At 45.8% G+C, this 103,983-nt stretch overlaps 5 protein-coding genes across 9 annotated transcripts in view; 2 read left to right on the top strand and 3 right to left on the bottom strand.

Moving 5' to 3' along the window:
• Positions 1–2,238: 2,238 nt before the first annotated feature.
• On the bottom strand, positions 2,239–5,058 carry c1h19orf67 (chromosome 1 C19orf67 homolog). Its single transcript, XM_036526090.1, has 6 exons — positions 4,970–5,058; positions 4,016–4,160; positions 3,748–3,848; positions 3,414–3,629; positions 3,076–3,240; positions 2,239–2,383 (listed from the first exon to the last, which is right to left on the bottom strand). The coding sequence occupies exons 1-6, from the start codon at positions 5,056–5,058 to the stop codon at positions 2,239–2,241; spliced, it is 861 nt and encodes a 286-aa protein (XP_036381983.1).
• A 2,308-nt stretch (positions 5,059–7,366) lies between these two features.
• pkn1a (protein kinase N1a) lies at positions 7,367–49,233 on the top strand. 2 transcript variants are annotated; one of them, XM_036528915.1, is made up of 22 exons: positions 7,367–8,340; positions 32,220–32,520; positions 32,881–33,029; positions 33,250–33,373; positions 36,478–36,623; positions 37,059–37,272; positions 37,928–38,122; positions 38,988–39,097; positions 39,198–39,341; positions 40,440–40,515; positions 41,438–41,567; positions 42,185–42,275; positions 43,018–43,106; positions 43,863–43,938; positions 44,023–44,114; positions 44,579–44,755; positions 44,918–44,980; positions 45,320–45,396; positions 45,564–45,706; positions 46,008–46,115; positions 46,979–47,059; positions 47,973–49,233. In XM_036528915.1, the coding sequence occupies exons 1-22, from the start codon at positions 8,320–8,322 to the stop codon at positions 48,174–48,176; spliced, it is 2,811 nt and encodes a 936-aa protein (XP_036384808.1). In that variant the 5' UTR covers positions 7,367–8,319; the 3' UTR covers positions 48,177–49,233. The 2 variants fall into 2 exon arrangements, with proteins under 2 accessions (XP_036384808.1, XP_036384800.1); XM_036528907.1 differs by lacking the exon at positions 7,367–8,340 and adding an exon at positions 26,770–27,093.
• Positions 49,234–50,861: 1,628 nt separating this feature from the next.
• map2k7 (mitogen-activated protein kinase kinase 7) lies at positions 50,862–69,173 on the top strand. Of its 2 annotated transcripts, XM_036533037.1 has the most exons (12): positions 50,862–51,006; positions 58,261–58,308; positions 60,632–60,776; positions 61,438–61,504; positions 62,194–62,307; positions 64,074–64,193; positions 64,451–64,558; positions 64,763–64,942; positions 65,246–65,326; positions 65,537–65,679; positions 66,011–66,056; positions 66,878–69,173. In XM_036533037.1, exons 1-12 carry the CDS (start codon positions 50,862–50,864, stop codon positions 67,016–67,018), a joined length of 1,338 nt encoding a protein of 445 aa, XP_036388930.1. In that variant the 3' UTR covers positions 67,019–69,173. The 2 variants fall into 2 exon arrangements, with proteins under 2 accessions (XP_036388930.1, XP_036388939.1); XM_036533046.1 differs by lacking the exon at positions 58,261–58,308 and having other exon boundaries at positions 50,883–51,006.
• Positions 69,174–78,737: 9,564 nt separating this feature from the next.
• On the bottom strand, positions 78,738–79,619 carry LOC118776090 (zinc finger protein Gfi-1b-like). Its single transcript, XM_036526210.1, has 4 exons — positions 79,608–79,619; positions 79,378–79,521; positions 79,047–79,212; positions 78,738–78,934 (listed from the first exon to the last, which is right to left on the bottom strand). The coding sequence occupies exons 1-4, from the start codon at positions 79,617–79,619 to the stop codon at positions 78,738–78,740; spliced, it is 519 nt and encodes a 172-aa protein (XP_036382103.1).
• A 9,329-nt stretch (positions 79,620–88,948) lies between these two features.
• Positions 88,949–103,983, bottom strand: part of si:ch211-239f4.1 (EVI5-like protein) — a 33,120-nt gene continuing 18,085 nt past the window's right edge. For all 3 annotated transcript variants that reach the window (XM_036527456.1, XM_036527438.1, XM_036527447.1), the window contains 7 exons: positions 97,742–97,858; positions 95,826–95,966; positions 95,437–95,595; positions 94,697–94,843; positions 94,423–94,518; positions 93,502–93,597; positions 88,949–90,379 (listed from right to left, as the gene is read on the bottom strand). In XM_036527456.1, the coding sequence (XP_036383349.1) occupies positions 90,071–90,379; positions 93,502–93,597; positions 94,423–94,518; positions 94,697–94,843; positions 95,437–95,595; positions 95,826–95,966; positions 97,742–97,858 (1,065 nt within the window). In that variant the 3' untranslated portion in view covers positions 88,949–90,070. The remainder of the gene's footprint in view (positions 90,380–93,501; positions 93,598–94,422; positions 94,519–94,696; positions 94,844–95,436; positions 95,596–95,825; positions 95,967–97,741; positions 97,859–103,983) is intronic.

Consider the following 103,983-nt stretch of genomic DNA (forward strand, 5'->3'; position numbering starts at 1 on the left):
ATATCTTATGATGAGTGCTTTCAGTTTGAAGATTTTAAAATGTGACTCTTTCTTGGACTGCATGAATGCTGGAATATGAAAAAAAATGTTTGAGGAGCCATTTGATTTTAGTTTACCGTTTACAGTTAATTTAGATATTTAGTATGCTGGATACAGTTAATCTGGAGTCGGCCGATGCTCCATTCATTCATTATATATGCAGAGGGGAGTAATAGCTCAGTCTACCCACTGTGTTTTAGGGAGCAGGGAAAATATCCACTGGATACTCTGGTACAGTCCTTAAGCTCAACGCAGTCAGGCGCTGTAGCCTGCGCACCTTAAACCAGGACCCAGGTGCTGTGAAGTCGGAGTGGCATTGCCTCTCTACGTTTGCAAATGAAATACTCTTTGCAAATGTATAAGCCTCTGTTTGCAGTGTCTTTCTCTTTATGCTGTTTTTTTGCTATGCTGCCTCTTGTGGTACCCTGTACAGATTGGCACATTCCAAATGTGAAGGATGAAGGAGCCAAAGCAGCATGCACAGTGCTTTTTTTTTTTCTTCTTCTTCAGAAATGAACTGTTTCTGTCTTTAAATCTCTGTTGGGTTAGGGTTTGCATTTTCTAAAGAAGGGAACTTCTTAGAGCCAGTTCGTGAATATTTTAGGGAAATTGCTTGCTTTATTTTATACTCTAGAAATATGAAGAGCTGTGAAGTAGTTTATGATGAGAGTTTATTAAAGTTATTTATAGATTATTAGTGATGAATCAATTGTTTTAGAGTATTTTTAAAGTATGTTTGCGGGGTTTACATAGGTTGAGAAGAAATATTTTATTTAAAACATATGATGTAGCTTCAAACTTTGTGTGCACTAGATGTGGATATTATCTTGACTTTCTTTCGAAAGACATTTTATTAAAAAGTATTGAGTATGTGTTGAGGACCAGAAACATGTTCACTTTCAATATGCGTGCTTTTATGTACATATCCATCTGGTCTGTAATATTTTCATCAATTGGAGATTTAATTGGTGGGAAAAAAACCCCCTATTCAAACGCTCATTTGAATCAACTCTGGTCCAGACATATCTGTGGTTGATGTGACATGTCTTTACTAGTCAGAGTGTGTTGTATTGAATGCTTGCCGAAATAAGTTAATCCCATTTGCCAAGGTTGTGTGTTCTATAAACACATTAATGAACATCAACGTCTGAAAGTGACAAGCAGGTGAATCACTCTGACGACAGAATGACAGCTCATTAGCGGTATGCATAAGACAGCTTGTTCACTGCCTTTCATCCAACACCAATACAGACAAGCCCTTACAAAGTGTATTCAGTCACAAAGTGTATGGAAATATTTAATTTGAGGCCATGTTGTAGCTTGGCCTTTTGTTTTGTGAGTTACTAATTTAAAATTACTCATTATAAAAAATGTTCAAATGAAGAACTATGGATGAGCTCGTGGAACTCAAAACATGGCAGCTGATTATTTTGAAGGAATTTATTTAGTTGGGACCTCTTAACTGAGCACATTATTCATTATTGCCATTTGTCACTGTTCTGTGTGATTGGAATATTCATTTTGTTGTCTGAAAATAAAATGAGTGTTTTATTGTTGTCATACAAAAACTAGCCACTGTTATTCTGTGATTCCATACGTTGACACGATTGAATCTGGATGCTAATTGATTTAGGTTGTTGCTACCAACGCAATTTCAATCATTTGGAGGTGTTTCAAGGGTAGGAGTTACAGTAATCATTCAGAGTGCAGCCCCATTTGGTGACATGCATGCTATTACATTAAACAAACACTTATTAAAATGGCTCTCATTCTTTTAAGTGAGGCTAGTCTTTCACGTGGTTCATTAGAACAAGAATCCAGGGCAATGCTTTCCAATGTTGCCTTGATTTTTTTTTTTTTTATAGACGAACAAAAAGGAATCCTGGACGAGTTCACTGAACAGCCGATTTTATTTTACATTAACTAGAAAAAGTACAAATTGCAAGAATACAAAGAGAACATTAGGAAAGAACCATATAGGATTATAATGAACGAATGTCAGACGCTGTAATGCCACAATGACAGTAGGCTGACTGACAGGAACATCATCACATAAATAAAAAACCGTTCCACATGACCCTGAAATGAAATGAAATGGCCCTACATTTACCAAACAATGAACACAAGATAACGAGCTGCAACTGCGTGTAGCGCAGGGGCTCTTCTGCCAGTAACACGGCCTGCGCGTGTCTGTTCTCTCTATGTGGCCGTTAGGCCGTTCCCGTGGCCCTCCTGAGAGAACAGCACACCCAACAGGCAGTCTGTGGCTTTACCGATGGAGGGCTCCTCCAAACCTAGATCGAGCAGCTGCCTGTACTGCCCCAGTGGTACAGCGCACAGCACCCTTAAACACGGAGAGAAAGTCGTCATCACTGTTTGCACTCCAGATGTCTCTGATGGTGCTCTTATAAAGCGACAGACTGCTATCATTTAAAACATTTTGAATAAGCACTTTTATTTTTTTTTAAAGATATTTTAGGAATATGCAGTATAGTCAAATACATAAAAGGTATGTTGTCATTTATGACTGTTTTTATAGATTTTAATGGTTATATGTTACCATTTGTGTGTTTTCTTAAGGATATATGACAGTAACAACAACTTATCTTGTCAACGCGCGAGGCTTTGAAGGTTTTTGTTCTTTATTTTTCTTATTCAAATATTTTTCCGTGTGGTGATATTTGGTTGTAAAATAAAGACAGCACTTCCTGTCTTGAGTGTTCTGTCACTCAGCTTTTTCTACAACTTGATCCTCCAACTATCCATGTAAGCCGTAACTCGCTGTGCTGCTTTATGATTTCTAATCCAGAGGAGTTATAAATTATTCCAAGTATTACAGGAACTTCTGCTAACATTCTTTTTGGCCCTCATTCCACTGCAGTCAACAAATGAACCGGAAATGGTTCAAGCAAAGCAGAAATGACCTGACAACTCCACAGAAATCAGAAACCAACTGACACTGATTCTCAAAGACAAATGAAAAGTGCTAGCAGCGTGCTAGCTCTGCGCTAGCAGAGGTGCAGCGTGGGTAATTACCAGTCATAGATGTCTTCCTTCTGGGGGTCAGGGTCTGTCTGGACCCACTGGCCGATGGACCACAGCCTGACCACGCAGCTTTCTGTGTCTGCCTCTCTCTCCCTCCCACTCTCATAATCTCCGCCATTCCGTTCAGTCAGCACGTCCTCATAGCACAGGAAATAACTTCAGAGGAAAGATGCATACAAATGAGACCACTTAAAAAAATCAATCACTGAAGCAATGTAGCTTGTTTATTTTAAGAACTGTACCATTTGCCCGTCTGTGACTCAGATCTCATCCCTCTATCTGACCACCTATTTGCTCCACTCTGCACTCTCACTCCAAGCTTCACTCACTACTCTGTGTTGCTGCCTCCTCTCCCTCTCTCCATCTTCTCATCTGTCTCTGCTTGGCTCTCTCTCTGTCTCTCCACATTCCAGCGCATTCGTTTGTAGAGCCCGCACCCTGACCTCTCGTCAACCCCGGCCAAGAAAGGGGCCGGCCGACAGTAACGAAACATTGACACCCTGACACGGTCCATCATGCACTGGCCGATGTAGAAGTGGGAAACGCTGGGAAAGATAAAGGAAAATGTATGACAACAAGACCATTTCTCACGCTAAAATAACAGATGTGCAGGTAAATGTTTGCACATTTGCGTGTACGTCCAGCACGCAACATTGGGTATACCTAGATGGGTCAGCTTCCTCCAGAGACAGGAAGTTGAAGGAGGCATACATCAACACAAGCTGCTCGAGACGACTGCACAGCTGCTGAGAGAACTGCAACAGCTGCACGGACAAACAGGGACGGTGACACGCCCAGAAAATACAAAACTGAGGTCATATGAATTCCCCTTTCTCTGACTACCTGTCGCACTACCTCTAACCGACAGTAATGGCCGTACTGTTTCTCCTGTTCACTTAACCCACCCCTAACCTCGCCCCATGGCTCTCACCCGACTCCGGATGTAGGGGGGCAGTGGAGTGCGCTGAGGTAAGCAGCTGCGGGCCGTGGACTCCAGGTAAGTAAAGTAGGGATGGCATGTGCGCAGATAGGTGGGCACCACAAGAGCCAAGCCTTCCTTCTGTAGACAGTCATGCCTACACAAACGCGGTGAGAGATCGTCTGTTAAAACTACTACACTAGGCTGAACTGGTTGCTTAACTGCTGTTGATACACTAATACTGTAAACTGTACACCTGAAAAATATTTTTTAAAATGCACACACAGTATTATGTACAATATTACTCAGGGTTCTCCTGAGTAATATCTCCTGCAGGTGAGCCAAACATTTACCACTTCCTACTGATAAACAATATATTAATAAGTCGTATGTTTGTGTACAAACAACACAGACAAATTCGAAAAATATACATAGCTATTATCTAATGTTCATAAAGCATAATTTCCCTCTGTTTCTCATGGGAGGTAACTAATTAGTTTAGAACAGGTGAGTGCTTATTAAACATATAAAACAAGACTGAAAAAATATTTCAGTTCCACAGTCAACAGCAATTAGGAAACACTCGAGTGTAGTCAGCTGTGCCCTGTCTTTCATGCCACATCATTAGATGGACTTTATACTCTTTGTCAGTCGCTCCGGATATGAGCGTCTATTAAATGGCAGAATTTTAAAATGAAACCAAATTAAACACAAATAACAGCATGGAAAAAAAGATTCAATCACAGCGCTTGTATACTAGAACTAGGCTACAGAATCACATCATGCTGGAGTTCCAAGTAGTCCATTTTTGATCCATAGCAATAACAGGATGTTGTACTTGCCTCCCGGCAGGCAAAATGAATAGCCCTGCACTACATCATAAAATCATGAGACAGCAGCTGGTCACAAAGCAACCATTCAGATCTTGGTATTTCGTGTACGCCTTGTGCCCAGTACTAAATTTACCTGTACACAAGGTGTGCCTGAAACTCATCGGCCTTATTTAAAAGGTTCTGGAGTTGCCGTTCGATTGGTTCCAACTTTTCATTCATCATGTTGGTATAGTATGAGGGCGTTGACTCTTCGTGAGCCTGATCCATACAGTATTTCTGTCCATAGTTAGGGGCCAAATCACCATCTCCTGAAACTGCAATCACATAACATTGATACAGTTACTGTGCATGTTATCTGCACAGATTCTACAGAGATGAATTAATTAGCGCGATGCAGGCAACCACGCTGACCTGTGAATTATAAAGATATTTCATGTTTAACCCAAGAAAATGTATTGTTGGGATGGCTGTCCCTCACCCTCCGTCACGCCAGCCAGTGCTTCTGGGTGGTTCGCTGCTTGCAGTAGGAGTTGTTCCTCTTGTAAATGCACGGACTGCTCCATGGAAGATAATACCTTGTCTGTCCTTGTGAAACCACTACCACATGAAGAAATCATCATCCCATTTCACACATGAATTATTGAATTACTGCCAGTGCAACTAACTTTTAAAACGAGCTGCACCGTTAAAGCTAACGCCCTTACGTTTGAATCACACTAAGAGGCTATGGACAAGGCCTACTTCTTATGTGTAACATCAACTATCTTTTACGTATCATACTACACACTAATTAGCTGGCTAATTTCACAAAGTAAATTAAATTTGTATTCAAGATTATTTAGTAATTGGACGAGTTTCCACTAACTTAACCACCAAAGGGGTCACTTACCTCGTCGAACCTTATTATAATTCCCGCTAAGCAAAAGGAACAGAAGGAGCGACGGTTATTGCTAATAGCGAGCTGCAGACAGCTAGTGTAAGTGCAGTCACGCTTCACGATTTTGGCCTTGTATTGTGTATTACTTCCGTTTGACGAGTGCCTATCATTTACACTAACACTTGTAACAAGATCACCTCACTAAATGAATATAAACAACTCTGTTTCCTTCATTCTGGTGTGTGCAGCAGTGTTGCGGCCGCACGCACAGCTTTTTGCACGGTCTTACATATTTTCTAGAAGCAATGCGGGCACTTTCGTGCAGAAATTCTCATGTCTAAATACAGTATTTAAATGCATGGGCCACGGCCGAACGCTAGAGGGCTGTATATTCTTTTCCACGCGCCGTTACTTTTCAGAGAATGCTTCGGTAATAGGCCTCAACAAGAGAGAGCTGTGCAAGAGGAAGAACCAGAGTTAGAAAAAAAAAATAGACGGGATATCATTATAACCGATACATTTGATGTAGAGGACCTGATGTTTACATTGTAGGTCAAAACTGATAAGCTATCATGCCTCACATCTGTTCTGTACCTATATCAGAGGAGCAAGTAAGCAATGATAGTGAGCAAAACCCACTGCTGTTCGTTTTCCTTATCTCTTGTAAATGTGTGTGCTCCTTTCAACATTCTCATTTTTCGCCGCATTTGACTTATCTTTCATCCAAGTAAGTCATCTGTAACCAAATATCTGGTTTGCATGGCACACTAATTTGCTTCACAGCGTAGATGTACTTTGAGATTCTGTGTGTAAAGGGTTGCTTGAATGCACCTGAGGTCCTTGGTTTCAGTGTCTGTTCGGCTGTTTAAAAGTACAGTGTTTTGTTGTGTAATTTGTGAACCTGACCAAAAGATAGACTTCCTATTAGCAACCTTGTTGGACGAGTTTGTGGATTTGCATGTTTAACATGTTAAATTGCTTTGTTTGTTGCTTTATGATAGAATATAAGTACAAAAAGAGGATGCAGTTATTGCGTTGCTATGTTTCAGTAAAAGTGGGGACATATGTGATCCTGGGACAGCCCTCTCTGATGTTGAAACCTGACATCTCATATCCCAGTCTCAAACAATCATTTTTAAATAATCAAAATGCTATCAAAAAATCTGGAACTTTATTTTTGCTGAAAGTAGGCGTCTAAGAATTATTTCTGTAATGTTTGGATGCATCTAAGAGGAAACCATAATGGTATATTATGACTAAAATAATATACTGTTATCATTGTTGTTATTATTATTAGATACTTTCATTGCATAACACCATTACTAATAAAAATATTTAAAGTTGAAATAGCTGTAAAATTTAAATAGCAATACTGGCAGAAATAATCTCATTTGAAATCGCCGCGCCGATATGCTGATACAAACTAAAGATACTCAAGTCTCATGAAAGCATGTTAACAATAGCGTTCATAACGCATAACAGATGAATGAAGATTCTGTATCAAATATGGTGATCAACAGTTGGTATTGAATAAAAAGCGCTGGTGCCAGTTTGCGGATTTAGTACAAAAAGACCGGTCACATGACACACCAGGCGCGCTCCCGTCTCCTGCTCTCCCTTCTCTTGCTCTAGCATCAGACAACCAGAGCTTCACTAGAGTGACCTCACTCTCTAGCCATCAGCGGCATTCTGTGGAGGACAGTGCCGACCTGCTGCGGGTCTTAAAACTAGACAAAAATCAGCTCTTACTGCAGAAAAACGTCATCTTCTTCAGGAGTCATTTTTGGAGGAACCCATCCGGTGGCGTGGATTTAGACGGATAATGGAATACCGCGACTGCAACGAGGGGTTTTGTGGCATGTGATATGGGGATTGGCGTGCGTCAAGGATGTGATGCTAGAATGAGAGAGAAAGAGGGCGTTCGTTAGTTTTCTAGCGTTTCCAGCTACAGCTAGCTATCACTCTGTCTCGTTAGCTAGCTAACGTTAGCCAGTTAGCTAGGTATTCGGATCCTTTCTCATACCTTAATGTTGTGCAGATTTTTAATCGCAGCCTATTTGGGTAGCCATCTATCCAACTAATTCACTAGCAAGGGAGTTTATACTATTGTTTGCTAGTTAGCTGGCTGCCAACCATACAAAAGCACCTCTTTCAGGCAGAGACAATGACTTAAAACGCGTTGAACGTTTCACGATTTTTATTGTTTTGAAAAGCACGCTTATATTTTGAGCATGGTCGTGGAGGGCAGCAGACACATTGCGTACTGACTTACCTGTAATGTTTATTGGGATGTTCTAGCGGATCTGAGGAACAGCGAAGTGACTAGCTAGTCTGCCTACCTACTATGAGGACCAACTCAGTTTTACCCTGGACTTTCTTAACTAGTAGGCAAACTTAAAGAGTTGATTATAACACTGCGTCCAACAGTTGCAAGGTGACGAAGAGGATTTTTTTTTTTTGCTGAACAATAAAATAAACGGACAACCTGGAGAAAACCACCAACCACAACTCAATGCCGCTTGTTGCAAGATAGTGATACCGTTGCACTGGTAGCTTTATCTCGCTAGCTAGCTGAATTCTACCTAAGCCCGACAGCAAGACAAACGATGGCAAACGACTCGATACAAGTAAGTTCATGAAGTTTTCTACCGTTCCTTTCCTCCTGATCGGGTAACCACACATTTTTTTGCATGGCGTTCCCCTTTCTGAAACACGACCCTGTTAAGAGATCCACGTGTTCTATTGTATTATCCCAATAAGCCGAAATGGTTTATGGTTCCTTGTCATGTTACGAGGCCGAGTTACGGTGGAGAGCTGTTTGAAGTTAGCGAGTGACTGCCGGTGCCAAATAGTCTAACATCAGAACAGGCGTGGTGAATGGTGACGGATGTAATTTAATTTAGAAATGCACAGTCACCTTGAGGTGTCGGTCCATGTGTTTTGCTGTGTGATTGGGATTTGAAGAGGGTACAATACTGGCAGGTGTTTACGATATACATATCTCCCCCCTCCCCACCCACCCCCCGCTGTTCAACTCTTGGACAGTGTGTCCGAGTAACACTACGCGCTGGATTTGAGTGTCAAATAGAAATATTTATGCTTGCAGTCAGCCGTTAAGTTGCTTTTAGCAGTCATCTACCGCATCAACTGCTGGGTGTATGTGTGTCCATACTGTTTATGCTATGTGTTGCGTTGACTCCTAATTCAGTAAGGTAAAGTGCACGATATGTAGCGAGAAAATTTAACGTTAGTGAATATACTCGAGAAGCGCTTTTACTATCCCGAAACGCCTCAGTTGCTTGTGGACAATTACTGTATTGCTACAGTGAGATTGTGGAATCGTGATAGTCATAGCATTCTGCTTCATAAAAGTGAAATAAAACATTGGTGTTATGCTGTCAAAGACGAGCAATAGACAATTCAGCACAATAATAATAGTATGGTAATTATCGCTGAGATATTGTTGAAGAAATGCAAGAAAAACATAAACAGAAACGTTTGCATTGCTGGCCAGTAACTTTTGAAAATTCAACATGTTGACTGTTGTTAACAAGTACATAATGCCTCAACACCCTGTTTGACAGAGCCTAGCAATAACAATATTTATTCCCTAATGGTTTAGTGATCAGTTAGTGGCCTTCTTGGATTTTGTTCCTTTAATTCTAGAGCAACACATTAATATGGAGCCCGTCTCTTTTGTACATAAAGGACGTCTGCACGAATTTTGCTGTCGTCATTTACCCGTCATTTACCGGGAAAAAGAGACATATGTGAAATATGTGTATATGCTGTACGTATATATATATATATATATATATTTTTTTTTTTTATTTATACACTCACATATAGTGTGTATATATATATATATATATATATATATATATATATATATATACATAATGTGTGTGTGTGTGTGTTCAGTGTATATATATATATATATATATATATATATATATATATATTTGATAGCTGAAAATTCCCATGGGGAGTAACTTTGTTAACAACTTGCATACTATGGCCCCTGAAATTGGAAGTGTATTCTTCCATTGGTGTTTGTAAAGTTCCTCACTTCTGGGCGGCTCTGTCTGTACAGATGAAACCAGAGACAAGGCTGTGATCCCTGGAGAAATGACAGTTGGGAAGATGGGGTCTGTTTGTTTCTGGTATAGCTGTGTTGTTGATGGTAGTCTCTGGGCCTAACGGCTATGCTCTCCCAAGAGATGGACTGTGCTATCCTGCTCAGAGCTTCTGTGGTGATGGTTACTAGACATGTATGTGAGTCTGTAGCTACTTATCCTGTTTTGGATAGCTGCACCCCTTTGTAATAATGGCTTCTCTCTGTGGTTTAACAACAGCTGAAAATATTGGAAATTGATACTGCCACCCAATAAAGCTGACCCATCCACCGGACAATAGTGAGGTGAACACCAGAAAACATTTAGCTACAGATGATTAAAATAATGAAGGCTGAAACAAAGGCAGCTCTTACCACTGCACAATTTGAGAATAACTTAGATATTGTGGATGACAACTAGTATTGTGCTGATTTGGTTCCCTGGTGGGGCACTATTGACATATCCTTGAGCTAGATACCCAAATGAAATGAACTGAACTTCAGAAAATAGTCAGGTGTGCAAATGTATAGCACATAAAATGTAAGCTCTGAAAGTTGCAGTGGGTGAGGGGGTACGTGCGGTAAAGAGAAACTTCATTTAAGTAATTTGTCTTTTAACTACTGCCATCATTTAAAGCCAGTCAAATGTGTACTTCTGTCAGACACGTTCTAGGTCATTGAATTTACCAAACAAAAAAGGTTAGAGGAACAATAGTCTCTCGCTGGGTGGGCAGCGAGTCCTCTCATGTGGGTACCGATGTTAACATGTTGACATTTAAACTTTTCCATATGGGAGCTGTTTGCCCTTTTACCGCGCTGGACGGTTTGCACAATGGCTGTGCGACGCGACGAGAGGGAAGGCAGAGAGGACGGGGGCCCGGAGCGACGGGCGAGTGTCAGTGTCGGAGAGAGAGCTCCTCTGTCGTCAGACAGGTTCTGGAACAGAGGAGGCCATTATCTCCGCCGCCGCGACTTCCTGGGTGTGTGGCCTCTGCCAGCGGTTCCGCGGGCCCCTGGGAGCCAAGCTTCGTTCCCCCCTCGCGCGGAGGGTCGGGCCCCGCCGGTGGATCGCTGAAGCTTCGTTACAGCACGCCTTTTGTTCCGCGCACAGGAAGACACGTAGCCCGGCTGCGTCACATTTCCTCATAAAGGTCATAGGGGAAAAAGAAGGGGGGGGGGAGGGAGGGAGGGGTGCACTTATTGTAGCACTATCTGCTTTAGCTTGGTCAGCACTTCATCTCACAAATCCCCCAGCTGCTCCCAGATTGAATAAAAGCACCACACACACACACACACACACACACACACACTCACACACACATACATACACACACACTCACAAGACAGTGTTGCAGGGTGTAAGAAGGTAGCTTCGTAATAGTTGTCTGATTATATAATGAGATCCCTGAAGTAGACATGCAAATTCATTCTCAGCACATGCAAAGTACACACCTTGATACTCAAACAAATGATATTTAAAACAATGTTTTTGTCACTGGGTTGAGTTGTGTATGCATTGTGCGCCTACAAACGTGTACAAGAGTACAGACAGGGATACATATGGGTAAAGGAGTTTATAACTTCATCATTGACAGCTTAATCCAGGGTACAGTGAGCTGCGGAACCACTTCTGGGTCCTAGCTTCTGATACATAGCTTACAGACTATAATAGATATAATATCCTGGGTATTGATTTGAGCAAAACTGAAACTTGAACAAAAACTGCCCTGATTAGTCCGGAAACTTAACAGACACTGAAATAGTGATCTTCTAATGAAATTAATATAAGAAATGGATAAATTAGATTCTAGGTCTCATTAGACTGACCTAACAAGCACTCCCAAGAACAGCCGGTCCGTCTGTGTGTCCAAGCAAGCGCTAATGCTTGGTTTAGTGTCCATTTAGGTCTGGCTTTTTAACCGAGGACTTTGAGTTTTTTTGACAAACCTCACAGTTATATAAATATTTCAGATCGCAGCGGGGGTTACAGTTTTAGGTGGTGCGAGCTTCGGGAAAATCCAGAGGAAAAGCTTTAAAAACGGGGCTTTGACGGGATCCAACTGGCTCAGTGCCTTAGCAGTGGAGATCAAAGCGGCATTATGCTGATGATACAGTAAGCGCATTGGCGCGGCGGAACCCGCTGTCCGGCGTGTGCCAGATTGCGTCGCTTCCTCGGCCCGCGTCATGGCACCTTCTTCTGCGGGGCGGTCGCGGCGGGCGGGGGGGCTCCGGCAACAGCAGATACAGCGAGCGGGACGGCGAGGCCGCGGTTTCCTCGCACTGTCCACCCCGTGTAAAGATGCTCTAAGCAAACCCTATCGCGGCATCTCTGTGTCTTCCTCACTCCATCTCTCCCAGTGTCCGGCGTGGGCCCCTGTCCCAGGCAGGGGCTCTGGTAGTCTGGTGCAGTGTTCTTATGTAACTCGCCATGAAACTCCCTCATTAGTTCACCGCCCTAGGCCTCTCCCGATACATTGATCTGGCTCTAATTTATTTATTTGCTCTCCACTCTCTTTGTGTTTGACTTCTTTATGCGCTCCCCTTACTGACATATTCCTAATACAGAGTTCTATAAAAGCCGCCCACATCACATGCAGCACAATAGCGTGACGGATATGAGAGGTTGAGCCACACAGTGGTAACTTGCAGATTCTGTGTTTATTTTCTCCCCTAATGGGCGTACATTTGTTTGTATCGTGCCGCTCTCTAGGCAAACAAAAAGCGTTCACTCTAATCCACAGTGGCTTAAAGGCAAAGCCAGAAGTTATTTCTGAGGAAATATCACCCTTGAGTAAGTGATAACTTTGTTTGATATTTTTTCTTTTGCTTCATTCATTGATATTCTGTTTATGACCAGTCCCTTTCGTTAACGATCACTGCAGTTCAGCTTGAGCTGTAGCAGCGCAGTGAGCAGACACCTGATCCTCTGTGGCGAGGAATTGCCTTCTGTTTGTAGCTAACATGTCCTTCTACATCGTTGTCACAACAGTAGCATCTCAGCCATGCTGGATGTAACCCTGTACATAGTCAGACTAGCAGCAGAGACTCCTGGGAAAAAGGGTGTGATGGGAAAGGGGTCCTGCCAGGTTGCATCGCTCTTTTTCCATGTGTGCTAACACTATAGGTGTAGGGCAGTGTAGGCCAGGCATTGCTGTAAACCGATCCTGGCCGAGGCAACCCCCCTCCCCTCCCTCCCTCCACTCTCTCACACACACACACACACACACACACACCCTGTGCTGGTTCTGTCAGTACACCAGCTGCTCTCCGGTGCTCCCACAGGGCATCATTCCATTCCGCTGGAAGCCCCCGCCTGCACTCTTCCATAGAAACCACACATACACATCCCGCATCGTGTTCCCACATCGAGGAACCTCATCCACCGGGTATGCGAAGGCAGGATGTCGGTGACTGCATTGCTGTAGTATGATGTTGAGTTGTATGATGTTGTTAAAAGGGTTTTTTTTAGTGCATCCGTTTGAGACTGGTTTTGTATTACAGCATCACTCAAGTAAAGGAGCAGTCCCTACAAAGATGCAGTCTCTTTAGGTGGGGAGTCATTTAATCAGGCATTCAGATCAAATTCATTATATCTACAGCCCCTACAACCTAATTCCCTCACAGTCATACGTGTAGTCCCCTGGCTCTGGGTGGGTCGGCAGTAATATTGGGTTTGGTCTGCACTCTGTGCTAGAGCTAGATAAAAATATTCTGTGACTTCACCCAAAAATGAAGAACCCATTTTTTAAACGATTATGTTTGTGGGATCTGCTGTGGATCTGGTTTCAGAGATAACAGTTAAAAATAAGTTCAGTATTTTCCCTCAAATGGTCAGGGCCATTTGGTCATGGGGAGGAAGGACACTGACAGATCATACTGCCTGTTCTTTGTTGAACGAACAAACAGTTAAGATGAAAAACAAGCAGAAAAATGGGCATCAACACTCAAATATAAAAGTTGCTAAAATAATACAGGCTACCTACTGTGTAACGAAGCCATCTTGATGGAAAACGTAGTTTTGAAAGCCAAACGTGCCCCTAAAGTTAGGAAGAAACGAACGAGAGGGATAGGGAGGAAGACGAGTGACGTGTGCTGTTACCTGCAGCGCTGCTGTCATGGCGATGGCAGATGGGTGGTGAGGTCATGCGTCTGTGGTGGCTCTGTGGGTGTGGCCCTCGACTGGTGAGACACTCTCAAGCCCTGTTCAGAAGTGCTGTGTCAAAGCAGCTTTGAGAAGGAGGCTCTGTCGCTTTGCTGAATTGCAAAGAGGTGGGAGGTGGAAAGAAGGAAGAAGAAGAAAAGAATGGAGCCACTGGAAAATGGAGATGGAGGAAGCAGGGAAAGATGCCACAGCCTGAAGGCAGCAGTGATCCCCTCTCAACCCCCCCCCCCCCAAGAAAAAAATCCCTTCACAACCCTCAGTGTAGGATGTCTGACAAGACTGGGATCAGCTGCTTTTCTGACACCCTCCTTGTTTGCTTATTAATTCCAGCTAAACCCGACCCAGGGATCGTATTACTCATCCTGGTATTTCGGTTATCAGTGGGAAGGACTCGAGCCATAGTCATTCTCGATCACAGGTCATACGCAAAAGCTGGTCGTGAGCCACTGGCAAACGGCAGTAGCCACTGGGTACGGACATGTCATTTGCTGTTTACCGCTGACGCTTAAGTCATTTTACACCAAAGTGACGTTCTTAACGATTTCACGTAGTTCCTCATGAAACCGTATCCATGCTGCCGTTTCCCCTAACCCTGGTCCCCCCCCCCTCTCTCTCTCATGTACATCTGTGTCTAATGAGAGAGGATCAGTTTCTGCCAGCCCTTAGAGACAGCCTTGCCCACTGTTTCCACTGGCTCAACGTTTGTAATTCTGGTAATGGGCCACATCTGAGGTGAACAGAAATGCCTTGTGTTACATTACATTACTGTCATTTAGCATACCCTTTTATCCAGAACAACTCACATAAGTAATTACACGTTACCCATGTTTCATGTTATCCACTCATACAGCTGGATATTTACTGAAGCAATTCTGGGTTAAGTGCTTTACCGAAGGTTACAGCAGCAATGACCCAGCAGGGAATCAAACCAGCACGCTTTCGGTTACAAGCTTAGCCCCTTACCACTCTGCTACACTGCTGCCCGGTATTTTGGACGTTACTCCCTATGGCTGTGATGCGCATCATTGGATGTGTCCTCTTGTTTTCCTTATTTTATTTGGGTTCACCTGCTTTAAGCATTTATTCTGAATAACCTTTTAGCACCTCCATGGTATTAGTACATAGAATGATTTAAGATGATATTCACAGATGGATTACAAAATAGAAACACATTTTTTTTTTTTTTTCAAAGCTCAGTAATTTTCAGTTGAATGAGGATTCAAAATATTTATTTGATATTTGTCATATTTTTGCTCCATCTTTTGGTTCATTTATGTCTACGTGTACCCTAAGAAAACAATTATTAGAAATTAAAACAGGAATATGAAGGCAGAACAAAGAATGAATTTGAAAAAATGAAATGGATTTTATTAGGCCCTTCCTTTAGGCTAAAGGGGCGCACCCCCCTGGTGTGGAATGAACGTGCTGGCACATCTTGAGGCCCGTCAGCCTGCAGTTCCGTTCCCAACTCCCAGCGTAGGCCTGTGTGACTATTAATCTCTTCCTGGTGCACTTATGAAAAACGGCAATCCATTCTGTTCATTAGTTGATGAAATCTAACTCCAAACTGCCTTTCATTTTTATTAATGTATCCATCTGTGTTGATTAATAGGCAGAACTGTCTCTGAGATAAACATCTTTGTCTCTCAAGCCCTCGTCCTCTCTGGATATAATCAGCCGTAATCTCCTTTCTGGTTCCCATTAATTTGGTGTGCTGTTTTTTGTCCCCCCCTCTGGTGTCTTTTCTCCTTGTGCTCTGGTGCTGTCTGTGTATGTGCTATTGATGTGACTGTCTGATGTATCCTGTCAGTCAGAGAGGAGCAGATTGCATTGGTGTAGGTTGATGCAGAAATGCTTTGACGTTGGGGAGCAGGGGCAGTGACCAGAGGCCCCCCCCCCCCCCCCGTGAAGGTTGGGTATTTATGAATGGATCCTGCAGGGAAGGAGGAGTGTCATTTCTAAGAGAGGGGGGGGAATTGCCATAAAGCCCTGTGTCTCTTTCTCTCCCCCACCCTGACATGCATGACATGTGGGAGAGCAAAAACATAAGGTGGTAAGGTAGTCCTTCCAGATACCTGTTTGGATCTAATGTGTTCACCTATTAGCTCCTAAGACCTGACCATCACCTTGGAAAACACTACAGTGTCAGTCTCCTGGCCTGTCAAGACCTTTGGAGAAACACTTGACAGTGATCTGACATACCTGGACCATATAGTGACTATCAGTAGGTCCCTCTGGTTCTTCCTATACGACATCAGAAGAATTCGCCCCTTCCTCACCACCTACTCAACTTCTTGTTCAAGGACTGGTTCTCTCTCGCACTCCTAGCTGCTCTCCTTGCATGTGTGATCAGGCTCCTGCAGCTTATTCAGTATGCTGTTGCTCAGTTGTGTCCCCAAATTCTCACTTTCACTACCACTTTCTGATCTCCCTTCACTACCAGCGATGGCTTGTATCCGCTTCAAAATACTGGTGTTAGCCCATGGAGCGGTGTGGTGGAATAGGTCCTTCCTGCTTTTGCTTGTTCATCTGATCCTACACACCAGCCAGGCCGCTGCACTCAGCTTCTTTGGGACACTCAGCTGCACACCCCCCCACACCCCCCCCCCTTTTCTTGCCCTCACATCCCAGTTGTGTCCTCTGTCTTGGCCCCTGTGTGATGAAATGAGCTTCCTGTTGCAGTCAGAACAGCTGACATACAGACCATTTTTTTTGTCTCGGACTGAAGACCCACCTCTTTAGGCTGCACCTCAGCCCCCCACCCCCACCCCCCACCCCCAAGCATGATCTTTTGTTCTCCCTATGTGTAATAACATATGTGGAAATGTTTTGTGTATTTGGGATGGTATAGTTCTTAATGCCATGCGTATTGTATTGCATTTACATTCCAATCTAGGCACACACTTGCAATCTCAGCGCTGTGTTTGGCACTAACGCTTGCTTCATATGTGGTTGATGGCGTCTTGTTTGTGCAACTTTTCATGCCACTTTGTTAGATGCGCTGTGCAAGTTGCTCTAGATAAGAGCATCAGCTGAATGATAATAATGTAAAATGCATAGCATAACCATTGAGACAGATCCCCGATGAAACTTTGCGCATCTGAGGTACTGTTCATCGTGATTTATGTGCCCCCTGCGATGTCTGCCTATGTGTGGCCTGGAGCAGCGCAGCCTGAAGTTGGTCACGTAGCAGCGACGATGGGAGACAGCCGCGTCTGCCCGCCGCACTCTGTAACCCGGGATTTAGAGAGCATGCTATTTTTGTGATATTTCGGCGTACGGTGAGCCCTGAGTGAGGTATTAGTCACGGCTGAACTGCGCCACATTATAATCGGCCTGCTGGAAAGTCGCTTCTCCTCCGTTTTTTCCTCCCAGGGCCTGTGTGGCTGTTAGCGGCTCTTAGTCGGTGGCACTTGACTCTGGTGCGAAGCTGGGGACAATGACCCCGTGGGCCCTGCCACGCCGACCACGGAAATCCCCACGCCACACTGTCAGACACAGCCCGCGAATCGCAGTTCAGCACACACACATGTGCGAGCGTGTGCCAACTGTTGCAGAATTAAAGAAAGAAAGAAAGAAAGGGATGTCCACACCGCGTTACACACCTCCTCGTTTATCACTCCTGTTTGAATCGGTATCGAGAGAAGCCGCCTGCGCGGAGGGCCACGGCAGATAAGCCAGTGCTCTGGCGGTACAGTAGCGGCACAGTGAAGAGCGCGCAATAGTGTAACTTAAACACAATGGCGTTTTAAGTCTCGCAGCCCTCCCCCCCCCCCCCCGTGGCCAAGAGGGTGGACCCAGGGACAATGGGAGCATTCATGGCGATTTGCTCTGCCCCAGCTGTAGACCGATGGTGAATGCTTTTCACACACTGAGCTCCGTGCCCTGGCCCCCTCCCTGCACCCCCCCCACCCCGAGCGCCTTCTGCTTACAGCATGCCCGCGTTTTAATACAGTCCTGTGTTTATTCGGTCGGAACCATGGCTCTTTATTTCTTTGTGCGTCTGCACGGCGTGCGCTCTGGCTGCAGATTGGGGTCACAGATTTGGAGTTCTGGTGATGATCACATGCGCTGTGGCTGAGGGCAGAGGCCACAGAATCGGGGCTTAAGCGAGGGCTACGCTCATGTGACGTGACCGGTGCCAGACCTCGGGAAGAAATGTCACATTTCTTCAGGTGTCTCTCCTCCGAAATTTTCTCAAACTGTAGGTCGCTTTAATCTGTGACATTAAGCACTGCAATCAACAACAGCCAGTGGACCGTGTAAAAAAGAAGTCGAGCTGTGTCTGCGCAGAGGATTTGAGTTCGGCTTTAGCCGTAAACGTGTTGGTAGTTTGCCATGCCTCCCTCTGTTTGTGCCTGTCTACTAACTTGTGTTTGCAAGAATGGTTTATTTCTTTAACTTTTTTGCAAGCCTGCACAGTTTGTGCGTCATTTCAGTGGTAGTGCCCCTGATTTGATTAATACTGGAAGGATATCAGTCTGTGAACAAGTCGACAGTGAGGATGTTCGCATGATATGTACCTGTTTGGAGGTGTCTGTACAGTGTAAACAGAATGTGTGTGCTTTAGGACCAGTATTACTAGAAAGACTAAAGACTTTCAGATGTAGAAGGATTTAAGTGTTTGCCAGGAGGATGAACATCACCTCTGGAAGCAAGCAGTGCAACATGTAATTCTTACTGGTGGCCAGTCTTGTCTGTACTAATTCATTTAACACACAACCCCCTCTGCCCAGCAACACATGCTAAAGTGAGAATCTCTCTCTTTCTCTCTCTCTCTCTCTCTCTCTCTCTCTGCCTTCCCCAGAGACACTGCCTTTTGTCCCTGCACTGCCTGCCAAAATAAAGACCACATCCCCCTCCCCACTCTGTTCTTTTCCAGAGACATTGAATCGGGGTGTAGGGTTACAGTTTAGTAATGTGTCTGTGCTCCGCAGCCCGGGGCTTGGTTGCGAATGTGGACGCGGTGGTGGGAAAATCGTGCTGAAGTCGAAGCGTCGTCTCTCTGTCCTGTGCTCCTTTCTTCCGGCTGCTCTGCCCGCGCTCTTCTCCCCTCTGGTTTTGTGGCTCAACTTCCTCCTGAGCCGTACGGGTCCGTCCTCCCGCTGTCTCTGCCCTCTTATGTATTTGCTTGACCCCCCCCCCCGCCCCATCTCTTTTCCTGTCCGTACTGTATGTCACACACTCTTTACATTCCCTCCTCTCCCCTGTGTGTGCGTGCACGCCTGTGCCTGTGCCTGTGTGTCTGCACAGTATCAGCTTCTCCTTATCTCTTTGGCTCCCTCTATCTCGCTTCCTCTCCGTTCTGTGTCTCTCACGCTGCTCGTATGCCCATCCTCGCCGTCGAGCCCCGGCTCTTTAGCTCCCTCTGTCTGTCTCCTCTCCCGGCTCTTCGGTGTGATTCTTGGCGTTGGGCGCGCGGGCCCCGGCATCCTCCGCTTCTCTTCCCTCCCTTTTCCTCGCCGCTCTCGGCAGGAAGTCATCTGCTGTGGCGGGAGCAGCAGATGCTCAATGACAGGAAGGAGGGAGAGCGGGAGAGGAAACGAGGGAGCGAAACAGGACGAATATGTGGAGAAAGAGAAGGAGGTGAAAGCAGATGGGAGATGGCTGAGTTCTTGGGTGAAGGAACGGAGGGACATCTTTGGAGGGGGAGCGCAGAATTTTCTCAGGGTCATAAAAATCTATGAATGATTCAAAGGTGTCGGTGCATATACGCAGATGAGCCTAACTTGCAGAAGGTGATGAGAATCTCTGCGAGATTATCCCAGAGGAAATGAGCACTCCGAGATCTCATATGCCTTTTAAAGTCTCTTTTTATTGGAGTGTAAAACTCAGGCCACAGCTCCCCATCCACGAAGCGCAGGTCCTGGTGATGTCAGTGAGGAAGAATCCCTGGAACTCTTCCAGGGCTGTGTGTGTGTATGTGGACTCGGGGGGTTTCTGGGAGCTCGGGGCGGGAGCGTGATTGGCCCGGGCGGCCTTTCGGAAGCGTCCAGATGCCCCGGCCCGGCGTCCCCGCGCCTTTTCATCCCGGAGAGGAATCTCAGCGAGGGAGAACAGCGCTGCTCTGTGCACCGCTGGCAGCCGCGGGCCCCGCGAGCCGCCCGGCTTGCGATTGTCATTGTAACTGGGGGAGCGGCGTGGAGCGCGCGGCTAAACGACTCCTGACTTCTCCTCCAGAGGGACGGCCTCCCGCGCTGTTTTATTCATAACGCTGCCGCTTTGTCTGTTGTTCATCCGCGTGCAGTCATCCCGCTCACCTCATTTCTGAGCGTTTCAAATCCCCTTTGACTCACTGCCTTATTTTAGTCCTTGATTGTAAACAGAAGTTTGGGCGGGGGTGGGAAGCCAGGGGTGTTGTTTTGGGGGGGGGGGGTAATTGGAATTCACGGTCCGTTCCCTCGGCTCTCTCAGCCCAAATTCCAGGCTGTGTTAGGGCTGTTGAATAGAATCGTTTTGAGAAGTGGCGTGTGAGTGGAATTAACACAGGCAAAGAATTATCTCTCCCTGTGTCTCTCATTTCAGCCACATTTCAATAGTTAGAACTTGAGCCTGGCAGAACTACAGCCACAGACCATAAAGCTGCCATGGTTCCGGTTCTTGTTTCCATTGCATTTCCCTGCCCACCGCCTGGCTCAGCCAATCGGGGGAAATTGCAGGGTATCGAATTTCTATAACAAGATGGTGGACAGTCTTAACATCACAGAATGCAGAAAAGGAAATGTTTATTCTTAGAGAAACATTAGATCTGTTAACAGCTGACAGCTAGCTGCTGTAAGGTCATGAACAGCATGTCTTTGATCTGCTGTTAGATTAAGCAGCCAGAAGATGTGCTCGCAGCTTCTTAGACTCATAAAACAGCTTCCCTAGAAGGCTGGCCATTGTTAAGAATGCATTGAGTCTAACCTCCAAGTCCAATGTAAACTGTCTCTGCTTCCCCAGGATCTGTGCTCCCTGGGTGGGAACGTATTCCTGTGCATTCATTACGTTTCCTGAACACTTCCTTTTAATCATTACCACTGCGTTGCTGTTCCTGAATGTACAAAGTGTGCGTTAAGATGAGTCACCGTCAGTGACGAACATGGGCCTGCATGCATACATTATAAACATTTGCGGAATAAATGGTAACCTGAAAATAGACCAGTTTTCAGAAAAAAACACCTCAAGAACTCATGAACTACAAGCTTCTTTGTAAAGGTCTGCGACAGATGACATATTACCCAGAAATACAGCTCACCACTTAGATCATGAATCCATGAAAAGATGGAAGGTTGGTTAGATTCCATTTGAAGGTCAAGAGTCTTGGTGACGTCACTATAGCGGCTAATGCTGTGGTTTGGGGATCAGCTTAGATATTTGCGTGTTCTTTAGCTCATCCTGCCATTTGAACTTGCAGTGCTTTGTGGCTAAACAAGCTGAACTGATATATAATTTGTTGTATTTGCAGTGTAACTAATGTATGTTTTCAATAAAGTTGCATCATCCATCACTTGCATGTCCACATGCAATTTGAATGTTCCAATTTGTTTGAAAGTCAAATTGGAAAAGGTCACTTTACAGAAAACTGCATTTCACCCATGTCTCAACATTGGTGTGAATGGGAAATTGATTTGGATTTTGCAAGCTGGAATCAATATTGTCTTCCAGCCTAGAGAACTTGCTCAAGATTGATTTAGAGCTGTTCATTTTAAAGAGCGTAAAATTTCCTACTTCACATGGGTGGCACGGTTGAACGTTTGTTAGGCTTTGCAAATTGGAATCAGAGGCACTTTTTCATCTCACATTTATTGATTTATTAAATGCTCTTATCTGGAGCAACATTCAAAGCAAGGCAAATAAGTGCAATACGTGGAAGATTACATGAGAAACGGAACCAGTACAGAAAACTTCAGATCGCATTTGAACAAGTGTCAGTGCATAACAGTGCTTTAGTCACCCGCTCTGTTTTGAAAAGAGGGTTTCATTAAAAGGTTAAAGAAGAAAAATGTTCTCACCCATCAGGTTTTTCTCCTGGAGTGCAGACTGTGAGCTGCAGCCTGAGTTCGAAACCTGCCGACAATGACCGGATTCAGAGGAACAAACTGCCCTTGTGCTGCTGGGGATGAGGGCGCATAGGTTGGGCCAGGGTAGCCCCGTTTCACCGCTCTCAGGCTCCCTGTGATTCGTCAGGTGCCTGGGAGTGGCTCAGGTGATGTCAGTGGACCTGTCCTCCATTGACTGGCCACTCCACTATAGCGCACTGCGTGACTGGTGCGAAAAACAGTAGCGTGTATGAGCATGTCGGAGGATTGCTTTTGTCTCACTCCAGCTCTCCATCACGAGTGCAGGGTTACCATTGTGAGAGGACCAGCGATTTCAAGGGGAAAAGGGTTCTGCAATAATAAACAAAGGCATGAAGTGCCAATAAGTAAGGCAGTGCGAACGACACTTAATTAGTTAAATGTCACAGCATCACTCAAATTGAAAAGCTCTTTTGCCGATTAATGCCACTTGACATTTTCAGCACTGTATATGGAGAATATCGATAACAGGTCAAATCGTGTTTATTTTAATTGCAACACGTATACAGCGTTTAATGCGAGGGACAGTACGGTGAGATATGCTCACCGTTCACTTTGCTAGTTTGCATTGTGAATTGCCGCTGTGCAATTTGTGAAACACTGTAGTTACAATTCTGTGGGGAGGTGATCTTATAGCGGTCTTTTGATTTATGTCACGTTGCTTGTGTGCTTTGATTTAACCAGAACATTGCATGTCTTTTGTGAAATGAGTTGTGAAATGCTGAGGCATTAATGAGGTGTTGAAGGGAATTGTAATCATTGCAATCTTTTTTGTTCAGCCTGTGAGTTACATCAGCCTGGATACACATCTGAAGAACATGTATAACCGGAAGATTTTTACAAGTGACTTCCTGTACAGATAAAAGGCAGGAGAGAAACGGGGCTCCACAAAAGTTTAATACTTTGCCATCAACGAGAGTTAAGAAACATTTGCCAACAGCATGAGCACAACAGTGCCAGATCCAGTCTGTATCTGGATTGGAGATCTCCAAGGAGACATCCCGTGGGGGGAGATGTGTATTGCCCAGTAGGAGGCGCTGTTCCCCTGGGAGTGGTTTGTCAGATGTTATGTTGTGGTTACATTGAAAAGACATCTTTTTTTGTTACATGAGTACAGTGTGGTTTATGGTCACACAATGATCACACAATTCAGTTATTAATTAAAAATTTGCATATTGAATCTAGCTTTTTCCCTGTGTGTGTTGTGTTTTTTTTATTTTCCAGGTAGCGGCAATGGAAAAGATAAAAAAGCCATATTGATCTCATTTAGTTCCCTCAAACTTCAGCCCAAGCTAGCAATGCATTTTTGATGACTTTCGACAGATCCAGCCCAACACTGATGTTTATTCGAGGTAGAGAAACTGCACTCAGAGGTTTTGTGAGTGCTGCACTCTTAGTCTGGCTGGTGTTTTTTGCCGTTCTTGTTGCTATTGATGTTTGTAGTCAGTAAGCTGTAATTTGCGTAATGCTGGGAGCTAAAGCAGATATATTCGCAGAGAGTTTTCCCCCAAAGTGACCCTGAATTAGACAGAGGGGTTTTTCTATTTATAGCGCCTGCCACACCAGTCTGCCATTAAATCTTCATTAAAAGGGATGGCTTTTAGACACACAGGCTTGCTGCATGGATTCACTGACTTTGGGTCTCAGAGAGGCCGAGTGTGAAAGTCAGCTCGACTGTCTACACGGCTGTGTGAAAGGGCCTTTGCACGTTGTGCTGTAAGCGCATACCAGAGATTGGATGTGACGTCTGCGAGCCAGTGTGCATTCACTATTGGCCGTTGGATCATTGCACTAACACACAAGCCACTGAGTTAGTCGGGCAAACCCAAGTTCACAGTACAGCTGCCCCTTTGCCTTTGTTTGCATGCGGCATATCACCTTATGGGAATTCACGCTTGAATATTGTGGCGTTTTTGCAAAACCCTGTATCATGTCAAGTGCGAGCGTGTACGCGCGCCAACGTCTGGTGGGGGTAAATCTGTGTGTGTGTGTGTGTCAGCAGCTGTCTGCTGCTGCTCGGTGCTGCTGTTGGCTGTGTTGCTTTATGGGAGCCGTTATCTCTGCAATCGGCTCTGTGTTATGGAGTGCAGCGCAACAGGGAGGGCCTAGTGAGAGACGTACAGAGAGAGAGAGAGAGAGAGAGAGAGAGAGAGAGAGAGAGAGAGAGAGAGAGAGACTGTTGGCTTGTGGGTCTGATTCTCACAGATTGAGCACCCAAGGAGTCCCTCTCCCACATGGCGCGGGTGGGGCTGGGCGTTCGCGTGCCCCTCCGTACGGAGAGAAGAAGAACAGGCGCGAGGCTGGTGAAGGGTGGGAGAGGGGCTGCTTCAAGACAGGGAAGTGAACGCTCTTACAAAACGCACCCGCGCTGATCGTCTCACTCTCTGCATTTATAAAGAAGGGCCTCTTCTGTGGAAACACAGGAAGTAGCTGCCTGCGAGAGCGCGTTCTCTACCTCGTTGTCATGTGGCCTGGCAGCTCAAACCGAGGAGCGCATATGTGGCCTCCTCTCGGCTCTCTGTAGAGTCAGAAGTGTGTGTGTGTGTGTGTGTGTGTGTGTTTGTGTGTGCATGTGCTTGCATGTCAGTGTGCAAGTCTGAGTATGTGTTTTTGTGTATATGTGTTTGTGTGTGCATGTTCTTGCTTGTGAGCGCATGTGTTTGTTTGAGCACGTGTTTATATGTAAGTGTGTGGGTGTGTGTGTGTGTTTGTGTGTATGTGTGTGAGCGTGTGTGCGTGTGCTTGCATGTCAGCACGTGTGGGTGTGTGGCTGCCATGTCAGCTCAGGCTTCTTCAGTGCTCTGTCTCATACCGCCTGCCACCACCCTGTTGTTTGAGGTCTGCCGTGTCACTGTTTTGAAAGGGCCTTCCCCCTGTGTGTGGCAATCAGAGCACAGCCCTGACTGACAGCTTGACTGATCGCACTGACGGGGGCTGAGAGCCCGTCGCTGATGCGGAGTGACGGGCACCGTGGAACGGAGTGACTCTCCTATTGCACGTTCAGCCTTCTCTTTTCCGGCTAAAGTGACGCCACATGCACACACACAGACAGTGAGGCAGAGAAACTACCCCATTCTCTCTTTTTTTTAGTAATGGAAAAGCTTTTCCATTAGAAAGAGTCATGCACTGTGACCAGCTCTTGAACCTTACACCTTCACATGCCTTAAACGCCAATGGGAAATTTCCACTGTCTATAAAAAAAAAGTCTCATTCCATTGTGGTAAATGGTGTCTTCCTCCTGCCCGTGCTGTCACCACTTTACTTTCTTCTTTGTGTGCCATCACCCAGCACAACGTCATTCTTCTCTAGTCCTGTTGCTTAGTACCTTTATACCGTTTGTACCCTACCAGAATCCATTCAGTAGCCAGACCAACCCATGGACCGCCCATTCTTCAATAAACACACCACAGCAATCCAGTCACAGCTATTAATTAACACAGGGAGTTAATTTATGTAGGGAAACTGATTTGGGAGACATCCGCTGTGTCCTTTTTGTTTGTGTGCCGCTCACCCCCCGTGGGGTCATGGAGTTCACCATAGGGGTCATGATGCGTGGATCTGATTTGTAGCAGGCAATTGATTTCTCTATCTTTCCGTCCGTCTCCCCCCCCCAACGCCGGCAGCGCTGTGGGCCTCCCTGCTTTGACATGGTTCTCTCCCCAGTTCCTGGTTCTGCCACACACTTCCCCCCTCTCCAGTTCCCCCTCCCTGCCCTGCCCTGTCTCCTCACTCACTCCTCCCTGCTGCCGGCATCGGTGTGGGGGCGTTGGTGATGGGGAGTTTTTGGACAGAGGGGATGCGATTGCGAGAGGGGCGGGGGGTGGCTTTGGGGGTGTCGTGTTTTTGCAGCGAGAGGAGGGCCCTTGCTTGAACCGGGCGCTGATTGTGAAAGGTGAGAGCCGGGAGCGATGCTGGTCTCACACTCTGTCGAGGGCAGAGTGTGTGTGCTGCGTGTAAGCGATAGGCCGGAGGAAGGTCTCCTCGCCGCGTCATTTGCATGCTGTAATTCTACCCGCCTGACCTTTTTATTCCTCCTCTCTGCTGTCTGCGCTCTCTCAGAGCACCGTCGGTCCGCCCACTCAACCCTGGATCGGTTCTCGCGGTGCGGTGGAGGGGTGAGGGAGAGAGCCGCTGCGGCTCCAGAGAACTTTCCCTACCCCCCCGTTTCCCCTCCCCCTCCCCCACCCACGACCGCTTATCTCCTGCTCTTCAGTCCACTCCCCGGGAGTGTGAGAAAAGTGGAGGACAGTCTTGCTCACCCACCGTCTGTCAGGCCTGAAAAAACGTGTCTGTTGCCAACCGTGCGCTGAACTGAGATAATATATGCGCAAAGGCTGAGCAATCAGAGGCAGCGGGCATTTCACCCGCTCAATCAGAAGGCAGTATGCATTTCTCATTACAGTAGGCACAAGCGGGCAGCAAGGAGCCCTGTGTGGTCTGCGCATACTTATCCCCGTTAAGGGCATGGTTGTCACCAGATTTATGTGGATTTATAAAGCTGAATGAGGCTGGTTAAGTGAGGCCAGGCAGAGGAGGCTTTGGGTCAAGGAGCGCGCCACTGCTGAAAAACAGCCAGCAGCAGGAAGGAAGCAGTGAGGCTGTGCTTTCTCGCTTACAAAACCATACCCATCTTCCCCCTGTGTGTGTGTGTGTGAGTGTGTGTGTGTATGTTTGTGTGCGCGTCAGTCTCTCTCTCTCTGCTGTAACCGTAGAGGAAGCAGTAGGGTGGGGCTCAGTGTCTCTCTCTCGCTCTCTCTCGCGCTGGTTTCCTACGCATTTCAGGATTTTAGTGTCTTTTTTTTTTTTTTTTTTGGTCCTGTGGCCTTTTCGATCGCAGGCGGGAAGAGCGGTCAGGATTTGAGGAGGCAGAGATAAGGAGCCTTTGGCTTGGTTTGGGGGCGGGCGGAATACTTTGGCAGCGGGACAGCGTGGCAGCGAGAGGGGGGAGGGTGTGACCATGGCCAGCGATGGATCGGTGTCGGAGTGCCCCGTGGAGAGGGCAGAGGAGCACGCACACCCTGACACGGGGGAAGTGGAGCCAGCGGTAGGGACCCGGGGGGGGGGGGGGGGGGGATAGGGCACAGCCTCCAAGGTCCTCGAGGGGCTACACTCTCTTCAAGCGTGTGTCTGCCCCTCACACTGCTTTTTACTCCCTCTGAAATGCTCCGCTCTGTCTTCAGTGCCACCTCTCTTAACTCTCCATTGATAAGTTTGCATTGTGGCTATGCTGGGCCTTTCCATGTAAAGTATCTGTTCTTTCTTTCTTTCTGTTGGTTGGCTCTTCCGCATGCCCGATCGCTGTGTTGTTGTCGTTTCAGTAGTGTGTCACCTGACTTTCCCTCGCGCTGTTTTCGCGGGCTCTCGTCCTCTGTTGGCCCCTGAGTTTTTCAGCGTGCCCTTCGCTTTCTTTATCCGCACCTTGGCGCAGCACTGCGGTTCATCCGAGCTGAACGTCGAGGGGTTGGGAGTTGCAGTAACTCAGCAGGTGTTTTCCGTTACGAGCCGTCGGAGTGAAACAGGCGGCGTCCATCTTGCCGACTCAACCACCAGCTGTTGTGGGTCCGTTTGTCACCCCTCCCAGGTTATCTCTGGTTTGGGTGTGATTACTGAAAGTGAAAGAAGGAAAACTGCAGACAGAGGGAAAGCATTAGGAGCAGGGTATATAGGAAGATATGGACCAAAGAAATGGAATGGAGCTTGACCTGTTTGGCGTCTCAAATGGCCTTTGGGGGCCTGAGGTAGCCTTCCGTCTAGCCTGTTCACTATGTTGTAGTGTTTGCATTTGAGCATGTGTGTCCAAGAATGTGTCCGTGCGTATGACACATGTGTGCACAACTGTGTGCAACCGTTTGTGTGTACACACAAGAAGGAAAATGCAGGAAAGTGATTGTGTGTGTGCAAGAGTTTGTTTGTTTGGATACAGGTGTGTGTACGTCTGCGTGTGTGCTCGTGTGTGTGCATATGTGTTTGCGTGCGCGTGTGTGTTGTGTCTGCGCGCGCGTGTGTGTTGTGTCTGCGCGCGTGTGTGTGTGTGTGTGTGTGCGTGCGTACGTGCGTGCGTGTGTGTGTGTGTGTGTCTGTCTGTCTGTCTGTGTATATGTTGGCTGGATGGTGTTATGCCTGGACTGCATGGCTTCAGCCTGAGGCTGAGTGGCTGGGGCGGGAGACTGGTTCTAATCCGTGTCAGCCAGGAAGCGGGGGCCGAGAGGCTGTGTTTAGTTCACTCACTCAGCGGCTTGGCGGAGAGAAGCAGAGGTGCCTGACTGTATAAGCACATGTTTCTCCTCTCTCATTAGAGCGCCGGCTTTTTGATCACTCGCTGGTCCAGCCTCTCTCTCGTGACCTGTGACCTTCTCAGTCCTGACCTCCATCTGCTCAAGTGTTAAATCCTGTGGTATGTCAGGTGACTCCCGCATCAGTGTTAGACCGAAAGAGCTTCAAAAAACAGGCTTACATTACAGATGAAGGGGGTGAACGTTATACCAGCTCACCGGTTACTGGGGAGTTATTCTCTGTTTAATGGTAATAGCAATGTTTTTTTCTGGTAATTTTGAATAATAATTCTATTCATAAGCTGCTTTAATAACCTCATTTAATAACGATATCATAATGAAGTTCACCATGTCTGCTTTCCAAAGATGTGCGGCACTAACAGTCGGTCAGATGTCCTGCTAACCTTGGCGCCGTGCAGAATCATGAGGCGTGATGGAAGATGATTGCCCGCAGTTGTGCTGTTTCGTTACAGTGGGCAGGTGCCGCTTGTGACAGGCGAGGTCCGTTTGGCCAGACAAACAAAGGATCGCTCTAGCAAACGGATCACAAGCCTGCTGAAAGGAGGCCGATTGGCCACAGCTCACAGCGCTGCTGGGAAGAGCCAGCTCACCTGCTTTCCCCACACATAATCAGAGTGCCTTTGATGATGGTTCCTCTGTGGTGATCTAACACAGTTTCTTTAGCACTCCAGTCTATTCAGCAAACACAAGGGTTTACTGGTAGCGCACGTACAACCAGGCTCGGCACCAGGAGAAAATACAGAGGGGTGCAGCTGCAATCCACGGGGATGCACAAAAAGTCATAAATACTATGTACACATAGGGATATAAGGAGACAACTGGGGGGCGCAGTGCACCCCTGTGCACCCCCATAGCATCGGGCCTGGGTAGCACAGGCGACAGCGTAGCATATCGGTAAGGAGCAGGGCTCATAACCGAAGGGTTGCTGATTCAATTCCCCACTGGGACACTGCCATTGTACCCTTGGGCAAGGTACTTAACCCACAATTGCCTCAGTAAATATCCAGCTGTATAAATGGGTAACATGTCAAAAAAACATAGCCTATGTAAAGTCCCTCTGGAGAAGAGTGTCTGCTAAAAGACAATAATGTGGTGTAATGTAAAAGACCTTTCTACAGATTTATGTCATTGGGTGAAATGAGCACGTGCGATACCTTTAGCTTGAATTGACCGTTTGACTGTGGCTTTCATGTACGCCTCTGCTCACTTTGAGATGACTCTGTTGATTCCCCAAGATATCTTGGATGAGAAATGATCTTTCACTTACCAAAACTGGTCAGTAAATGGTCCTCATGTGCGTTCATTGTATTAATTAATTACGGTTGAGTAATTGCAAATTAATTGCCAGTTAATTACAGGTTTCACCCATGCCAGGGGAACAGTGTGGGTTGAAGAATGGAGTGTCTACTCAAGATGCACTTTCCCACACCTCCCAAACCAAAACTTGTTTGTGGCAGTTGGTTTAGAACTGCCATTTCCATACCAGCATTGCGTAAATCAGGCGAAAGTTGGGGCGGATCCTTGGTTTGCTTGAGGCCAGTAGGAAGTGTATTTCTGTCTAGTAGGGCAGAAATTTGCAAGCGATGCGATAGGAATCAATCCAAGCTGGGCAACGGCACTGGAGAAAGTCAGAGAGAGACAGTGGAGGCAGTGTGGAAAACACCATTGACCGTAATGGAATCTGACTTTCGTTATTTTTTTTAACTAAGCAAAGATTGCCCATCAGTGCAGAAGCCCTGTCAGGCAGGTTTCTGTGCCAAAATGTCGCCACTCGAGTGCAGTGTGTGAGCGTCGTCTGTTTGCGAGGTAGTTTCACAGGATTAAAAAAACAGAGTTAGGAAGTGTGTGTGTGTGTTTATGACAGTCTTGGAAGTTGGCTTCTGAGCGCTTGGTTTGAGAGGTAGTGGGGCTACAGAATTTGATTGGATTATGGGTAGCGGTCCCGCGTCTCGCCCAGCAGGGCCCCCGTGCGAGAGGGCCGCCCTGTTGCCGGGGTGCCTGGGGGCGTCTGAGAGAGTACGGGGTGCTGACAGTGTGTCCATGGCGATGATCGTCTTGGACAGGAACTGGCGCACTTGTTTTCATCTCAATTAATGACATTTTAATCTGCTCTAATCCCATTACTGTCGATTTTTCGAGAGCTTTCATGCGGGGTCTTATTAAATTAGTGTCTTGATCTGCTGGCCGTTACCTTGATTTGTAGGTGGCTGTCATTGGCAGGGAAGTGGCTTTCGGGGTACCTGGGTCACAGTGACGTGCCGCCCAGATAAGGCCAGGATCAGATGCACTACTGACTGGACTGCTTTCTCTGATATTGACAGGGCAGTAGGAGTCATGCCAAGCTTCCCTGTTCTGTGGCTCTTTGAACCAGACTGAATTGCACTGTAGTCAATTGATCTGAACTATAGTGTCGTGAACCAGACTGAACTGCAGTGTAGGTAACTGACCTGCACTGTTGTGTAGTGGGTTAAACTGAACTGCACTGTAGTGATTTATCTGAACTATTGTGTAAGGAACCAGGCTTAAATGGAGTGTAGGGAGCCAGTCTGAACCAGTTCATAGGAAATCAGGCTGAGCTGCAGAGCAGCACATTGGTCTGAACTTTTGTGTTGTTTGTCAGAGTGGCTTTGCTGTAATCAGACCTATAACTTTGCTTCTGAAGTGAACTCTGATGCGTCTAACTAAGTCATACTGAAACTCCCATTGACACGTGTACATTTTGCTGTGCTGCTGGAGTGGGCATTTCACAGAAATACGTGCTGCTGCTTTAGATCTTGTCTGCGTTGCACAAAGCTGAATGCTTTTTGTCATTTTCGCTCGGGGGCAGTTTTGCCGAGACTTCCTCTTAGACCGAACGTGTGCCTGAAGGATCCTTTGAAAGAGCAGCCGGTAAACACTTCAGATTTCATCATCCTTACGTGTCAGCTCGTGGAGCTCTCGCACGCGGATACGTCTGTCCCCCTGAAAGGACAGCTGTCCGAAAGGCTCGGAACCCCCCCCCCCCCCCCTTTGAACTCAGCCGTGTTGTGCAGCCAAGCCTCAGTTGTGTACGAGATCAGCACAGCGGGGTGTTAGGTGTTTTACGCCCTCCCCCCCCATCCCCCCCAAACCTCCCGCGCTGCCCCGTCACCAGATCTGCAGAGGAAACAGGAAATGACTTGAGTCTGCTCACAGGCGGACATCCTGTCCTTGCGTCATCTCTGTTCCCGGTTCTCCCTCCTTGCTCTGCTGTGTGTGTCTGTGGTTTAACCCGTCCTCCCGGGGCCGGGTGGGCCGTGAGGTCCGCTCTCCCTCCACCCCACCCCCCCCCCCCACGCCGCACAGGCTGCGTGGAGGCCAGGATGTGCTGGCACGGAGAGGGGCCCCCGCGCAGAGAGGTGATGTACCGGGGGTTGTAACGGTCTTTCAAGCGTCAGGGCAGGGCTTTTGTGAGATGGTATCTCTGAGGCTGGTCGCGGGGCGCCTTGGTTTGTTGCCCATAGCCGTGGGTCACGCATGTATGCTGTGACTTTGGTCTCTCTGTGGTTTTATCCGGCTGAAACCGGTCGCTGTTTCCATGATGGTGGCTTGTAATGGAGCTGTACTGAAGTGTAGGTCTCGCTGTGGTGCTGAAGCCCTTTAACAGAGATTGACTGTCGTTTTAAATTGAGTGGTTTTGTTCTTGTGTCTGTAACTCTATGTGCATCTGCCTCCTTGGCTAGCTCTGCTTTGGTGAAGAGATTTTTATCTCAGCGGAACTTACACGGTTAAATAAAGGTCAAACAAATTCTTCAAAAATCCTTTTGAGTGAGCGTACTGTTGTCATAATGCGACTTCCCGTCTTATCTGGCTTTCATCGGTCTAACGCTTTCGCCGTCTTCCTTCTTCCTGCCCTCAGAGCGACCCGGGCGGGCTGTCGGTGCTGGAGCAGCTGGGACTGGACCACAGCTCGGACTTCTCCGACACCAGCGTGCAGCAGCGGCTGGACGAGCAGCGCGAGCGCATCCGCAGGGAGATCCGCAAGGAGCTGAAGATCAAGGAAGGGGCGGAGAACCTGCGGCGAGCCACCACCGACAAGCGCAACGCACAGCAGGTGGACAACCAGCTGCGCAGCTCCAACCGCCGGCTGGACAACCTGCACGCGCAGCTGCAGGAGCTCGACGCCCACATCGTGGTCAAGGACCCCGATGACATCCGAGGTAAGGAAGGGGAGGGGCCGTAACGAGAGCACTAAAGCCATTTGCAAGGCTGCTAGGACGGTATGAGGCATTAAAGCCCAGGGAGATTGCGGTTGGAGTGTTGTAAGGAGGTATGCTTGACGCATGCTTAGCACTGAACATCCAGCTAAATGCTTTCCCTGGAGGCGGCTTTGAAACACTCATTAACTTTTTCCAGAAAACCTGAAATCTGTTCCAAGGCCCAGTTCGATGTAAATGTTGAATGTTAACAGAGGCGCAGTACAGCGGTTTGTCTGAGCAGAGGCCAGGCGAAGCGAAGCGATTAGCGTAATTGCGACTGTATTGCTGAGAACGTCACGGACGGTTCGGTTCTGCCCTCAGAGGACGCCCCGCAGTCGCCCGGGGTGGTCAGCCGCTCGTCGGCTCACCAAAACCGCATCACGGCCCTGGAGCGCCAGCTCAACATCGAGCTCAAGGTCAAGCAGGGGGCGGAGAACATGATCCCCATTTACGCCAATGGCTCCACCAAGGTATTGAACCCCTTCCTCTACCCTCCATATTGTGCTGCACCTTTCGTTCCCCTCTGTCCCGTTTTTTACACATCCGGTCCAGCCCTCTCAGAATCTCCCAAACTCGATTCGTCACCGCCCGTGCGCTTTCCTCTTTTGACTTCACTGCAGCCCGCTTCCTGCCACAGGGTCAGACCTCCGCCTCCCTCCCCCTCCTCACCCTCTTGTTTCTTCCTCTCAGGACAAGAAGCTGCTGCAGACAGCCCAGCAGATGCTGCAGGACAGCAAAACCAAGATCGACATCATCCGCATGCAGATCCGCAAGGCCATGCAGGCCCACGAGCAGCACAGCGACGAGATGCAGGGTCTGTCTGTCCGTCTTTCTGTCTGCCCGCCCCTCTGCCACTCGGCCTCAGGCTCTTCAGGTGTCTCACGTTTTCAAAAATCCTCACAGGGATGGCGGGAGGGCCTCCACCCGCTGTTTCCCCCTCTCGCGTGAATCCTGACAGCCTGTGGTGTGTGTCCTGTCCGTCTACCTCGTCACACTGTCAGCGCGTCTGTGTCGGCCTTATTGCCCGCGTCACCGTGTCTTTCTCTCATATTTTTCGAGGTCCCTGACACCGCCTCAGCCTCCCTCTCCATGTGGCCGTGTCTGACAGATGACTTGTGTTTTTTTTTTTTTTTTTTTCTGTCTGCTGATGTTACCGTTTCCTGGGCCTTGCTCTCAGCAGCTGCCTCTGTGCAGCTGTCGACCGCCTGCACCCTGACCGATAACCGTGGGTGTCTGTACCACTCTGACTCACCCAGCACGACGCAGAGAAACTCGCACCATACTACTGCAACAGATTGACGACTCAGAAAACCGCACTCACCTTTCAAAACAACTGAAGCTTTCTCCGCGTGACCCAAATAAGTCTCCGTCCCATCGTCGGAGAAGAATTAGCAGGAGCGCTGCTCCGTAAACATGGACGAGACGTACATCAAGCAAATCAATAGCTCCTGGACAGTTATAGTGTGTCCATTTGAGTCCTCTCTGTTCACAGTGATTGGGGTGGGGGGGCTTTTCAGCATTATGACTCCTCCCTGAACTTGGAGGGTCAGCATAAGATGTGGGTGTTATTTATTAGTTTATTGTTGGAGATGGGGAGGCGGTCGATGAGGCTGCCGCTGAAAGGGTACTAACAGCAGGTGAAGAGGCCATTAGCTTTCCTGAAACACCGCGGAGGGGCAGTGGAAACGGGGTCTGAGCGAGAGGAGCGGGCGATGGAGGGAAGGAGGGAGGTGGGCTTGGAGATGAAATAAGGTTACGGCAGGCTCAGGGATAAGGAGTGGGGAGTGAGAGGAATGAGCCGAATGCTGAAAGGGAGCTATTTCAGTCTGAATCCCAGCCTGAATTTCCCTCTCAGCGTGACTGTTTCAGGCTCAATTCACTGATTCACACCTCAGAACAGAAACACTCCGTTTACTTTGAAGAGTAGAGTAGGAAGCATAATGTTGAGTGGGTAGTTTTTTTAAAACATTCTTTTAAGCGGATAAATGTCTGAAGTTTATTAAAAGAATGTTTTGTCACATCGCCTCTTAATCTCTCAAGTTCATTTTAGGGACGTTCTGTTAAACCTGGCCCTTCCCCAGTCACCCATTCACTCATATAGTCACATAGCTACATCCACATACAGGCACCCAAACAGTTGGAGACTTTGTGGCATTTGGCAGGCAGTCTGTTGCCTTATTAGGTAAGCATTCAACACTCCACTCACCTCTGTGTCTCTCTCTCTCCCTGTCGCCCACATACATACACAGACTCTCACTAAAGGGTTAATGCAGTCAGTCTGTTTATATCCACGTCTTTCTCTTCCTCTTTGCTCACCCCCTTCTCTCTGTATGAGTGCGTTAACCCTTGCTGTTCTGGATGAGGTCAGTTCCTATATCATAACACCCATTCTTTTTCCAGTACAAGATCAATGTGGTGTCTATATGGACCATGCTGTCTTTGTCCCTGTCTGATTTAAGAGAAGCACAAGTCAGTGTGTGTTTACAAACATGAGAATGTGAGCATGTGTGTAATGTTAAGCCTTGCAATCTCTGTTTTGTTTTCATATCAGAGGTTTGAGTGCAGTCAGTGCAGTACTAGTTATGATTATTCCATTAAAAATGTTTGGGTTCTGGCAACACAGCAAATAACAACAGCGTGAGAGAAAGTGCATACCAAGTTCTCATTTTCCCTTCACACACTTGGTGATTTCCTCCCACACACATACACAAACACACAGTCAGTAATTTCTACCCCACAGAAACACTCCGTGATTCCCCCCAACACACTGAGGTAGTGATTGTTTTTTATCCTCTTCCCTCCTTCTCTTTGCCACTGTTTTTCCGTCTGTCTCCATGAACTGTAGCGGTTTTTGTTTAGAACTGAGGACAGTACAGAGATCAGAAGTACATTAGCCGTGCAGTACACGTGGAATAGACGGTTATCCTCCTCACTGTGGAGACACATAATCCTAAAAATATAGATGTGCACCCACCGTTACCCTCTTTGTACCTTGTACATACAAGGTGCAAAAATAAAGGTCCTCCGAACACGAAGGTGCTGTGTTTAGAGCATAAACACATCTTGACTAATCGTGCTTCTTAGCTCCTCTGCATTCCTCTCAGCCTCTCCGAGCAGAAAGGATTCGCCGTACTTCGGCACGCCTCACGCAGCTCATTAATGATAATGGAGGACTGTGTAAATGTCATCCTTTTCATAAGTAATGTCCTTAGCTGACGGAACCTGTTAAAGTTTCTTTCAAGCCTGTGGTAAAGTTGGAGGGAGTTGGCGGATGGCTGCAGAGGGAATTGTGTGTGCGTTTGTGCGTCTGCTTCTGTAAGGCCGAGTCAGCGCCCTCTTGTCTGCGCTCTTCTGAGTCAGGGCAGGTAGAGTACGTTACAGTACCAGTCAAAAGTTTGGACACGCCTACTCATAGAAGTGTTTTTCTTTATTTTTACTGTTTTACACATTTTAGATTAATAGTAAAGACAACAAAACTATGAAATAACACAAATGGAATTATGCAGTGACCAGAAAAGCATTCAACAAATCAAAACTATCTTATATTTTACGTTCTAAATAGCCAAAAAGTATTTTTTAAAAATAATTGTTTTTGGAAAGAACTTCATACACAGGCACTATTTACCTTTGTCTAAGAAACAAATGTCCAGCATTTAAGCATAAGTCTTTAGTTCAAAATGTCTTTGAATGCATGTTTCCCATTATCCTCGGGTGTGTCCAAACTTCTGAATGGTACTGTGCGCTGTAGGGTTAAAAGCAGACAGGTGGTCCTTGTGTTTTTCTCCATTTGCCGTACACTGATCTGAGTGAGCACGGTGCTTGAGTGTTGTAGTGTGTACCTTTGTTCCCCCTCGGATGCAGATTTTTGATCAGTGCAGAGGGGTTTGTTGACTCCCTCTCCCTCCCCTCGGTCTCCAGGGAAGCCTGACCTGTGTGGGGTGGAGCTGCGGATCGAGGAGCTGCGGCATCACTACCGGGTGGAGCACGCCGTGGCCGAGGGCGCCAAGAATGTGCTGCGGCTGCTGGGGGCCAGCAAGGTCCAGGACAAGAAGGCCATGTCTGAGGTCTGAGCTCACAAGCAGGCACGCATACACACACACACACACACACACACACACACACACACACACACACAGACACACACACACACAGAGTCACACGCATGTACACATATGCACGCACACACTTTCATATATGTACACATGCACATGTGCACTCACATATACACACTCATGTACATGTATGTGCGCACAAATGCACTTACACGCAAGTAGTTACACACACATGCACTCATACACACACACAAACACGCACATGCGCATGCACACACAGACATAAACGTAGGCACACACACACACACACGCGTATGCATGCACACACGCAGTGACACACAAATACACATGCACACACGCATACACATACACACACGTGCACTAGTACTGATTTAAACAGTGTTGTGCTGTGTACGTATCAAGACTGACAGATCTTTCTCCCTCCAGGCTCAGCGCCGTCTCAGCGAGTCGTCCCAGCGGTTGGACCTGCTGCGGGACTCCCTGGACCAGAGACTGGCCGAGCTGCCCGAGGACCACCCCAAGGCCTGTCTCATCAAAGAGGAGCTGGTGCTGGCCTCCTCTCCAGCCTTCAGCTCCCGGCACGGTGCCCCCTACGTGCACAACCAGTACAGCACCGTCAGCAAGCCATCCCCGCTCACTGGTAACCTTCAGTTTACACCAGGGGTTATGCTGGGAATTGTAGTGAAGCTCCCTTTTAGCACACAATTAACCATAATTCTACATTTCATCATTAGTGTGTTTATAGTGTGTTTACCTCCCCTGTATTTTCTTGTCCCTGCTTTTCTGAATTGGGGCAGGTAGAGTAACATACATTGTAGTGTTAAAAGCAGATGAATGGTCCCTGTCTTTACCTCCGTTTACTGTACACTGATCTTGAATGAACTCACGCACAATGCTTGGGTGCTGTAGTGTTTACCCCCTGTCCTTCTTCAGATCCGTATTTTGGATCAGTGCAGCGCTAGACTACAGCAGTGTTTGTTGACCCTTCTTCCTAAATCGATTTGGGAGGTAGTGGAGCTCCCTCTTAGCACACCTTAGTTATATTTCTACATTTCATCATGTCTATTTACCTCCCCTGTATTGAGTAGCTGTCTGTTTGGTTTCGGCAGAGGCGTTTATGAATTCTGACACAGAAACGTAGTTAGTAGAGACATACTGTGAATGGGTTTAGTAGGTGTTTTCGAAGCTGTAAAAAAAAAAAAAACCCCACTGTAATTGGCTGTGTGTTGCAGGGTGTGGTCAGCGTGTTTCCATGTTGAGTTAATCTCTGTCCCCCGTTCCCCTGTGTGTCTCAGGCACGCTGCAGGTGCAGCTGCTGGGCTGCGTGGGGGTGCTGGAGGTGGTGCCAGGGCGCAGCCGGGGCACCCCAACGGTGCTGCCCTGCTACAGCCCCGGGGAGGGCCGCTCCTTCATGCGCACCGGCAAGGGCCTCTACAGCCGCAGCGGCAGCGTCAGCGGCAAGGCCCCCGGCAAGACCGACGAGCTGTCCTGTGAGTCCGCTCTGCGTGCATGTGTGTGTGTTATTATAGGAGTTCCCTGTGTATGTGTGTGTGTGTGTGTGTGTGTGTGTGTGTGTGTGTGTTATCATAGGAGTTCTCTGTGTATGTGTGTGTGTGTGAGTTTGCTGTCTGTTTCTGTGAGAGCATGTGTGGATGGAGAGGGCTTTTTGTGTGCATGTGCGTGTACATGTGTGTGTGTGTGTGTGTGTGTGTGTGTTATCACAGGAGTTCCCTGTGTATGTGTGTGTGTGTGTGTGTGTTATTATAGGAGTTCCCTGTGTAAGTGTGTGTATGTTAATATAGGTGTTTCCTCTGTGTGTGCGTGTGTGTGTTTGTGTTTTATTATAGGAATTCCCTGTCTTGTCAGTGTGTGCGCATGTATGGGTCTGTAGATGTGTTAAAATGAGGGTTCTGTGGTTCTCTGTGTGTGTGTGTGTGTGTGTGTGTGTGTGTGTGTGTGAGTTTGCTGTCTGTTTCTGTGAGAGCATGTGTGGATGGAGAGGGCTTTTTGTGTGCACATGCGTGTACGTGTGTGTGTGTGTGTGTGTGTGTGGGTTTATGTACATGCAAATACTGCTTGTCTCCACAACTGAGGTGTTTCTGTGTGTGTATGTAATTATTAGCCTTTGTGTGTTCTAGAGATATGTGTATATTAAGACAGAACTGTGAGCTTGTGTGTGTGTGTGTGTGTGTGTGCGCGTGTGTGTGCGTGTTTTGTGTGACTGAGTTTGTGAGTGTTTATCAATATGTGTGTGTCTGTCTGTGTTTTTCTGTATTTTTGTGTGTGTGTGTGTGTGTACACACATGGACGCTGTGTCTCTCTCATGCTGAGGTGTATGTTACTGCTGTTGTGCAGCGGAGGTGAGCGCGGTGCTGAAGCTGGACAACACTGTGGTGGGTCAGACTGCATGGAGGACAGTCGGGGAGCAGGCCTGGGACCAGACCTTCACCCTGGAGCTGGAGAGGGTAACCTGGAGAGAGCTCTCTCACATTCATTACACTGGTACTCCGTCCCCTTGCTGGGCTGCATGTGCTTAACCCCGAGGCTGCCGTGTGTCTCCCTCAGTCCAGGGAGATGGAGATCGCCGTGTACTGGAAGGACTACCGCTCCCTGTGTGCCCTCAAGTACCTGAAGCTGGAGGACTTCCTGGACAACCAGAAACACCGGGTGCAGCTGGAGCTGGAGCCTCAGGGGCTGCTGCTGGCTGAGGTAGGGACTGTCCACACTGACACGGACCGGGTTTCCTCAGGGTGTAGGGAGGGCCACTGTTAGGAACGTGGGTGCTGGAGGGGTTGTTTTATTACTACGCTTTAAATAATAATAATGATAATAATACGTAGCTAAAGAAAAGGGGTTAGAATGCAGCTCTAAAAGATATAACATCTTCAGCCTCAGTGTTATCTGCACTGAATTTAGTCATTTGTTTAAGCTAATGATAGCCATTAACCTTGACTGATCAATTTCTGCCTCCTCTCTGGGTTTTTTCGCTGAAAAGGGCAAGTGATATTATCAGCCTCTTTCCACCTCTTCATTTTAAGAGCTGTGAATATATTTCTGTCATTTTTAATGAGCATTTACACAGAGGGGTCATAATTTAATTTGGAGAGCATGGAGGCACCTCTGAGGGCATTTCAGCCTTATGGTGGTTTATGATGTACACCAATCATTGGGAGTTATGAACAGTTTTATAAGACTGTACATGGGTTGTTGTAAATAATGTTAAATAACATTTAAAAATTCAGTTCAAGCAGATGATATCAGTGGCATAGATTTCACCAGAATTTTTAAAACATTAGCAATCTGTGCTCTGCTACTATTTTCAACCTACCTATTTACACTGATGAAACGATTTAGTGTGCAAATAAGAGCCATGTTTCAAAATCTGCCTGTGACAGGGAGAGCTTCCTGTTGCACAAAGTTCAGCTCCACCTCATCTTGTTACACAGACACACACAGAGTTCTGCTCACACACTGCCCCTACTGGTCAGACACATGCACTGCACCAAAACCCTGCCTAATAATAATTTATTAATTACAGATAAGGACCAAATTACAGGGATATTTTTATTCCATTCTCACCAGTTTGGGAGAACGGATATCAGAGGCAGGCAGCCAAGCATAGAGATAGACAGGGAAAACCCTGGTATGAATACACACACCCACCCACACACAGAAACGGGTACCTGGCCCTCCCAACAGATTCACAGGACACAAAGTACACCTGCATAGGTACATGCATGCCAGATTACATCCACACCTACACAGAGAGATGTGCAGCAAGTCTAATGAGCGCTGTCTGTGTTTCAGGTGACGTTCTATAACCCAACCATAGAGAGGGTCCCGCGACTTCAAAGGCAGAAGAAGGTCTTCTCCAAGCAGCATGGTGAGAGGGAGAGAGAGAGCGAGAGAGTGTGCACTTTACCAAACAAAACAAACCACTATAAATACCCCTTTTGGTGTGTGCGCGCGCTTATGCAGTACACTTAGGGCTCCTCCATTTTGGTGGAAGTGCTTTATGGCACTAAACCCCTTTAAAGATGCTACCAAGCTACACAATTTCTGTGCTTAGAATGTTCCTTAAATCAATTATCTGTGATTAACTTGGCATTACACAGTGTTTGTTTACTGATGATTTCCCCTGACACAGCACAGTGACTTATGCCCGCAGCGGCGAGCTGAAATGCGTCATTAATTAAAATATGAGTGTGAATTAAATCTGCTTGCTGCTTTCTTAATATCACGTCAATCGGCAAGATTAATTCAGCACTAATGAACCCAGCGCTACAGCGTAATGTGGACTCCTCCGCTAATTGAGGATGCGCTGCCAAAAGAGTGATGTAATGGTTTTGAGCCGGGCGCCGCTCAGGATCGCCCCTCAGGACTGCAGCTGGATATGGGATTAGTACCAGGTAGTACCGTCTGAGAGATGCACTGAGAACAGCGAGCCCTGGATGTGCTACATCCCTTTGCTGTTACAAGGGTTCACGCTAGCTGCGCTCAGAACGGTGACACAGGAGATGAATACCTTGGAATTGCCTCGGGCAGAGTACCTGAATATACCGTAGTCTCCCTAATGTCCTAATATTGTCTTTACTGGTAATTTCACATTCTCGGGGGAAAAAAACCGACACAGATTAACATCTTTCTGAAGTAATCCTTGCAGTGCAGTTTGCAGTCTGTATTTTAGCACCCTCTAGTGGTTAGTCTTGCAGCTCTCAGAACTATCCTGGCTGTGAAGGTCTTGTTTCTGCTGCTGTGTTTTGAGGAGGCGTGTGTGTGTGTGTGTGTGTGTGTGTGTTGTGCAGGCAAAGCTTTCCTGCGGGCTCGGCAGATGAACGTGGACATCGCCACCTGGGTGCGGCTGCTTAGGAACGCCATCCCCACTGTCAACAATACGGGCACCTACAGCCCCAACGCTCACCCACACAACGCTGGGTAATTAATGAAACAATGCACGCACACACACACACACACACATACACACACTGTGTCTGTAGCAAAGGCACCTATTACTCCAGTTCAGATTCACACAACACAGACCATTATACCACGGTGCAGTTGTGACACTCAAATTTCCTTCGGGATTAATAAAGCATTTCTTATTATTATTCTTAAACAGACACAGAAAACCAGAAATACAGAACCATGTATGACCCCAGTGTAAACTCACACAAAACTGAGTACTTCATCATGCTAAGCATGCAGTTTTCACCTACACACACCATAAATAACACAGACACCTAAAGCCCCCTAAGGTGCTTACCCAACACTGGGTGATACCCTATACTCCTTTCCCACACAGACACATAAAACCAACAGCGACAAGGGCAATTACAGCCCTGGCGTTCTCACACAGCACAGGGTAATACCCTGTATTACTGCACACACTCTGAATATGCTGCCCCCAAAGGGCTCCACACACACACACACACACACACACACACACACACACACGGCACAAAGTTCTCTTTACAGCGGCAAAGTACTCTTTACACATTATGCAAATCCGTGGCAGTGAATCTCTGTCTGTCTTGACTGTTGCTGTGTCTCAGGGAGATCTCAATGGAGAAGCTGAGTCTGGACAGTGACTCCCCACAAAGACCTGAGAACCGGAGAGACAGAGACACAGACACACACACCCCGGTGAGAGAGAGAGAGAGAGAGAGAGATGAAGGGAGGAGGAAGATGGCATTGTGGGAGGGGGGAGCAATGCTTTGTCGGATTTACTGGCCTTTCCCAGAGTAGGCGGTGGGAAGGCTGTAGTGTAGCTCTTTCTAGGGGCCTTGCTTGGAATTTTGCAGGCAGCAGAAAAAGGACTGGACAGATTAGAAGAGAGCTGGGGATAAAGGAGACTGAGGCACAGGAAACAAGGGACAGGCGGAAAGGGGGAACGTGCGGAGGGCAAGACAGCCCTAATAGGCTGTAACTGGACTGAGGGAGCTTTAATTAGATTGCAGCACACTTAGGATGTTTGTTTCCAACTGTAAAGGAAGATTGGCGGGGAGGGCAGAGCTGGGAGAAGCGCTTTGCTGAGAGGCTGAGTGAGGCAGTATTCTATAGGGAGGCCTGGCCAATGCCAGAGAGAGAGAGAGGAGCTGGCAGATGGCATGGCCAGTGTGACTCCGGGATTACAGGATTAATTATTGAGAAAAACTAATTAACAGTAATGAGGAGGAGGGGGAAAACAGGCAGCAGGGGGACGGACTGCCAGTAAAGAGAAGTGACATTTTTATTGGGCCGTCTCTAACGATTCAAGGTCATATGCTGATATCTTCTCTCGCTCTCGCTCACTCCCCGTCTCTCTCTCCCCCTTCTCCGTTTCTTTCCTCCTCTCCTCCCTCTGTTTCTCTCTGTCCCCTCCTCCTGCTCCTTTACCCTCTCGCAGGAGCGGTTGCCAGTGATCGAGCCCTTCTCTCCCCCAGACCTCACCCCTGAGCGCCCCAACAGAACCCCCTCTCAGAGTTCGCAACACAGGTACACTGCATGAAGCTGTGCATGAACCACACACACACACACACACACACACACACACACACACACACACACACACACACACACACACACACACAGCATGCCCCGCAAGACAAGAACCTGCGCCACCCTAAAGTACATAACACCGCACACCCACGCAGTGTGACTGCAAGCCAACACGCACTGCGGGACTCCATAACGCACAACCCTGCATACCCGCAGAGTACGCCATGTTAGCCAATGCACTGTAGGCACCTACACAGTACCCTCCAGGAGCCAACACACTGCAGAACCCTACAGTGTTCTAACCCACATACCCACACAGCACACAGTAAGCCGATACACTGCAGAACCCTACCGTGTTAGGCTCTGCACACCCACACAGTATGCGCTACAAGTCAACACACTAAAGAGCCCTGTTACGCAATTCCACACAAACACAGTATGGAACCCTTCATCCCTAACTGCGCACCCACACAATGACACTGGTTGCACAATATCACCGCAATTTTCAGCAAGTCCTGTCACCACACTGCACTGAAATGAGCTAGACCTCAGACCAAACTAGTCCATTACCCATGCTGCATCACTGCAGTTGGCACAACTGTGCAGAATACTCTATTGTGCTGTTTAAAACTCTCGTGCAGCCTTTGTGCTGTAGTGACAAGCTACGCGCATCACGGTAGGTGTTATTAACGAGGGACACCTGAGCACAGTTTTACTGGTCTTTCTCACTGCATGTTTGTTGTGACTCCGCAGTAAACAGAAGAAGACCCCATTGTGTCTGCAGGACTTCAGGCTGATTGCAGTGCTGGGTCGAGGACATTTCGGGAAGGTAGGTGTCGTTCCCTGTGCAGGCTTACCTCTGGCCTACTCCTGCCCATCTCGTTGCTCAGCGGGTCCCGTCTGTGTGTCTCAGGTGCTGCTGTCAGAGTACAAGAAGACGGGCACCATGTATGCCATCAAGGCTCTGAAGAAAGGGGACATTATTGCCCGGGATGAAGTGGAGAGGTATGCGCAGCCCCAGTGAGAGTGATGCTGCCGTAAACCCAGCAGTACACATATGAGCACACTGGAATAGTGTGCATGTAACATGCAAACTGTACACACTCCTACAGTAGCAAGGAGTGGTAAGGAACAGGGCTTGTAAACAAAAGGTTGCAGGTTCGATTCCCCACTGGGGCACTGCTGCTGTACCTTAGACAAGGTACCTAACCCTCAATTGCCTCAGTGTATAATCAGCTGTATATATGGATAACATGTAAAAATTGCTATAACTATAAGTTGTCATGGCTAAGAGTATCTGCTAAATGACAATAATGTAATCTAATGCATTATGTCAATATTTTCTTTGAAATATACAGAGACTGTGAAGCACACAAAGTTTAATGTCCTTCCCAGTCTGTTTTGCTCTCTGCTAACTCTTTTTTCCCTTCGTCTCCTCCCCTGGTGTGGCCTTCTCTCCTTCCCCTCAGTCTGATGTGCGAGAAGCGGATCTTCGAGACAGTGAACAGCTCCCGCCACCCGTTCCTGGTCAACCTGTTTGCCTGCTTCCAGACCCCGGAGCATGTGTGTTTTGTCATGGAGTACACAGCAGGGGGCGACCTGATGATGCACATCCACTCCGACGTGTTTACCGAGCCCCGGGCTGTGTACGTAGCGCCTGCTCCGCGTGGGGCCGTGTGTGTGGGGAGAAAGCGTGTTTATCTGTCCGCGTGACGGTGTTTTTTTTGCTGTCTGTATCAGCATGTCAGCAAATCTGTGCATTTGTGTCCTTTTCTCTGTTTGTCTTGACTGTGTCTGTCTGTCTGCAGGTTCTACTCAGCCTGTGTGGTTCTGGGGCTGCAGTTTCTTCACGACCATAAGATTGTGTACCGGTGAGTGTTCTCTGTGGCCCACGCAGTTCACGGTCGGATGCGTGTTTGTCCCTGGCTTTGTTTCCATTGCACTGACAACACACACCGATGCACATGCATTCACCATTTGACACTTCTCTCAGTGAGAAAAACATTAGAAGGCGACTCTGTGTAAGTTACTGTAAAAGCAACCTGCTGCTGTTACCACTGAGTTTTTCGCATGGCTTATCCACATCAGCTCTTGATACTCGACTCTAATGCCGCTAATGGAAACCCTGCCGCTGTCTGCAGATTCACGCCAGATTAACTTCACGCACTGTCGGTAACTTTTGAATGAATCACTCCCACCTTCCCTCTCAGGGACCTTAAATTGGACAATCTGCTGTTGGACACAGATGGCTATGTAAAGATTGCAGACTTTGGGCTGTGTAAAGAAGGTGAGTGTGCTTGTGAATTTTGAACATCGTTCATTTCCCTTCCCTTTTCCCTCAGTGTGTTATGGAGGCTGATGGTTGATGTCAAATCTGCTTTTGCTTGTTAGTGGATGTATGAAAAGTAGTGTCCGTGTAAGTGATTTCAATTCCTCTAACTCTGCCCGCCCCAGGGATGGGGTATGGAGACAGGACCAGCACGTTCTGTGGTACACCGGAGTTCTTGGCCCCAGAGGTGCTGACTGACACGTCTTACACAAGGGCTGTGGACTGGTGGGGCCTGGGAGTGCTGGTGTACGAGATGCTGGTGGGAGAGGTGAGGGAGAAACTGCCTTTGAAACACCTTCTGTCTGTAAGATGATGGGTTGAAATTAACTCATGTAGTTATGACAGCAACATACTTCAGCAACTACATAAACAACTGCTAAACATGGACAGGTACCATTCATTTCCCATATATACCAATGTAACTATCTTCAGCAACTACAAGTGTGGATAGGTACAATTTACTCTCATGTATACCAATGGAACTATCTCATCTCAGCAACAAGTACGGACAGGTACATTTCAGTTCCCATTGACAGGATTTAATAACGGGGCTCTTGTCTGTCGGTCAGTCCCCTTTCCCAGGTGACGATGAGGAGGAAGTGTTCGACAGCATTGTGAATGACGAGGTCCGCTACCCCCGCTTCCTTTCCACCGAAGCCATCGGCATCATGAGGCGGGTGAGTCAGCCCCTCCCCGCTCCCCTCCATCGTCTGTGCGTTCACTCTCTGCGCCGATCGTGTGAGCGCAGCTTCCTCTTCCTTCCTCCTCCTCCGCAGTTCATGCCTCATTAGCTTCTTTTATTTGAGTCTCTTGACCTGCCCCAGTCAAACAGCATGTCCTTTTGTTACTGTGATAAAGGTGGTAGAGTTGGAGTGTGTGCAGGAAGCGGTGGAAACCTGTGTCTGCCCTGGGGAGCTGGTGACCTGCAGGTCTCATAGTTTCACACCTTAAACACTGTGACAGCGGGTGGTGTCACACCTGGCTCATTTGGACGGGATGTATTAGAACAGTGTCTGTTTTCCGTCTCTTTTCCACTTAAGGAGTGAAAGATAGTTTCGTGAAAGTGTTTTCGGAGAAGGGTCCAAAATGATGCCTTCCATCTTTGAACAAAGAACTTCAACCGTTGCTTCTGTGTATTCACTGGCTTGATAAAAAGCGAAAAAGATTGTTTAAGCATCAAAAAGTATTGAAAATAAACAAAAGGACATTAAAATAAGCCCAAGCTGGCTCATCATTTTGCCCACATCTGTAATAATAATGAGTACCTTTATTCAAATGGCCCTATTCATGCATTAAAAACAATATAAACATGACACTTCTCATGCAACATGTCCTAAAATTAGTTTTGTACAGTAGCTGTTAGATATTATAAAATAAAAACTACGCAATCAGACCCTGGAAGTGCTGTATTTTGAGTTCCTAAAGCAGCAAAAAATATAACTAGTCATTAGGGAGTTTGTGAAAAGATTAAATAATTCTCCAAGGTAAAGGCTGCCCTAAATTTGTTAATGCTGTTGATCTGTGGTGGTGTTATCCTCAGTTGTTAAGGAGGAACCCGGACAGGCGCCTCGGTTCAAGCGAGAAAGACGCAGAGGATGTGAAGAAGCAGCCTTTCTTCAGGGTAAGCAAGATGGCCACGGCCCTCTGCCCGTCCCTCCCTCCCTCCCTCCCTCCCTCTCTCCCACCCTCCTGTTTACATTCTTTCTCTGTATGTCACGGTGCAGACTCTTGTCTCTGTCTGTTGTTGACTGCTGAGAACCTCTCTGTGTCAATCACTGTAATTATCAATCCGCAGCCTCTCCATTATTGTTGTCTCTGCAGGGCTGTTTACTTCCTCTATATTCCCCCCCTCCTCCTTCCCTCCTGGCCTAGCCTTAGCCTCCTTTAACCTTGCTTTCTTTGCAACTGTTCTGCATTGAATTGAGTAATCCTCCATCTACCCTTTTTCCACCCTATACTTACTTTCTCTTTTTCTGCTATTACATTTTCAGGCAAGAGGTGGCATATAAAATGTCTGATATAGTGATATATGATACATGTATGATAAATGTATTATATGTTCTACTGACTGATGTATCGTAGTATACTTGGCTTCCATCGCCTAGTCAGATTGCACATGTTAACTTATGGTAGGGCTTGAATGGTGTTATGCTCACACTCACAGGTCTGGGGGTGTTGTTAGCCTGGTCTGGCACTGTTGCTCCTTTAACTTGAATGGAAACATTTATGTTCTATTGTGCTGGAAGTCATGCTGGATAAGAGTTTCTGCTAAATGAATGTAATGTAATGTAAATGTAATGATATGGTGCCGAGGTAGTTTATAGTGTCCCTATAGGGGGAGACACTGCATAAACATCCTCATTTGGAAATGACTGGGAATGCATCTCAGATGTGTCTTTGCTTTCTTCTGGGCCACCTTCAAACTGTTTGAATTTACATCCCACGTGAGATAAACCTGTAGGAATTTCTATGTGTTTTACTGTCTCGAGTATAAATGTGGATAAACTCAAGCCACGTTCTCTCTACTCTATCAGGGAGTGGACTGGGAGGCCCTTCTGCAGAGGAAGCTGCCCCCACCGTTTGTACCGATGATTGGGGGAAAAGAGGACGTCAGCAACTTCGACGAGGAGTTCACCGCTGAGCCCCCTGCCCTCACCCCACCCCGAGAGCCTCGAACCCTCTCCCGCAAGGACCAGGACAGCTTCAGAGACTTCGACTATGTCTCAGATCTTTGTTAGGGTCATAAGAGGGTGGGGGAGGGCTCTGTGTTTCCGTCTGTCACAGGGAACTGAGGGGTTGCCTGGAGCTCTACACTGTGATTGGAAGTCTGGGGAAGCGAGGGAGGGTCTGTCTTTGATTTTTGACACTGTGAGTGAGAGAGCGCATCTCTCTGGGAAGGGACTGAACGGGGGGGAGGTGTGAGAAGACTCGCCTTGTCTCTGTCTGTCTCTCTGTTTCTCCACTGTGACTGAGAGAGCAGCATTTTAAGGACCTGTCTGTGTCTGTCTATACTCAAGAGTCAGGGGGAAGGTGAGGGAAGGACAGTAAGAGGGGTTGACTTAGACTGTCAGTCTGTCCCTACACTGTGACCGAAAGAAGAATCCCTCTGGGAGGTAGGTGGTATGATGGAGGGCAGTCTATGCTGTGAAAGAGGGCGACAGAGATGAGGAACACGGTTTCCAAAAGGAGAAATAACCAATTGAGGTGAAGGGGCCCTTGTCCCCACGTTGAACTTAGAATGTCTGTTTTAGAGTAGTTCCCAATTTTGCCTTCTCCTTCTCTCTCTGTACCTTCTTGCAGCCACTTGACCCTGTTTAGTTCCGCTTCTCCAATATACTTGTATTACCTTCTTCAACCTCTCCTCCTCTCCCTTAGTGTAGTGCAGAGCCAAAGCTTCTTTTTGTACCCCCATATAGGCCACTGGGGATCCTACAAGAAGGAAGAGACAGACCTGTCTTCATACTGTGACAAAAATAAATTTTGGGAAGGGAGAACGAGTGTGGGAGGGTGTTAACACTGACTGAAGCCTTAAATTTCCTGAAGCTCCTGAGTGATATGTTTTATTTTGGAAAGAACTCATGTTTTCATGAGTAGTGGTTCTCAACCTGTGGTGCAGTGTGTGAAGGGGCAGCCCATTTGGCATGATTCGGTGAAAAAAATGGCTGCCTGGCATAGCATGGTTGGTCAGAAAAGGAAAGATCAGTAATTTTTGCATTATGAAGACATAAACAACCTTGCATGAAACGGTAGCTGCATCCTTTCCTTTTTGTGCTACAAAAAAAGTAAAAAAAAAAATAAAAATTTTTTTGAGGTGTACTGTGTGGGTGTAGCCTACATTCCACATTTTAGGCTGTGCATGCAGCCCATGTTGGAAAACAGATTGAGAACCACGGGTCCAGGGAGAAGCACTTACTCTCCATCACACTAGATCCCTACTGCATTCAGTGAAGGAATCTTACCTTAAGACATTTTTTTTTATCTGATTTTAGTTATTGGTTTTAACTCATAAATAATCATGATTAGGATGATAATGTGGTTGGATACATGTTGATTGACTTGTAAAAAACCAGTTGTGAAGAAAAGCAATGGACTGAGTTGTTTTACTTTTTACTTTCCTCCTATAAAAAGTCTGAATGCAAATCTTGTGTGGGTGCAGTTGATGGGGCTGGGTAATGCTGGGCCCGATGGACCTAACTGTCCACCTTCACCCTACGACGGGCTTATGTTCACTGACACAAACACGGAAAAGCCACAAACACACACTCAGAAAGATTCATTCAGAGTGGCTTATGCAGACACAGGTCTCTTTTGGTATGCTCATAGTGCAAAACTTCCACACCTACTCAATACATGCAAAAATACACACCAAAACATGCTCATTCACAGCCCAACATTTTTGCAGTCAGACACACACACTCACAGACCACTCAGGCTAATTCTTGCACTCAGACGCAAAGGTCAACGACATTAATTAATCCTGTTTTTCCTTCCGTTTTCTTTATGTCTGGAGTTTGTTGTGAACATGTTTGTCTGGCTGAAAACTCTGCTTACTGTATCTTGTGTACGATTATACAAAACAACAACAGAGTAAGAGATTGCTTTATTTATAAAGAAAACTTGTTGAAACAATGATATAAGTGTGGTCACTGTGTTTGACTCTATGATCTTTAACTTCAAGTCTAAACATGTACACCCCACCCGTTCTCACACACACCCGCAAGGCCACATTAAGTTGTAAACACGCTCACATTGTACCAGATGTATGAAGTAAAACGAAGACAAAAAAGCAAGCACATCTTGCACTTAAATTCAATCACAATACATAAGTCCACAGTTTGTAAAAGCCCAACCCCATCTCTACGTGAAAACACTACATTGATTCTAGTCACGCTTCAGGTCTAAGTAAAGCGTGTAAAAATATGTCGAGTAGTAAATTAGTGCGACTGTGCTTAGACATTGCGCAAAAGATATACAGATTTCAACTGGGTGCATAATGAAGTAAAGTTAAAAACGAAGAAACCTGCATCCCGCGGCCTTAACTAGACCATTGCGAGGCTTGCGGTTTCAATAAGCCTCCCTCAGTGTGAGGGAAATATCGTCATTTTCAGGTTAGGTTCACTACTACAGCAAGCTCTTGGCTGAATCTGAAGCCCTCGGAGACATGATTAATCAAACTGTACAGTGACTACTTCCTAGATGGGCTCTTTTACACTGTATGAATATGATAATAGGTCATAACTACAAACTAGTAAACGTTAACAACAACATGACCTCCTGGCAGGGGCTTTCCAGATTTCTACGACCGCAAATAGCTATCTATGGTACTGCGCTGCGATTTGTGAGTCCTCCAGCTTCCCTACATGCCTCAGCAAAGGTATGTTCGCCGTCGACAGAGGGAGCAAAGATACTGTCCTGTACACTCGATGGTTCTTAGATTTTTCAAGATGTCGTCGCTTGAACAGAGACTCTCCCGAATCGAGGAGAAACTAAAACAGGAGAATAAAGAAGCTCGAAGACGAATCGACCTCAACATCGACATGAGTCCTCAACGCTCGCGTCCGAGGCCAAGTGAGTGCATGACGATGGGGAATCGGGAGTCTGGGACGGACACCGCGGAGTGCCAGGGAAGGGGACCGAAACGAGAGGGGGAGAGAGAGGGAGGGGAGGAGAGGGGGAGTGTAATTGAGATATGCTGCTAGCTTTAGCTAGCCAGCCAGCCACATACAAACAAACATGAACTCGGGACGGTTATGGTCAGCCTCGGCGTCGACTCGGGTGTGTGTGTCGATACTCACGGAGTGTTTTTATAGTTGCCCCGTATAGCTAACGCGCTGGCCAGCGATTTAGCCAGCTAGGTAGCTAACTATATGTCTTGCTAGCAAGCTGTATTCCCTGGTTTTGGTTCTGTTATCTGGCTTGCTAGCAGGCCCCGTCCGTCAGTCAGTCTCTGTCAGTCTGTCTGTTCTGTCGATGTCTTGTGGTTTATTATGGTTATAAAGCATATACACCGTCAACTTTTGAATAGAATAATGAATGCCTTGTATCAAAATGATTAACTGTGGTGTGAGTTTTATACAAAAATATCATTTCTGTCCATGTCTCTCAAGTAGCTAGCTAGCTACCTAGCTTGATGCAGATGAAGGGAGAGTATGTTATCGATGTAGCTGCTGGCTAGCTAAGTTAGCTACCTTGCTATTTTCTAGTTTTGTTTTGCAGTTATACGCGCTGCTTAAGTAGACGCATTCCATGTATTTTACAGTTTACGTAGTTTAAACGGCAGGTAGCTACTCGGTGCATATGTTGTACAGTTGCAGTTAGATTGTGTAGGCAACATTTTATAACCATAAGTTGTTCTTACAGAATGGCGAACTTTATCAGGTAGTACTCGGATGAATAACCTGCAGTATGTCCGTTTGATTGAACGTTTTTGATGATCAAGACATATCGTAACACGCCCAGCAAGCGCTCTGCCAAGGATAGGTAACAGCGAATATGGAAGTATCACATCTTCCTCGACATCCATCTTCTCACCTCTCCATCCCGCTGCTCCCTCATACCGAGTACTCTGCTTTATTATACTTTAAACCATTTATTCCAGTTATTGTATTCCAGCTTGTATGTTCAACGTAGGAAATCTGGGAAAGGCCCCAGCTCTCGGTACTGTATAGGTATGTGGTATGCCCTTATGCGCATACCGTTAACTTGGCGGATGGCATACCTGCCATCTCAATCACGTATGCATGTATGGATGCATTTTGAGCGCGCGTGTGTGTGAGAAAGAGATAGTATTTTGAATGGCGTGCCGTTGGATATGGTAAAATGGTCAGTTCTGCTGTTCGCCCTGTTTGTTTCTTTACTGTGTGATCTGTGGTGTCAGGGGATGGAGTCTTTTTTCTGCTGGTGTGTCGGAATTACATTGCTACACGGCGTTTAGACGTGCGCACTGGGCTTTACGGGTAGTGGTGATCTGGCGCACTGAATTGTTACAGTGTATGTACATACTGTGATTCAGTTGTGCCTTGTACCCTGCTGTGAGCCGAGCTTACAGAAATAGCCTTTTGTGACAGTTAATTTGTGTACAGGGTTCTTGGGGATAAAAGCAATCGTTAGTCTTTTTTTTTTTGCTCAAGTCAGGCATTCGAAATAAGTCTTCCCAATAGTGAATGCCATTATAATATAGTAATAGAGATGAAATACATTTTGCATTCAGGCTAATATTGTTGATGTTAGACTACATTACATACATTATGTTATAAGGTGAATGTGAAGATGAGCATCTTTTTTCCGTGTGTTAATTTTAATTAGTGTGTTGCTATGGTAGATCAAATCAAAGTAAACTGTTGCTTTCAGGTGAACAGTTTTCACATTGCTCATTTTGTCTCATCAAAATCGCCCCCTCTCCATGGTGTTGGACACACACTTTATGCGTTGAAATATTGTAGCTGTCCATTCTAATAGTTTTTAATTGCACGTATGATACTGTGACCTTAGAAACAGTGTCATCTGTTTAACTGCTTAGTATGTGTTGCTTTAATGTGTTACATGGTGTGTTCACATTTCAGTGAATCAAATAGTAGTTGTTATGGCACATTTTGTAGTTGAACTGTAACCAAGTGCTGAAATTAGTGTGCTCTCCAGAGAAGAATCAAAAAACCTGAAAACCCAGAGCTGATTGGGGGGGGGAAACTGGCAATTGATTACCTGACCCTGGGAAAACAAACAGTGGAGTGGTAACACATGAAGGCTCGTGACTAAAACACCGTCAGTTCATTGGTCAAGTCCAGAGACTGTTAGATGGACAAATACCATTTAAAGCTGCATACAGCAGTGCCTTTGAATGCTGAGGTGCCATCTATGACTGTCTCCTGGTCCCAGTAAGTGAGGGGAGTGTAAGCGATCGAGCCCATACTTCACTTGACATCACATATCTGCATACTTGCTTACGGAGGGGAACGGTGACATTCGGGATATACTCCTCTGTCATCATTCCAGGGCCTTGGCTTGTGGTGAAACAAGGGTGACTAAAAAGGAAAAAAAAAAACGTGAAACCATGGAAACGGAAGAAGCTTCTGGAAATCACGTCAGTGTTATCGTGCTAACGGTGTTGATGCAGACGAACATGAATTTTAACACTACGCATTACTTGAAAATCACGTCTTCTCCCGCTCTGATCTTTCCTGTTATTGTCAAGCACTGATTGTAAATTGAGGGTCTGCTCAGAGGTAACATTAAATCAGCCAGCAGGAAGTTAGGATAGATGCAAAAAAAATCATCTCATTACTTATGAAGGAGTAAAACATTTTAACACGAGACTCCATCTCCCAGTAGTTTTCCAGTTTTAGCAATGCAAGAATTTATATGTTCCTTTGTCTGTAAAGTCATCTATACATTGTAATTAGCGGTGGTAGCTTGTAAAATTGACTTTTATTCCAAAATAGAGTAATGATTGCCATAATTTTTTTTTTAACTTCAAATCATTACTGGTGTAACCACTGTGTCATGGTGATGTGTGGGAGATGTTCGTTCACACTGTAGAGTATTCCAACTGTGGAGTGTTTGATGCTGATACGGTTCAATGGAACTCCTACAGGAGTGTAGACGTGTACGCTGGATGTACCGTACAAAAGTAATTCAGGGATATTAGATGTGAAGTGTATGCGCATGTACACTTGATCAATGGGAGCAATGGAGGGAAAGTGAAAGGTCCCCTCTTTCTTGATTCAGTGCCATTTTGGTAGGAACTTTATAGGGTGATTGAGGGAAAAAATGCTGCTTGGGTCACAGCTTGTGATTTTTACATGCAGATGACGACTCCAAATAACAGCTGTAGTAGAAATCAGTGGTGCCCAGTGTTCGTAACATTGTTATGCTACCCTTTTGTCATAGTGTAGGATTCTCTGATTTCAATGGAAATGTCTTAGTAGTCCTGGCACTACCTTCCTTTAGTGATATTACCATATTAAGTGAGCTCTTGACTTAAAGCAACAGTTATATCTGTTAGCTTTTATTGACTTTGAATTACACTGCCTTTGTATACTTGTGATTTTTCCTGGAATGGTATGGTGACTTACGCCTGCAGCTGCTAACTACAAAATGCTATAATTTTGCATGTGAATTGAATCTATATATGTGCTAAATATGTCCTTTATCCTAAATATCCTAAATATGTGCTTTTAATATGTGCTACATATTATCATGTGGGACAGCAAGATTAGTTCAGTGGTTGTGAACTGAAAATCATGGTGTAATGTGATCTCCCCTAATATGAGATACTGTGCAGAAGGGGCTATTATTAATTGTCAACTATGCGGTGCTCTTGACTGCACCTTGATACCCCAAAAAGAAAATGGCTAGCTAGCTAGCTTTGGGAGAGCGAGAGGGTAAAGTTGATGGCTACCAAAGTTACGACCTGTTTATCATTTATTAACCCTAATGTCTAAGACAGTGTGTCACGCACACCAATATGATGTGCTCCGGACTGAAGTTTTTTTAATACCTCTCGACAGTGAAAAGAAATTTATTGAAACACAGCTGATAAAATTTGCCCTTCCACCGAATAAACAGAGCTCATGTTCTCCCTTGGTTCTCTTGCTCACTGTCATGGAAGGTGGGCCCACTGTCCTTTGCTCAGCCAAAGGGGGTTGGGGGAATGGTGCACTAGCAGTCAAATTCTGAACCACACTTTTGAAAAGAATTCGCCCTGCTTTCTCGTCAGAGGTAAACGCAGTGCTTGTTCGCACGCTCCATGTTATCTCTTGAGTAAAAATGTGTGTGTGAACTTGACCCCGCGTGAAGCGTTCACTCTGTGGGAAAGAGGTGTGTGGTTGGGAAATGTCTGGCCTTTGGCAGTGGAAGGATGCAGCATGCATAGAAATTAGTGGCCACATACACAAGAACCTGCGCTCTCTGCAGTATCATTTGCCGTCACCACCATTTCTGTGTTGATTTCCACACCGCTTACTTGGACTGTGGAAATGGGGTTAATGCAGTGTAATGTTGTGATTTTTCTTTTGTACAGTATGCAACATTTGAGTCACTCCTATATCATTCCTTTTAAATTGAAACATGTGCACTTACACTCAAGGATAAGTCACTGCCTTTGTATTTCATGTTTGGGCTGAAGGACTCAGTACCATAACTTTTGACTATAGGTACAGAAGTTGACAAAATTGGTATTGGGGAGATGGAGGTTGGGTACTGCTTGTATGCAGGTTTGTCTGTTTGAGTACAGTGGGGTATATGTCGTGGCCCTTGTTTTCTAACAGGCGTCATATCATTAAATAACACAGTAACACGCTGTTCTTCTGTTCTCTGTAATTTATGTAAAAGCAATAAAGTAAGGATGCTGTATAGATTCCAGTCACTGTGAGTGATGGCAGCATTACCCTAAGTGTTCTCACTGATGTGGGTACAAAGAGAACCTGAAGTAATATGGCACAGAATGTACAGTGGCTGCTGTGCTGTCTGAAAGGGGGGTTGTCACCTGTCCGTCATTCATTCTTTGGGATTCAAGTGTTTTACAGGCTTGGATTGTCTGTATTTTCATATTTGTTCTTGTTTAATTGGGAAGCTACCTCAGGCCGTGTGAGGACATTTGATTGTTATGGTCTTATTGTCATGCATGTTGTGATGTATTAATGTTTATTGCTTGTGGTAAGTGAGAGTGAGCCCTAGTGGGATTATTTATGTTCATTGTATGTATGACTCTGTGTTAAGTATGTGTGACTCTGCACTTCCAATGTATTATACCGTGATGTGCTTGTGTGTGCAAATGTTCTGTGTACAGGATATAGTGTCTAAAGCAGATATACATTAATGTGTGTGCAGTGAAATTTGCCTTCTTTTCACCATCCAGGCATCAGCATCGTCATGGTTCAAAGACACATTTGCCTTAACACTGTCAACAGGAGAGCTTCCGTCCACCACACAGCCATTTTAAAATTTTTACACAAAGCACACATCTGAAATGGCATCACAGGTGTTTTACCACAAGTGGGCACAGCCAGCCAGTGGGAGTGATCTTAGGTGTGAACTACGGGCCTTTTGATTCAGCGTTATGCATTAGCTGATTTATACGGCATATCACTAATCTCAAGTTGTATTGCCAACATCTGCTCCTGCCATTATTCACAAATGTCAAAAAAGATGACTAGACTCTGTTCTGCTGTCAAACAGCATATAAATGTATACCTTGCTGTGTTTTTGAATGGTTAGCGGTGAATTTGTTTTTTCTAACACAGTGTAACTGTTTTAAAGAAGTGTCTTTTTCCATCTGAATTGAGCTCTGTGGCAGTGGAGCAGCTGAGTGAATGGGATTGAATGAAAAGGAGGAAAGGACGCCCTGTCCTTTTCTTTTTCTTTTTTTTTTTTTTAATTTCATGGTCACTCCTGCCGTCACAACCTCTCCAGATTTACAGAAAACATTTAGCAATTTATTAACTTGGCAATAATGAAACTGCCGTGGAGAACGGAGACAGTGTATCGTCTGTCGTTCTGAGCTCTGCCTCCGCCAGCGGATGAGTCCTAGTCGTGTTCATTCATTTAATCTGCATGTAGTTTCAGTCGGGGACACAGGGACTGTCGGACATCTGAGGACTTCCTGTTCCTGTTTGCGCTAAGTGGCACCCAGGATCACACGGCTCTGAAGGGGTGGCGCACAGGCGGCCACAGGGCGGGACCCTGCCCATATAACTTTGCGTGAGACGTCTGCTCTGAATCGCAGCGGTGCTTATGTTCAAATCGGTACGAGTGCATTGTCTGGTAGCACCTCTCTCACCGAGCCTGCTGCTGAAACGCTCTGAATGATTAATGCTCACCTTGTTTTGCTTGTTCATATATTAAAGTAAAGTGGCCTACTGCTGTTACTCGTGCCGCATAACTTACAGAGCCATTTACAGTCTGATATTATTGGATTTGACTTGCATATGATGCCTGGTTGTGTGTTTAAATTGTGCTTATTGACAGGAATTATTGGTAACATTTTGCAGATCGGTTTCTGCGCCAATGGGTTAGTAGTCCTGTAAAAGTTTAAACTATAAAATACATCCCTACATCAGTCCCAAGGACTGCCGCTGCATGGTGCTGTCCCAGTGACCTTGTGGTTCACCAATAAGACAATGGCACAGATGTAGCTTATAGAGTACGGTACCTGCAGAGGTGGTTAAGGAAACTGTCATTTCAGCCTGTGTACTTCACACGCTTCCAGTTTATGGTGCAGATTGACGTGAACAATGCCAGTGATAGTGGTTTACAGTCGAATGTATCCTATCCGGTGTACAGTAGAGTATGTGTGTGTAATGGTGTATAGTCAGGTGTATGTAGGTGTATGTATTAGTGCAGAGTAATGTCTGTAGTATTTACATGGCAGTGCACAGTAATGTGTGTGTTTGTGTATTGTACATGGCAGGGTACAGAAGTGTGTGTGTGTGTGTGTGCGCGTGCGTTGAGGGTATGTATTGTACATAGAAGTGTACAGGAATGTGTGTGTATCTATGTATTGTATATGGCAGTGTACAATCGTGTGGGTGCATTGTGAGGTTATGTTTTCAAGATGGGAGTGTACAGTAGTGTGTGTGTTTGTGTGTATTATATATGGCAGTTCACCGTAGTGTGTGTGTGTGTGTGTGTTGTGAGGTCATGTATTCAACATGGGAGTGTGGAGACTGTGTGTGTATTGAAATGGCAGTGTACTGTAGCGTCTCTGTGGTGTGATGGTGCGTGTTCTAGATGGGACTGTACAGTAATGGTCGTGTGGTGCGTGTTATATATACATATAGAGCAGTGTACAGTAATGTGCGTGTGTGTTTTCTCTCCTCTGTCCAGTCATCGTGATCCAGCTCAGTCCTGCTCCAGCCCCTTCCCAGCGTGCAGGTATCATTCAAAACATCGCTCTCTGTGCCACTGCACACTCCCTCCCTTTCTCTCTCTCTCTCTCCCTCTCTTTCCCTCTCCCTTTTCTCTCTCTTCTCCTTCCTGCTAGCTTAAGAAACATTCGACCTTCACATGCTCAGAACGCGTTACCCAGCAAAAGCTACAACTCCCCTTTCTTAAATTACCAGTGATGTCACCTGCTGCAGATCCATACATATATGAGAATTCTTTACTTCGGTAAAACGGTACCAGAAAGCATATCGAACAATAGTCACATAGCCTTGTACCTTGTTCAGTAGCTCATGGCACTGTTATTTTAACAATGGTAAGAACTTATGTTGCAGATACTGTTCGAAACAAGCCCATTGTTAGCTAAACGCTCACAGTGACACCCGTAAGGAACTATTACTTTATAAACCTACACAGCGTAGTAGCACAATAGTTGGAAAGAAATGGCATCTATCGTCTTTTTATACAAGATGGTGTCACTTCTCATTATAGAAAAGATTCTCTTTTACTGTCGTTAGGCATTTAAATTGGATACAGTACACTTTCTCTGTCTTGTCAAAAGCACCAAATAAGTAAATTATTTGGTGCTTTTGCACTAGTTACGAATTAAGGAAAAAACGTGGACAGCTGTGACAGTTTTTTCCCATGTGGTTTCATTTATAGAATATAGGTATAGCTGTAGAGACTCCCTTCCCTTGCCATCTCATTCTCCATCTCCATTTCCATCTCTCTGTCCCCTCAGCTCTCACTCTTCCCTCTTCTACCCCTGTGTGTGTGTGTGTGCGTGCACGTGTGTATGTGTGTGTCAGTGGCAGGGCAGCGTGTGCCGAGCGCGTGGGACTGAGCGAGTGTACGTATTAACCCTGGATTGGCGGATTCGGACACTGTGCATGTGGCTTTACTGCACGGCACTGTGACACACAGGCTAACGCGGCATCGTACCGGAGGCAGGAGGAGAGCTGCGTCCTCTTCGGTTCACTCGAGTCTGGCCTGTTCCCTCTCCAGCCTGTCCTTGCCGTGTCTGCTTACTGTCCCCCCCTCCTCCCTCCGCTCCACGCGTCCCATCTGCTGTCTGTCTGCCCCCTTCGTCCCTCGTGTTGCGTTTGTGTAGGTTTGCGTGGCAGGAGTGGACTCCTCAGTGTAACCTGTTCTCTTGCAGTGCTGCAGTGCCTGTGTAGCTGGTCTGTCTGTCTGTCTGTCTGTCTGTCTGTCTGCCGTGTGCACCCAGGTGTGGAGGATGTGTCCGTGCCAAAGCTGCCTGACTCGACTAACTCACTAACGGATTTTCTCCAGCTAGCAGGTCTGCTGCTGGAGGAGGAGGAGGAGGAGGAGGAAGAGCACCACACTGGTTCCTATCTGATTGGTTTATTGTCCTTCATTTAAGGTTTTATTAGGTGGCTTGTAGTGCTACACTGTCCTGGGTGGTGTGGTGGGGAAGAAAAGTATCGGCCACCATATGGAAGGTCGATGTGCGTGCGCCATCCCTGTTTAGGTAGCAACTCTATCTCTCCATCTGTACGGCTGAATGATCGGGATGGCTGATTCTGGATTGCTCTCTTGAAGCACGACCGTGCCCCACACCAGTGGATTTCTGAATATCATCCAGGTTATCTGCTAGGGGTGGGAATTTAAGGCTCCTCAATCTCAATGCAGACAAATTTGCGAAAAGGAAAACCGTGGTGCATCTAGGCGCGTGGGGTCTTATCTGAAAGGGGGTGCGGCTTTTAGGGGGTTACCCAGGTGACCGTGTGGCCACACTGAGCAGGGGAACCTTGTGCGCCATCGTGTCGGGGTGGGTGAAGTGAACCGTCCTGAAAGGCTTGGATGCTGGATAGTGGAGAAGAGCTGCCGCTGAGTTTCCTCTGCCCTTCACACTCTGTCAAAATGCCCCCCCCCCCGTCTGAATGCAGTTTGCCTGGTGCATGCTGGGACAAGCTAACACTAACCCAACAGCTGGTTTTCACCTTGTTTATAGCCTGTTTTTACTGTATGCTTTTTTTTTTTTTTTTTTTTAATTTAAACTGGTCTATTTCTGCATGTGGTCTGGAGTTGTCCGTATGTTACCGTCGTCTCCGTTACCTGTCGCTCCCTACCTGTCGCACCATGACTGAAGCACTGACATAAGCGTGTGGGTTCTTAGCAGGGCGAGCCTGCAGCTTTAGGTTTTATCTGTGGAAACTTCCCAGTGAGCTTTTACTGGATATTAATAGTGTGAGCATCTCAGGTCCTGCAGCGCTTGTCTTTGATCGGTTTTGGTCCTGACCCCCACCCTCCCACTCTCTCCGTCCTGCTTTTTCCCCCCTGTCCCTCCCAGCTCTACAGCTCCCCCTGGCGAACGATGGAGGCAGTCGCTCGTCGTCATCGGAGAACTCGCCCCAGCACCACTCGTACCCCAGCCGGCCTCGCCACATGCTCACCCTGCCTACTCCACCGTACAGCCTGCAGAAGAGCCTGGAGAAGTGAGCCCTGCACGCACAGGCATACGCGCGCGCACAGGCGCATGCGCGCGCACACACACACACACACACACACACACACACGCATACACGCGCATGTGCATGCATGCTCACACATACAGGAAAGCAGACGTAGGTACTTTACATTACATTATTGTCATTTAGCCAATGCTGTTATCCAGAGTGACTTACTTTGGTTACATTTCTATCCGTTTATACAGCTGGATGTTTTACTGAGGCAGTTTTGGGTTAAGTGCCTTGCCCAAGGGTACAGCAGCAGTGCCCCAGCAGCAGCGACCTCTTGGTTACAAGCCCTGCTCCTTACCACTGTGCCACACTGCAGTCTACATACACAAATACACGCTTACACGCTTACGTTCAGGTTCAGGTACACATACACGTGTTCACGCATACCAGCAAACACAGCCCAGACATACACGAGTACGCTGTAGGCTGAGCCACTCTCAGATACACAGTAACTCACTGTCCTGTGCATATGCACACAGTGACAAACCCTCGAAGGTACACGCACATACATACACCCTGACACAGCATACACACGCTCTTTCCCAGTCGTCCTCCACCCGGCCCTCAGTGGAACAGAGGGATGCAGGAAGTGTTGAGCGGGACGTGTGACACCCGTGCCTCTGGTCTGTTCCCTCAGTGCGGAGATCGACCAGAAGCTGCAGGAGATAATGAAACAGACAGGCTACCTGAAGATCGACGGGCAGGTTAGTCACACGTGCTGACAGACCACAGCCTGTGGCTACGGGTCACTCCTGCGCTGGTGATGTTGCTGATCTGTGGAGTTCTGGTCTCATAGGAGGCGTTATATTGTGGTTGTTTGTTTGTTTTTTGTTGTTGTTTTCATTGTCTCACAGTTGTTGTTTGTGCATATCTTTGTCATTTGTTTTATGGTCAGTGGTTCTGTGTGTGGTGTATTTCCTGGTGGTTGGTTGTATGTTGTTTGTGATCTTCTCAGTGATTATAAGCTGTTTGTGTTCAGTGTGTATGGTGTCTTCTGTTTGGCAGTCGTGTGTTTCTGCCTGTTTTGGATGGTAATCTTGTGGCTCTGTGTGTTCTGGTTGGTAATCGTGTGTGTCTGTTGTGTTCTTGTCAGTAACGCTGTGTTATGGTTGGTAATCGTGCATGTGTTTGTGCTGCATCATGGTCAGTAATCGTGTATATCTGTGCTGTAGTCCAGTCTGAAAACGTGTGTATCTGTGTTCTTGTCAGTAGTGATGTGTTGTGGTCGGTAATCACGCATATGTCTGTGCTGCATTCTGGTCAGTAATTTTGTGTCTGTGCTGTGTTCTCATTGATAATGGGGTGTGTCTGTGCTGTGCTCTCACTGGTAATGAAGTGTGTCTGCACTGTTTTCTGTTCAGTAATCGTGTGTCTGTGCTGTGTTATGCCCTAGCGGTATCCAGCCGAAGTGAGCGACCTGATCAGTGAAGAGGAGATCGGCAGTGGCACCTGCGGCCAGGTCTTCAAAGTGCGCTTCAAAAAGACCGGACACGTCATCGCCGTCAAGGTCAGTCCCCCGCACACCACCCTGGGGTTTTCAGCCACAGGCAGCAAAGGGCAGGACAGGAAGTAGGAGTAGATAGAAGAGAAAGTGATAAGCTTTGAAGTGAGTAGAGATTTTGGAAAAGCCACATTCTTCTGTTTTGTGAGTACCTTATCTATAGACTCCCACATACCTTGCATGTATTGTTCCAGTGGCCTTACGACCTCATGTCAGGGAACGCCACGGAGGGAAATTAGGTGACGTGGCGAGCAAATTCAATCCATGGTATATGGGTCAGGCTCTCGTCCCCTGAGTCGCCTTTAAGATTAAAATTTATTGGATAAAACGGATTTAAAAAAAAAAAAAAAATACGCAAAATAGCCGAGTGGAGGAAAGGTTGTGTTTCTCCAGAGCCAGTTTCCCCAGTTCATTTTCCTCCGCATTCGTTCTGCTTTCGCTTGTTTTTCTTCCAACCGAGCTCTTAATTACAGGGTGAAATTAAATCCTTCATTGAGCAGAGTACTTAAATGTAGCCCTCCAAACAGTTTAATGATTACATAACTTATTTACTTGTCAGGATTATTTATTTACTTAGCTAAGGCCTTTTTCCAGGGCAGATTGCTGCTGTTGCAAATTTACCCTCTGTAGCCCATGCGTAGTTTGATATTCACTGAAGTTACCCTACAGAGGGGTAGAACAGTGAAGTCCCAAGATTTGAACCTGCAGTTCTGTTACTCTGCAATGCCCCTATAGTTGCTTTAGATCACTGCCTTCTGATAAGTTCTTTAATTCATTATAGTACATTTAGGTTTAGATTTAGCAGATACTCTTACATGTAGCGGCTTAGATCGGTTACAGGCCTTATCAATTTATACAACTGGATAGTTACTGAGGTGATTGTGGGTCAGGTGCCCTCGCCTGAGGGCACAGCAGCAGTGGGGACCCTTGTCCAAGGGTACATTCACCAGCAGGGACTCGAACTGACAACCTTTCAGTTATAAGCTGTGCCATACTGTGTTACACTACTGTCATATAGTAGACACTCTTATCCAGAGCAACTTAAACAAACTGCATCTAATAAAGTAGCATGAAATGTTGCACAGACAGGACACCATTAACCACATATGAGCAAGCATCACCACCAAACACCGTGCTGAGATCTCGAGTTTGCACCTAGATCAACGTGTGACATTTGCTGAATTCTGTTCTATTCATCAATTATTCTGTGTTAACCTGTTTGCGTTTTATTAGCTCTCCCCAGTGCTGCTTTATGGTTGCATATCTAAATAGGAGTAGAAAACGTGTAGCAGCAGTTCAGTGGCTGCAGCAGGTCTTAAGGTGTGAGTTTTCTTGGTTAATTACTGAGCTGCAGTGCATTATGGGTGTACAATCCCACCTTGTTGCTCTGACATTTTGCGGCGGCAGGGTTGCATTCACTCCCCTCTGTGGAGTACACGAGGCCTATTCGCTTTGCTTACTTTAGGCCGTTCTGATGTTTCTGAAACGCGTTTGCCACGCTGGCGCGCTTCGGCTCCCTGGGAGCCTTCATCACGGCGTGCTGCCTCTCACACACTCGACGGGGTGGGGGCGTACAGCGGAGCCCCGCTGTAACTTTCTGATGAGCGCTCTGCCTAATTAACTTTTTGTGAAGCACGACAAATTGGTTTTCATTTTACAGCCTCGTTTTTGTCTTGCGGAAATCGAGATTTTTCACAGCGACTTGTTGCTATGACGACGTTGACGGTAACGGCTGCGGTCTGCTCCCCCCCCCCCCCCCCCCCCCCCCACAGCAAATGCGAAGGACAGGCAACAAGGACGAGAACAAGAGGATTCTGATGGATCTGGACGTGGTTCTGAAGAGTCACGACTGTCCCTACATCATCCAGTGCTACGGCGCCATAGTCACCAACGTAAGGGGCTGAGACGCGCTCCCAAAACGCAGTCAAGCTGCAGTATCCTACACAGGCTGCATTTTCACTCGCATCTGCTTTATCTAGGCAAACATTCTGCCATACAGTGACTCTGCAGGGTCTTTAAAGTGACACATTAGCACATAAAAGAGCCGAATGTTTCCTCACATTACGGTCCGCTGTTGTGCAGCAGGCATGACCCCCAAAACAAGGGCGGTGGACAGTAACACCCCTCCCTCCCCTCCCCTCCCCTGCAGACGGACGTGTTCATCGCCATGGAGCTGATGGGGACGTGTGCGGAGAAGCTGAAGAAGAGGATCCAGGGCCCCATTCCTGAGCGTATCCTGGGAAAGATGACAGTGGCAGTGAGTCCCTCTGACCCAAGGCATCCCTCCCTCTCTCTGTCTCTGTCTCTCTCTCTCTCCTTTCTGTCTTTCTCTTTTCGGTGCTACTTGTGAGGGCTCTGTGTTGAATGACACGTTAGCGATCGGTCTCCCTCTGCTGTGGCCGAGGCTGTTAAACCACACTGTGGCTGACGGGGGAACGCGTTTGACCTCTGACCTCTGCAGATAGTGAAGGCGCTGCTGTACCTGAAGGAGAAGCACGGCGTGATCCACAGGGACGTCAAGCCCTCCAACATCCTGCTGGACGCCAAGGGTCAGATCAAGCTGTGCGACTTCGGCATCAGCGGCCGGCTCGTCGACTCCAAGGCCAAGACTCGCAGCGCGGGGTGTGCGGCTTACATGGCTGTGAGTCTCACCCACGAGCAAACACACACACACACACACACACAACCAAGCTCCACCCCACTGGAGGCAATTACTGTAGTCCAGCCCTCTGTTCCTATGGGAGACTAATGTATCACACCCAGTTAAGGCCTCTTCCAGAAGTGTCATGGCTGATCCCTGCTTCTCACAGAGGAAATGCACAGTACACTAGGCTGAATTAGTCTGTTCTTAGAGCCGTGTGTTGGTGAAACCTTGGTGTTTGCCAGATGGGCTTGTCATCGGTGTGTTGCTCACTCAAATACGTTTGTTTCTGTGTGTCCTCAGCCTGAAAGAATAGACCCCCCAGACCCCAGTAAGCCCGACTATGACATCAGAGCAGACGTGTGGAGTCTGGGCATCTCTCTGGTGAGTAGATGTGTCTGATCGCACTGTGTCTTGGCCCCGGCCTGTCTCTCTTAAGCACTGGGCCTTTTCTTTAATCAGTATTGCTCAGTAAGGAGCCAAGTGTTGTCTGTGTTCGGTAGTGTTCTGTATTCAGCTGGTCTCTGTTCAGTAGTGTTCAGTAGCGCTCAGTGTTGACCGGTGTCACATGTAATGCCCCTCTCTCCCCTCTAGGTGGAGCTGGCCACAGGACAGTTCCCTTATAAGAATTGTAAGACAGATTTCGAGGTCCTGACCAAAGTGCTGCAGGAGGACCCTCCCCTGCTCCCGCTCAGCATGGGCTTCTCCCTCGACTTCCAGTCCTTCGTCAAAGACTGGTGAGGCATCCGGCAGCGCGTGCTTAAGCTGTCCAGTCTGCAGAGTCCACAGATACAGAGAGAGAGCTGTGGCCTGTCACTGAAGGTCTGAGCGAATGGCTTCAGGGTGGACAACACTGAGCCGAGTGGTTGCTTCTTTCACATGGAGCCATCGAATCAAAGTAGAACATGTCGAAGCAAATGCGGAAATAAGACGTTCCCCGAAGTGAATTGCCATTGGTTTGCTCTGTAGCTTTATTTAAGGACAGATTTGAAATTAACTGTGTGTGAATGTGTGTTCCCTCCACTAGAATTTGAACGGTTGTTGTTGATTGTGTCTCTCACTCCGCAGCCTCACAAAGGATCACAGAAAAAGGCCAAAATACCACAAGCTGCTCGTAAGTCTTCTTTATTTATTCATGCTGTTGTCTTTCCTCTTGATTTTGTGTTTCTCTCAGTGTTAACACACACTGGTGTCTAGTGGGAAAGACTTTGTATCTAAGCTGTTTTATGTCTCTCTCCCTCTTTTTGTATAATGTGTATATCTCCCCCTTTCTTTTAACGCCTCATTTTGCTGCTATGCCATCTGCATTAGTTCCTCTTCCTGTTTTGCTCTTATATTATGTGTATTAGTTCTGTGTCAGTTTTGCTGTTATACCGTTTCTATTAACTACCCTCTGCTTCATTTTGCTGTTGAACAGTGTGTATGAGGTCCACTGTCTCAGTTTGCTGTTATACAGTGTGTAATAGTTCCTTTGTCCGTTTGCTGTTACATCATACGTATTAACCCTTTTCGCGTGTACGGTCACACCGGTGTGATTAGCCGTTTAGCGCGTATGCTAAAACCGGTGCGATTAGAACACGAGATTCTAGCTAATTTTAGCTTTGAGAAAACAGCGATTTAACATAAAAAATGTAGCAAAGGCGTTGGTTTAAACTATGAGAAGCTTAATAACGTTAATGAAAACATAACGAACCGTGGAACGTAACACGTGTGCTACATAGCATAAATTAAGTTACGTGCGAAAGGTTTAACTACCCTGTCTCCATTTGCTGTAACACAATGTGTTGTGTTAGCTACTCTGTCTCATTTTGCTGTAACACAGTGTGTTGTGTTAGCTCCTCTGACTCCGTTTGCTGTAACACAGTGTGTTGCGTTAGCTCCTCTGTTTCAGTGTGTAATAACCCTACCTTTCTCCCCTCCCGTGTCCGGCGACAGGAACACAGTTTCATCCGGCGCTACGAGGTGCTGGAGGTGGACGTGGCGGGCTGGTTCCAGGGCGTGATGGAGCGGACCGAGTCGCCGCGGAGCAGCCAGTGTTACACCCAGCACCACCTCCACTCGCTCTTCAGCAGGTAGCCAGAGCGCCACAGACTGAGACAGACAGACAGACGGGCCTGACATGGGCATCCAGTGCGTGCCGGGGCGGGCGGACAGACGGAAGGACCAACAGGCAGACAGAGGTCGCTAGCGTGGGGGCAGCAGAAAGACTCGCACTCAGGTACTAGGAGCTTCTTAGTTCTCTATTAAATGCTGATAGGCACACACACACACACACACACACACACCCTCAGTACTAGAACCTATATCCATATGTGTAAATACACACACACACACACACACAAACACACTACATGAGAAGCATACGTCCTGCACATGCATATTCACGTGTGAACGGCCTCGCGCGTACACGTTTAACACCAGGCCCACACGCGCGCACGTATTAACACGCATGTCGTTGGGTTTTAACCGTAGCCTCACGGGTATGTGAACAGGTGCAGTCAGGCAGCTGAAGCCGCTTCTGTACGCTCGCCGCGGCTTTCAGCCGAGCGGCCGTGGCACAGGTGTGCCTTCAGCCCATTCGTACCAAAAGGAGGCGGCGGCACCACAGGATGTTAGCGTGTCTGGGGTCATCGCTAACCCCCCCCCAGCTGCCTCAGCAGGGTGGTGGGGCGCCTCCCCAGCACAGAAAGGGTGCTGCTGTCTACAGGTCTAATCATGCTGCTCCACTCTACACTATGTACACCCAAGAAGCTGTTTACTGGAGCCGGTGTGCTATCACAGGTCGCTCGCAGAACAAAGAGAACAGTGTACACAGACACACGTCTCAGATTTGTGCAATATTCAACTTGAGGTTATCGGATTGAAATCCAAGTAGCTAGGTATGTAGAGCAGGATGGAGTGGTAGCGTTACTGTTAATAAAAAACGCCCATCTGAGCAACTTCGTAGTGGTAACGTTAATGTGAAGAGCTCCGTAGCCTTGGGGTAGTGATAATCATAGTTTTAAATCCAACGGTGAAGAGGGCTGGTGCCACAGGCGCTGGGGGGGTTCACACTTTTAAAAATAATTTAATCTTGACTTAGGTCCTATCGTCTAGCTGTAATGTTTTAAGGAAAGCTGTTTAAAAAAAAAAACACACACAAAAAAACCCTCCAAAAAAATTAGGTTTTTGTTGAGCTCTGCAGGAGAGGAGTGTTTTGTCATGTCAGAAAGAGGTAGGGGGCAGCTGCAGCTGCGGTGCGGTTTGGTCTGAAAGCAGAGTACTGAGACAGTACTGAGAGGCGCGGAGGGAAGATTAGCTGCTGGCTAAGGAGGAACGCCGATCTTCCTTTTCGTGGAGAGGGGGGTAAGGGCGGAGATGCATTGTGGGAGAAAAGAGTGGTAGAATGGCGTAGTGATTTCCGGTTTGGACGATGGCAGTGCAGTCCTGCCGCCTGCCTGCGGAGAGGGGTGAAGGGGCTGGGGACACAGAAAGGGGAAGAAAACAGGAGGAAGGTTAATGCATTTAAGACGCGTCGTGTCCGAAAAATCACCCTTGTGGCAAATGGGGCGATTCCGAGCGTGAGATGGAGAGAGGGGGAGGACGGAACGGGAGGAGACCGTAGGGAGGGAGACGAGGTCAGCGTGTCCCTGGGACACAGGACACCTCGCTCCACTCCCTCTCAATCCCCGCGCGCTCTGCCGTCTCCCGCTCTCATTTTACAAAGAGCCACTGGGAGCTCTCCGCTTCCTTTGCCAAAGCCAAAACTTTGAAAATGGAGAACTTAAAGGAGCGCTAGTCTCGCTCGGCCACAAACTTGCGTAATTTTTCCTGCTTCAGTCGAACATCCAGTACTCTGGAAAACACCATGTCTAGAGCCAAAGTGAAGCCTGATATCTAATACTTAATGTACCAAATTGTCACTGAGATTGGACGGACGGATGAAGAGGTGCGTAGGGAAAGTGAGAAGGAAAGGAACAAGCAAGTTGTCAAAATGGAGATGCACAGCAGAAGGTTTCCAGGGTTTAGGAATGAACAGCTGGGGAGAGAGAGAGGGAGAGAGAGAAGATGGAGAGAAGCAGGTGGAAAACGAAGACGAAGAGAAAAGAAAGTGAGACGGAGAGATGGAGCAGGGTGACGGAGGAAAGTTCCAGGCCTCTGGTGGCGAGGGAAGGAGGAAGAGGAAGAGTACAGGAGAAGGGTGTGAGGAAGAGCTGAGATCTTTTCATCAGAGCAGAGGGAGAGAGATGGCACTCAGATATAGGCATGCAGCGTGCTGGCCGGAGAAGGCTGAGTTTGCTGAGTTTACTGAGTTTTGCTTGAACATGTTGAAAAGCTTTTCATGGTATTATATCAATTTGACTGTAGGAACAAATTAGAGATTTGTTTTATTATTGTTAATTGATCAATTTTGATTGTTGTTTTTATGACTATTTATTACTTTGCTGCTGCTGCTACTGTTGCTTTAGACGCTGCTGTCAGTTCTTATTTTCCCCAAAGCATCGTTAATTTATTTTTTTTTAAGCCAAATAAATAAAAGGTAATGCAATGTCAATACAAAGACCAAATATACATAAGCCTGATAATGACAATTAACAAGGATGTGAGAGAAGGAAACGGGGTGGTGGAGTCTGGGGGGAATTCACAGATGAATAGCGTATTCAGTAGGCACTTAGTATTAAAAAAAATACACACGTTACCGTATACAATATGCACCAAATCATGTACAGAATCAATAGCTTGAGTTGAAACGCAAACAGTTTCTTGTATGACGCCTTCACATGTACCCCACAAGTAGTTTGGATTTTAGTTCAACCTGCGATGAGTCAGCCTGTCTGTCTGTCTGTCTGTCCATCCTGAGTTGGATATGGACGCTGGCCTCATGCCCGAACAGCGTTCTTCCCAACGCCCTGTCCTCTCTTTAAGACGAGTGTGCTGTGAGCTGTCGACACGACCAGCTAGTCTGGGCCCACCGGCTCAGGAGAGTTGGGAGCTAGGATTAACCAGCACAAATTCAACGACCAGTTGCTTCAAACCACAAGAGGGCAGTGTTTCCCACTTAACATGAGATGTATGATAATCAAATTGTATACCAGAGATAGGTGCCATCACAATTGCTAGATGAGGCTACCAGCTCCTCGCATAAATATCCTTGAGTGTGTGTAGGGTCAAACTATTTTTGTTTTTGTTTTAATGTTAAATTATTAATTGGGTATATAAGAATGCAAGCAAATATATGCCTAAAAAAGTCTTTGGATTTACGAAGTTTAGAGCATGGACTATGAGCTTGATGTGCTTTTAATTCTCACTACACATGTGCGAGCATCATTACCAATTTTGAGCAAACTACACTTTGCGGAGGACAAATTGGTATTTTGCAACACTAGGCTAGATTATTATACATTACATAGGCTATGGAGGAAAGGGGGAAGCATTAGGACATGAACCTGAAGTCTTTGTCATACTCTCTGAATAGAAGCTAGTGTTTCACAGTAAATACTAGGCCTTTATTACTGTGCATTTAGTGATTGTAATGTGACCCCACAGGAACTTAAATTTGGCCATGGCATCACAAAATCAGTGGGGCTAACGTGCAAATTTGAAATGATCCACAAGCTCACCTTGCTACACTGAGGTCAGTGTATTACATACTGCAGCAGGACCTCATGGTCCATATACCACTCTTGTCCGAAACTGTGTAAGGGTGTTGGGGGGGGGGGGGGGGGCTCAGATCCCTCATTGTCTGCTGGTTTCACATCTGCAGTCATTAACAAAAAAAAAACTGGAGTGTCACAACCTGCCACCTGCAGCTGGAATCAGTGTGTCATGTTTTAAGTGGAAGTGTTAGGAGAGCAGGACTGAGCGCTGGGACCTGCCGGTCTGCCCGTCTGTCTGTCTGTCTGTCTGTTTGAGTGGGCCTTCAGGAAGAAGGAGCTCTGGGGGGAGTAAGATGACAGTGACATTATACACCAAAGGTGTCAACAACAAAACAAATACAAAAAAAAGATATTATTATTATTATTATGATTATTATTACGATGATGATATATACAAATCTCACTATAGCTAGTGAGGGAGGGAAGGTGTGTGTAGAATAGCAGTGCCTGGGTAGAAGACATGGGGAGAGACTATTGCTCTAACACAGCCCAGTCAAGCAATCCATCTCCTTCAACAAAGGAAACAAGTTTATTCCGTTTGCTTCTCAATTTGTTATACTATTAGTATATATATATATTTTTTTATCTGTTACTGTTCAAACCAAAAAATATGCCTACCAAGACCACCATGATAGCTGTAAGAGAGGACTCGGTAAATGCCGTTTAGGAATTTTGTTTTGAATTTCGTTTGCACTTGAGGCGAACTTATCAAAAATGTGCGTGAAGGTCCTCAAAGAGCAGAGATTCGTAGAGACAGCAGGATCTGGTGGAAGCATGTGCATCTCAGCCAAATGAGCAGCCAGCAGGATACCTCAAGTACTCCATCCCATCCCTGAGCCCTGTACCAGCTTCTGCTGTGTGTTAAATGGCCCTCCATTTAGATAGCAACAGATAATACAGTGATCAGGACTGTCCTGTCTGAAAGGAAAAAGGTGTGCTTTGATTGGAAAGCATTTCAATCAGCTCGACGTTCAATGCAGAGCTGAGACCGTTTGGCTGAGATGCAAGTGTGAATTTATTGCATGATTAGATTTAGTCATCTCATCAGTCCTGGTGTTAGCCCGAAGATGCCCTAGCCGGCGTTGCGTGCTGCTCTGCTGTGTCACCAAATGCATCGGCTGCACACCGCGCAGTCTGTGGAGTGAGATTGCTGAATTCGTAAGCAGCCGGTGTCACACACGCTGGCTGCCTGACAGAAAGACCTGTGTTAGTTCAGCAGTCTCTCACCGTGTGCTTTGAATCTCTCTGGTTGTAATGACAATGCTCACTCACACACACACAAACACGCACACACCCGAGAAAGTATTCAGTGTGTTTGTAGGAGTTTTTTTTTTTTTTTTTTTAATTTAAAAAGCTAAAGCACCTGACAGAAGATGACAGTGTGCCACTTCTCATGTTTTCTTGGCCACTTTTTATATTTTCATAGTGAGCAACTTTTTTCTTTTTTTTTTTTTTTGGGGCAGGTTTGTGTGTACACGTGTTTGCGTGGGTGTGGGTGTAAAAGGTCAAGCAGGAAAAAAGTTGAAATATTAGTCTAATCCGTTTCTATGGGCAGTGACAGTACATGCCACAGGCACCTACCCGTGTATAAATATGGCTTCAGTTGTTTCTGCCGTTACCGTGGCTGGTGTGTGTTAGTCAAAGCCGGCGCTTGCGGTGACCTCTGGTGCGTACTGCACTGCGCTGTCCCTGTGCATGATGGGAAGGTATTCCTCATGGCCCCATCTGTAAGTATACCAAATATCATTTTCACTATGCAGTCATTCAGATCGGTCAGCGTGCTTTATGGAAGCATCCTGTATATACACATGTATGGTGAAATTAGAGTTGGTGACAATATTAAGTTTTTTTTTTTCCCTGTATGGTTGAAAAGTTACTTTCAACTAGTCCAGAGACAGAGAGAAGGGGAGAGAGAGCAACAGGTGTTTTGAATGAGCTGACGATTACTTAAGGATTGTATTGGGGTGGGTTGGGGGGTAGACTGGGTTGGTAGTTTGGGGTAGCTAGTCCAATGCTGTAAGTATATCAATTGCATGTTATTGTCACTGATGTAACTGCCATTGATTTTAGATTATGGTTGGGGGGGAGGGATATGGGGGGACACAAAACTCTATCTTTATTTATAATTTTTACATATTATATATTCTGTTTTTTTGTTTTGGTTTTTGTTTTTGGAAATGTTGAATTGTGTTCACAGGAAAAGACACACTTTTGCCTTTTTATGTCATCTGAACTTGTTTTAATCTGCTATTTGCAATATAGATATGTACTTTTATTATCTGGTTTCATGTTAATGATAATTGTCATTGTTGTTATGAATAGTCTGTTTTGTTGTCTTATTTCCTATGAAAGTGTGTGACTAAATGTTTTTCAGTGTGTCTGTGTGTGAGATTTTGAGAGGGAGTCAGTGTCTTGAAGTGTTTTTTGTTTTTGTTTTGTTTTTGTTTCTATTTTTTTAAGCGTACCAAAAGGCGCTATATACATATATTTTGGTCCATTGTTTTATTATATTCAGGGCAAAGATTACACCAAATTGAACAAAACAATTGATGTTTCTCAAAAGTCAACGACAGTGGAGACACTCAGAAACATCGGGACAAAGGTGTGTCTTTTTCTTCTGTAGCATAGTAATCACTTCACTGCTCTACTGTCTCACAGTGGATATCTGTTACCATGATTTGTCTGATCCTCATGATTTGTCATGATTGTTCTGATTTCTTCCCTACTTCTGCCCCTTTTGTGTGCTGTTGTTTTTTTTTTTTTGACCCTCCCTTTCTTGGCCCCCTTGTGGTTTTTTTTCAATGCTGTACTACTGTATGCTGGTGGTTGTAGAAACATCTTCTGATGGAGGATTGTCATGACTGATGTTGCACTGAGGTAGAAGTGAGTGGACGTGTAAGGGGGGGGGGGGGGGTCAGGGTTAGGGGGATGAATTCTTTTGAAAGCTGCAGATTTCATTTGCTTTGAGTTTATCGGTCACTGTAAACCGTGCCCCGCGCAGAGAACACCAGTTAGATCGTTGAAATCTTAACATTTGCTGATTCTTTCCAGTAAGAAGTTTCCAGTAAGAATGTTTTTTTTTTTTTTTTTTTTTTTTTTGGTTGTGATGTGCATTTTGTGTTTAAAGCCAAATGACACTCGCTGTGAAGTGGCAGTTTTATTCATTGTTGTTGTTGGCATTGTTGTTATGCAGAAACCAAATGTCCCAGTACCCTTGTTTGTACACTTACACACACAGACTCTTCGTGCAGATCTGTGTGCTGGGCATACTCTCTTAAGGGGAGTGCATGCAGTATTACTGTAGTTATGTAAGTGTGAGTCCAGATATAAGGAAACAATGGTGACCACAGTTGGCCAATCAGATGCGCTCAACACCTACCCTCCTCCTTCCCTCTTTTTTTTTTTTAACCTGTCCATCTTTCCACCCTCATCTCCCTTCCCCCCTACCTGAAACTCCCTCTGTCTCCTTCCTTTCTTCCTTTTTCCCCTCCCCCTCTCTGGCCTCTCACACTGCCCCTCAGTCTTCCCCCTCTTACTGGAAATATCAGGGTTGTTCTGGGAAGAATAACAGTAACAATAATTTGGTTTCTCAAACTGCATCAGTACTGCAGATGGGCTGTTGTGGTGGCTGGGGATTGGCTGCCTGTATTGGCTACAATATTTACTAAAGCCATACGTGTTAATTCCCTTCAAGGCAGGAGCTTCTCAGAACCTGGTAGTTTTGTATATCCATCCATATATCCATTGGTTCTTATGTCCTACAGTCAGCTCTCCTCTTGTCTGTGCTGTTGGGCTGTCCAAAGAACAGGCTTAATGTGGGGAACAGGAACGGTCTTTTCCGTATAAATAAATCTCTCCCTTTGGTCATCAAAAATATACCTCCAAATAACAAATCGTGTTTTTAAGAGTAAATGTTTTAAAGGGGGATTCTGATATTCCCCTCCAGAACAAATACACACAACAGAATGCCAACAACAGCAATAATAGTCATAGAATATGTTTAAACCAGAGCTGTGTATAGGTGTAAAATTAAGAGAACTTCCTTGTTATAAGGAAGCTTAATTGGCTTTATCCATATTTATACTGCACTCTGTAGCAAATAGGACCCATTTAGCCCCAAGGCTGTGTGTGTTGGGTGGAATCATTTTAGTGGAGGATGTAGCTAGTGTTTTGAAAAGGAGAAGGGGCGCTATTAAAAGCAGTTATTTTGTAAAATTGCATGAATTCTGTTTTAAAAGATACAAGAAAAAGGGTGAAAATGAATTCAAAGCTTTTGTGTTTCAAACATTTGCGTTTCAGACATCCGGTTTATTCTGACAGTTCTCTCAACTTGTACAGCTTTACTGTTCATCTTTGATTTTTTTTTTTTTTTTTTTCTGAATTTTATTTTCCCTGTCTTTCATTTCCTTGATATTTCAAACAAAATAAATGCCATTATATTGTGAATACCTCAGGATTTTTTGGAGAAAAAAATAAAAACATTAAAAAATTAAAATGAAATAAAAAACTTCCAAAAAGTTGCCATCGTTTGAAGCCGTCCTTTTCTTGCCTCATACCTTGCACATACATGCTGTAATGCAGCCGTTCCAGCGTTCTGCATCCTTTTTCTCAGTCATAAGCTACATGTGTTGGTTTCATGTGGTTTATGTTCATTTGATATCAATAAGTCATCAAATTGGTATAACATCAATAAGGTAATGTCTAAAGGGGCAGCTCTTGATGTTACAAGAGGTTACTGTGTATAGACCTTACAGAGACCGACCTCAGACCTTCCAAAGTGTGCAGTTTGGGGGGGAGTTTGTACAGATATGACTGTAGTAGGGGAATGATTGTGATTGTGAGTCTGAAGATATGTGTTTGTGTTGGGGGATGCTTAAGTAGGTCTCAGATGTTTTAACACAGAGTTTCAGAGTTTCCATCTACATCAATAAGGTAATGTCTAAAGGGGCAGCCGGGTGAGTGAGCAGCAGGCATGCCATATCTTGGCCTTAGGTGTGTTTGGATGGATGGCTGGTGTAACACACATTAAGTTAAGTATGTATACAGTGTAGTAACCAGTAATATTCATTAATTCATTTAACAATTTTACTCATCTGTTAAATGGGTGATGACATGTAAGCTGCAGTCTTCCTGTTTTCACAGAGAAGGGTGTTTTAGAAGCCATATAATAATTCTTGTTTACCACTGAAGCCTTGTGGTCACGACTTGATTAAAGATCCCGCTACAATTAAAATGTGTGCCAACCCTGGTGTCCTGGTTATAATCGTAAACCCTACACATGGCCGCCTAATCCTGCTCACTACAGTTGACTGGCTAACAAATTCCTTAGACATTTTACCTGCCATGTATCTCTAGGTTGTCATTATAAATGAGATATATTTCTTTTGACTTTCCTGGTTAAATAGAGCTTATATGAATAACTGAAGATGCAGGTAAGTAGTCACTGACCGAAGGGGATGTGTGAGAGGCTCATTTCTGCAGTATGAAAACGATAGACAGGCTGAAAAGGAAGAGGAGGAATCGGGAGAGGACAAAGACGAGTACTTGATGGTTTCTCAGACAAGCTGATGTAATGATGGGTGTCTCAAGGGGGAATGGGGCAGGGGAAAGATGGAACAGTGTATAACAAGGTCACCCAGAACAGTGGCGTCTGCTGGCTAAAATGGTTATAACCATGACAACGGTCACTGCTGCCGGCGCTCAGTACTGTAGCATCCCTTTGTGTCCCTCAGTGCCATCCTGCGAGTTTGATTCTAAAATGAGGTTTGAGTGTTTGTGCCCGTGTGGGTCCTGTTGTATGGTCTTCTGTCTGTGTTAGGCAGGCTAACAAAGCCCTGTATTTTGTGACCATGGCCCCCATGCCTCTTAGCAGGCGCAAGAAGCTGCAGGCAAACATTTCGGTTCTTTGAAGGCATGCAATAATTCATCATGTTGGAACATTATATGAAGTTATGTTGTGTGATTATATGTGTAATGAGGAATATAGTGCCAGAGTGAAATAAGTGTGATGTGAAGCATGGTGTTAATATGAGGTTGTAACAGCAATGTTAATAAAGTTCTACATTTTTTAATATATTTTGTTTTTACACTCATTATCTGTGTGGTTAGTTTTTGAAGGATATCTTACATTTACATTTTGCATTTATTTATTTAGCAGATATCTTCTCACCACTGTCCCTGTGCTTTTCAGTGCGTGTATGCCTGGTACTTTGGTTGCAGTCCTGTTTTAATCTTTCATGATCGGTTCAGGGATTTTATAATGGCAGCTTTGTAAGAATCACCGTTACCAGACACAGTCCAGTGGCAGCCACTTCCTGTTGGTGTTCCCTGTCCTTTCCTGTAGTGGAGGGGAGGAGCCCAGAGAGGACTTCCACCAAAACACAGTGAACGGGAGATTGATGTCACAAGAGGTTACTGTGTATAGACCTTACAGAGACCGACCTCAGACCTTCCAAAGTGTGCAGTCTGGGGGGAGTTTGTACAGATATGACTGTAGTAAGGGAATGATTGTGATTGTGAGTCTGAAGATATGTGTTTGTGTTGGGGGATGCTTAAGTAGGTCTCAGATGTTTTAACACAGAGTTTCAGAGTTTCCATCCAATGTCTCAAATTACCAAAGACATCATAATATGTTATATTCAGCATTTTATAGTTACTACTAAATTGCTCTGTAACTCACCAGAGCTTCTGTCCAATATATATAGATGGTAAACACCATTGTTGTCCATTTAAGGGAGCATCGTAAGCTAATCGACAGTGGAAATACATGTGCCCCCTGGTTGTGCAGCAGTGACCTCACCTTGTGGCTGTGTAAGACTACACAAAGTAGATGTACTAGGCAATACTGAACTATAGAGATTCATGGGTTAAGCTCTTTGTACTTTGTGAGTCACTTGGAAGGAGTGAAATATAGTCAGCCGGCTGTAAAAATCTGTGAACTACTGTTGCCATCTGTTGGTCAGTTTTATACATTACACTGCAAGGATTTTACTGAGCCTTATCTGCTATGAAGAGGTTACAGTAGTTCTTCTTAAAAATGTTTCAGAGTAATTTATCCTGTATTTCATTAGGTTTTTACCCTGTGCTACAGCGGTATGATACATGTGATTTTTCACAGGTGACATGATAGATGTTTTGATGTATTTATGTATTTGCCTCCTAGAATGTATGCATCAATTTTAGAGGTTGCAGTAAATAAACACAGTTGGAGGTCAACATGTGATGTATATGACTTGATTCATTTTTATACGGGGAGTTTCCCACCAAATTTGTCACGAGTCGCAAGTCTAATACTTGCGATTGTGCTGACTAAACTGTGCTATTTATATGATGAGCACACAGTACATCTCTTCCCTACAGCCAACTCAAGGGAAAGAGTACAGATGTTCAAAGATTTGTCTATGAGCCATCCATGAATAAAGTGTATAGAAAATATCTTTCAATATGGACAAAAACACATCCAGATTTGCACAATTTTAATCTTCCTTAATTGAAGTAGACATGGAACAAATATCAAAAAGTAAAGCATAAAATACACTATAAATACAAATGCCTTCAGTCTAGTAGAACCCGTTAGCGTTTACATTTTTGAAAATCAGCGTTTGTCCCTGAGTCCTGAAAGGTTTGAGTTTCCGTTTGAAAACACAAGAAGTGAAAGGATAGCCTGACTGTGAAATATTCCCAAAATTTCTTTTTTCAGTGAGTGTTCACGTTGAGCGCATGACTGCTCTTTGCGGTGCAGAATGTCCCGGGGAGTTGCTGACTTGACCCTCCCGGATGAGTGGAACTCATTCCGGTTTCTGTCTGAATGTACAACTCAGAAACCATGCCCTGCGGGCCAAGGTTATGCTGCAACGGTGCTCAGTGCCGGTCAGGGGTGTACGGTAGCGAGGCGAGCGGCTCACTCGGATCAGGAAAGCTCAGCCTTGTGCTTGGAGAGAGGTGGTCAGAGTGTGTGCTTATCGTGATTTCAGAGCTGAGATTTCAGGGTGTATGTTCAGCGCTTTCCGCACCACGTGTTTAGATTAAGCACTGTGTGTGTTCAGGGTATTTTGCACATTTTGGCGATTTCTTAACAGAATCCTCAGTGTGTTCGGCGCGATCCCCGACGCGAGCGCTCAGTCCGGTCACCGGTGCGTGCTCAGAGCTGCCCGTGGCGCTCAGCTCTGGGTTAACACGCTGCCGTATCCGCAGTGCAGCTCCTGGTGGCGCCGCAGGTCCACCTTGCGCTGGAAGCCGTGGTGGCAGCGGCCGCAGGAGAAGGGCTGGTAGCCGCTGTGCTTGCGGCTGTGAGTGATGAGGTTGGAGCTCTGGCTGAAGGCCTTGCCGCACACCTGGCACACGTGCGGCTTCTCACCTGAACGCGTAAAGACAGGGTTCTCACACCGACTGCACTTCCCACTCGCCTCACCTTCATTTACCGCGCATTAAGGTTCCCCGCATCTTTAAGGGCTTAGCGTACACGTTACCTGTGTGAATGAAGGTGTGTTTCTTCATGTCGGACTTCTGGTGGAACCTCTTGCCGCAGTACTGACAAGGGTAGGGCCGCGTGTCTGAGTGGATCAGCAGGTGGGTGGAGAGGGTGGAGGAGCGCTTGAACACCTTGCCGCACTCCTTACAGCTAAAGCTTCGCTCCTGAAACACACACACACACACACGCACTTCTCTTCAGCACACCCACAAACACATTCTGAAAGACACAGGAGTTCATTCTGACATGCAGAGCCGTAGGAAATGTAGGCGCACTGTAGAGTGCAGAGAAACACTACATAATTCACTTATTTGGACCGATAACCTCACCTTGACCCTGCAGTGCAGGCCAAGCTCTGGCCGGAAGCTGAAGGGCTGCTCATTGACCTTGGCGTAGGCAGCCAACGGGAGGCTAACCCTGCTGTGATGTGACCTGCGCAGGTGAGTCTCCAGGCCGGAGGCAGAGAAGAAGATCTGTGGGAGACACAGATCACATGACACATGGGACAAGGAGGAGAGATGTGTGGAAATACACAAATGGCCTGAGACAGGAACATCACCACAAAGCGCATTGGGATTATATGTGGAGAACAGCTTTTTTTGCCCTCCTGCCGGCTTGCAATCCAGCTAAGGTGTACGATGACAGTTATTAAAGTTTAGGAATGTCACATTTAACCCTTGCAAGACCAGCAGATGGGTGAGCCTACAGTTAAGAGGAAGAGCTGTGCAAATGAAGCTGGGCCCTGCTCACCTTGCAGCACACAGGGCACTGGCTGAAGGAGGGTTTGAGGGGGCTGCGCTGAGTGCATAGTAACGGGTCCCTCTCGTCGTTTCTGACCACGGCGCCTGGCCTGCTGCTCAGAAACGTGCTCAGCAGCCTCTCCAGCTCCCTCTCCGGTTCAGGGGCCCCGGAGCGCAGGGGAGGCCAGCATCCTAAACCTAGGGCGTGACCAGGCTTGTCTGCGGGGAAGAGGAGAGGGTGGCAATGTAGCATGGTGGTAAGGCGCAGGGCTCGTAACCAAAATTTTGCTGGTTCGTATCCCCACTGGGGCATTGCTGCTGTACCCTTGGGCAAAATATTTAACGCAGAATTGCCGCAGTAAGTACTCAGCTGTAAAAATGGATAAATTTGTAACCTATGTAATCCCCTGTGGATATGAGCATCTGCTAAATGACAATAATGTAATGTAATATTAATGGCCGTAATGCAGCATAGTGCTAAGGAGCAGGGCTTGTAATTGAAAGGTTGCCGGTTCGATTCCTCACTGCGGTACTGCTGTTATACCCTTGGGCAAAGTACTTAACCTAGAATTACCTCAGTAAATATCCAGCTGTATAAATGGATACAATTGTAATGTAGTGAGAGGGGATTAAAAGGGTTTCATGCATATAGCAGAATATTAACAGTTTGTACCTGCAGTCCAAGGGGTGAAAGCGCCAACTCGTGAGACACTGTGTGGGGTAGGAGGCAAGGGGTCTGAGGATGAAAGGGGGCTGTCCGCTGTCTCTGTGACTGCCACGTCCGGGCAGGCATTGGAGGAGGGGGTGCTGGGAGATGGAGTCCATTCTGATCGTGTCTCCGACTGTGAGTCTTGCGGCCTCACACACCACAGGGCGGAGTCTGAGTGGCGTCGGTCCTCAACAGACCGCGGTGTGTGACATCCTCCCCTCTTACTCTTGACCAGGAAGGAGCGAGGCATGCCAGGAGAGTCAAGCTGGGCCAGAAGGATAACCCTTGCAAGAGACAAACCCAGTTTCCCAGTTTTACTTTCACTGTAAGCTAAGGCTAGGCTATCACACAGTACACTTCTAGGGGTGGAAGTGTACAGAAATAATCCTGTGCTGGATCAGAGAGAGGTGAAATTTGGCAATCCTCACTGCGCCCCGTAGAGGGCAGTATCGTACAAAACTGATGGTGATGGAAAAGGGCAGCCAGTAATAGCCTTGAAAACAGGAAAACATATTTCTACATAAAGACTCCCAGTGATGCAAAATAAACATTCTGTAGTCCCTAATTAGATTGCTCCACAATTTCTTGTGATAATATCTTACATATATATTTTAATACATATTTTCAGATGATTTTTAATTAACTAAGAACAGATTGTTTGCATCACCAGCTGGGCTAAACACATGAGGTAGAATTTTAAAATATGTAGAATACCAAAACAATCACACAGCATGCAATTGCACCGGGGGAGGTGATGAGCTGCAAAATCAGAATGAGCTTGCTACTTCTCATTCTAAATTCTGCAAAAATGGCCCAAAGACAAAATACAATACAGTTAACAAAATGTGTGAATAATCTCTGAATAATCTCTGTGATGTATTATGCATCATATTCAGTTCTAGGGAAACATAGAAATCTTTGTTTTGTTGATGTGTTATATCAACATAAAAGATTGTTTGCCCAGTAGCAAAAAAATTGTGAATGGAATGATAATTGACCGATTGAATGTGACACAAAATGTTGTCTATGACATAAAAAATATCTATTTCATAAAGACATTGTCCTGACAATTTAGAAACATTTCCTTCCCAGTATCACTGTGTATTATCAATACAGAGCAGAGCAATCTCCACTAATGTTTGGTTCTGCAAAAAAAAAAATTCCAGACACCTTGAATAATTGTATTGTATGTAGTGGCCATGCAAAGTGACATTGAACATTTCCTTTTTAATATTTTGGCTCATAATACAATGTGTATATTGTGCAGTGATTTATATCTATATTTGCGGTGATGCGTTATAACATCATAAATAGATGTTATAAATATGCCAAGGGAATTGAAAAGGCTGATTGCGACTGGAACACCCAGATGTTGCTGAAATTTTGTAGCAGAAACTGTCAAATATGCATTTTAGCTTATTTATCATATGGACGTTCCTTGAATATTCTTATTTCTGCATTAAGACAATAACTGAAATCCTGAAACCAGCCATATTTCCTTGTGGTTTACATTATATATCTTTTAAATTCTACAAAGCTGCGAAATCAAAGTTAATCAGGGTATATCAAAATAAACAACTGCTGAATCAGAGCAATACAGAATACTCTCTGTAAAGGTATTAGAATCAACATAAAATGGATTGGCCCATGGCCGTGCAATGGCAGAGGAAAGATTAGAACTCATCAGAATTGTCATTTCTAGCAGCTAGAGAGAATTATACTGATTTTATGGACGAACAACTTACAATAAAAACCTGACGTTTTGTTGCAATGTTCTATTACACACCAAATGGGCTATATTACGGCTGAACATGTGTCTGACAGAGTTCTGTCCCATAACAGATCTGCACAGCTGTGATTATGGCAGTTTAACTCCAGTTTTAGCGCACCTGTAGCTTCCCTCCACATTCTGAGGGTTGGTTATACAAAAAAGAAGAAAAAGCAATGCAGTTGAACACCTGGAAGCAGATAATCATCTGTAGACCCATTTCTTTCTTTTTTGAATCTGTAAAACTGAAATAAGTTTTACCCCATTACTTCTCTTATCCCTAACTGGAAAAGAATCCATTTTCCCTCTTCTGAAATCTGTAAAACTGAATCTGTAAAACTGAAATAAGTTTTACCCCATTACTTCTCTTATCCCTAACTGGAAAAGAATCCATTTTCCCTCTTCTGAAACATCCATGAAAGTTTTTTTTTTACTTTTTCTTTTCTTTTCTTTTTTTTTTTTGTTTTGCCTTCAGTCATACTTTAACACTCATTTTCAAATTAACCTCTCTGAGACATCATGAAAGTATAAATAGCACGATCAGTCTGTGCACAGTGCACCCGTGGACCACTGACGGAGGATTTAACTGTGTCACCTCCTGTCGAACTGCACTGCAAAAGTGCTTGCTCTCTACCCTGCAATTAAACTCTGCACCAAATCAAATACCAGTGCATTGTGATGATAAGAAATATTGATAACAAAGAGAATTATTATTACCGGTAAATAATAACAATGCATAATTTCAGCAATGAGACGAATCTAAAACTAACAGATGGAAAAATAAAGTATGTCTACACTACAAAAAGATATGAAAAAGTGAATCACTCGTTCATCGCAGAGTGAAAAGTTGGAAGTGTAAAAGAGTAAAACAGCCTAAATTTTCAAACCACTACAAAAAAGAAAACACCTATGTTGATACCCTAAGCATCATAAAGTAAAATTGTAATGATGCAATCCCATTTTTGCTAATGATGTTATGATTGTAATTTCGTTGGAATACACAACGCAGACTGTGCTCGTTTAAACAATGTCTAGTTTGACATGTCAGCACTACTAGACGAATAAAAACGTCCAAATATTTGGAAGTGACAACTGGAAAAAAAAAATGTTGGTACTTACCAATAAAATCGTCACGCAGATTATCACCCGATAAATAATTCCTTATAAGACCTGCCTAGCTTGCTTTAGGAACTTTGCAACTTTTGTTTCGCTTATCTTATAATTTGGATTACTGTTTTTTGTTCGTAAATGTAAATCGTAACAGTAGGCTTATAATAGAAAAGTTCAGTACTCAATAAGTTCTTATAAATCTCGGAGGTATCGCGAGCTCGACCGTGCACGGGGTCAGCTTCGAGTGACATGGAGTGAGGAAGCGCGCACTGCACCCCTCAGTGTGTCAGCGCCTCAGACCGCAGGCAGCTTCCTCCCTGCGAGCCCCACTTCAGCTGCTGCAAGCAGCGGTTTTACCATTTCAAACGCCTTCACTTAATAAAGCAGGGTGATGGTGAATATTGACGGCATACTCCAAAGGAAACAGAGACAGCGAGAAACAAAAACGCACGACAAAAATCGCTGTTCGATTACAGAACTGCCATTTTGTTGCTCTTTATCTATGACTCTTACTCTGAGTTTTCGACCCCCCTCAGCTGATATGAAGTGATTGTATTTGCAGGTATGTGTTATTGATTTGCAAGGCATCACATCAAGAAACCTTATTTAAAAGGTCCATACTCTGCTGAAAAGCTTTACAATTTTTTTTTCCTGCCAAAACACTGCTGTCTGTAACCTACTTCTACATTCTGAAGTCATGTTACCTTACTGCAAGTTACAGACTTAGATTATTAAAATCAAAAGTGTTTTAAAGGAGTCTCTTCTCCAATCGTCTTTGTATCATGTGAGCGCACGTCTCTCTCTCACACAGACTTGAGCAGGGTCAGATGCTCCTCAGCTGCAGAGCTGTCAAACGGTAACCACAGTGGTAAAATCACACTGGAGAGCAACTTTAAAGAACAGAGGAAGAGAGAGAACGAAGGAACGTGAATGCTGTAGGGGGCAGAGTTGGGGAGGCCGAGGAAAATGTAAGAATACAGTTTAAAGGGGGGGGGGGGGGGGGGGGTTGTGTCATTGGTGTTCAGCGTATACCGCTCTGACAATTTGTGGCAATGCCAATGAGCAGCACTCATTTAGATAGGATTACAAAATGGCTGACGACAAGTTTGGGGGGGGGGGGGGGGGCGGTGAATAAAGGGAAAATCACAGACAGAGAGACAAGAGGAAGAATCTGTGGGTGATGGATGGATGTGTAAAGGCTGGTGATGGGAGGACTGGGGAGCGATTGAGGAGGAAAATGTGAATAAGAGAGGCTGCTGACGAGCACACACAGCAGACAGGAACACCTGAGAGTGTGTGCCCCCATCTGCCTTACTGAGATTTTCCGGTTTGTCAGTGTGGAGGTAGATGAGAGCAAGGAGGGGGGCGAGTAAAACCACACAAAAGTGACACCGGAGGTCTCATCACACACTCACAGACACACAGAGGCATGGCTAGACAACCCCCCCCACCAAACCAGACATGTTGCCACTGAGAACATAGTGTAAATGTTTATTTTGTATCATTCGTCAAGTACAGAACACTCAGTTATTTAACGGTATCATCATTAATATCATCATCACCGTAACTGTTATCTTTATTACTGTCATTAATTAATATACTTAAGACATCACATTGTAAAACTGCAAGAGAGAGTGGATAAGGTTTAAGGGTGCTAGTGGATATCAAAGTGCCACTAAATACTGCAGACCAGGCCAAAAACAGGGTAGCTAGGAGTTCGTAGTCTACAGGGAGGGTTTCCATAGGTTTTTGGCTCGAGCTTACAACCCACGCATATTCAAATTTGGGTCGTCAAGTCTCGGCCTGCTACAATTGGCACCACCAAGCAGAGGGACTGTTTCCTTCAGACCGAGCCGTTCAAGGCGATTTACATACTGAATTACACCTGAATTTTACATCTGAATTATACTGAATGCATTCCATACTTAATCATGTCCCTTTTTCACACTTTCCACACTGCAACTGAACCACTGAGCTTGCATAAGAAATTGAGTGGGAAATAATATATCTGAAAACAAATTTAGCATACATAGCGCTGCCAGGGACCGGGCAATCTTGTTGATTATAGCCATATTTGTATTCATGATAATGACAGCAATAATAATATTAATGCTTATTTTATAATTACAATTATCAAAAATATTTTACAGTTATAACTGAATAATACCCAGTGTCATCACTGCACATCAGTGCACCCTTAGAATTAGAGCCAGGGCAAACTGGGTCATGACCATCAGCACAACCCAGTGAAACTCTTGCAGCAAAATCCTCTTTCAAGTTTAGCTGTAAAGTGCTCTACTGAATCGAGATGCTGGGAGGAAGGGGAGGTTGTGGAGGCCAAGGTGGCAGCTCCCATCCCTTTATCTAATGCAAATGCACTGCTACCAGTGGCAGGGGGCACCTGATCCCAGATCTGTGACAGATCGGCTGGGTGCTTTGTAATGAAGTGGCCCTGCATCAAAATGGATCAGTTTAGTCAGCCTGTTTGATTAGAGATGGACAGCTCCATTCTTTTAGTGCCACAGGGTCCGCTTGACCTGACCTGTGGGCTCTGTCCATCCCTGAGTCACAGTTTAAATATATTTAGAAGGGTGTCTTAAGCCGGTGAAAGTAAGAAATGAATTTAAACTTTCCCCGTACTGGCACGCAGCCATTGTGACACCTCAAAAAGAAATTAGTGAAAGATTTTTTTTTTTTTTTTTTTGCTGTCTTAACTCACGCAATATTCTGTCAAATTGAGATAACAAAGCAGTACTGTACATTTCAACAGAAGTAAGACTGCCTGTCATCAATTTCTTTTTGTTATCATTCTGACTAAACCGTTTAAAAGCAGATTAAATCTGCCCCACTAAAATTCACCTTGTCTACAGCCCACATATACACAATTTATAGCACTTCTTTACAGATCACACTCAGCGGTCTTATTTATTATCCCATCAGAGTTACTTCTGAGAAATGTGCAGAATTCATGGCCACTTCCCCGAGAAGTTATGAGCAAAATATCATCCACAGAATCTCAGTGTAAGGACTTCTGATAAAAAAAAAAAGAACAAATGAAAAGTGTCTGTACTCTGGCTCTAGCAGACTTTCCTTTTAGCCCAGTCATCACAGACAGAGATATGCGGCACTAAATTAAATAGCACAACATCAAGGTTCATACTGGAAGTGGGGAAAACTGATGAGCTATAATACTGACATCTTTGAGTATCTGTTTATACTTTATATGCACAGCATTTTACAAAGATGACAGATCTGTTAACCATGTCCCTTCAAGTCCACTGTATCAACTCCAGTGTATCAAATCAGTCCGGGCTGCTTCGATAAGAGTTTACAGTTACGCAGTCCTGTGAATCTGTCTCTCTTAGTGCCCCGAGGCAGGCAGCATTGGAAAGAAGCCACGGACATGGAACTGTGGAGCACAGGAACAGTTCTGCAGAGGCTTCGTTTTGTGAATGAAGCGTGCTCTCGTTGTAGTGCTCACACGCAGATCAACAGCGGACGGTCCAATCGTACAGTACTTTATCTGGTAGAGAAGAAGGATGAGGTTTTTCGCTTCGAAAGACCCACTGCCTCTAGCACCTATTCTTCACACAGGACACACCCGCTGCCCTGTACCACTTTTCAGAATAACGCCCCGACCGAAATCTGAAAGATAAGTTTGGCAACAGTGGAGTCTGCAGTGAGTCTCATGGTGGGTATACTGCACAGGGGTGCTGGGAAGCCCTCATAGATTCATGAGGGTCAATATGCTGTCAGATTCATCCTAAAGCTACTGCTGATTGTCATCCTAAACTAAGCTGTACAGAAAAGGATATCCCACAACCACTGCTTCTGAGCATGGCAGTGTGTCAATACTGAGCCCCAGAACAACTGGACTGTCCAAAAACTACAGACCAACACATCTCTTTACAGCCAGCCAATACAGAAGAACCATAATATCATATATTAGCATATATATTATATAATACTCAATATGCAGAGCTTTCATATCATTATTCTCATGTTGTATATAATCCTTTATTGTCTCTATATTGCCCTTTATTTCAAAATATGTGCTTCTGTAATACTCTCTATATTTCACTATATTTGAAGTATACCGAGATATATACAATTTTGTATGAAATACAGTTGATTTATGTAGCATCTGAAAGAGTTACAGGTTCTTCAATAAAGGCATGCTGTGACACAGTCTCTCTATGTACCTTCCAACATCTCTGACCCTCTGGGTCACTTGAGGGGAATATTTACATAACATAACATTAGCGCCCCAGCCTGAACTCAGCTCAGTTCTGTACTGGGAAAGACAAAACGCCACAGGAAGCATATTGAATACTTTATAAATGTTGGGACATTTTAGCCTCTGAATCAAAATATCTTCACAGACATGTACAGACAGATGGACAGATACGCTGTTTTTTGATACCCTTGAAACATGACCACCGCCTGTGTTGATCTAAGAATACCTCTGACATCACAGTATGCAGGGGTACTAGCTCTGAGGTCAGGTGTTAATCTCACGTGGAAGAGGTTAGGGACATATTCACAGAATTGGACACAAGGGTCTGGGTAAGGTATATACATTTGATCAACAGCTGATCTGAGATAGGGCATATCTGTTTAAGGTGACCTGCTTATTTTTCCAACCATAACCAAAAAGGCAGTACTATCAGGAAGTGATGTCACAGGCAGATGAGTTCCAACAGGAGGAGAGGTATAGATATATTATAATACAGTACTATCATCAAAATGAGCATGATATACTGTATGTAACACAGACAAAGACACAGCAAGGTGGCTAGAACACAGTGTCCTGGTTTAACTACTCTGTGCAGTTAAGGATTAAAAAAAAGTGTCACATTGATTTTCATACTTTCAGTTTTCTTCAATACTTGCTAGTTATTTGTTTTTTTAGGGCACGCTGTCATCATACCAATCAAAACTATTTTTTTCCTCTAACCCCACACAAACTGAAACCAACATTTTTTTCAGACCCTTACACAAATACTCGTCAAATCCATACAAGCAGTGTGTCTGTGCACAGGGAGCCCTGACTGGGAGGGCTTTCTGGCTGTCCCCATGTTCCACCTCTGCCCTCTGACCTTAACGTTAAGACCTGAGGTTTGCAGTGGAAAGGTGGCGACTTGATTTGGGCCATTCAGAATCTCTGTGGAGCAATGAACCCTTTTCACGGTTTCTCTTGCTACACCAAATCTGGAGGGGGGGGGGGGGGGGGGGTACTGTGTTAAATAATATTCCAAAATAATAAACCATACAAAAATCAGAGCAGCACATTTTTTGACAGCCCTGTGGAATCAGGAACGTGTTACCTCAGGGTTCAAGTTGGCACAGAAGAACAAGATAACCAAAAGAATAAAAAGTTTGGCTGCCATCAGTATTATGTATTTATATGTATATATTTATATACATATGATTTTTAGAGATATATAAAAATAAAAATATCAAAATAAATTAGAACAAATAAATAAAAGAATTAAAAAAGATTTGGCAACATGGAGTTTTTTTATTTGTTTGTTTAAAGTCCTGATGTTTACTTGTCAAGAAATTCATATTATTTTTACTCCCTCTGTAAGGCATAGAGACACACACAAATATAAGGATATGGTAAGGTATATTGTTATTAATCATCTATGTATATCATCTAGTAATAGCTCTGATGTAATATGTGTATATAAGAGAGACCATGCTTTTCTCTCTCTCTTTCTCAGTAGATTTCTCAAGTGTTATTCTTCCCTCTCCTAATCCGGGTCCAGCTCTGTGTCCACTGTGCATCAGTATCTAGTGAAGAGTCCAGATTTGGGCATTTCTGAAGGCAATGTCGGGAGTATATGTCACAGCCTTTTATGTTTATTGAGACAGAGAGAGAGAGAGAGAGTGAGCAAGAGAGAGACAACAGAGAAAGAGTGAGAGAGAGAGAGGTTGAAAAGGATACTGACTTTGACCTCCACAGGACGGCAGAGGCACGGCTGGGCACGGACTGAACGTAGATTAAGGTGGAGAGGGAGAGAAACTATCAGATACGCTGTGTTAGCGTGGAGTTGGCAGTAAAACGGTGAGCACTATACACATGCCGGAGGTGGGAGATGAGTTCTGGGCCGGTTGGATAAGGGTCAGAGTGAAGACCCTGTGTTTTAAACACTAAATATCATGGCATCACAGGACTTCCTCTCTCTCTCTCTCTCTTTCTCTCTCTCACTCTCACACACACACACACACACAGAGTAACTGGAGACTTAATAACCAGATAAAGTGACATGGTTGTCCCCAAACCACAGGCGGTCCATTTAGCTCCTCTCTCACTGATCCAAAGTCTCCACACAGCTTCAGAGGCTCCCCGTGGGTCGGGAGCTTCCGGCTCGGCCACGCGGGGGTGGGCGGTTTGATCCAGGCGCTCACAGCTCTCCCCTGCTGCACAGTTAGCCGTTCTGCTGGGCTGCCTCACGCTGCATCGCTTGGCCCCCGCCTTGTGTGAAACAGCAGCTCAGGCAGTTCGGAGGGTGAGAAACAGTGCGAGGTCTCTCCGTGTCAACGAGACTCAAAACAGTACCGGGATGCCTCCGCGCGGTCCGACGCGGCTCGCGGGAGATCGAAGACGGGGAGGAAAGAGGGAGGAGGTTGAGCGGGAGGTGGGGGGTTGCCTGTCCGCGCGCGCGCGTGTGTGCGTCGGCGGCGTCTGCTCAGTTCTCCAAGGCTTCTGCGCACACCATGCCGGCGTAGAGCTGCGCGGCGGGGTGTCCGTCCGCGGCGTCGCCCCTCTCCTCCCCGTCGCTGTCGGAGCTGCCCTCGCTGTCCAGGCGGGGCGACGGCCGGCACGGCCCCGGCAGGGGAGGGTACAGCCCGCCGGCGGGGAGCGGGCTCGGCAGCAGGTCCTCGTCGGAGCTGAGGTAGTCGCCCTCCCCTGAGGCCGGGCTGGTCAAGCGCAGGTCCTGGAAACCTCCGCCCCCTGGAGTCTGGAACCTGGGAGGCTGGCCGCGCAGCTGCCTGATCTGGGCGGGGACAGGCAGGAGAGGATAAATCCACTGACACTATTACTGCAGCTTATGAACGGGCACTTACTCAGCAGTTGGGTCTATTTGCAGTAGTTTACCTGGAAATTGTCATAAAAAATTGTATCTATTTAGTGTGTGGATTTCTGACAAGATTCAGCAGGTAAGAAAATAAAACTCAGAGAAGGCGTTCAGTTGGATGAACCAAGCACACACCAAGCCAATGATTCACAGTGCCTTTTAAAAGGAATAAAAAATGGAAGCAAAATGTGATCTCATGATGGACTGCTTATATTCAACTGAATTAGTTCTCTCACTTTCCATCAACAGTAAATGCATTTTTTAAAATTTCATTATAATGGTTCTTGACATTAGGTTTAACATTAGGTCTCCCAGTGTTGACAATTTCTGAACTTCTGACAAAGGCTAGGCAGCACTTATACAGTGTTTTAATATTGGCACCATGAGCGTCTTTTACACCTTTAGAGGGCTGTAAAATTTCTGCATCTTGATGACAAAATGTGTTAAATCTCACCCACCCCACCCCCCCACCCTAAAAAAGATGCTGGATTTTCCCTTTAACATAGAACTGAATATTCTCAACAAAGCTGTTACCAGCTCTCTGATGACCTATTTATGCAAGCATATCTATACCATGTCCTGGTGGTCAGGCCTGACTGACACTGAGGTTGAACAGAGAGAGAGAGAGAGAGAGAGAGAGAGGGGTGTAGGGTAAGAACAGGGAGCAGGGGTGGTGAGTGAGGTAGAGGCACAAAAGTTTGAGAGAAGAGAGGACACTGAGAGAGGTGTTCAGCCAGAGTGGCAGTGCGATCTGTGTGCGTATGTTGCGTGCCTCTGCACATGCGTGTGTGTGTGTGTGAGGGGAGAGAGAGACAGAGGCTGGAGTGGGATGTGAGGAGGAGATGTGCAGATCAGTTAACTGTAAAGATATTAGGTGGACAGATAAATGTCAGAGAAAATCAGGGAGGCTGTGGTTGTGGTTTATGTTTGTAGGCTGCGCTACAGATTTTTGTCAGTTTGAAGCGAGATGATTTCGTTGTGTGGTTGTCTGGTGCAGTGCGCCTTGGCTTCCCGTGACTCTGGTACCTCTAGTGCGTCAGTCTGGTAGAATTTGCTATCTGGAAAAAAAAAGTGCCTTATTTCTTGCCAGGATACTTTGCCCTTTACATGTTTTAACTGCAGCCGCACATGGGCTGGCTGTGGGCTTCTGTGCGAGCGGCAGGTGTTGAGCGCGCCTAAGTCCTGTTTAAATGTGAACGGTCTCTCTGCGTTGCGTGACAGCGCCGGCCGCAGCTTCTCTCCCCCTCCTTCTGTGCGTGCGTCAGCCTGCAAGCACGGGTACGAGAGTGACTCAGGCCTGTAAATCTCAGACAGGCACGCAGGCTAGGTCACAGTTTTCCTTTAAGCATGGAGGGGGGGGGGGGGGGGAAGGGGAAGCACACAAGGGAAGGGGGAGGGGAGTGCTGTGTGTGGTTAACCATAGGAATACTCACTATGACTGAGATCAACTAGGCTCTCACCCACCCCCTTCCTCCTTCTATATTCTCACCTCTCCGAATTCAGCTCTTTTGCACTGTCGTGGCAGGACGGCTACACAGCAGCGAAAAGAGCCAAACTGTTCACAGCACAGAAAGACCTCAACGGGAATTGATTAACGATGAAATCATTGAAAAGGGTACACAGATTTCTCAGTTACTTCTCTATCTAACCCTGTCTTGTTATCACAGGAGACTAAGTAGTTATTCAAGTATTTAAGTATCGTCTATTTAATCTCAGTGAGTATTTACTATCTAATAAATGTTTGCTTGCATGCAGGGCCGCTCTCTGCTTTTGGTATTCTAGTAATTTGGGAACAAAAAGACCAAGCTAGTGTTCGCAGTACTGGGATTTAAAAATCACCTGACAGGAACATTCGCTGATTGTGGAGACTGATTCTTGATCGACTGTGCTGAGAACTAATGTGTGCTCCAATTAACAAACACAACAGAATCCTCTAATTTAATCACCTTGCTCATCTGACCAGCTCAAAATCACTGCAGTTCCAAAATACCAGAGGACTGCATTAACACTACACCTCTTTAGGATGCGGACACCACTGTGCCAGCCATCCACTACCACCCTATCTTCCTCCACCACCACATCAATATGATAGTATGAAGTTTATTTTCTATGTATAGAAAATGTCATGCGGTTCTCAATGGCTCAGATGTGCGTGCACTCGTAGAAAGCAAATCAGAGTAAAGATTTCCAAGGGCCCCCGCTGAAAGCTCACCGATGACCTAATGACTGAAACTGAAACCAAATTAAATCATAACATTCTCTGATCTCGGAACTCTTTAAGAACAGCAGAGTGGTGCGCAAGTGAGAGAAGGGAGAGGGAGAGTGAGAGAGAGAAGGGCAGCACGGTCTCACCCTCCCTCAGACAGGCCTCTGTCACGCACAGCTTCTCTCTGGATGAGCAAGCAGGGCCCTGCATCACCAAACCTCTCACCGCAGAGCAGCACAGCGCAGCCGGCAGAGATTTCACCCCGCCTCCTTTCCAGCCCAGAGGAAACAACCTGGATTCCTACCCGCCCCTTGTCTCCCGCATTCATTTCAGAATGTGTGTGAGAGACGGGTCTGCGCGGCAGTTACACACACATCAAAGCGCGTTATCTGGCGTGTGTGCAGAGGTTGGTGGCGGGGAGAGGAGGGGAGGGGGTTGCTGGGGAGAACTGGGGGGTCTGAATTACCAGAATCTCAATTTCGATTGAAATGATTCTGGGGCGCTGGGCTGAGGGTGGTTTACCTCACTGTGTCTTGCCGTTCTTGCACTTGATGCGAGGCTTCAGAGCAGTACGTTAAAGAGCATTCACACGCTGGAGCAGGTTGGTTTGGGGCGGGTTGGGGGGGGGGGGGGTGGTCTGTGTAACCAGTGCACTGCTGGTCCCACAATCAGTGAGGTTGTCTCATGTATGCGCCCCAGAGGTTTGTAAAATGCGCCGCTGAAGCATTAATCGCACCCACCATGACTCACGTTGGTCATGTGTGCGTGCGTGTGCATGTGTGTGTACCCTGGAGATGAGTACACTGCCTTCGCATATTGTGGCACAGAGCCTGACCTCGTTCTTCAGCTCGGCGATCTGCTCCCGCAGCTGGGTGATGTACTGGCTGGAGTCGGAGTGGTTCAGCTGGCCCTGGATGCGCCCCTCCTCTTTCTGGAACACAGCGCACGCATACACGCTGGTTAACGGGCTGACCTCCAGAGCGACGCTATCGCGGTGAAGCGCACGGAGAGCCTCTGCCATCAACAGCCACAGTCAGACACTGCGAATCTGTGACGTACGCAGCCAGTCAAATGCACTCAGAGTCTCTGCCTTACACTGCCAACATCAAATACACTGAGAACGTGTACACAGTCAAATACAGTGCTAACCTCTACCATAAAAAATCACAGTCAAATACAATGCTAATCTCTACCATAAAAAATCACAGTCAAATACAATGCTAATCTCTACCATAAACAGTCACAGTCAAACACACTGAGAATCTGTGCCATATGCAGTCAATCAAATGCACTCAGAAGTTCTGCCATAAACTATCACAGTCAAATACACTCAGAATGTCTTGGCAGTCACAGTCAAATGCAATGCTAATCTCTACTGTAAAAATCACAGTCAAATACAATGCTAATCTCCACCATAAACAGTCATAGTCACACTGAGAATGACTACTACAGTAGTCACAGTTAAATATTCCCACAATCTCTACCATGAACACTAGCCACCAAAATATTTTGAGAATTTCCACCATTGGTCACAGTTAACAACACTAATAATCTCTATCACAAACAGTCATAGTCAAACACACAGACGATCAGCACGCAGTTACCTGTAATGTAATATGCAGAGAATCACAGATGCAGAGAAAAGTGACTGACTGAAAGCTCTCCCGTACACAGATTCAAAGAACGCAGGGTGTCTCGGCCGCACACACTCACATACAGTGCGCACAGTACGGGACTGAGCTCGCCGCCTCTGTACCTGGATCTCCAGCTCTGCGATCCGCTGCCGCAGCTCAGCCATGGCCGCCATGCTGTCCGCCTCCCGCAGACGCACGGCCATCACCTCCTCCTTGCTCTGTCAGACACGGTGCGAGAGAGGGAAACGACACCTCACGTCTAGGGGTTGCCACGACTACACCTGCACAACATGCGTACATGGCCTGGCATGCGAACATCCTTGGCTCAAACCTGAAGGGAGCAAGGGGATGCTGGTTTGTGGGGTGCCGGGCCCACAGCGCCGCGGCGGCCCTTACCTTGCAGTCGGACTCGGCCTGCCTCCTCTTCATTTCGCTGAGCTGACCCTGCAGCAGCTTGTTCTGCGCGGTGAGGTACTGCACCCTCTCCTGCAGGGCGGCGCTCTCCTGCTCCTGGCGGCTCACCAGCTTACTGTGAATCTGGTTCTGAGGGAGGGGAAGGGGACAGGCTGGGCTCAAACACAGCGTCCAAGTGCAAGGCTGCTGTGGCCCTGTGCTGGTGGACCCCACTGAACTCTTGTGTATCACACTCCTGTGGACAGAGGACACTGTCTACATGTTCTCTTAGACAGAACTGCAGGTGATTCATTTGTGTCATCTCATGAAAGTTGATGTACTTTTACACGTAATTCCAGTGCTATGTCTGCACTATGCATCAGTGTCAGTGAAAGCTCATGAGCCTGACAGACAGAAATTTCAATGGATTATGGCTTTCAACCTGTTTTCATTAGATCAACAATTAAGCATATAATTGCAATAGTTGTCAGAATGATCTGAACAAAAGCATTCTTTTTGATGGCAACACAAAATTGTTCAGCAACTGCATACATCCACATGTATGGAAGTCTTATCAATTAAATCATCAAATGCAACATGGAGAAAAAAAATAAGGTGATGATACGCAATTAAGAACACTGGCATAACCTGACAATGGCTATGATAATTGCCACATTTGTTAAGGCAGTAAAACTAATGAAAACAGAGTGAGAGCCATGGCTGGGTTAAAGTGCAGTGCTGACCTGGCTCTCCAGCTGTAGGGCCTTCAGCTTCATCTCCCTCAGCTCCGCCTGTGCCTGTGCCTCCCGCAGACGCGCCCCCATCAGCTTGTCCTGCAGCTCGTTCATGGCGTTCTTCTTGGGGGACTCCTTCCAGTGCCCGCCCCCACGGGACATGTGGTTCTGAGAGAGAGCATGGACAGGCCTGAGAATCACCCTCCCTCATTGCTCTCTCTTCCCAATTCCTTCTGCCCTCTCTCCTCCCTTCCTCCCCTCTCCCTCTCCTGTTCTTCTCACCCCCGTTTCTTCGCCCTCATCTCCCTCTCCTGTTCTTCCTGCCTCCCTCTGTCCTCCTCCCCTCATTTCTCTCCTCCCCCTCTCTCTCGCTCTCCCCCTCTCGCTCTCTGCAGTACCTGCCAGCGCTGGTTGAGGTCATTCACAGTCTCCTGCATCTCTCTGAAGGAGTGCAGGGTCTCCAGCTCTCTCAGCTTCACCAGCTTCAGCTCCTCCTGCAGCTGTGCCACGTTGGTCTCGTCTGGCAGGGAGCTGTTCCTCTGCATCACATACACACACACACACAGGTCAAGGGTTACTGCAGATATCCAAATACACATACAAACACATACATCCAAACAAGCATGAACACATAAAGAAAGGACAAGAATGCTATACACACACATACATGTTTTTGCATATGCAACAGCGTGTAGGCTAATGTGTGATAATGTGTACAGCAGGGGCAGGCAGGCCGTGCCCTGGGTTTTTGGGGAGGACAGGCACTGTGAGATGGGGGTGGGCTTGGTGGGTCTGTGTCTCTTTGGGGCTGGTCAGCATCTCTTTGTGCCACCGTCTCCATGGTAATGTTCTTCCTCTGCTGTAAACATGGGAGGTCGTGAACTCGTGTTTCCCAGAACCCCCAATCGAGCGGGTCAACACTACCTGGCAGTCATACTTAGTTTGCTGAAGCAGAAGGCCGCTAGGCTTTGTATTACTCTGTTTTTTTTTTTTTTTCAAATTCATATTTTTGCATTTTCCAGCTCCCGGACCACAGTTGTTCAGGGTATCTAGTCCATAATGCTGCACAGAATGGTGGTGAACTGGCCCGCATGGTGGGCGACAGGGGAAATGTAAGCTGCTGTTCTCCATCTGTGTCATCACTCTGCAGTATCTGTCATGTTGTGTAAATGACGCTGATCAGTTCCTGGGTCCATTCTCATAAAAAATCCCAATGATGAAAAATAGCGCTTAAGTGTGAAAATTCTAAGAATAACAGTGACCGCTGCAGCGTAAGAATGGGTTGCACAGCAATTCATAATTCTTTCGGTATCTTAAGTTTGCTCATAAACATGTTAGGAACATGTTGGGAGTACCAATGAGCACTCCTAATGACATGATAGTATGCTCAGCTTACAGTTCATAGAAAATTGGATGATGAAGCTCATAAATAACTAAAATGGACTTGCAACTCTGTCACCGACAAAATGTGAGATCTACTATTGTCATTGTTTAAGATATCAATAAGGTCAGGGAGGGCTTCTGTTTGATCTGTTTGACTTTGCAAATGTGAGTTCTTTTGTATTCTGTCCATGGTTAAATTTAATTAAAGTTTTCACATGTGATAGTATGATTTATGTATTCTTATTGGGCACTTTTTCCTTTACTTATGCTACTAACAATCTATGTTCCTTCCTGCGTATCCAATTTTCTCTCAATACAAATGATTAATGTAGAGAGATTTGTGGTAATAATTAAGATATGTAAAGCATGGGGATATCCTTATTCTGTTATTTCTCACCACAGTCTAAGCACAGCTTTTCACTGCAAAAATTACTCAAAGCACTGCATGAATAAACTTGAGGGTGAGAATGCCTTTCAACACTCTTGCCCATTCTCACAGATAAACTGAGAATTTGTACAAAAACAGTCTGATCTTTAACAGAGGGAAGGCTCAGAGAAAGCACAGTGCAAACGTGCAGGCTGGTGTGAAAGTGCTCTGCACGAGCGATGGACACATCCCTGCTGTATGATGCTGTCGTCCACTGTGGTTTTCACAGGCACTGATGTACAAACTCACACGCCCATTATCGAAGATAGACACAGCGCCACACAGAACAACCAACTCGCCGGAGAACAACACTGCACACGCACACACACGCACACGCACACACACGTACTCACACACGTGCTCACACACGCGCACACACACGCACGCACACGCACGCACGCACGCGCGCGCACACACACACACACACACACACACACACACACACACACACACGCAAGCACACCGACACAGAGCAGAGCGTACGTACTGAAAGCAAGGCCTCACCTTCTCCAGGTCCAGCACCTTGTCCTGCATCTCTTTGAGCGCGCTCAGCAGCTCCGCCTCTTGCAGCCGAGACTGCTCCAGCTGCGTCTGCAGGCCGCTCACAAACTGCTCTGTGTACTGGGAGAGACAACAGAGCGTCAGAGAGAGCAACATGACCCCTTTTACTTTACTGTCTGCCAATTTCAGAGCGCGCTGCGGGCAGGGAGAAGGGGGCACAGGGTGGGGATTTATCACTGCGGCACACTGCACGTGTGCAGGACGGGCCTGGCATGGCTCCTAATGGCTGTGTTCTGGCACACTGAAAGGTTTTTGGGGGTGCAAAGAAATCATTTAGTAATGTCCTGCTTTTCATTTTTAATGAATAGCAGTGATTCTGTGATGCTTTTATTCTTTTTAAGGGGACAGAGTTCTGTTTTATTATAATGAGACCTTCTGTTTTCTCACAGTGTCATTAAAATGTATAAGAAGAGCTATGCTTCCTTTTAATTAAACTTGGATCTGAAATATCAATTAAAATGCTTTTCAGCAAGTTAGGCAGTACTCAAATTGCTCAGTTATACAGAGTAATTATTCTTGTACCCAGCTAATTATGAGTTAACAGCTTTTTTTTTTAAGTTGCGAATGTGATGTGTGCGTGGAATCATTGATGGTCCTCTTCCTTTTTATTGAGTTAAGACTGAAATGGGCATGTTACCCATGTCTTCACTTGGTCTATTCTGACTGCTCTCCCAGCTCAAACCCACCCAGGTTGCGCTGGCTGTGTGTCTTGAGTTTGTAATCAGATGCTTTGGAGTAAGCGTGACATTGATTCACCTACTTATCTTGCATGTTGTTCCGGGGAATCAAGTCTTACACAGAGGGCTGTAGCTACCAGGGTTTAACACATCAGGCCCAAGCAGTTAAGAGTGTTATAAGTAAATAAATAAAAAGGAGAAGTGCTGTTGTGAGTGTGATGTGAATCTGTGGTCGGTGGGAGGTTGTGGTTTGTGTCACGGACTGAAGAAATAACAACTACAGTAGCTTTCTCACGGGCAACTTCTCTCCGTCTTACTCCCTCCGTCGCTCGTTTTACCCTGTCACTATCTCTCTCTCTCTCTCTCTCTCTCTCTCTGTGTCTCTCTCTCTCTCTCTCTGTCTCTCTCTCCTTCTGTCTTTGTCTTGGGCTCAGGGTGAAAAGTTCAGAGAGGGAGCACAATGCTCTCTGAGAACTACTCATCTCACTCGTCCAAGGAGGAACCAGCATGACAGTGAGGAGCCGCGAGGAGGCGTGGGAACAAACACCATAGGCCGAGATTATGAGAAAGAGTGAGAGAGAAGTGAGCGCGCGGAGGGAGAGGCAGATGAGTGGTCGAAGAACGCCGAAAGGTGAGGTGGCTACACAAAGAGTCACGAGAGACGCAGGGGCAGCGGGAGAGGAATTTTGTCACACGCAGCGAAAGAAAACAAAATCTGATGAGTGAGAGAATTTTCTGCCATCAGCAGGTGAAGTCAGTCGCAAGAGGAAGTCAATCAACGATACGCTCATGGAGGGAGGGAACTCCCTTACATGAAGTAAAACCAGTGACATGCAGAATGGAAAGAATGATCGACTGTCATTCTCGCACAGAAGTGGGCTCCCCCTGAATTCCCACCGCTCTCTCTATTCACCATTCTCTCCCCACCCCCTAACTAAGCATCTCAATTAAATAATCGGCACAGACGAATTCACTTACTGCATAAGCGGGCCATGTTATTAAACGGGTCCTGTAAATATCTGGCATTTCCAAATTTACGCCTCTACAGAAATCTGAATCTCGTCACAATGATGATTTGTGCATTGTATGTACAAATGTGCAGGCCCTCCCAACCTGCCACCAAACAAAAAAAAAAAAAAAAGAGACGCGGTGGTGGGTGGGTAACATCCTCTTCTGTCTGCGCCTCTGACTCTCTCACATGGCGAACCCTTCCCTTTCGCAGTGGAATTCCTCACCCTTTACGTCGCTGCTCTCAGAGTGACTGCAGTGGGAGGCAGGAGGCGTGTGAACTCAGAATCGCTATTGTACCCATGGCTGTCATCACTTTCAATATGCTAAGGGATGTGCGCCACTTCACAGAACAAACTGGGGCGATTGATCGCGCGACCCATTGATTTATCATTGATGTAGTGTTCATTGTCAGTTCTCATCCGGCTCCTGTCACGGAGCAGGTGCGACCTCCTGTGACGTACATTTCATCACATTGTTGCCATTTAGCAGACACTCTTATTGAGGGCAACTTTCAAATTTTATCCATTTATACAGCGGGACATTTTTACTGAGGCAATTGTGGGTTCAGTACCTAGCCCAAAGGTACAACAACAGTTCCCCAGCGAGGAATCAAACCCGCAACCTTTCAGTTATGAGCCCTGTTCCTTACGACCGTGCTACACTGCTGCCCCTGTAGATTTCATCACGCTTAGGATTCTAGTATGGCTCCTCAAAACAATGATCTCGTTGGTCTGAAATGAGCAATGACGCCAGCCACTTTACCGAATGACCTCCCTGCTTGTGCTGCAAATCGGTGTGCTCGAAATCCAAAAATGGGCGAAAGGGACAAATTTGACTGGGAGAGTGGGGGGGTGGGGGTTGTAATAGGTAAAACATTGCTGGAAGGCAGGAGGTCATTGACAGGCTGTAGACCATACTGCTCACGGAGGAAACACAACACCCACAATCACTACCCAGCTCAAACCGCTTGCTCAATGTGCCATGCTCAAATTTGGCGCAGGTTAGTAAAGTCACAGCAACTTATCTCTGCATCTTTTACCAGTGGAGTACAATGTTTGACAGCCTTTCGAGGTAATGTCTACTGTACTACACAAATCATTAGTTCCTGAAATAGAAAAGAATTACATACAACTCTTCAATTATACAACTTATGCATAGTAAGAGAAGTTGACTGTATTTTGAACCACAAGTTGTTTACCAAAGCTCTGATAGAAATTGCATAGTGATTTATTTGCTTAATTTCGTTTAAAATGGACACCCCCATTACCATAGTGACCGTGAGAACACCAGCTCATAATTATCTAAAGAGGAATCACACATTCTGTTTAGCAAGCAATTAAGCTTGGGCCTAGCAGAGTCATGCATTTTGCATGAAAGGGGACGGGCTTTGAAATGAAAATGCCGGAAAGAGAAAAATCGAAACTACATTACTGACACTCTCCACCTCACTGAGTGTAATCTTTGTTATATACACTGGTATGTTCACACAATTTCAATTAATCTTTTTTATCATTGCCTGATGCCTTGCATTATTGTCATTATTACATTGTTTGAATGTTGCATTTGTCGTCTGTACGCTGATGGGTCATTAAAAAAAGAAACTTCTAGAAATGATAAAGGCCAAAGACAAACATGAGCAGGGACTAAAATTGAAAGGGATAAAGTAACGGTCACGCGCATTCATTCACCAGGCTTCACTTTGCGACTTTCATGCGATAGCTCATGTTAGGGTGAAAATTAGAACATACACCCCACCCGATAGTTCCACCATGCTGGATGAATCCCTTTATTGTATGCACGGGTGGACCACATCTCACATTATGGCTACTGGTGTTAATGATAACTTTTTTTCAGAGATAACATGGCTAAAAAGGCATCATTGGTATGGTCCAAAAAAAAAACAACAATCTTACTAAACCAGTAGTAAAAAAAAATGGTTGTTCATGTTATGGTTCATCAGCAAGCAATTAATTAAGTAACTTTAGGGGGTTAAAGGTTGAATTATTATAGCATGGCAGACATAAAAATTTTTTTCTTTACAGAAATATTGATGTTACATCATGTTTACCTTTACCTACACTACCACAACTTAATAATGATAACTCCATGCTTCATTTTGCTCTTGGGTCTCCACTCACATATATAAATAGACCGTATATATGTACACATAAGCACATTATCAGCAGGATCAAAGTCTGAATTTTACCTCTGTCATACAAGTGGAGCAATAGGCTGTTAATGTTTCAAGCTGAAATCAAGCTTTGAGATTTATCAATATAGGCATGTCTTTCTGATTGGGAACAGTAGAGCAGAAGGGGTAAGACAGCAGAGACCAGTCAGTGGACATGCATCTGATGTCATTTTTTCTCTTTAAGACGTGTACAAGCAGACACAAGCAAAAAAAAATACGGTTCGGCTCTTACCCGAGGGGAAAATAAACAATGCTACAACATGTAAGAAACCGCCGTTAACCATTTCTGTCGTTCTAGCTACATTAATCATAAGTGGCTGCGCTATATTTTATATAAATGTGTGAATCCTTTCTCACACACACTCCACCCTGCTAACCACTTCTACTCATACAGAGAGAGAGGACTATGTGAGAACCATAGACCAGATTAGTGCAGAAGTGAACAGTAGTTACGCACAGCAGTAAATATAAACACAAATGATTAATTCTGCAAACATGCACACTCTTGCACTATAGCTGTTAAAGAAATGATGCACGCACACACAACCAACAAAAGCACAGACCCATAATTGTGTACACAGCAATACAGAAGCCTGTATATAATGTAACTCACACTAAACCTATTAACATCAAACTTTCCGAACCCCCTATTGAGCAGAAGGGAGTTCACTCAATTTTGAAAATAATAATGTGAACCACGAGATTATCATTTATCATCAGCTGATAGATCGACTGGGTATGATTTTATCTCAGCCACTGAAGCAGACATTATGAAGGGAGGCAGATTTACAGAAAGGTGGAGATAACATGCCATTTTGCAGATATTTTTACGTGACACAGTAGCAGAAAAAGAGACAGAAATTAAAAACAACACACAAAAAAGAACACTACCAGGCACTACACAACACCTGTTTTAAATTTGAAATTTCAATTGCAGGCTCAAAAAGCAGATTCATACAGACACACAAAACACACGAGCGCAGAGACGCTATTTTCCATTAGGTTTAGAACTGGAGCCCTCCTGACCTAAATACAGAGATAGTCCCCACACCTGCTAACCTGCCCGTTATTTCTACTGAGCCACAAACACACAGACACACACGCACACACACACACACACACACACACACACACACACAGATCCATGAGCAAACGCAAACGCATCAACAAACACACACGTATACACACACAAGCATACACAACGACAAACACACAGACACACATAAATCCACAAGCACACCCAAACACACACGCACACACACACACACACACACATGCACAAAAAATTAAGTTAAAAATTAGACACTGGCACAGAGAACTGACTAGTGAATGCTTCTCTCACAATCCTAGCTGTGAGCAGATATTTTAGCTGGCTAATCTCAGGGAAGATCAAAGATGAATACTTCATACTGTCAGAGACCCATGAGAAGACATTTCTTCAAGATTAGTTTTCTGCTCTCAGTATCACCATCTTGCAAAAATGAAATGAAATTCCTCTGAAAGTCCCCTGGCTGACTGAACCTGGGAATGGATGGGGGCCGCTGGGAGTGGCTGTGAGAAAGAAAATTCATTTGGAAGTCCAAAGAGAGGCCCTGTCAGTGGTTTTGTTCATAATTTTTGGTACTAAATTCCCCTGTTATCAGATTCTTACGATGAAAAACCCCTAGACATAGTACTAATAGCGACATTCCTTTTCAACCAACCATGACAGGGGTTCGTTCAGTAAACTGGTGACATGAAGTCACTTGCACAGGTTCCACATCCACAAACACAGTACGCCAACACTGACCTGTCACACTGAACAGATTAACGTCACACCTCACAGCACATTATGATATGTTTCATATCATTAGATATCATTAGATTAGTTTTCCAGTGCTCAGAAACACCAGCATTTCATTGGTACAATTTATATATTTAGCTAAATGAATACTCTACTCCTCTCAGCCCTTAAAAATCACAGTGAGTATTTTTGCCTTAACTGAAAGGTGACCTGGAAAAACTGAATTGTGCCCTGTGATGTAAAAATGGGGAAAACTGAACAATCGTCATAATTAAGTTTTTTGTTCCTGGATCAACCTCTTCATCAGCTACTTTCTAGCAGGTCAATAAGACAAAACAGAGGAACATCACTAGGATGTATCAGTCAATGGCATATACACTATATGGACAAAAGCATTCGGACGCCTGACCATTACATTGTAATGACATTGTATTCAAATACATATACTATAATATGGGGTTGGTCCCCCTTTTGCAGCTATAACAGCTTCCACTCTTCTTGGAAGGCTTTCCACAAGATTTTG

Source organism: Megalops cyprinoides, chromosome 1, assembly GCF_013368585.1.
Source record: "Megalops cyprinoides isolate fMegCyp1 chromosome 1, fMegCyp1.pri, whole genome shotgun sequence".
Taxonomy (NCBI): domain Eukaryota; kingdom Metazoa; phylum Chordata; class Actinopteri; order Elopiformes; family Megalopidae; genus Megalops; species Megalops cyprinoides.

Bases quoted from the DNA above. Each gene is read 5' to 3' on its own strand.
- LOC118776090 (XM_036526210.1), bottom strand. The intron at 79,213-79,377 runs GTGAGGTTATCG...TGTGTGTTTCAG, and splicing joins GCCTGCACTGCAGGGTCAAG to GAGCGAAGCTTTAGCTGTAA. The intron at 78,935-79,046 runs GTAACGTGTACG...TTACGCGTTCAG, and splicing joins ACACACCTTCATTCACACAG to GTGAGAAGCCGCACGTGTGC.
- c1h19orf67 (XM_036526090.1), bottom strand. From the start codon at position 5,058: ATGATGAATGAAAAGTTGGAACCAATCGAACGGCAACTCCAGAACCTT. The intron at 3,849-4,015 runs GTGAGAGCCATG...TTGTCCGTGCAG, and splicing joins CCCCCTACATCCGGAGTCGG to CTGTTGCAGTTCTCTCAGCA. The intron at 3,630-3,747 runs GTATACCCAATG...TATCTTTCCCAG, and splicing joins GAGGAAGCTGACCCATCTAG to CGTTTCCCACTTCTACATCG.
- map2k7 (XM_036533037.1), top strand. From the start codon at position 50,862: ATGGTTCTTAGATTTTTCAAGATGTCGTCGCTTGAACAGAGACTCTCC. The intron at 60,777-61,437 runs GTGAGCCCTGCA...CTGTTCCCTCAG, and splicing joins CTGCAGAAGAGCCTGGAGAA to TGCGGAGATCGACCAGAAGC. The intron at 62,308-64,073 runs GTCAGTCCCCCG...CCCCCCCCACAG, and splicing joins GACACGTCATCGCCGTCAAG to CAAATGCGAAGGACAGGCAA.
- pkn1a (XM_036528907.1), top strand. From the start codon at position 27,007: ATGGCCAGCGATGGATCGGTGTCGGAGTGCCCCGTGGAGAGGGCAGAG. The intron at 37,273-37,927 runs GTAACCTTCAGT...TGTGTGTCTCAG, and splicing joins CAAGCCATCCCCGCTCACTG to GCACGCTGCAGGTGCAGCTG. The intron at 45,397-45,563 runs GTGAGTGTGCTT...TGCCCGCCCCAG, and splicing joins CTTTGGGCTGTGTAAAGAAG to GGATGGGGTATGGAGACAGG.